We start from the raw sequence: 107237 nt of genomic DNA on the forward strand, positions 1-107237 counted from the left end.
CAGTGCCCCTCCAAGTAGAAAAAATACTTTAGCCAAACACACAGTGTCATCCCATTTGTTAAATTCGGCTATACGCTCATATACCTTCAGCCACTTGTTTGGATCTTGGCCATCGTCACCAGAGAACCCGGAAGGATGTCTCATGTGGTGGCACACAGTTGCTGTCATCGTAACGCCCTCTTCTTCTTCTGTCTCCGATAGATTGCGATCTGTTGAATATGGCTCGAACTCGGGTTTCTCGCCACGCAAACGGCGGCTCTGTCGTGGTCTGACAGGAGCCACTGTGTCGTCGATGATGTGCGATATCACAAGTTTCAGTACCCAGCGCCTCCACCAGAATAATGTCAGGTACAAGAAGGTGTAATTAGCTGTATGACGAACACTAATTTCACTTAATGAAGGCTTATTCAACATTTGCACATACAAGACGCGCAGAGCGAACTGCTTCTGGCCAGAAGAGATACAGAATATATGCAGTTACCGAACGTTGCAGTACAATTATTCTTGACATTTGTGGATACTTCTAGAATGTACTCGAACCGAATATAGAAATTAAAATTCTAGAGATCAGGTGAGTTTTGAACTCAGGACCCTCCATGCAATAGTTTACTATCATAACCACTACACCACAGTGCTACTCACAAGGGAACCTCCCCATCGCACCCCCCTCATGTGTAGTTATAAGTTGGCACAGTGGATAGGCCTTGAAAAACTGAACACAGAACAATCGAGAAAACAGGAAGAAGTTGTGCGGAACTATGAAAAAAATAAGCAAAATATACAAACAGAGTAGTCCATGCGCAAGATAGGCAACATCAAGGAGAATATGAGGTCAGGAGCGCCGTGGTCCCGTGGTTAGCCTGAGCAGCTGCGGAACGAGAGGTCCTTGGTTCAAGTCTTCCCTCGAGTGAAAAATTTACTTTCTTTATTTTCGCAAAGTTATGATCTGTCCGTTCGTTCATTGACGTCTCTGTTCACTGTAATAAGTTTAGTGTCTGTGTTTTGCGACCGCATCAATCAGCAAGGTATCGTCATCACCACACGTACTGTTTATTAACAAATGTAGGAAATAATCATACAAATGTTCGACAATCGTTCGATCCCTTAAGGAATTTACCGATTCCTTACAGTTCGGAAAATATTCATTGACCTTGTTATTGAAGCCGCGAGCTATATTTTCTGGATTCATATTGCCCACGGAATACATCTCACGTATTTAATGCACTCTCGTCCAAAGTAGCGAACAGTCAACTGCCAGCCAGGGAGCCTCGGTAGTAGGAATACTCTCTCTTCCGTGTGCTGTAGTCGACTGACGTGTGTTTCTATGTTTGTTTAGTTGTAGCGTCCCCGTACTACGGCGCAGTTACCTCGCATCGGACGGACGGACGGACAGATAATAATTGTCTGAAAATAAAAAATTAAACTTTTCACTCGAGGGAAGACTTGAACCAAGGACCTCTCGTTCCGCAGCTGCTCACGGAAACCACGGGACCACGGCGCTCCTGAGCTTACGCTATCCTTGATGTTGGCTATCTTGCGCATGGACTACTCAGTTTGTATATTTTGCTTATTTTTTTCATAGTTCCACACAACGTCTTCCTGTTTTCTCGATAGATCTGTGTTCAGTTTTTCAAGGCCTATCAACTGTGCCAACTTATAACTAAATCTGAGGGGGGTGCGATGGGGAGTTTCTCTTGTCAGCTCCTTTTGCGACAATATTGATGCAATAGTGTAGGCAACATATACTAAGACATTTTTTCTGAATATGTTTTTGCATATTATCTGGTATTGTTAGAACATTTATGGGTTGTGGGGGCCCCTCTTTTGTGCAACTACAGTTGCCCCTCCCCTAAGTCCGGCCATGTCTCTGGTGGCCTTCTAGATGTCGCAGAGAATTGCAGCCACTCACTAGTCTCCCCCATCCAGATGTAGTGTTCTGTAGCGGTGTACCTTTAAGAAGGCAGCTGACTGCCTGCTGCGTTCTGCACAGAGAGAGATGGAAACTGTGTTGCGGCATTTCCAGTGAACTCTCTGTCTCTGTCACAAGTTGTGCACTCCACTCAAGTAACTGGCAATGTTGGAGTGAGCACCACACTGTGCCACTGTTTCTGCTTTCTACTCTCCCTAAAACGTTTATATGCTCAGAAAACTATTTTTTTTCTTGTGCTGCTTTTGCTTCGTATCAACCATAATGAACACCACAGTGGCTAAGTACCTTCGCCATACCTACGCCAACATGAAAATCAACGATAAATGTTCTGTATGCAGCACAAAGCACAAGCTACTGAAAAATGTGGCGGAATGTACTTATTGGCTGGAGCATCAAATTGTAGATTACGCCTTACTGCTGCTCATTTTCCCATGCAGCTTTGTTCATTAGTACTTTCGGGGTTTCAGAAGACGACTGTGTGTATAACGTATGTCTGTGGAAAGAGAATTTCTCCAAGTTCCGATTGATAATACGCTCAGTGACACAGTAGCAGATCCCACCATTGGGGGGCAGGCGTTTCAGAAAATAGCGAATAATGAAGCAATACGAATGTTTTGTGTTCTTGAGTTCGCTAAATGCGAGCCGACTGTGACTGTTCAGCGATGATGTCGTACAAGTAAAAAATCCGTGGGTGGTACACCAGGATCATCAGCAGCGATGGTGGAACATGTGAGGGAATCATTCGTCACGATGCAAAAAAAAAAAAAAAAAAAAAAAAACAATGACATGTGTAAGCAGACAACTGCTGATACTGCAATCAGTTGTAAAAGTTTACGGATCACTTTTTTACAGAGAAATCTGTACTTGGACTTGCTATACAAACGGCTAATGCTACAATTACAGGACGACAGTCGGGACGTCATTCTGTAACAAAAAGGTGCTCCACGGCACTGTCTTGCAGACGTTCGTTATTAGGTCAATACCGAATTACCTCAGCGTTGGATTGAACGTGCTTCCCCTCACGACTCACCTCTTCTTCAGTAGTCCTCACAGTCACCTGACGTAGCTCCCTGTGATTTCTTCTAACAGGGTCACGTCAAAGATCGTGTATTCTTGCCTCCATTACCAGTTAATCTGGAGGAGTTGCGAAGATAGATAATTACTGTGGTCCCTGGTATCGACCATAGCGTGGTGAGACATGTATGGTGAGAGTTTGACAACCCTACTGACGTTCGCCACGTCATAAACAGTACCTACATAGAGCATTTGTAATAAAAGTTTGGAGAGACGCTGTATCCACTGCTATGTGTCTATTTTCTGTATGTCTTGTAATTTCTGTGGAGTAAACTTCTCAAACCCCAAAGGCACCTATGAATTCCCCCATAATAATCCTGGCTCATGCAGTCCATGGTACAACAACTGGTCTTGCATCTAGTGTATCACGCGAAAAATGAAATGAACAAACAATTTGCGAAAATGTCTTGAAAGTGATACTGTGCCAAGGTGCCTTTGTAGTGTGGCTATGTGGCTTACTCTTGATCAGTTTCCAAAACAGTTGATAATCACAACAGACACACAAAGACCAATAAAGATGTCAGTCTGCTGTATGCCTAGTATTGCCATGCACCAGCGGTAATCAGTCGCTACTGGAGTACTCGTTATTGCTGCTCTTTTTAACACATAATTTTAAACCACACATGACATCTACTACCTATTTCAAGAGGAATGGTTAATATCTTAAAGTTGGTAGAATAGACTAATTCGAGTAAAACATTCCAGGACACTGAGGTGACAATAGTCATGTGGCACTTCCTAAAATCCTGGTCGAACCTCGTTTCGCCCCAGCTATGTGCAGCAGCTCGACATGGCATGGACTCAACAAGTCGTTGGAAATCCCCTACAGAAATATAGAGCCAGGCCGCCTCTATGGCCGTCCATAACTGCGAAAGTGTTGCCAGTGCAGGATGTTGTGCACGAACTGATCTCTCTATTATGTCCCATAAATGTTGGATGGGATTCATGTTGGGCTATCTGGGTGACCAAACATTCGCTCCAATTCTCCAGAACGTTCTTCAAACCAGTCGCGAACAATTGTGGCCCGGTGACATAACATCATTGTTTGGGAACATGAAGTCCATTAAAAACAGCAAATGGTCTCCAAGTAGCACAACATAACCATTTCCAGTCAATGATCGGTTCCGTTGGACGATTCCATGTATAATAAAGCCCTCACCGTTATGGAGCCACTAGCAGCCTGCAAAGTGCCTTGTTGACAGCTTCAGTCCATTGCTTCATGGGGTCTGTGTCACACTCGAACAGTACCATCAGTTCTTAGCGAATGAAATCATCAGTCATATCACCAGGCCATTCCAGTCGTCTAGGATCCAAACAATATGGTCACGAGCCCTCGAGAGGCTCTGCAGGTGTTGTGCTGTTAGCAAAGGCATTTGCGCCGATCGTCTGCTAGCATAGCCTGTTAATTGCAAATTTCGCCGCACTGTCCAAGCGGAAACGTTTTTCGTACGTCCCACATTGATTTCTGTGGTTATTTCACAGAGTGTTGCTTGTCTGTTAGCACTGACAACTCTAAGCAAATGCCGCTGCTCTCGGCCGTTAAGTTAAAGTCGTCGGCCACTGCATTGCCCGTGGTGAGAGGAAATGCCTGAAATTTGTAATTCTCGTCACACTCTTGACACTGTGGATCTCGGAATACTGAATCCCCTAAAGATCACCGAAATGGAGTGTCCTATGTGTCTAGTTCCAACTACCTTTCCGCGTTCAGAGTCTATTAATTACCGCCGTGCGGCCATAATCACGTCGGAAACCTTTTCACATCAATCTCACCAGAGTACAAATGACAGCTCCGCCAGTGCACTGCCCTTTCATACCTTGTGCACGCGATATTACCGCCATCTGTATATGTGCATATCGGTAACGCATGACTTGTCACCTTAGTGTAATGAGCTTCCAGTTGTTATTGGTTACAGACACAGGCTATCATTTGGCTTGTTGGTACTCCCATTGCTATAGGTTTATTTATCGATTGTCAGTTTTGTTTTGAAGTCGCAAGTTGTGAAATTGTTCTTGAGCTTACATAATTGAATTTTTCAACTGGGATTATGATTGTGATTTGTTGGTCCATTACAAGGTATCGTTAAGCGTGCCACATGTAGTTACAAATGCTTAGTATGACGATATGGTATTCGTGTACTGGTTTTATGATGGTATCGCTGCTACTGCCCGTAGAGGATACAGTAGATGATTTCTTAACCACAGACTTGTGTTTTCACTAAATCTGAACGGCAAATGAACAGAGAGTCGATGAAGTAGAAGACATTATTCGATTGATACAATGCAGTCCTTCAGTAAGTACATGCAGAATTTCTAGATATATGTATAGGTGGTCTGTGTACAAGAATATGACTGACAATATGTTTGCAGGGTGTCTGTTCTTATAATTTACGACGAATTCAATTTATTCAAGAAGGAAATGCAGATAAAGTACTGGCTAATTGCAAACTGCCACGTAATCCCATTAAATTTATTTATTGAAGAACCCACTTTGCCTTGTTACATTTCAGTAAGAATTGTAACTCAGTTCATTAATCTGACGAAAACCCACATGCCTTTGTGGAGACACATCTTTAAGACTGCTTCTCTGTGAATATGTGGTGTGGTATGATAGACGATCAGTTGATTGGAGCTGTTGTGTTATTGCATCGTCTTACAGGTTCACCGTCGGCCTCTGTAGCGCAGCGGTAGCGTTACTGCCTACCACACAAGAGGGCCCGGGTACGATTCCCGGCAGGGGCTTGCGTGTAGCGTGTCCTTCATCATCATTTTCATCACCATTGACACGCAAGTCGCCGAAGTGGCGTCCATTAGAAATACGGCGGCCGAACCCTGAAGGGGATATCCCGGACAATAAATGCAATACGATCATTTCATTTACAGGCTCCCAATTATCCAAGACTTTCTTGAAAACGGTTCTCCATCATTACTGGAAGACGTTTCTCTCGCTACTGGGATCGATATGTTCATGTTATCCCGGCATGATGAGGATCTTGCACATTCTACTTGTCAAGTGATGTTATCTAACATTCCCCAGAAGCTGGATCAGCAGAAATGGCCGTATTATTGGCCACCGAGGTCCGTAACTTCTCCCCCTTTAGATTTGAATCTACGGCGATGGTTAAAAGTTAAAGTCACAAGGAAAAATTAAACACCAGAGACGAACTGATCATTAGGATTATGAACAACACTGCTCTCATAAAGAAACACCAAGATGGCTTCAGAATAGTTACACATTGTGTTGTCAAGGATTCGATAGTATGTGGAAGTCAGAAGTGCAGTTTATGAAAGTCAACTTTGAACTTTATCATTTGCCTTTGCTCAACATCTTCTGTGAGTATTTTTGTAAGCAATAAAAATTGGACACATTTTTATGTGGAATGTTTTATTGAATTAGTCTACATCACCCCATTCTAAAATATTTACTGTTCCTCCTGAACCACACTCTGTATACAGGATGTCTCTCCTAAGAATCGTCAGGCGCATTTTCTCTTGTGTGTCAGCAGATATTTGCTATTTCGTTTTTGCATTATGTAGCTGGAGTTGGCCCAAACAAATAGTGATCATGTCGTCTTTCCTGTGACGCCCAATGTCAACAGAAGCGTCGATTTGTTTACCATTACAAAAAATGATTTTTAGAGTGGAATTTTACGCGCTCATCCGATAACCATTCGACAGAGCGGTCTAGTCAGGTATTCATTTTGTCGATATGTATTAAGAGGGACAGTAAAACACGAAGAATAACAGGTACAGTAGAGCGTCGATTATCCGAAGTAATTGGGGGACATGGGTGTTCGGAAAACTGGTTTGTTCGGATAATCGAACTGTGCATGTTTATTTGCCAAAAAGAAGTACTGTACAGTAAATTTATTCATAAAAACAGGCATCTCTTTCAGTATTGAGGAGCGGCAAGCCTCAACTCTAAGCTGGCGCAGCTGTTGCTGTGAACAGCTTTGATACTGCCGCTACTTCTACTGCCAGTGCCAAGCCGACAGAAGTGTGCTGATTGTTGGAACACAGCGACTGGCGGCTTGGCCGGTCAGCAGCGCCTTGTGAAGGCCCGATTAGAAGCTATGTTCCGGCAGCGGTGGCCCATTGCGGCGACTACTGTGGGAAACTTGGTTTGGGAGTGAGGGGGATGATGGACGGTAGGGTGGGAGAGTAACAGGTGCGAGCGAGTACACAGTTCGGTTAAGCGGTCCTCTACTGTACTCCAGCAGTAACAGCACTGCTCTGGCCCACACTGGCTGCTACTGCCAAGCTTCCAGCACTACTGAATCACTGCTGGATTGCTATATATTCTTCTTGTTCTACTATTCCTGTTAATACATATGGATAAAACGAATATCTAACTATAATAATTTGGGAGTACGTAAACGACTGGGTATTTAAAATTCCGATTTAAAAATAATTTTGTTCTTAATGGTAAACAAACCAACTATTTCTGTTGTCACTGGGCGCCGCATGAAAGAAGAGGAGAGCAGTGACTGTGTGGGCTGACCCCAACTACACAATGCAAAAACGAAATTGCAAATATCTGCCGAAACATCAGAGGAAATATACCTGACAACTCTTAGGAGAGTCATCCAGTATATTGAGAAAGATAGTTTAACATGAAACAGAGGTGACTGTTTATGACTGGTGACTTATGATGTAACATAACAGACACTTTTGGTTATAACATAAAATTAGATTAAGTAATCTGTCCCTTTCCTTATTAGTCTTTTCACTTACATTTATTTTATCGGCTCTCATTGTGTGTTTCAGGTTTTCACAGACTGCTACAAGTAAAGTTGCAGTCAAATTAATTTACATTTACATGTATATAACTGCAGTGCACATGCATAGACCCATGAGGTCTTCATAATTATCTTGTAAATTTGAGGAGCATAAATTTTGGGGGTCAGAAAGTACGGGAAACAGATGCTTTCATCTGAACATTATGGTCTCTAATTTGTCAGTATTGCAAGCTTTTACTCATAACTGTCTTATAGCACATAAAATGCTGCCACATGCCAAATAAATAAATATCATATAAAAGGAAATACATGTTTCTTTTTAGCTCAGGCTAACACAAATGATTAGAGGACGAATGTAAGGATCTAGAAGCAAGTGTCACTTGGGAAAAGATATACTGCCTACAGGAAAATTAAGGAGATCTTTGGAAAAAATGGGACAGCTGTATAAATATCAAAAGCTCATATGCAAAACCAGCCATAACGAAACAAAGGAAAGCAGAAAGTTGAAAGGAGCATGTAGTGGGTCTATACAAGGGAGATGTGCTGGAAGGCAATATTATAAAAATTGAACAGGACATAATGGGAGACGAGAAGCGAGCTATAATCCTGCGAGAAAAATTTGACAGAGCACTGAAAGACTTAAGTCGAAACAAGGTCCCAGGAATAGACGACATTCCATCAGAACTACTGTCAGCCTTGGAAGAGCCAGTTATGGCAATACACCTCTATCTGGTATGTAAGATGTATGAGACAGGTGATATAACCTCAGAATTCACATATGTAATAATTCCATTTTCAAAGAAAGCAGATGCTAACAGGTGTGAATATTATCGAACTCTCAGTTTAATAAGTCATGGTTGCAAAATACTAACACGAATTCCCTACGCAATAATGGAAAAACTGCTTGAAGCCAATCTCAATGAAGATCATTTTGTATTCCAGAGAACAGTAGGAACACGAGTGGCAATACTGACTCTACAACTTCCCATAGAAGATAGGTTGCAGAAAGGCAAACCTCGGTTTATAGCATTTGTAGACCTTGAAAAAGCTTGCGACTATGTTGATAGGAATACTCGGGATAAGATACAGGAAGCGAAAGGCTATTTAGAACTTGTATAGAAACAATATGGCAGTTAAGAGAGTCGAGGGGTATGAAAGGGAAGCAGTGATTGAGAAGGGAATGAGACAGGGTTGTAGCCTATCCCCAATGTTACTGAATCTGCATATTGAGCAAGCAGTAAAGGTAACAAAAGAAAAATTTGGATTAGGAATTCAAGTCCATGGAGAAGAAATAAAAAAATTTGAGATCTGCTGATGTTGTAATTCTATCTGAGACAGCAAAGGGTTATGGAAGAGCAGTTGAATGTAATGGTCAGTGTCTTGAAAGGAGGATATAAGATGAACATCAACAAAAACAAAACAAGGGTAATGGAATTTAGCTGAATTAGATCAGGTGATGCTGAGGGAATTAGATTAGGTATCTAGACACAAAGTAGCAGATGAGTTTTGCTATTTGGGCAGCAAAATAAATGATAACGGCCGTAGCAGAGAGGATATAAAATGTAGACCAGCAAAGGCAAGAAAAGCGTTACTGAAAAAGAGAAATTTGTTAACATGGAATATAGCTTTAAATGTCAGGAAGTGTTTTCGGGAAGTTCAAATGGTTCAAATGGCTCTGAGCACTATGGGACTTAACATCTGAGGTCATCCGCCCCCTAGAACTTACAACTACTTAAACATAGCTAACCTAAGGACATCACACACATCCATGCCCGAGGCAGGATTCGAACCTGCGACCGTAGCGGTCGCGCTGTTCCAGACTGCAGCGCCTAGAACCGCTCGGCTACACTGCCGGCTTTCTGGAAGTAATTGTATGGAGTGAACCATGTATGGAAATGAAACGTGGACAATAAACAGTTTAGACAAGAAGAGAATAGAAGCTTTTGAGATGTGGTGCTGCAGAAGAATGCTGAAGATTAAATGGGTAGATCATGTAAGTAATGAGAAGGTACTGAATAGAACTGAACAGAAAGTTGTGGCACAGCCTGATTGAAGAAGGGACTGGTTGATAGGACACTTTCTAACACATCAAGGAATCACCAGTTAGTGTTGGAGGTAAGTGTGGGGTGGAAAATTGTAGAGGGAGATCAAGGGATGAATATAGTTAGCAGATCCAGAAGGATATACACTGATCAGCCAGAACTTCATGACCACATACTTAATAGCCAATTTGTCCACCTCTGGCACCGGTAACAACGGTTACGCATCATGGCATCGAAGCAATGAGGCCTTGGTAGGTCGCTGGAGGATGTTGGCACCACATCTGCACATACAAGTCACCTAATTCCCGTCATTTCCGGGGAGGGGGACAATGAGTTCTGACGCCATATGCAATCAGATCCCAGATGTGTTTAATCGGGTTCAGATCTGGTGAGTTGGGAGTCAGTACGTCAATTGGAACTCGCCACTGTGTTCCTCGAACCACTCCATCACTCTCCTTACCTTGTGACATCGCGCATTATCTTTTTGAAAAATACCACTGTCATTGGGAAACATTACCGTCATGAAGGGTTGTACGTGGTCTGTAACTAGTGTATAATATTCCTTGGCCATCATGGTGTTTTGCACTACCTCCAGGAAGTTTCCTAGCACGTGATGGAGCCGCTACTAGTATTTCCCTGCCCCACAGTACAAGTGTCGAGGAAGTGTCCGTTGGAAGATGACGAATTCGCACCCTCCCATCAGTATAATGACGAAGGTACTGCCATTCATCAGGCCATGCAATGCTGTGTCACTGCACCAACACCAAGTGCCAATGGTCGCATGCTTATTTCAATTGTAGTTGCTGATATCATATTGCTAACATTGGCATGGCATGGGTCATCAGCAGCGGAGGCCCATCATTAGGAGTATTCAGTGCTCTGTGTATTCAGATGCACTTGTAGTCTGCCCAGTTTTAAAGTCTGATGTTAGTTCCGCTACAGTTTGCCGCCAGTCTGCCCAGTCTACAACGTCCAATGAGAGGTGGACCCCTAGCCTCATGATGTCCAGACGTGATTTAAAATTAGTTTCACCATGTGCTGAAGATACTCATCACAGCACTCCTCAAACGCTGGACAAGTCGTGTAATTTCCGAAATGCTCGTGCCAAGCCTCCCGGCCATCACAATCTGCCCTCAGTCAAAATCAGATACATCGCACTTCTTCCTCATTCTACACAGACAACACAAGTGAACCATGTGTGTGTCTGACTATCAGTCATTATATTTGATAAACTGATGATTTGGGCTACCTTTAATTGCATTCTTATTATCACAGTATCAGCAGTATGGTTGGTTGGTTGGTTTTGGGGAAGGAGACCAGACAGCGTCGTCATCGGTCTCATCAGATTAGGGAAGGATGGGGAAGGAAGTCGGCCGTGCCCTTTCAGAGGAACCATCCCGGCATTTGCCTGGAGTGATTTAGGGAAATCACGGAAAACCTAAATCAGGATGGCCGGACACGGGATTGAACCGTCGTCCTCCCGAATGCGAGTCCAGTGTCTAACCACTGCGCCACCTCGCTCGGTCTCAGCAGTATGCAAGTAAGTCATTATGGTATGTGTGTATCTAAGCAAAAAATATTGTTAACTAACTAAGCAATATTTACAGAATGTGAGGAAATTGTTTCCAACTATCAGTGTGAACAGTTTTTGATATAAATGCAAGGGAAATGCAAAGAAAAGTATACATATCACACTACATACGTATAAAAAATATTTTTTGCCATCCATGGGCGAGAGGGCATGTTGTCAGAACTTGAATCACTGGTCTATTAAACTTCCCTCTTCGTTGGGCTAGTTGTACAAACTCAGGACAACCAACAGCCAACCTGTAGTTTCAACATAATATGGGAACTGCGCTGTACATCTAGTTGCAGTTAAAACTCTTGATAAAATATCTGATAATTCAGGGGTGAGTAAATCAGTTCGTAACTACTGCATAATTTGTATTTGAAAAGTAATAATAAATACTGGATTCTCGCTGAAGCTGTAACTGGGAATTGCTACAAAATACAAAGATTTAATTCTCTTCTTTAAAGGCCGATCTACACTGGATGTCAACGGTGTGATATAGAATACTGGGAGACTTTACAGTCAAAAGACAGAACGTTCACACTAGATGGAGCATCACGATGTCTCTTTGCTAGAACCAATACTAAATGATGAAATTGAGGTTATGAGATCGCATCCATGTTACAAAAAGTTAGGAAATAGTATCAGAATTAAGGAACTATGAAAAAATTTATTAATGGCCTTTTGAAATAATAGATCCAGCAATCAGTGAATGTGTATAGTGTCACATCATTTGTGTTCATTTACCGATATGTACCTGTGTTGCTAGAAATAAAAAGTAATTCTGTATGATTCAGTTCCCTGCAGTTGTTTTATATTGTGTGTAAGACTTACCAACACAACTGATTACCTCAGCTTAATCTCGTCAACTTGCCACTGCAGCCACTATACTCCGATTTCTTCCCAGTGCCATGAAGAGGAGACCACACCATCAAGATCTTGCAAAATGGTAAAACCACAAAGGTCTCCACTGAGTGGGTCAAGCCTGCATAGATCATAACAGCACTGTCACAAGACACCATGCCAGAGCTGCAAGCCTCACCATGTCCAGAGTCACATATGCAGACATCACCTATGGTTACCATTTCCCTTGATCGGTCAGCAACTACACCGTCACTGGATCCAGTAGCTGCACTGACTCCCTGGCTGGTACTTCACACAAGAGCTTGGCAGCAAATAACATTTAGATTTACTTACATCTCAGATGCTCTTCACCAAAAGGCGGTTGAAGGAAGGGGGCTGTGTGGGAATATTCTATCCATCAACTGACTAGTGTGTGTTACCTCTGATGCAAGGGGTTCCTTAGAGTTACACTCAGTGTAGAGTTATACGTGTTCATTTACAGATGCGTATTTGCGTTGCTAAAAATAAAAATTAATTCTGTATGTTTCAACATTCTTTGTACAGTATTTTATATGGGCCATAAGTCTTACCCACAGGCCAAAGCAAACTTTATAATGAATGTTTTTGATAAGGTTTGTGTGGTAAATTGCTGAGAAGTGAAACAATACAAAATGTGTGGTCAAAACATTTCAAAACTTCTGCATTTAATTGGTAGAGAAATTATGTACATATAAACACATCAAGCTTATTACTAAGGCAATGCATTGAGCTTTTCTTGTCAGATACACATGAAAATTGTTTCATCACTTTATTTTATTTTATCCATGTGCAGTATAGGCTCCTTCTCTGTCCAAGTACTGTAAAACTTAAAATCATATTTCACTTTCGGATATGTGGCCTTTCTTGTTGAAGAATACTCATGGAAAAATATTCTAGTCATCATGGAATACTCACGATATGTGCGAAAAATAAATATACAGTTCGATAAAAACTAAGACACAGAAGCAAGCATGAGGGCAGCAGCAATAGGTGCCACTGCCCCTCCACCTATATCAATGTAAAACTTTCTTCTATGTCTACATCTACATCTACATCTATACTTACAACTATGCTCTACAAACCACTGTGAAGAGCATGACAGAGGATAGATCGTATTGTACAAACTATTATGCTTTTCTCCCATTTCATTCATATATTGAACACAGGAAGAGTGATTGTTCAAATGCCTCAATCCATGCTTTATGAATCTAATAATGTCCTCAGGATCCCAACGTGAGTGATATGTAGGGGGTTGTAGTATATTCCAAAAGTAATCATTTTATGTTGGTTCTCGAAACTTTCTAAGCAGGTTCCATTGGACAATTTACATCTATCTTCTAGGGCCTACTAATCCAGTTCTTCTTCATTACGTTGTGGGTCAAAAAAAGTGACTGTTCATGCTACCATTCTCTGTATACATTCCGTATACATTTGGTAGTTGTCCCACACACTTCAGTAATATCCTAGGATTGGTCCCATGAATGATTTATAAGCAGTCCCCTTTGTGCACTGGTTGTGTTTCCTCTGTGTTCCATCATTAAACCAAAGTCTACCACCTGCTTTACTCATGACTGAACATATCCGTGCAAAATGTTACATCCTGATATTTTTATAAATTGACTGATTCTAACTTTGACTCACTGATATTATAGTCATAAGGCACTACTTTCTTCGTTTTGTAGAATGTAAAATTTTAATCTGTTTTCACTGTTTCTATGTACCAAATAACACGAAAAATAAATATATTTTTTCTTCTTCAGTAAAGCTGACTTTCTTATTGTTACAAAAATGTTATTTAATGAAAGTTGCTTCATCAGTTTATGTTCTTATCCATAAATAGTGCAGAGCTTTCCTCTGCCCAGGTTTTTGTAAAAGCTATATCATTTTCCATTCTTGAACATCTAGCTTATCTTGTTGAAGAACATTCCATGGGAAAAAAATAACAAAGTCTTCATGACACATAAATAGACCAAGGTCCAAAAAATTATTATTAAAATATATCTGTGTAAAAATGCAGATAAAACATGCTTCATAAGTATTGCATGTTACACAATTAAAGATTATTTAGAGGGTTCAGGGAAGTGGTTAATAATGAAGGGGGACAGCTACAACACCATCATGTTGCAATACATGCATACAATATAATCTTTTTTGTAGAAAATCATATGCCAAGATCTATAATGTATGATAGTAGTGCCTTATCAGTCTCCTGAGCTCAACATAAGACTCATTGTGGAGGGATTGTGACACAATTTTTCAGATAGACTGAAGTGAGTATATGAAAATGTGCATGGGATGCATGACATGTTTACATTCCTGGGGTCAGTGTTCCAAACAGGCTGCAGGGAGTGCAGGGCGCAGTGGTGACCAGCATGTGTCTATAGAGTATGCAGTGATGTGATGCGAAATGGTTTTATATTTTGCAAACTGTGTATGATTGAAAGAGTCATCGATAAAGGGACTGGCCAAATGAGACACTGTAGCTGTGAAGACACTGATCTCATGTATGAGAGGATGAAATTTACTCTTCTTGGCCATCCTGATTTAGGTTTTCCATGGTTTTCCTAAATCATTTCAGGCAAATGCTGGGATGGTTCCTTCAACAAGGCAACAGCTGACCAGCTGTCCTATCCTTTTAAAGATATACTTCTTTGTTATATGTGGGAATAAATTTTGAGCTATCTAGTTTCATTATATTATGATGACATTTCCTATAGCATTGTGAGTTGATTCTTGGATGAATAAATAGATAAATAAACATCTGCACTGTGTCAAGGAAACAAAATGAAAGCACGAAATCCGCTACCATATTGTGAGTGAATACAGAATAGGTTAACATCTGACTGATGTTACGTTCCGTTGATAGGCATCTGAAACACATTGCAGACTGTTTTGACATCTTGTTCCATCACAACCTATTCTATTCAGTGCGAATCGATCTTCAAGGCCCATCCAAATGCATCAATCTGTCTGCACAGTTACCTGCACAAAAATACATGTTTGCAACAGATCACCACAATTAAGATGTGTTCACACCACTCAAGTTCCAATCCCCCACTCACATCATCTGTCAGTGCAGAAAAGAATTTTCAATGCCGAGAGACTATTGTTTTTGTAACCTCCAAGTTTATTTAATTCAAAACTGAAGGAAACAGAAAAGAAATGCGAAAAACAATAAGACAGATTAAAATAGTCTATAGTCTGGACAGTGGCTGCTTGAGTGAAAGCAGTTTTCGCACATAAATTTACTTCATGGGTTGCAGGGGGAACCCAATGTAGTTATTTGAAAATGGATTTGGACATGTATAATTATCGTTTGACGCTCACAACTGCTAGTGTAATACAGAAAATACTTGTATGCATGTAGCAATACCTCCACATGAGCGGCTGACAGTGATGATAAGATTCCTGGCAACAAGAAGAAGCTACAAAGATCTAGAACTTTCTGTTGCAGTTTCGAAACAAGCACTGAGTGAAATCATACCCAACACATGCGAAGCTATTTACACTGTCCTGAAGGATGTCGTGAAGGTAACTTAAGTACTATACCTCAATTGTGACAAATTACAGATAATATTTTTACGGTTCTAGATATGTTTGAAACACAGTATAGTCTTAGAAATTATATACATAGCCAATGAGCTATAGACAATTTAGTTTGGTTCAATATCAGGATTTTAAATTTCCTGCCTGATGTGTACCAGGGACAGACTTTTGCACCCATATATAAAACTCCTTTATCAATTATACACAGGGAGTCATTGTTTATCTGGAAAGTTTTACTTCTAGTATTGTGGCAGTGAATTCTACCATTCAGCTCTAAATTACTCTTACTACGAACCACACATTAAGAAGTAAAACAAATGTAATTATCCTTATGTCCCTTGAGGCACAGTTTCAAGAGTTTGATTATATGTTATGTGTTATATTTTATATATGTTTATTTATTAGCCATTCAGCATGTTTACCATTCAAATTGGCTTTGTTAAAATGCATTTTACATATTCATAAAAGTATAGTTGTTACTAATTTTTACATTATGCATGGATATTTATATTAGTAATTTTTACATTTTACGCACATCATCATTTTGCATATACACATAAATACATAAAATACTTACTAATCAGAAGGTTTCAAAATAATCATTATATAGTTTACATTCAAGACTTAATTAATCAGTGTTACACATTTATTTAATGATAGTCACATTATTTTGTTGTTTATGTATTCCTCCCAAATTAATTCCAAGATTTAGAAAGAGTGAGGGTTTTGACTGATTTTGGCCGTTTATTATAGAACTTGTTGAGTAGTATGCTTTATTTTTAAACCATGTATTAATATCTCCTTAAATTGAGAGAGAGTGAGGGTTTTGACTGATTGTGGTAGTTTATTATGTAACTTTAGACTTAGGTGTTTGTGGCTGTTGTGTGTCAGTGACAGCCTAGAATATGTTATATCAAGCGTGCAGTTGTTTCTAGTACTATGCGGATGTAAATTCATTCTCTGTGTAAATTGCTGTATATTTTCTTTTACATATATTAAGCAGTTATAGATGTAGAGACTTGGGAGGGTCTTTATGTTTAATAGCCTGAAGTGCTCCTTACAGGTTTCTCTTGGACCCAATCCTTGTATACACCTAATTGTTTTTTTGCCATTTAAATACACAGTTTGTGCCTGTTGAATTATCCCATAACAGTATTCCATATTGTAACTGTGACTAAAAGAATGCATATTAGCAAAGCATCAATAAGCCTTTGGTCTACTTTTAAACCCAATAGCTTGACACTGTGTTCTCTTCTTTCCATACCTTCAGATCATAATACATTTCCTTCGTTTTTGTGTTGTTTATACATAACTTGTTAGCAATACACTGCACCCTACATTTTTCAAAAAGTTCATTATTTTTGTTTACCGCCTCTTGCATATTCTCACTTGTGGAGATCGTGGTCATATCATCAGTATATAAGACATTTTTGCAGGCTGTATAGTTTGAGAAGACATTAACATAGACAATAAAGAGGAAGAGTCCAAGAACAGACCCCTGTGGAATTCCTCTCTTAATTTTCATTAGTTCTAAACTTTCATCGTTCACATAGACTAACTGTTGCCTGTTATTTAGGTATGATTTAATCGTCCACTTAACACAAGATTCTGGCTGTACTCTCTCTAAAAAAACAGTGTCTACTTTCTTTTGCTTCACTGTCTCACAAGATTACGTCATAGGACAGTACAGATTGAAAGTATGTTAGCAGTCTCTGGCGCACATTTCAGTAAGCAGTGTGTGACCAATTCTTTTTTTACCATTTCCCTATTTGCTGTAGGCTCAACGACATGTAATTTCTCTACTTAAGAATTTTAAGCATGAGCAATCTTATCAAATTTGCTGTGTTCTCTGATTTTTATTTGTTTTGTACATATATGACTTCTACATGTTGTATTGGTCTTCAGTCTGAAGACTGGTTTGATGCAGCCCTCCATGCTACTCTTCATCTCTGAGTAACTACTACAACTACTTCTGAATCTGCTTACTGTGCAACAAATTTCTTTTGTCCCCAGTTCTATTCAGTACCTCATCATTAGTTATGTGATCTACCCATCTAATCATCAACATTCTACTGTAGAACCACATTTCAAAAGCTTCTATTATCTTCTTGTCTAAACTTTTCACTGTCCATATTTCGTTTCCATATACACTTCATACAAACACTTTCGAATTAGATAGATTAGATATTTCAGAAAAGACTTCCTGTCACTGAAATCTGCACTCAACAGTAACAATTTTTTCTTCGTCAGAAACACTTTTCCTGCCATTGCCAGTCTACATTTTATATCCTTTCTACTTCGACAAGCATCAGTTAATTTGCTACCCAAATAGAAGCTTCTATTCTCTTCTTGTCTAAACTTTTCATTGCCCATATTTCATTTCCATATACGGCTACACCTCATACAAACACTTTCAGAAAAGACTTCCTGACACTGAAATCTGCACTCGACAGTAACAAATTTTTCTTCTTCAGAAACAATTTAAGTGTCTCATTCCCTAAACTAATTCCCTCAGCATCACCTGATTTAATTCGACTACATTCCATTATCCTCGTTTTGCTTTTGCTGATATTCATTTTGTATCCTCCTTTCAAGATACTGTCCATTCCATTCACCTGCTCCTCCATTACTTTGCTGTGTCAGTATACAGACTGAATAATATCAGCGATAGGCTACAACCCTGTCTCACTCCCTTCTCAACCACTGTTTCCTTTTCATACCCTTCGACTCGCATAACTGGCATATTGCTTCTGTACAAGTTCTAAATAGCCTTTCGCTCTCAGTATTTTACCTTCAGAATGACACAGTCACAAGCTTTCTCAAGGTCTACAAATGCTATAAACCTAGGTTTGTCTTTCTGTAACCTACCTTCTATGAGAAGTCATTGGCTCAGTATTCCCTCATGTGTTCTTACATTTCTCTGGAATTCAAACTAATCTTTCCCAGGTCGGCATCTACCAGTTTTTCCATTGTTCTGTAAAGAATTTTGTAACCATGATTAATTAAATTGATAGTTCGTGAATTTCCACACCTGTCAGCAACTACTCCCTTTGGAATTGGAATTGTTATATTCTTCTTGAAGTCTGAGGATATTTCGTCTGTCTCATACATCTTGCTCACTAGATGGAAAAGTTTTATCATGGCTTGCTGTCCTCAGGTTATCACTAGTTCTGACAGAATTTTGTTTACCACTGGGGACTTGTTTCGACTTCAGTCTTTCAGTACTCTATCAAATTCTTCATGCAGTACCATATCTCCCATTTCATCTTAACGTATGTCCTCTCCCATTTCCCTCAACTACATCTCGTTTGTATACACCTTCTATATACTCTTTCCACCTTCCAGCTTTCCCTTCTTTGCTTGGGACTGGTTTACCACCTGAGCTCTTGACATTCATACAAGTGGGTCTCTTCTTCTAGAGGATTCCTTAATTTTCCTGTATGCGGCATCTGTCTTTCCTCTAGTGGTATATGCTTCTACATCCTTACATTTGTTCTCTAGTCGTTCCTGTCGGTCTCATTTTTCAGATCTCTGTATTCCCTTTCGCCTGCTTCATTTACATTATTTTTATATTTTCTCTTTTCATCAATTAAATTCAGTATTTCTTGTATTACTCAAGGGTTTTTACTACCCTCTTCTTTTTACCTACTTGATCTTCTTCTGACTTCACTATATCATCTCTTAAAGGTACCCATTCTTCTTCTACTTTATTCCTTTCCCCTGTACGTGTCAATTGTTTCCTTACGCTCCCCCTGCAACTGTCTACAATCTCTGGTTTTTTCACTTTATCCAGGTCTCATCTCTTTAAATCCTTACCTTTTTGCAGTTTCTTTAGTTTTAATCTACAGTTCATAACCAATAAATTGTGGTCAGAGTCCACATCTGTCCTTGGAAATGTCTTACAATTTAAAAATCTGGTTCCGAAATCTCTGTTTTACCATTATAAATCAATCTGAAACTTTCTGATGTCTCCAGGTCTCTTTCACGTATGCAACCTTCTTTTATGATTCTTAAATCAAGTGTTTGCTATGATTAATTATGCTCTGTGCAAAATTCTTCACATGGGTTCCTCTTTGATTCCTTTCCCCAGTCGATAAATTCAGCTACGAACTCTCTAGACCAGTGACGTGTACCTGTCATTTTAAAATTCAATACGCACACGCAGACGACAAACACTAGAGTAGACTGGACAAACAGCTGACTGAAACACGTTTCGAGCGCCAGAGTTGCGGCGATGTCTGCGCAGGTGTCATTTGTGACCCACAGATTTCAGAAATTTCGTTTGAGTCTCCAACTACCAGGTTCGCGGGCATCTCATATCTGCGCAAATCTCCTCTTCACAGATAGCGATCTGTCCGTGCAGATGTTACATGCGCAGACTTTTTGCGCAGATGGACGTTGCGTGTTGAAGCGGTTTTACATCCACGGTTGAGGAATTTTTTGACTACAAAATTTTTTAAACAATGTGCTGAATTAATATATAATAATTTGGCATGTATTTATCTGATTGCTTCTTCCGTATCAATATTCTATGTTTAATTTTTTATTTCGCTCATATGACTGGTAGATCTTGTTGTCGCCATCGATTTTATTTTCCTACGTTTTGATCATTCAGTGTCAAAGAGACCACAATGTACATATTTGTTTGTAGCTGCTTGTTTGTTCTAGCCCAGAGTGTAGTCTTCGCTTTTGAAATGCTTTTGTTTTCACGTAAAATATTAAAGAAAATGAAATTGTTTATGTCATTTGGCTTTAATTTGCCACTATGACGTAAATGTGGTATAATTTTTCTCAGAACTAACTTTAAGGTAATTATCAGTAACCTTTATGACTGGGGGCGCCAATATGTTGTGTTGTCATAAACTTGTTATGGTGCTGGGAATGTCACTCTCAGTTGTGGTGGAGTGTTAATCGATGGTGGTACATAGTACATAGTGTGTGGTGTAATGCAACTGGAAGAACTGGATATTGCCGTGGAGAATGAGAGCGCAGCGATAGAGTTTGCTGTACAGCGAAAGTTATTACCAGGAAAGAAAACTCTCTGTCCAGCATGTAACATAGGAAATGTGGGGTGGTACAAGAAATCGAATGATGGTTTGAAGGTGCCATTTTCCTTACGATGTTCCAGACGAAGATGTCGTAAGAAGTGGTCAGTTACCAAAAACACTTGGTTTTTTGGTTCTCATCTAACATTGCGACAAAATTTTATGCTTATTTATTTCTGGATTCGTGGAGATAGCATTGGAGAAGCATCAGAAAATCTCAAATTGAGCAAGACCACGGTTATGGACTACTATCAGTTCTGTAGGGAAGTGTGTTTCGTTATTGTCAGTAATCGCACAAAACCTGTAGGAGGGCCAGACCACGTCGTTGTAATAAGTGAGTTTCAGGTAGATAGGGTTTTTCCAGCCCAAGTGAAGAGAGTTTGTTTTCTAGAAGGTTACGACAAGACAACAGAGGAATGCTTTTTGATTGAGCTTCATGATACGGATGAAGACATTGTAGTTCAACTGATTAAAAAGTTTGTTAGGGCAGGATCATCCGTGATAACCGATGCGTGGGAATCTTTCAACAGACTGAACAGCGAGCATTTTCAGAACTCATTTTCGGATCATCCGATAAAATTCTTCGAATCTATTAATCCTGATAGAGAAACGAACCAAAAACGATGCATGTTCCGGAAAACGAATCGCTTTGTTGAAACTGAAAGTCTGGAGATTAAAAGCCAAGACCTGCTATTGTTCCAATATTTGTACTTCCACCCTATTGAGTACCTGAGCACAGGAGAAAAATTTGACAGATTTTTAGAAGACATTGCCCTAGTTTACCCAGGTCCTTTCAAACAACCATTGACCGCTGTAATTTACTAGAGGTAAGATGTAAATTTGATTGCGCAGTATTCTAATTAAGAACATATTGCACCAAATTGTTGTTTGCTTCAAATGAACTGAAGAAGCCATTAATCTTTGTGCAATCATTTCACTAAAAGCATCATTAACTAATTTGATGTCTTCGACTACAGCCGAGTAGTGAATCGGTAATTAACTTATAATTATGTTAAATAAATTACAAAGCTGCATTGTGACGACATTTTGCGTTAGAAACAATTAGAAAATTACCGAAAATTAAACATTGTGCAATGTTATCCAGCACTTCATATAAAATTTTAGCCAACTTTTTTTCATTCCTGGAGTGTATAATATCATCAAATTGGAGTTTTGAGCTCAGTTCCTGTGCTGGCAGAAGAATGATAATGAATTAGGAATGGTTCCACCTTTTTGCAATTACACAAATAATTGTTTTATCGCCAAAACCACAGTTGTAGCATCCTCAGTGTTTTTTAATTGTTTTCTCTTTATTTCACACACACAGTGTCAGATAAAAGGAAAATAATAAAAAAAGAAGCACTGAGGATGCCTCAAGTGTGGTGAAACATGTTTGGCTTGTAAAACAAAACCGTAATTTGTGTACTTGCTAGAAGGTGGACCCATCCTTAATTCGTTACAGTGTGTAATATTATTTGTTTTTCCCCATTGAAGAAATAAGTGTACTATTTTGCCCCTCTCAAGTGGCAATCCTAGGTATGCACTTCTAAGCTTAGCTGGGAATGGATTTAGTTAAGGTATACCTGAGGGTTGGGTTTTTGTTTACCCTGTGCCTTCATAATTGTCGCAAAGCAGTAAGAGTTCACTGAAATCTATGTTGACACTTAAGAAGTGAGAGCTTGACATAGTCTTGACGGCGTAACACAGGCATCCATGTTACAGCAAAATGTTTGATAATATTTCATTTACTGGATGATGTCTAAAATTACAGAAATGAGCCGTCTTCAGCATGTACAATGACATTATGCCATTTGTTTTGAATGTACACTTCAGTGTATCAATAGTATTTAAATAGTTGGGTGTAGGTTAATAAGTTGGCAGAAACTTTTATCCCACATCTTAATGGTCCTGATCTTTATATTTTCCTTACTATCTAATCCATACTACCCATATGCTTTTGATATTACTGACACAAGCAGATTTTATGTGTAGCATTTGGAGTGATAAATTCTTAACAACTGCACTTGAAATTCAATGCAGTATTACAGTGTTTGACTAGTGTGTGATATAGGACACCCCGCCCCCATGCAAAAATATAAAGAAGGTTGTAATGAAAGACTGTGCTGTAGCATAGCCCAAGATCCAAGTCATGTTGAAATGTGATAATTTGGTAGTGAGTTGACGAAGCTAACAAATGTGAATGCCAAATAAATGATGTGGTAAGAGATTGACCTGTAACATAGCTTGATGTTTACATTTGCACCATATTTAACCCACTTTTTGTCGTAAAAATGGTTTACAAGGTAAATTCAGAAGATGAACATTAAATAATGAACAAGGCTTTGAGTAATTTGATGTATATTATTTACTTATACATACACAACAAAAAATTCAAGAGGGGGTCAACTACCTTCTGAACTAACAATCAATGACTTAGAGCTGTCCTAAAGATCCACCTGTCATCAGACACTATCATATTGTAACCTTCAAGAGGCATAGGGATGGAGAAAGGAAAGTTGCATTCTTTCATAGACAGCTGCAGTAGGAGTGTATGGGTAGCAAAGTCAAATGTCTTTTAGCATGTTTATATATATATATATATATACATTGAGATTTTTAAAAACTATAACAAGGCAGGTAATTGTGTCCTGCAACATGCCCCAGACATCTGAAACTTTAGCTTCAGAATGGTATCTATCGTTCCCCTGTCTATATTAATACATTTTCATTTAACTTCCAGATCTGTATAATAAAACGGAATGGCAGCCACACAAAATGTGCCAGTTTCTGAAATAATTAGAAATAAAAGTTCAGGGGATGATGAACCTAAGAAGAAATCTCGTGAAGATTGGAGGAAAGCAAAAGAGCTTGAAGAAGCAAGAAAGGTAAGTTCACAGTAATAAGTTTGAGGAGAAAATGTTGATGAACAAGATTTGGTATTAAATATTTGACCCTGTTACTATTTAAAGTTAGTGTGTCAGCTAGTTGCTGACATTTTTATAAAAATAATGAAAAGATCTTTGTTATTTGCATATATTAATAAGTAGTTTCTCAATAGGCAGGAACAGCACCAGCAGCAGTTGATGAAGAAGGAAAAGATATCAATCCTCACATTCCTCAATACATATCACAAGCACCATGGTATTTTGGATCAAAAGGGCCTACACTAAAACATCAACGGCCTCAGCCAGAGAGGGAGAAGCAATTTGCACGTGTTGATGATTGGTACAAGAGAGGTGTTTCTGTGAGTGGCTTAAAAATTTTTTCACTTTACCAATAGCATTTTTTGTTACTGTCATTGTTTAATTACTGTAAAATATTTCGTGTCTGTGTTGCTGTAGGCCCCTGCAATAAACAGTAGCCCTATCATTGGTATATTTCTAAACATTTTCTTGTTTCATGATGCTAGAGTTAGTTATAAGTTGCACCTTGCAAATACTTGGTGAGCTTCTTATCTTGACCGTTGAGGTGTTGTCAGTTTCTTTTTCTTGTATCTTGATGAAAGAATTTGATTTTGTTTTTCTCTTTAATATTGATAGAGCCAAACTTGACACTATCATCTAGTTGTGAACTGTGCATGAAGTATTTACATTACAAATGAATGTAAGTCAGAATTCCCAGTTTGTTAAAGAAGGAAATATTTTCAAAATAAAATGGTGAAATGTTTTCTGAAAATATAGGAAAATAGTGCATTTTTCAACTTACATTAATTATGACAATTTTATGTACCATATCATGACTTCTTGTGACCATAGCACAACAAACTGTACAAAAGGGGACTGGTTTGGAAGGCTCTTTAATGTGCTGTATCTTTGAAACTGAATATTTTTGAAGTATAAATATGAAATCCACTAAATATGGCATAATAGCTTTGGAAACCGCAAAATCAAAATTAAGTTGCAAGATGTGTTTGTCTAATAAAATCAGAACACAGGACACATCATGTAATCAGCCAATCACATCACATTTTTAGTCTACAAACACACGAATGATGAAAAAAGCATTAAGCATTAGACAAGAATAAATTAGATGATGCAAAGAAATGTACAGTGTGTACAGTAATACACAGAGAGATGCCATCACATATCTTTAATGTGAGGAAAGTGAAAGCAACGGTATCCTCAAAAGGCATGAAATTGTGGTCGCCAAAGGCCTTCATTGTTTTGAAGTGAAGCAGTTGCTAACAGTACTAATCCCCTTTGATTATTTGTACCAAGACTTCCTAAGTGCAAAATTCAGCTGGCTCAAGGCAGATTTTTTACTCTTGGGCTTTGCTGTGTTTGCTTTTCCCCAAATTTTGCCTTATCTGTTTCAACAGTTTCTACATCTACACCTATACTTCGCAAGCCACCCAACGGTGTGTGGCGGAGGGCACTTTACGTGCCACTGTCATTACCTCTCCCTTTCCTGTTCCAGTCGTGTATGGTTCGCGGGAAGAACGACTGTCTGAAAACCTCCGTGCACGCTCTAATCTCTCTAATTTTACATTCGTGATCTCCTCGGGAGGTATAAGTAAGGGGAAGCAATATATTAGATACCTCATCCAGAAACGCACCCTCTCAAAACCTGGCGAGCAAGCTACACCGCGATGCAGAGCGCCTCTCTTGCAGAGTCTGCCACTTGAGTTTATTAAACATCTCCGTAACGCTATCACGGTTACCAAACAACCCTGTGACGAAACGCGCCGCTCTTCTTTGGATCCTCTCCATCTCCTCCGTCAACCCGACCTGGTACGGATCCCACACTGATGAGCAATACTCAAGTATAGGTCAAACGAGTGTTTTGTAAGCCACCTCCTTTGTTGATGGACTACATTTTCTAAGCACTCTCCCAATGAATCTCAACCTGGTACCCGCCTTACCAACAATTAATTTTATATGATCATTCCACTTCAAATCGTTCCGCACGCATACTCCCAGACATTTTACAGAAGTAACTGCTGCCAGTGTTTGTTCCGCTATCATATAATCATACAATAATGGATCCTTCTTTCTATGTATTCGCAGTACATTACATTTGTTTATGTTAAGGGACAGTTGCCACTCCCTGCACCAAGTGCCTATCTGCTGCAGATCTTCCTGCATTTCGCTACAATTTTCTAATGCTGCAACTTCTCTGTATACTACAGCATCATCCGCGAAAAGCCGCATGGAACTTCCGACACTACCTACTAGGTCATTTATATATATTGTGAAAAGCAATGGTCCCATAACACTCCCCTGTGGCACGCCAGAGGTTACTTTAACGTCTGTAGACGTCTCTCCATTGAGAACAACATGCTGTGTTCTGTTTGCTAAAAACTCTTCAATCCAGCCACACAGCTGGTCTGATATTCCGTAGGCTCTTACTTTGTTTATCAGGCGACAGTGCGGAACTGTATCGAACGCCTTCTGGAAGTCAAGAAAAATAGCATCTACCTGGGAGCATGTATCTAATATTTTCTGGGTCTCATGAACAAATAAAGCGAGTTGGGTCTCACACGATCGCTGTTTCCGGAATCCATGTTGATTCCTACATAGTAGATTCTGGGTTTCCAAAAACGACATGATACTCGAGCAAAAAACATGTTCTAAAATTCTACAACAGATCGACGTCAGAGATATAGGTCTATAGTTTTGCGCATCTGCTCTACGACCCTTCTTGAAGGCTGGGACTACCTGTGCTCTTTTCCAATCATTTGGAACCCTCCGTTCCTCTAGAGACTTGCGGTACACGGCTGTTAGAAGGGGGGCAAGTTCTTTCGCGTACTCTGTGTAGAATCGAATTGGTATCCCGTCAGGTCCAGTGGACTTTCCTCTGTTGAGTGATTCCAGTTGCTTTTCTATTCCTTGGACACTTATTTCGATGTCAGCCATTTTTTCGTTTGTGCGAGGATTTGAAGTGAAGCAGTTGCTAACAGTACTAATCCCCTCTTAAGTGCTCGGAATTGTTTATCGCCTCCCTTGATACAACCTAAATTATTTGCAGAGACATAACTTTGCTTATTCGTATTCTGTATGTACAGTGTGATTATAATTAAAGTTGAAAATACTGTAAACAAAGAAGCACTGCTCATAATGACATCAAATGTGAACAAAAAAAAAAAAAATTACAAAATCTTTCCCACTGCCTTGTGCTGTAAGAGTCATAATGTAAATGGGTGTGACTATAAGCAATAGTTTAATTGTAATACGGTGGCAATGATGCAGATTGTGTGTTAAACCAAGCATACTGTGCAATCGCTTTCAACAGTTGTGGTACTGTTAGGTAAGCCAATTGACCACACTAAGGTCGTACCACATCAAATGGAAAAAAATCGGGTGTTAATCATTCTGAGACAAACAATGAAATTGGCTTTTGTCACGAGACAGGTGCAAGAAATGTTCAATGTGCTGTCTACAGTTCTTTGCCACAAGTTGAAATTGGGGAAGTAGCATGTTCCACAACAGATCGGACTGTCTCAAGGGTCATCTTCAGAAAGTGTTGTGTAATGTGCGCCCACATCCAGAAGTCAGACAGATTAAGATTAGGTGATCTGGACAGCCAGCTTGTAGGGATATGATGGCTGATAATTCTAGTGTTTCCAAAATGCCGTCTTGCATACAAATGATCATCCACGCTGTAGAAGGGTTGGCTGATGTTGGTGCACTTAGACTTTCAAAGCATTTACCAGTGATGGTAGAAGAACAGGGCCCACAACCTTTAAAAAATATGGCCCTACAATAAATGGTACTGTCGACTGGCACCACGCAGTTACCTTTGCAGAATGAAGCCATCCCAGTTGATGTCCAAAGGAATTTTTCATTACCATGGTCTACAGTCCTGTGTATTGACATGTGATTGGAGACGGAAGTAGGCTGCTTCTGTCAATAGAATGTCCTATGATCATACATTGACCACTTCCATCCAAGCAGAAATTCTTGAACAAATGTTTGTCTTACTGGAAGTTCGACATTAAGGAACTTTTGAACATGGGTAATTTTGTGTGGATAGCAGTGCAGGATGTTAAGTAGAATTTTATGCACTGTGCTCAGAAAAGTCCAAAGTTCGAGCAGTTTATCAAGCACTGTATGTTAGATCACCACTGCTCTAACCCCTTGCTCCCCAACCCCAGGGATGCTGTGGCCATATCTTCCACTGACACCAGATGAATTGTTTTCTCCCACTGCCACATTCCACTTCAAAATCTGCCTTTTCAAACAATGGAAAGTCTAGGTTGGAATACCAGCACTATTATAAGTAAGGTACATTGTTACTCACAGTAGAGATGACACATTGAGTTAAAGACAGGTACACAAAAGACAGTTGTACACTGAGCTTTTGACCAAATCCTCCCCCAGAAAAGTGTGTTCTTACACACACACACACACACACACACACACACACACACACACACACACAGATATATATATATATATATATATATATATATATATATATATATATATATATATAAAAAGAAAGATGATGAGACTTACCATACAAAAGCGCTGGCAGGTCGATAGACACACAAACAAACACAAATATACACACAAAATTCAAGCTTTCGCAACAAACTGTTGCCTCATCAGGAAAGAGGGAAGGAGAGGGAAAGACGAAAGGATGTGGGTTTTAAGGGCGAGGGTAAGGAGTCATTCCAATCCCGGGAGCGGAAAGACTTACCTTAGGGGGAAAAAAGGACAGGTATACACTCGCACACACACACATATCCATCCACACATACAGACACAAGCAGACATATTTAAAGACAAAGAGTTTGGGCAGAGATGTCAGTCGAGGTGGAAGAGTAGAGGCAAAGAAGTTGTTGAGAGACAGGTGAGGTATGAGTGGCGGCAACTGGAAATTAGCGGAGATTGAGGCCTGGCGGATAACGAGAAGAGAGGATATACTGAAGGGCAAGTTCCCATCTCCGGAGTTCGGATAGGTTGGTGTTGGTGGGAAGTATCCAGATAACCCGGACGGTGTAACACTGTGCCAAGATGTGCTGGCTGTGCACCAAGGCATGTTTAGCCACAGGGTGATCCTCATTACCAACAAACACTGTCTGCCTGTGTCCATTCATGCGAATGGACAGTTTGTTGCTGGTCATTCCCACATAGAATGCATCACAGTGTAGGCAGGTCAGTTGGTAAATCACGTGGGTGCTTTCACACGTGGCTCTGCCTTTGATCGTGTACACCTTCCGGGTTACAGGACTGGAGTAGGTGGTGGTGGGAGGGTGCATGGGACAGGTTTTGCACCGGGGGCGGTTACAAGGATAGGAGCCAGAGGGTAGGGAAGGTGGTTTGGGGATTTCATAGGGATGAACTAACAGGTTACGAAGGTTAGGTGGACGGCGGAAAGACACTCTTGGCGGAGTGGGGAGGATTTCATGAAGGATGGATCTCATTTCAGGGCAGGATTTGAGGAAGTCGTATCCCTGCTGGAGAGCCACATTCAGAGTCTGGTCCAGTCCCGGAAAGTATCCTGTCACAAGTGGGGCACTTTTGTGGTTCTTCTGTGGGGGATTCTGGGTTTGAGGGGATGAGGAAGTGGCTCTGGTTATTTGCTTCTGTACCAGGCCGGGAGGGTAGTTGCGGGATGCGAAAGCTGTTGTCAGGTTGTTGGTGTAATGTTTCAGGGATTCCGGCCTGGAGCAGATTCGTTTGCCACGAAGACCTAGGCTGTAGGGAAGGGACCGTTTGATGTGGAATGGGTGGCAGCTGTCATAATGGAGGTACTGTTGCTTGTTGGTGGGTTTGATGTGGACGGACGTGTGAAGTTGGCCATTGGACAGGTGGAGGTCAACGTCAAGGAAAGTGGCATGGGATTTGGAGTAGGACCAGGTGAATCTGATGGGACCAAAGGAGTTGAGGTTGGAGAGGAAATTCTGGAGTTCTTCTTCACTGTGAGTCCAGATCATGAAGATGTCATCAATAAATCTGTACCAAACTTTGGGTTGGCAGACCTGGGTAACCAAGAAGGCTTCCTCTAAGCGACCCATGAATAGGTTGGCGTACGAGGGGGCCATCCTGGTACCCATGGCTGTTCCCTTTAATTGTTGGTATGTCTGGCCTTCAAAAGTGAAGAAGTTGTGGGTCAGGATGAAGCTGGCTAAGGTAATGAGGAAAGAGGTTTTAGGTAGGGTGGCAGGTGATCGGCGTGAAAGGAAATGCTCCATCGCAGCGAGGCCCTGGACGTGCGGAATATTTGTGTATAAGGAAGTGGCATCAATGGTTACAAGGATGGTTTCCGGGGGTAACAGATTGGGTAAGGATTCCAGGCGTTCAAGGAAGTGGTTGGTGTCTTTGATGAAGGATGGGAGACTGCATGTAATGGGTTGAAGGTGTTGATCTACGTAGGCAGAGATACGTTCTGTGGGGGCTTGGTAACCAGCTACAATGGGGCGGCCGGGATGATTGGGTTTGTGGATTTTAGGAAGAAGGTAGAAGGTTGGGGTGCGGGGTGTCGGTGGGGTCAGGAGGTTGATGGAGTCAGGTGAAAGGTTTTGCAGGGGGCCTAAGGTTCTGAGGATTCCTTGAAGCTCCGCCTGGACATCGGGAATGGGGTTACCTTGGCAAACTTTGTATGTGGTGTTGTCTGAAAGCTGACGCAGTCCCTCAGCCACATACTCCCGACGATCAAGTACCACGGTCGTGGAACCCTTGTCCGCCGGAAGAATGACGATGGATCGGTCAGCCTTCAGATCACGGATAGCCTGGGCTTCAGCAGTGGTGATGTTGGGTGTAGGATTAAGGTTTTTTAAGAAGGATTGAGATGCAAGGCTGGAAGTCAGAAATTCCTGGAAGGTTTGGAGAGGGTGATTTTGAGGAAGAGGAGGTGGGTCCCGCTGTGACGGAGGACGGAACTGTTCCAGGCAGGGTTCAATTTGGATGGTGTCTTGGGGAGTTGGATCATTAGGAGTAGGATTAGGATCATTTGTCTTCGTGGCAAAGTGATATTTCCAGCAGAGAGTACGGGTGTAGGACAGTAAATCTTTGACGAGGGCTGTTTGGTTGAATCTGGGAGTGGGGCTGAAGGTGAGGCCTTTGGATAGGACAGAGGTTTCGGATTGGGAGAGAGGTTTGGAGGAAAGGTTAACTACTGAATTAGGGTGTTGTGGTTCCAGATTGCGTTGAAAGGAATTTTGAGGTTTTGGAGGGAGTGGAGCTGGAAGTGGGAGATTGAGTAGATGGGAGAGACTGGGTTTGTGTGCAATGAGAGGTGGTTGAGGTTTGCTGGAAAGGTTGTGAAGGGTGAGTGAGTTGCCTTTCCGGAGGTGGGAAACCAGGAGATTGGATAGTTTTTTGAGGTGGAGGGTGGCATGCTGTTCTAATTTACGGTTGGCCTGTAGGAGGATGCTCTGAACAGCCGGTGTGGATGTGGGAGAGGAAAGATTAAGGACTTTTATTAAGGATAGGAGTTGACGGGTGTGTTCATGGGCTGAGTTGATGTGTAGGTGAAGGATTAGGTGGGTGAGGGCAATGGATTGTTCAGTTTGGAACTGGTATAGGGACTGATGGAAGGAAGGGTTGCAGCCAGAGATGGGAACTTTAAGTGTGAGGCCTTTGGGGGTAATGCCAAATGTCAGACAAGCCTGAGAAAATAGAATATGGGAGCGTAATCTGGCTAGGGCGAAGGCATGTCTGCGGAGGGAATGTAAATAAAACTTAATGGGGTCGTTGTGGGGGTGTTGTGCGGGTGACATGGTACTAGAAGGTCGAAAGTGTAACGTGAGGCTGAAATGAAAATGAATATAAAAATATGTGGGGAGAGATAAAGGTGAAGTAGAAAGCAAATGGAGATCTGGTGTGAAAAGAGGCGAAAAGGGGTTGGTTGGAGCTGGGTTATGTTGAGCCTGTGGTGAAATAGTGTAGGTAGAAAACGATGTGCATAAAGGTTAGGTGATTGTGTTGCCGCCAAAACACGTTTTGAAGGCCAGACATACCAACAATTAAAGGGAACAGCCATGGGTACCAGGATGGCCCCCTCGTACGCCAACCTATTCATGGGTCGCTTAGAGGAAGCCTTCTTGGTTACCCAGGTCTGCCAACCCAAAGTTTGGTACAGATTTATTGATGACATCTTCATGATCTGGACTCACAGTGAAGAAGAACTCCAGAATTTCCTCTCCAACCTCAACTCCTTTGGTCCCATCAGATTCACCTGGTCCTACTCCAAATCCCATGCCACTTTCCTTGACGTTGACCTCCACCTGTCCAATGGCCAACTTCACACGTCCGTCCACATCAAACCCACCAACAAACAACAGTACCTCCATTATGACAGCTGCCACCCATTCCACATCAAACGGTCCCTTCCCTACAGCCTAGGTCTTCGTGGCAAACGAATCTGCTCCAGGCCGGAATCCCTGAAACATTACACCAACAACCTGACAACAGCTTTCGCATCCCGCAACTACCCTCCCGGCCTGGTACAGAAGCAAATAACCAGAGCCACTTCCTCATCCCCTCAAACCCAGAATCCCCCACAGAAGAACCACAAAAGTGCCCCACTTGTGACAGGATACTTTCCGGGACTGGACCAGACTCTGAATGTGGCTCTCCAGCAGGGATAAGACTTCCTCAAATCCTGCCCTGAAATGAGATCCATCCTTCATGAAATCCTCCCCACTCCGCCAAGAGTGTCTTTCCGCCGTCCACCTAACCTTCGTAACCTGTTAGTTCATCCCTATGAAATCCCCAAACCACCTTCCCTACCCTCTGGCTCCTATCCTTGTAACCGCCCCCGGTGCAAAACCTGTCCCATGCACCCTCCCACCACCACCTACTCCAGTCCTGTAACCCGGAAGGTGTACACGATCAAAGGCAGAGCCACGTGTGAAAGCACCCACGTGATTTACCAACTGACCTGCCTACACTGTGATGCATTCTATGTGGGAATGACCAGCAACAAACTGTCCATTCGCATGAATGGACACAGGCAGACAGTGTTTGTTGGTAATGAGGATCACCCTGTGGCTAAACATGCCTTGGTGCACAGCCAGCACATCTTGGCACAGTGTTACACCGTCCGGGTTATCTGGATACTTCCCACCAACACCAACCTATCCGAACTCCGGAGATGGGAACTTGCCCTTCAGTATATCCTCTCTTCTCGTTATCCGCCAGGCCTCAATCTCCGCTAATTTCCAGTTGCCGCCACTCATACCTCACCTGTCTCTCAACAACTTCTTTGCCTCTACTCTTCCACCTCGACTGACATCTCTGCCCAAACTCTTTGTCTTTAAATATGTCTGCTTGTGTCTGTATGTGTGGATGGATATGTGTGTGTGTGCGAGTGTATACCTGTCCTTTTTTCCCCCTAAGGTAAGTCTTTCCGCTCCCGGGATTGGAATGACTCCTTACCCTCGCCCTTAAAACCCACATCCTTTCGTCTTTCCCTCTCCTTCCCTCTTTCCTGATGAGGCAACAGTTTGTTGCGAAAGCTTGAATTTTGTGTGTATATTTGTGTTTGTTTGTGTGTCTATCGACCTGCCAGCGCTTTTGTGTGGTAAGTCTCATCATCTTTCTTTTTAGATACATTTTTTCCACGTGGAATGTTTCCCTCTGTTATATATATATATATATATATATATATATATATATATATATATATATACAAGCAGGCGCAACTCGTGCATACACGACTGCTGTCCCCAGACGCTGCAGCCATAATGAGCTGTGTGCTTGAGGTGTGCCTGCTTTGTGTGTGTGTGTGTGTGTGTGTGTGTGTGTGTGTGTGTGTGTGTGTGATCTTTCCTGAAGATGGCTATGGTCGAAAGCTCAGTGTAACAGTCTTTTAGTTGTGCCTGTCTACAACTCAACATGTCATCTTATGGTGAGCAGCAATCTGTCCTTTTCATAATACTGTTGAACTTGTCTTTCAAAATTTCATAGTCATTTGCTCCACACCTTTGCCAGATAACAGAGGAGTGCCTTTTCTCATACCCTTGAGTACTCTGTACTTCTGCAGAGAACTGGCACACAGTCATCATTCTTGTACAAGAGCTTTATCAGCAGCTCATGATACTGCATTGACACAGTCATTCGCAGTGTCTCGGTTGTGGGGTCGACAGAAGCGTCCGATCCCACGCGTCGGCTTTGACCCGTGACGTAAGGGTGTTGTCGTGTGTGACGTCATGACGGCACGGAGTTTGGTTTGAGTGTGGCTGCCTCCAGTTCTGTTTTATCTTATTTTATTTACTTTTCTGATCTGTTCGTTCTATCTCGTGAGATTTTTTTTTTTAATTTAAAAACACTTATTACTTATTTTAATTATGTTTCCTCCAATTTCTGTTTTAGTGTATTATATTTATCTTTCTGATCTGTTCTTTCTATCCTGTGAGATTTTTTTTTTTTAAAGACAAAAAACTCTAATCAGCTACTGAAGCATCTTTATCTTCTATGGGTTGCAGGGGTTACGACCCCAGGGGAGGTGGGTGGGTATTCATGAATGGCTGTCTTCACTTACACGTTGTAGCTACGCAAGGCGTCTAAATTTGTTTATATTTAGTTTGCCCCCCACCCAAAACACCCCATTTCCTGCGATTGTCCCGTTAGTGTCATTAGGCTTCTTGTGGAAAGTGTGTGTGTTTGTTTTTGTTTCCGCCATATTTGTGACGTCATGGGTCAAAGCAGACGGGCGGGATCGGACGCTTCCGTATTTCCCGGTTGTGAACTGAGGAACAGCCATGTATCCTGCATCATTTATTTTGTATGTTCCACTGCTTGCCGCACTATCTAGCGATGATATTTTTTTTTTAACTTTTCCATAATGTTTCTCCCTTCTCCAGGAATTTTCCATTCAAATTTGAAGTCATTCTGAGCAGTAGTTCTTTTTTTTACAGTGTTTTGAAACTGGAACTTCAATCATTATGTATACTAACTTGTAGATGTGCAACAAAAAAGTGGTGTTGTAATTGGCTGATTAGATCACATCTTCTGTGTAACCAAGTTTTTCCAGCAATTCAAGCTGCCCTCTTGTTTCTGAGCCCAACCACACAATCTGGAATCGCAACCAATTTGACTGTGAAGAATGCAAATGTAACTGCTAAACTCCCAGCAATTTAAATTGTGCTAAGATGTCAAAACCTAACCATACCTTTGGAAATCACGATATGGGAGAAAAAAGGGGAAGAAAACCAAATATTTCTCACAAATAAGAATAGAAATGTAATTGCATCATTTGAAGCAACTTAGACTGGAACCACATCCCTGAAAGAGAAAAAAGCGGCCAATATTGATGAGAACCATAATTATTTGTGAATGCATAGCACTGCTTACCCTTATACTGTATATATACGCACACATTGTTGTTGCTGTGCTCACTGTCACTGACTGATGGCAGCAATCAAGCAGCTGCCATTTTAATTTCATGTCTTTAGGAAGCTAACATGCCATATTTGGTGGATATCATGTTTGTACTTGCATATTTCAGATAAATTTGTTTCTGTGGTGAGTGCATTAAAGATCTCACGAAACTGCATTGTTCGCAGTATGGTTTGTTCTATTACAGTGACAGGAAAAAAGAGGGGGGGGGGGGAGGAGAGAGAGAGAGAGATACTTGCAGTTTACAGAATCATGTAAAGTTACCCAGTTTTGACATTGTAAGCATGCATGCAAAGTTTTTTTATGCAGTTCCTTGTGAACTTTGAGCAAGGAATATTTAGCTCTTGGATGCTCGGTGAACTGACTTCGCTGGGTGTCTTTGGAAGGACCCTCCAATCTCTTGTTTCTTTCCATCACGTGAATTTTCAACAGGAACCTGACTGACTGTTTAGACTTGTGGTGGCTAAAAACTTGCCATAACAAGCGTTAATCATCTTAACATATGGTGGCTTGCTTTGAAGATCACTTCAGAATATTTTTTGGGCAGCAACACATGATTTCATTTCTGCATACCATACCACACTCTCTTGAGGTGTAGTCATTTCTTGTGATTAAGTTGTACCCAAAACAAAACAAAAGGAATATTTTACAAATAATCCACATAAAACTTTTTGAGTTGCTTCAAGTCATGCTGCAAACCATAAGTATCTATGTCTGTTTTTTTTTTTTAAATTTGCTTGTGGAAAGCGGAGAGGTTTCATGTGAACATCCTGTATTTCAAAACTACTGTAAAAAATACCGACCAGAACAGCAGAATTGCTAAATTTGTGAGGCTTTTTTTGTCCTTGTACTTAATTGAAGCAAAATGTGAAATATATTTCATGTGTAAAATCCCTAATCATTCCAGACAAATGCTGCAATAAAATACAGGAAGGGAGCATGTGAAAACTGTGGTGCAATGACACATAAGAAAAAGGACTGCATGGAGAGGCCACGGAGAGTTGGTGCCAAGTTTACAGGTAAACTGTTATTAATAGGATTACCAGATTTCAGAATGCTAAAAAAGGGGTCAGTTTCCATATTTTGGGATGAGAAAAAGAGGATACTTTCTATTACTTAGATCTATTACATAAGGAACAAAAATTAAAAACATTACACATATGTCAAATACCTACAGCACTTAAGAACTCATGTATTTCGCATTTGACTAAACCTTTTGAAAAAGTTCCTTTCTTGACACAAATATTTTAAAACAGTTATTGCAGTCCAAATTTCACCTTTGCAATCCCTTTTACAGTCTGTTTTTCTCCTTTGTCCACTGTGTCCGTATTATGGAGAACAACCTCTCAGCACAAAAATTATGGGCTGGCGATGTGAAGAAGAACTGTGCAATTTTAATTAACTCACTAAACTGTTCCTTGATACTACACGACCAAAGGTACTTGAACCATTTTTTGTGGGCTGGTTATGATTTTCCATCATAAGTGGCAGTGAATTTTTTTAAACTTGAAAACTGGTTGAAACCTTTTTTGTCATCAGTTTTAATGTTTTTGTTCAACAAAAATTTGATTGATTCTTCCACATATGTCCACGATATATCTGAAAAATCAAGCCACTTAAAACAAGAAAATTCACAAAATGGTTCCATCTACATATTCAGGTAGTCCAAATATCCTTCATAGAGGATACCAACATAGCATTTAAGGATACGGGATACTTATAAATCGTGAAAAAATCGAATTTTTTTATGACTTTATTAAATTCTATAGTCCTTCCTGATTATATTGATATATACGTCATAGGGTTTCAAGTGAGAAATGACCTTTATATACCAAACTTTGAAGTTACGGTCATTTATGCCACCATGCCCCCTTTATTTCTGTTACAGAAACCAGTATTATTTCAGAAAAAACTGTGGGCTTTAGATTTCCAGTGATTACATGTATGATACGTTGTATATGTTGACAACAGTGCAGGTTTCTAGTGTCTTTAAATGGGTATCTTTGCTAGCATTTACTTTTGTTACACTGAGGCTGTTTGTTCATGTGTTACTGAATGTTTGTTGTACTTGTATATTTGTGGAAGTACATATCCTTTCGTGTGCAATAAATATGAACTATGCCACACATCAAGATATTCAATAAAAGGAAATTCTGTGGTAACCAGTACACAAACAAAGCAAACCACACTGTTGAAAGTAACCTATATATCAGTTCTTCAGGGAAGGAGCTCCCACTGGGCACGCCTCCTGGTGATTCAAATTTTTGTCTTACAAGGGGAAGGCCTCAGACACGGCCAACAGATTCGGCTCAGTTTTGGCAGGTCGCTTGTGTACAACCTAAAACGAAGGACTCTAAGATATTTTGGGTCAACACCCCCGCAATTTTGAAAAAATGACCCCTAAAAGTTATGAAGAGCAATAGACTCAAAATTGGAGGGATCGATAGATAATTGTAAATAGAGCTTTTATCATCATCAGGTATGGGCTCCAAAAATGCATACTATTCCAGAAATCGAGGAAAGAAACTTTTACAACTGTCGCTTCTGTACCCACATGGTAAAAGCATTTTGCTGACAGCACCAATAGCGCAACAGCTAAGGTAACTGGCTGGGAAAGGGAGAACTCGGTTTTGAATCTCGAAGAAACCTAGCGGATATTATTCTTTTCGTTTTTATTTTTCCATATCTCAATTGACAGGAATAGGAGGGTTAATAAGGTAAGTAAATCAATAAGGAATATTAATAATAAGGTACGCAAATAAATTTCTCAAACCTCTTGGGGTAGTAAACAACTAAAATGTTACTCCAGGTAACTTTACAATGGCTCTTCCAGTCACTGTTATGTGTCCTCACTTTTCGTCGAACAAGTAGATGGATAGTACTTGTCATATAAAAATTTTGAAACAAATATACTCACGGCACCGAGAACATCTAATGAATGCAATCTTTTGAAAGCTGCAGTGTTCCTTCCGAAGAGTCGGCGGAAAACAAACTTGGTTTACATTTAAAATATGTCTTTTTCGGGAATTAATTTTGATGCGTACCACGCATACAATATCATTGCCTGAAAAATTGGTGCTGAAAGTTGGTTATGAATTATGCTGTAAACAGTTATTGCATCTGTGCGGTTGTGCAATTCCCGCTGGATTTCCAAAAGCACACTGCAATTCTGAAGCCTGGAAATAAAGTTTTTAACCTGGCGATAGAAATAAACATCACACAGGTGTGCAGTTTGGCGGTATTACTTTTAATGTGCACGTCGGCTGACCCTCGCCATCAATAAACATTGTGTCATATATTGTAATATTACTTTGTCCACTCCAGGAATCCAATACTAGACAAAACTTATCAGAATCGTATGGTTTTAAAACATTCTCAAGAAATGTTCTGTAAATTGCATTCGTCAGTTTGGAGCAGGTAATGTAAACATTTTTCAACGAGTCGGTTAAACGATTGACCTCTTCTATAACCCGAGGACCAAATGTAACATTAGTTTCTTGTAAACACAGGAAAACCTTAGGCAACACTTTTCCAGAGGCTGTAATGGCATATTGCGCCGTGTACGAATGTGTTAGTATGTTTTTACTACCAACTGCGACAAGGGTTCGTTTTTCTCCCTTATGGGATAACGTGCGTCGAATGTTCACCTGATACTCGCATCATGTTTGATCAGTGTTGATCACCTAATCACAATTAAAACCGGTCATAAATGACACCGTTTGCATGTTGAAAAGAGCCGCCACTTCCTGTATATCTTCTATATTTTGTACCGCCTTATGAGAGACTTATTTAGTGACGTGCTGTTGACGAATTTTATACTCAGATTTGAAATTTCTTGCCCAAGATAATGGTGCAACAAACGTAAAATCCTCGTTGGCCGTATACTGAAGAGATGCACCTGCAGCCCACTCCTGAAGTATTCTCATTGTTACATTCTCATTATGACAATGAGATTCGACAAATTGGTCGTATGTCCACTTATTTATCGCCTGGTATTTGTCGTATCTTGTCCCTCCTTTAACGATATCACTTTCCCACAATTTAAAGTCCTTCTTCCTTTTCAGGGCTGTTGTTGCTCCATTCTTTTGCTGTTTTTGTAAGTTCCAATTTGGATTATTCCTGGCTAGCACTCCCGCCTTAACTTTTTCTTCAAGAGGTATAGCGCTGTAGTTAAATCGTTTAGTAACCGGTTCGTAATACTCATCGGGAACAGATGAAGCACAGATTCCCAGTGATGTGAGATTTCCAAAGTGTTATGACCATTCACTAGTCGGGATATCTTCCACTGAATCACCTTCTGCTTCGTCTTCATGGTACAGTACTTCAGTATCAAGAAAAGTCATTTTGTTCGTCAGCTCCAAAATAATCTCTCGATGATAGCCGCTCCTATCAATCTGGAACGCCAAGAAACAGACCTGGCTGCTTCCGGTAGTACATTGATAATGCATCTGTATTGCAACACTTTAACAAACCAAACGGTAACTTCCCCTTGCCGTCGTCTGTGATAGGCTCCCAACTATATATTACAGCGCTAGTCGAAGGGTGTACATCCTCCATTATTCAGATTATGCCCCTGAAAGAGATGACAACAAATCATAACTAGTTACTACGGCATAAACAGACGAGCTAATTACTACAAACTACATACAGTACTCATCATATGTTACTTACGGAATAACACTGTATTCATTCACAAAGCGTATTTCATTCAGCACATTAATGGTGGAAAAATCACTACATGTATCCGCAAGGTTCACGGCAGCCTAAATCCGCAAGGTTCACGGCAGCCTAATGACTGAAAACAACTCTTTCGAATTGGCTGCTATAAGCCTCGTGCTGGACACCTTCTTCCAGATTCACAACTATGATATGACGGAGAGGCAACCGGGACAACATAACTCTCCCCGCGTGCATTCTGTCCCGTGCCTTACTGTAAACAAGCGTCGCACTGTTGGCTATCTGTGATCCCCCGTGAGGAATTCAAAGCACTCTTACTCGTAGTTGTTTTCATGTGACAAGGCTTAAAAGTTTAATACTTTACTAACTCACGGCGTTTGGGAAATCAGTTTGCCTACCTTATTATTATCATTCCTTATTGATTTACTTACCTTATTAACACTCTTATCACTATCAATTAAGATACGGAAAAATACAAACGAGAAGAACAAGATCCGCTAGGTTTCTTCGAGATTCGAACCCGGGTTCTCTGACGCCCACCCAGTTACCTTGGCCGTTGCGCTGTCGGTGAAAAGCTCTATTTACAATTATCTATCGATCCCTCCAATTTTGAGTCCATTGCTCGTCATAACCTATAGGGGTGATTTTCTCAAAATTGCGGGGGTGTTGACCCAAAATATCTTACAGTCCTTCGTTTTAGGTTGTACACAAGCGACCTGCCAAATTTGAGCCCAATTGGTTGGCCGTGTCTGAGGCCTTTCCCTTGTTAACAATGCTGTTTGTAGGGGATTTGTTGTTGTTGATATTGGCATTTTATCTTCTTTGATAAAGGATGTAGCGGAATATAAACAATGTGATGGTATAGGCTGTCTGGAAATAAATTATAAAAATTAAAATGTAAGATATGATATTTTTTATCCTTGTACCATACATACTAAGTGGAATTCAATAGGTGTAGTACCTCAGCCATCATGTGATGCATATCTGGTAAAAATTTGGTCTCCTTCAAATGTATCACATTGGCTTAAATGGTACCTCAATTTGAGGAAACATTTTGGGAAAAAATGGCATCAATTTCTGTGTAATTTTTTTTTAAATAACCCTAAGCAGGTTCAAAAATGTTCCAAATACTTTTAATTTGTGTAGAAAGTGTGCTGCATTACGTGATATCAACAAAAAAATCTGTAAAACATATACACTACTGGCCATTAAAATTGCTACACACGAAGATGACGTGCTACAGACACGAAATTTAACAGTCAGGAAGAAGATGCTGTGATATGCAAATGATTAGCTTTTCAAGCATTCACACAAGGTTGGTGCCGGTGACGACACCTACAACATGCTGACATGAGGAAAGTTTCCAACCGATTTCTCATACACAAACAGCAGTTGACCGGCATTCCCGGGTGAAACGTTGTTGTGAAGCCTCGTGTAAGGAGGAGAAATGCGTACCATCACGTTTCCGACTTTGATAAAGGTCGGATTGTAGCCTATCGCGATTGTGGTTTATCGTGTCGCGACATTGCTGCTCACGTTGGTTGAGATCCAATTACTGTTAGCAGAATATGGGATCGGTGGGTTCAGGAGGGTAATACGGAACACCATGCTGGATCCCAACATTTTCAGCAGCATGGACTATCAGCTCGGAGACCATGGCAGCGGTTACCCTTGACGCTGCATCACAGACAGGAGTGCCTGTGATGGTGTTCTGAATGATGAACCTGGGTGCACGGATGGCAAAAAGTCATTTTTTCAGATGAATCCAGGTTCTGTTTACAGCATCATGATGGCCGCATCTGTGTTTGGCGACATCGCGGTGAACGCACATTGGAAGCGTGTATTCGTCATTGCCATACTGGCGTATCACCCGGCATGATGGTATGAGGTGCCATTGGTTACACGGCCAGCACATTTTCCAGATCTCTCACCAATTGAAAACATCTGGTCAATGGTGGCCGAGCAACTGGCTCGTCACAATACGCCAGTCACTACTCTTGATGAACTGTGGTATCGTGTTGAAGCTGCATGGGCAGCTGTACCTGTACACACCATCCAAGCTCTGTTTGATTCAGTGCCCAGGCGTATCAAGGCCATTATTACAGCCAGAGGTGGTTGTTCTGGAAACTGATTTCTCAGGATCTATGCACTGAAATTGCATGAAAATGTAATCATATTCAGTTCTAGTGTAATATATTTGTCCAATGAATACCCATTTATCATCTGGATTTCTTCTTGGTGTAGCAATTTTAATGGCCAGTAGTGTACATTATAAACAGTGCCTGAAAGAAATGGGTGTTGATTTTTACATAATATTGAGCCGGAAAAGTACCCTGTATCCGTAAAAATCCTTCATCTTCGAAGCATAACCATAATTTTTCCATTTGAAATAATCTTTCTTCCACATTCAAGGATATAAAATTTTCATCTTTTCTGTGTTGAATGCCACGAAGGGAGTCCAATACGTCTATAAAGGAGTTTTCTTCCATTTCTAAGTTACCGTGATTTCCCTAAATCGCTCCAGGCAAATGCCGGGATGGTTCCTTTGAAAGGGCACGGCCGACTTCCTTCCCCATCCTTCCCTAATCCGATGAGACCGATGACCTCGCTGTCTGGTCTCCTCCCCCCAAACCAACCAACCAACCAATCTAAGTTACCAGTATAATTATGAAAAATGCCAGCTAAAGATTTGATATGACATAGATATGTCATTGATAAGACCCATAAAAAGGTTTTTAAGGGCTGTTGGAGGTTTGTTTTGTAGCAGAAAGAAGGATTTCAGAGTGGGAAACATATGTGTTCTCTGAATAGTTGGAAATAGTGACAGCCATTGAGTCTTGCTGTGGCCGAGAAGTTGTTGGTACTCTGTTTTGACAATATCACAGAATTTCTTTAGAGACTCAAAACCAACAGTATATATTTCAAAATGGTTATATATCTTCATTATTAATCCCTGTAAATCAATTTCAAGGAGGTCAGTTCTGTGCTGAATACAGTTATGGCATTCCACTCCAACCAATACCATGTTAAGTTCCCCTTCAGGCTAGCAAGTACATTAACTACATCGCCTGTTTTAATACCACCGAACATTGTGTTGCAATTATCAGCACCAAACGCCACACATTTGTCCTTAATTTTAAACTGTTAAGCATATCAGTGATACATGTTGAAATATTTTCTGCAGTTTCATTTGGTCTACTTTCTATATTAAGAAGTTTAATTTGCAGTCTTCCATTCCTGTGATCAAAGAAATGAATTATAATGAGGATCATTTTAATATTCCATTGGTTGCTAGCATCTGTTACAGATACATAGATCCCTGGGCAACAAACCTGACGTTCTGCTTCTCATTGAACTCTTCCAGGACGAAAGTTCAGACATTTTTCTTGGAGTTTATCTGTAAATCCACACTTTCTCTTTGATATGATGAGAAATTACCTTAAACGAAAGTGAAATAAAGAATCATCAAAATGCATTGTTCAGCTACTGCATGAAAAATTTTTTGCTTACAAAACTACTATATTTCTGTGCCATAAGCTATATTTTGAAAATCACGAAACTTATAAGACGAATATGGAATATGGAAAGTAAAGATGCAGCTGGAGGATCAAAAAGTTTGCCAAAAACACATGCATGACACAAAAACAAAGAGCATGTAGACCTCACATATATTCTTTGACCATAGATATATTTATTACCTGTGGTTGAAGCGACTGCCTCAAAGCTAAAAAGGTGGAAACTTAATCTGTACGCATTATAAATGAATATTGTCTGTTTTCTGAGTGCAACAGATCAATTTTAAGCTAATAACAAATTATGTAATTCAATGACTGAAGTAAAAAGTACATAAATTGCTGACGATAAGGGATGAAAACAAAATTGAAAAGAACTTCATTCTCAAAACTCAAAAATGTGGACATTAGCATAAATTGTTAAAATGTATGTGGACACTACATTAAACATACAAAATGAGGACATGTCTCGTAAATGCTGATGTCTGATAACCCTAGTCATTAATGAAAATTTATCAAATTTTAGGTGTATCTCCTAAATTTTTTAAGTTAATTACAGGTGTTAATTCCATTCAAGTTAGTTCTATTAATGGCTTCATTTTAACCATTCATAAATTCCAGAATTTATTCTTACCACTCTTCAGTGTCAGTAAATCTTTAAGTTTCAGACTGTGAACTGCCAGGAGAAAGTGAGTTTCCAGCACATCTCCTTTACTTTTTGCTGAATTGTTCTAGCTTCATTGTTTTCTGGAGTAGTGCATTTCATATCTTATACATGGTTATACTTCCTTATTTTCATATCTCTACAAACTTAACAAGACAAATAGTACAAAATAAAATACTCTGTTTTGTTTGTTGCTGTTGCTGCTGTGGTGGTGGTGGTGGTGATCTTCAGTCTAGAGACTGGTTTGATGCAGCTCTCTGTGCTACTCTTTCTTGTGCAAGCCTCTTCATCTCAGAATAACTACAGCAACTTACGTCCTTCTGAATCTGCTTAGCGTTTTCATCTCTTGGTCTCCCTCAACAAATTTTACCCTCCACACTTCCCTCCAATACTAAATTGATGATCTCTTGATGACTCAGAATGTGTCCTACCCACCGTTCCCTTCTTTTCAAGTTGTGCCAAAAATTCTTCTTCTCCCCAATTCTATTCAGTACCTCCTCATTAGTTACGTGGTCTACCCATCTAATCCTCAGCATTCTTCTGTAGTATCACATTTCAGAAGCGTCCATTCTATTCTTGTTTAAACTGTTTATTGTCCATGTTTCACATCCATAGATGGCTACACTCCATACAAATGTTTTTCGAAAAGTCTTAACTCTGTTCCCAATGTTAACAAATTTCTCTTCATCAGAAATTCTTTCCTTGCCATAGCCAGTCTACATTTTACATTCTCTCTACTCCAGCCGTCATTACTTATTTTGCTCCCCAAATAATAAAATTAATTTACTACATTAAGTGCCCCTTTTCGTAATATAATACCCTCAGTACCGCCTGATTTAATTAGACTATGGTCTTTATGAAGTATATGTAAATTTATTTTTTGCAAAGTATGCAGTGTAATTAGTGTATTAGTTAAATGTTGTTCATTGAAGAATATTCATAAGAAAATAAGCGGATGAGTAAAAAACTGATTTTAGTTGAAATAAAAAATTCTAATTTTTTGCATGGATTAGCATTATTTTTACACCCTTCCAATCTCCAATAAACCCATAACAAGGGTCTTCAGTGGAGAACATCCAAGAATACTCTGGTGCTAGAGGATAGATACTTTTAAGATTAAAAATCTCTAAGCAAATACCACACCTCCAAAAGCAATTTGCATTTACCCAGACGTACAAAAGTTTTTTTTTAACAATAACAAGATAATTATTATTTTTCCTGTTCTTGAATAAAAATGTCAATATGTGGGGCCAGTCGAGTGTAATATTACCTCGATCATGACAAAAAAAAAGGTGCCGAGTTAAATTGGTATTTGACGTCAGGATAGCCAATGATTTATATGATAGGTAACACTAAAGCTAGCTTCATTATGTGTGTTCGTAAACTGGTAATATAAAAAAAAAAAGTTGTCAGAGGTGATAGTTTGAGCTAAAAAAAGTTTCATTTAGAAAGTAAATTTATTTCCCCAGTGTGCAAGCGAACTGTGATCTAACTGTAATTTGTAATCACTATCAATAAGAAAATGTTAAGGTCAGTTCATAGATTTAATGTCAGTGTCATGTGTTCTCCTCTAAAGTGAATCTTTCACTCTTAATGGTGCCTGTGATTTTGAAACTACTTGAAAGATTAAAACAATGTGTTTTAACTGTGTCAGAACCGGAGGACCCTATCCTAAGCATGTAGGATTGAATCTCGGACAAGCAAACAGTTTGAACTTCTCAGAAGTGACAGTCTTCCTAGCAGTTGCATTCATGCTCTTAATGGAATAGTGATGCCAAGTACATGAAGTGTTCTTGGCAAGAATTGGCAATCACATAACTGTTTTGAGTGTGTTTATATATGCAATTGTGTCAACTGTTGCGGGTGATCTGAATTGTTATATTATTGTTAAAAACGGGTTCACTGAGACCGCTTGTAAATCTCGTGATTGGTTACTGGTTTTGACAAATCTGTGCTGTAATCATTGGATTTTGTAACGCCACAGATCATGAACTCCTGTTAATACGTTAAAAGATCCGATGATGACAGCACAGATGTGTCGAAACTAGTATCCAATAACAGGTTTTGCAAGCGATCTTGACAAACCTGATTTTTAAGAATAATTCTGAATTTAAATGAAAATCAGCTTTCTGTGCTACCAAAAAATATTTAAATGTTGAAATTTCCAAATATCTTCACAGGAAAAGATTTGTTATGTCCTAATTTGCTGGTTTACGGTTTAGCTTACATTAATATATGAGGTGTGTTCAAGAAGTAATGAGAATTTTGTAATTTTGCATGTTCCGGGAGAGCGGTGTGCTGACCCCATGCCCCTCCTATCCGCATCCTCATCTGAGGATGATACGGCGGTCGGATGGTCCCGATGGGTCGCTTGCGGCCTGTAGACGGAGTTAGTTTAGTTAGTTAGTTAGTTTATTAGTTAAATTCATTCAGTTTTATCTAGGTAATGTTTTGGTGGTATTGGCTATTACTTAGTTTGTATAAAAGTGAGTCAGAGATTGTGTATTAAATTTTGGTGTAAGAATGTTATAAATTGTAGAAAATATGGCTTTTTATGAGTCTGCTATGAATGAAACAAAGGATCACAAGTTGTATCAACTCTTCAGAGAAATCGGTGAAGATTATCCTGAATGCCACAGTGCATCATTAACTATTGAAATTGGAAAAAAAGTGAAAGAAATGATTATGAACAACTGCCAAATCATAATCAGAGAAGCCAATGATGTTGGCATATCAGTTGTGCGCACGCCACACACACACACACACACACACACACACACACACACACACTCACTGAAATCAAATAGAGTACAGCAGCAATTACTCCACAATAACTGCGACAGAATTCTTGTGTTTTGAAATACTGCGACCAGGGAGCAGTGGTGGAAAGAAAGTGGCGCAACAAATTGCAATCAAGTTGAACTTTTTATGGCGTGGCAAAAGTAGCGTCTCTTAAGTTGTGCCACTAAAAACACAGGCTTCACATATGCAACTGCATGGCAACTGCAGTATGTCACTAGCTGTGGCAACACTTTCGTTGTGTGTTCTATAACCCAGCCTAATTTTAACAGTTTTGTGAAACACAGAAGGAAATAGTACTCAATCCTGCCAACTCCCATATTTTTTTTTTTTTTCATTTGAACAGACTTGAAGTAAAATTTCTCATACTTGAATGGATAGCATATACAAACATTTATGCTACTTTTCAAGTGAACGTAACATTCTAAGGCAAAAATATTGACCTTCAAAAACAATACTTGATTCCGAACATGATTTACAAAGTGAGTTGCAAATGAGAGATTTGTTCGCTTTTCATGTATTAAAGTACTGGGGGAAAACGTCAATAGCAAATACATTAAACTGACTGCAATTGTTATCACAAGAATAAATTATAGTGGAATGACCCATTCTACCCGCAGAACTCATTAGATCACTGGGCGAACAAAAGTTCGAGAATTGGACTGAATCATGATTGTGATCTTTCATTTATGTCTTGTTGCTGTTATTACATATGACCTACACCCTAGAAGATATTGCTGTCTATGTTTCGCTGTTGCTCAGGAACAGCACTATAGAAGGCTTGGACGGGGAACAATGACTCCAGATTGGCCGAGAACTATGAGTGTGGGGAGGGGAGTGGTGGGCTGAGAACTAATTTTGTCTTGCTGCCAACCTTGGGAATCTATATTGCATACTTTGGCTTTTTATAAACACCTACCATGTTCACCATCTTTGAACTGCAGTTTGCCTGAATCCATTTGTATTTGGAATCGAAATGCCTTTAGAAATTGGACAAATACTCAACAATAGCATTCATTTCTGCAGGAGATGCTAAAAGTTTAGATTGGGATGGTCATACTTACGTGTTTCGGGCAGCAATGTTGTCAACAGTCACAATGAGGTATGACAGAAATGGTAGGGGGTGTGTGAGCTGCTTGTTCTGCACAGTCAATGAGACAGTTGGGGGCAGACAATAAGTTTTGTAGCAAAAGCCATTGTAACATTCTCATGCCAGTATTGAAGTGAAATCCGTTGTGTGTTTAAAAAAAAAAAAGAAGGAAAAAGTAATTAATATTTGTGATAATGGAGGAAGAGGAAGAGGGAGAGGGGGGGGGACGACTATATAGAGCTGTTCTGTTAGGATGATGGCATTGATGGTTAAAAATGGTGATGACAGGCTGGACTAAAAAGACAGTGAAGATAAAAATTAATGTAAACAATTTTGTTTTGTTTATCTTATTTCTCCTTGTATTATCAAAATGTAAGCAGTCAATAAATTGCGCAAGTTGAAAATAAGTGTAATATTAACTTTTCAGGCAGATACCTTACACCAATAAACGTTTGTAATTTTGATTAGTCAGAATATGTTCAGAAACAAATTTTTCTCAAGTAGCCTCTTTTTTTTTTTAAAAAAAAGTGGGGGTGAGGGCTTGTCTTATTTTCGGGATCGTCTTGTATTCAGGTAAATACAGTATCACAAAAAATAAAGTAAATTATTGTTTTTGTGAAACTTCCTGGCACATTAAAACTGTAAAAGACCAGGAATTGAACCCGGGAGCTTTGCCTTCTAAGGGCAAGTGCTGTACTGACTGAGCTACCCAATTATGGCTCGCAATCCATCAAAGCTTTACTTCTGCTAATACCACATCTGGTAGGTAGAAGACAAGGTAGTGATGGAAGCATAAGTTTTGCTTGGGTAGTTCAGTTGGTAGAACATTTTCCCGCAAAAGGCAAATGTCGTGTATTGAGAGTCCCAGTCCAGGACACAGTTTTAATCTGCCAGGTTCATATCAGCGCATACTCCACTGCAGAGTGAGAAAATTCATTCTGGAATTCTTTTTGTGTTCCTGCTTGTCGTACATGAAATACTATGTCCTGCATCAAAATGTGCAGATTCTCGCTGCAGATTTCACCCCGTCCCCCAGCCCACCCACTCTCATCCCAGAAGGAATGGATATATTTCAGGTGGTAGAAGGATGGATAGGCCAGAGTTAAACATTGATGTACATTTGTGTCTAGTTTTTTTATTTTTTTATTAAAATTTTTATTGAAGCAGAACACTCATAAACTCATAATGTTGTGAATTAAAATTTAAAAAACCTTCCTCTGAACTTAATAGAATATTCAGGTATGTTCACTTCTAACAAGGAGACCAGCCTACAATTGGATATTTGTAATTTTTTTATATTTATGGTACATGAAGTTCAGAACTCAAATATCAACACCCAAATGAAGTGCTGAACAATTTTTGAGAAAACTGACTTTGAAGTTTTCCAAGTAACTTAAGTGAATTAAAGTAATTTTTCACAATAAAAGGATGACAGCCAAAAACAGTTGCAGGATAAATTTTTTTATTAAAATTAATTAATATTAACGATCCTAAAGTGGTAGATAATTTTATTGTTGACCTTAAAGTTGGTCTTGACTCCGTAAAAACTGAAAAATCCCAACAAAATAGGATTGCTCATGAATGTAGCGCAATTATAGAAAGAGAGGTCAAGTCGGTAAAAAACAGTGATTTAAAACAGAGAGGGGGTAACATTATTACTAGTATTAACCGTAAATTAAAAAATAATGAGGCTCTTATTACTAAATCAGACAAAGGAAATTCGCTTGTTGTAGCCTATAAAAGTGAATACATTGCTAAAACTTTGACTTTTTTCGAAGAAAATGGTATATTTGAAATTGAGCAGTATCCAACCCCTACGTTACAAAAGCAAATTAGGGATACGTTAAGAAGAAGTAAACATCTTATGAAAGAGTTTCAAAAGAAAACCTTAATTAATATGAACCCTAGAGCACCTATGCTTAGAAGTCAGTTTAAGGTACACAAAAGTCAACACCCAGTTCGTCCCATCGTTAACGGAATAAAGAGCCCACATCATAAATTAGCGAGTTTTTTACACACTAAAATTAAAGAAGCCTTTGTTTTTGGAAACAATTATTCTGTTAAAAATAGTGCTGAGGTGATAAACAAGCTAAAATCGATAGAGATTACTTCTTCCTCTCGTTTGGTTTCGTTTGCTGTCGTAAGTTTATACACTAATGTTCCTGTGGATATCACTCTTAAGATTATTGAATGTAACATTCGACAACATAGAACTCTAAGTGAGCTACAGTTGTCGGAACTTATGTCACTACTGCAGGTTGTACTAGATTACAATTACTTTCAGTTTAATGGTAAAATGTATGAGCAACCATTCGGCTTAGCCATGGGTTGCCCGTTAGCTGGCATCTTAGCTGACATCTTTGTAAATGCACTAGAAGAAAATGTCTTCAAAAACAATCCTACGTTAGGCAATAAGATTTCTTTTTATGCTCGTTATGTTGATGATATACTCATACTATTTCAAGGGTGTGACCACGATTTACAACTGTTTCATGTTTTCAACAGTTTCCACGAGAAAATGAAATTCACAAAAGAGATACAAAATAACGAGAGAGAACTCCATTTTCTTGATTTGAAACTTAAGTTATCGGGTAACACTATTAGCTTCGACATTTTTCGTAAAGAAACTTTTTCTGATAATATTATTCCAGCAGATTCCTGCCATCCTCAAACTCACAAGATCGCCTTTTTTCATTCTGCAGTTTATCGCGCTGTGAGCACACCTTTAGCACAGAATTGTTTTGAAAAAGAAATATCTTTATTAAAATCAATGGCTACTAACAATGGATACAACCCTAAATTAATTGACCAAATTGCTAAGAAAAAAACAGCTGTAAAATTTCTACTTTAGGAGATAACAGGGCAAAAAAGTATGAGAGTAATAACTTTATTTCTATTCCATTTTTGGGGAACGTTTCATATAAGATAAGAAGACTTTTACAGAAACAATACGGTTATAGAGTTGCCTTTTCCGTAAATAATAGCCTGAAACGTAGAGTAATTCATAATATTGGAGCACGAGAAGAACTCAGCACTAAGTCCGGGGTATACAAAATTACTTGTAACGACTGCCCAAACTATTACATAGGGCAGACAGGTAGACCCATTAAAGTTAGGTATAAAGAACACATGTTAGGTAAAAATGGGGAAAACTTATATAATTCCACCTTTGCTGAACATCTATGGCTCTTACGTCACACGCCAAGTGAACTGGACGACGTAGAGCTGCTTCATGAAGCTAATAAAGGTTACAAACTAGACTTGCTCGAAGAATTAAAGATTTTTAAGCATCTGTCTCTAAAAGATGGTTTTGTTCTTAATGAACAGGTGCAGCTTCGAAACAAAATTTTTTTAGACAGTTTCAAACCCCTCATTGTCGTAATGTAATATAGTCTGGCTGACTAGTAGTTATTTTCTTGCTTGTTGATGCCGGTGAAATGCGCTTTTCCTGTCTTGTTGGGATTCTACTTATTTTGATGTTTGTTAGTTATGAATTTCAATGTGTATGTGTGGTTAAATGACTACTATGTTTTATTCATAATGACAGATGGTTTCGTTTTATTATAACATTTTGGTTGTTTCGCTAGTATGTATTTCACTACTAACGTTACGTGAGACTCTCGCGCATTACACTAGTGCCCTCTCTCGTTAGATGTTCCAAGCGCAAGCTTTATCCGTTTGACACTAGGACACAGGTAAATTGGTTCTATATTTCTAAATTGGTTCTATATTTCTATTTTACATAGATGTCTTTAATTGGCCTGATACGTTTTATTTATTAAGACAGAGTTTGAATTAACACAACCTTTAATAATTTTTGATGCGCTTATGTATGTATTCATGGATTTTAATATGCGCGAGTCTGGCACATGCAAGTGCCCTCTCGGCGAAACCATCTGCCCTAGTGCTTTCACACTCGTTGTCTCAATAGTTCATAGGCGAAGTAATGGTGCTAAACTGTTCGCTTTGACCCTGTGCCCATTACACATGTTGTACAAATGGAGATGATGTCTTAATTTACTGACGACGCCTTTGGCATAATTGTTTTATTATTCTCCATTGCATGATGTAATTTTAGTAAGTACTAAAGATTTTGTGCCTGTATTACTTTGGTAATTTCACCGTTACTTAAGCTTCTGTTTCTAACTTTCGTTGATATGGCTTTTCTAATGAATGTGTCTTTCTGTTCAGGAAGTTTTACTTCTGATGAAGGTATATTTATATGTACCGAAACCTTGGTCAAGAATTTTAATAAAAAATTTTATCCTGCAACTGTTTTTGGCTGTCATCCTTTTATTGTGAAGAATTTTAACAGTTGCTGCTGCAGCCATGTTTAAAATCTTGAGTTAAAGTAAGGTGATTTTGACGTTGGCTCACTTGGTAGTGTAAGAGAATGCTGGCTGGGTAATCAGCGAACCTCTGGTTCGAATCTCAGTATGGTCCCACTGTTCTCTCTCTCTCTCTCTCTCTCTCTCTCTCTCTCTCTCTGTTTTTTTTTCCCCACTAAATAGTTTAAAAATAAAATTCATCAAATATATGCTAATTAACATGTCTCTAATTATAATTTTTATGAAAAATGTATGTAATCTTATTTGTAAATAAATATTGCACATATTGCAAATAGAAGTTCTTAATTATCTACTTTTAGATTGCAAATAAAGATTGTTTAAATTTAAAAAAAATTATTAATGATCTTTTTTAAGATACATGTTTGTATGGCAGTTAGAAACAAGGTGGTGTGGATTTTTCATAAAAAGTGATGATTAGGTATGTGTTAATGAGCATATACAGTTTGATCAAGTATAAAGCAATCATCAGATGCGGGATTTCGTTGCCCTGCTGGCAACCACACTGGCAGAGGGTATATTTCCCGTCCACTGTAAGGCCTTCATTTTCACAGGTAGCATGTATTTAAGGAGACCACACATGTAACTACATGCTTGTGCAAGTGTGCTTGCCCAAGCATACTTGAAAGAGAGTGGGATAAATTTGCACAAGCAGCTTGATGTGTGATTTAATATAGATTATGCTTGCTTGTGCTAGCAATCAAGAATTTGTTTAGTGATCAGATTTTTTTAAATTTTTTATTTGGTCCTGTTAAATTTTGTTATCTACAAAGGTTGTACTGTAATGTAGATAAAGTTGAAAATAAGTTATTACCTGGAAGGGGGAGGGGGCGGAGGAGAGAGAGAGAGAGAGAGAGAGAGAGAGAGAGAGAGAGAGACTGTTTCCATACCATCGCTACTGCAAATAGTTAATTTCATTTCTCTAACTACACTTTTCTCCACATTTCTTATTTTCTCCTTGGTGTTTTTTTTTTTTTTTTTAAAAATCACAACAGCAGAGCTAGCACATCGTTATCTGAGCTCAACATTTTCTAATAAACAAACTGATTCTTTTACAAGTGCACTTGAGCCCCCTACAAGTCCCGGGGTTAGAATAGGCCTCAGGTATTCCTGCCTGTTGTAAAAGGCGACTGAAGGGAGTCTCCCACTTTTCAGCCCTATAAGTTCAGGTCCCATTTTATGGTTTGACCTACCATCCCACCATGAACCATGGACCTTGCCGTTGGTGGGGAGGCTTGCATGCCTCAACGATACAGATAGCCGTACCGTAGGTGCAACCGCAACGGAGGGGTATCTGTTGAGAGGCCAGACAGACGTGTGGTTCCTGAAGAGGGGCAGCAGCCTTTTCAGTAGTTGCAGGGGCAACAGTCTGGATGATTACTGATCTGGCCTTGTAACACTAACCAAAACGGCCTTGCTGTTGTGGTACTGCGAACGGCTGAAAGCAAGGGGAAACTACAGCCGTAATTTTTCCCGAGGGCATGCAGCTTTACTGTATGATTAAATGATGATGGCGTCCTCTTGGGTAAAATATTTTGGAGGTAAAATAGTCCCCCATTTGGATCTTCGGGCGGGGACTACTCAAGAGGACGTTGTTATCAGGAGAAATAAAACTGGCGTTCTACGGATCGGAGCATGGAACGTCAGATCCCTTAATTGGACAGGTAGGTTAGAGAATTTAAAAAGGGAAATGGATAGGTTACAGTTAGATATAGTGGGAATTAATGAAGGTCGGTGGCAGGAGGAACAAGACTTTTGGTCAGGTGAATGCAGGTTTATAAATACAAAAACAAATAGGGGTAATGCAGGAGTAGCTTTAATAATGAATAGGAAAATAGGAGTGCGGATCAGCTACTACAAACGGCATAGTGAACGCATTATTGTGGCCAAGATGACACAAAGCCCACGCCTACTACAGTAGTAAAAGTTTATATACCAACTTGCTCTGCAGATGATGAAGAAATTGATGAAATGTATGATGAGATAAAAGAAATTATTCAGGTAGTGAAGGGAGATGAAAATTTAATAGTCATGGGTGACTGGAATTCGACGGTAGGAAAAGGAAGAGAAGGAAATGTAGTAGGCGAATATGTATTGGGGCTAAGAAATGAAAGAGGGAGCCGCCTGGTAGAATTTTGCACAGAGCATATCTTAATCATAGCCAACACTTGGTTCAAGAATCATGAAAGAAGGTTGTGTACATGGAAGAACCCTGGAGATACTAAAAGGTTTCAGATAGATTATATAATGGTAAGACAGAGGTTTAGGAACCAGATTTTAAATTGTAAGACATTTCCAGGGGCAGATGTGGACTCTGACCACAATCTATTGGTTATGAACTGTAGATTAAAACTGAAGAAACTGCAAAAAGGTGGGAATTTAAGGAGATGGGACCTGGATAAACTGAAAGAACCAGAGGTTGTACAGAGTTTCAGGGAGAGCATAAGGGAACAATTGACAGGAATAGGGGAAAGAAATACAGTAGAAGAAGAATGGGTAGCTTTGAGGGATGAAATAGTGAAGGCAGCAGAGGTTCAACTAGGTAAAAAGCTGAGGGCTAGTAGAAATCTTTGAGTAACAGAAGAGATACTGAATTCAAATGATGAAAGGAGAAAATACAAAAATGCAGTAAATGAAGCAGGCAAAAAGGAATACAAACGTCTCAAAAATGAGATCGACAGGAAGTGCAAAATGGCTAAGCAGGGATACTGCCTACAGGAAAATTAAAGAGACCTTTGGAGAAAGGAGAACCACTTGCATGAATATCAAGAGCTTTGATGGAAACCCAGTTCTAAGCAAAGAAGGAAAAGCAGAAAGGTGGAAGGAGTATATAGAGGGTCTATACGAGGGCGATGTACTTGAGGACAATATTATGGAAATGGAAGAGGATGTAGATGAAGATGAAATGGGAGATGTGATACTGCGTGAAGAGTTTGACAGAGCACTGAAAGACCTGAATCGAAACAAGGCCCCGGGAGTAGACAACATTCCATTAGAACTACTGACGGCCTTGGGAGAGCCAGTCATGACAAAAATCTACCATCTGGTGAGCAAGATATATGAAACAGGCGAAATACCCTCAGACGTCAAGAAGAATATAATAATCCCAATCCCAAAGAAAGCAGGTGTTGACAGATGTGAAAATTACCGAACTATCAGTTTAATAAGTCAGCTGCAAAAGACTTAACGCGCATTCTTTGCAGACGAATGGAAAAACTGGTAGAAGCCGACCTCAGGGAAGATAAGTTAGGATTCTGTAGAAATGTTGGAACACGTGAGTCAATACTGACCCTACGACTTACCTTAGAAGAAAGATTAAGGAAAGGCAAACCTTCGTTTCTAGCATTTCTAGACTTAGAGAAAGCTTTTTACAATTTTGTCTTGGAATACTCTCTTTCAAATTCTGAAGGTGGCAGGGGTAAAATACAGGGAGCGAAAGACTATTTACAATTTGTACAGAAAGCAGATGGCAGTTACAAGAGTTGAGGGACATGAAAGGGAAGCAGTGGTTGGGAAGGGAGTGAGACAGGGTTGTAGCCTCTCCCCAATGCTATTCAATCTGTATATTGAGCAAGCAGTAAAGGAAACAAAAGAAAAGTTCGGAGTAGGTATTAAAATCTATGGAGAAGAAATAAAAACTTTGAGGGTCACCGATGACATTGTAATTCTGTCAGAGACAGCAAAGGACTTCGAAGAGCAATTGAACAGAATGGACAGTGTCTTGAAAGGAGGGTATAAGATGAACAAAAAAAGCAAAACGAGGATAAGGGAATGTAGTCGAATTAAGTCGGGTGATGCTGCGGGAATTAGATTAGGAAATGAGACCCTTAAAGTAGTAAATGAGTTTTCTATTTGGGGAGCAAAATAACTCACGATGGTCGAAGTAGAGAGGATATAAAATTAAGACTGGCAATGGCAAGGAAAGCGTTTCTGAAGAAGTGAAATTTGTTAACATCGAGTATAGATTTAAGTGTCAGGAAGTCGTTTCTGAAAGTATTTTTATGCAGTGTAGCCTGCATGGAAGTGAAATATGGACAATAAATAGTTTAGACAAGAAGAAAATAGAAGCTCTCGAAATGTGGTGCTACAGAAGAATGCTGAAGATTAGATGGGTAGATCACATAACTAATGAGGAGGTATTGAATAGAATTGGGGAGAAGAGGAGTTTGTGGCACAACTTGACTAGAAGAAGGGATCGGTTGGTAGGACATGTTCTGAGGCATCAAGGGATCACCAATTTAGTACTGGAGGGCAGCGTGGAGGGTAAAAATCGTAGAGGGAGACCAAGGGATGAATACACTAAGTAGATTCAGAAGGATGTAGGCTGCAGTAGGTACTGGGAGATGATGAAGCTTGCACAGGATAGAGTAGCGTGGAGAGCTGCATCAAACCAGTCTCAGGACTGAAGACCACAACAACAACAACAACAACAACCACTTGTGTCAACTGAGAAGAGCACCACTCCCCCTGTGCGCCAGACTGCTCAGTACTCCAAAAGGAGTGGAAAATTATGGAATAAAAGACCCTAGACAGGCTGTCTTACTGCGAGGTTAAACTAAAATGTGACAGGTTAAATCCTGTTTGAATGCTGTCTTCCTATGCTGCCACTATGACAGCTTTGCCACCCATGACGCCAATATTCCCTTCATCTAAGCTTACTCCTGCGGGCCCTCAGGGCCAACCATCTTTACCCCCTCCAGCTGGTTGGGTCATGTCTTACTCTGTTGCTCCCAAAGCTTCTACTTTGGGAGCATACCCCCCCCCCCCCCCCCCCCAGCCGGAGAAGCGACAGCCTATTCTGGTTCTTCTCATGTGGAAGGGGTCCCTTGGACCTCTACCTTCTGCTATCAGAGGGGGGCCTTCCAATGTCATAAGTGCCATCTGTCACTGGAGAACCTCATTGCCTTCAAACAACTCTATGCCCAGGTCTACATGCTCATCAGACGATGGAAGCGGGAGTGTTGGGAATGCTAAGTCTCCACCATTGGAACATGAACCTCCCATTCCCAGGTTTGGACCAAGCTCCGTCGACTTTACGGCTATCAGACATCTGCAGTTGTACCTGGAACTTCCACAAATGGAGCCGTATCTGCCGATCCAGATGTAATTGCAGAGCGCCTTGCCGAGCATTATGCGTCTGATAAATTACCATCCCACCTTTCATCTCCTCAAACAGCGGGTGGAATGACAACACCTCCCTTTTCCTCCACGCCACCCTGAGCCATATAATGCTCCCTTCAGTGCATGGAAATTTCTTAGTGCCCTTGCTGACTGTCCTGACGCATCCCCTGGCCCAGATAGCATGCATTCACAAATGCTTAAACATCTGCCAGCGGATTCCTAGCTCCACCTCCTCGCTGCTTTCTTGAACCGCATCTGGCGCAATGGCAATTTCCCATCTCAGTAGCGGGAAAGTGTCATCATCCCAGTGTTAGAGCCTAGTAAGAACCTACTAGATGTTGATAGCTATCATCCTATCAGCCTCGCTAACATTTTGTGCAAGCTGTTTGAACGTGTAGTGACCCAGCGGTTGTGTTGGCTCCTTGAGTCTTGGGGCCTTCTAGCTCTGTTCCAGGGCAGTTTTCACCGAGGGCACTCCACCATCGACATCTTGGTGCACCTGGAGTCTGCCATTCAATCGGCCTTTTACTGGCGACAACACCTTATTGCCTTCTTTTTTGACCTGACGAAGGCCTATGATACCACTTGGCAAAACCACATGCTTGCTACTCTGCATGAGTGGGCTCCGGGGCCTGCTCCAGATTTTTATACAGAAATTTTTGTCGCTCTGCTCTTTCAGAGCTCATGTCAGTACGTTCCATAGTGCACCCCCTATACATAAGAATGGGGTCCCGCAGGGCTCAGTCCTGAATGTCCTCCTCTTTTTAATTCCCGTCAGTGGTCTCGCATCAGCAGTAGGGTCGTCAGTATCTCCCTTCCTAAATATTGATGATTTTTGTATCTCCTTCTGCTCCTCTTCTATTGTTGTGCCTGAATGCTGGCTGCGGGGAGCTATACAGAAGGTGCAGTCATGGGCCCTTGCTCTCACGGCTTTGTTTTCAGCTGCCAATACTTGAGTCGTGCACTTCAGTTGTCATCGTACTGTCCGCCCCCATCCAGTACTTTACCTCAATGACCAACTATTAGATGTAGTGGGTACTTACCGCTTTTTGGGACTGGTCTTCGATACCCGCTTAACTTGGCTTCCCCATCTTTGTCAGCGTAAGGACAGGTGCTGGCAGCTCTTAATATTATTTGATGCCTGAGCCACACCAGTTGGCGTGTTGATTGTCCCACACTGCTGCAGTTGTACAAAGCCCTCATAAAGTCTTGTATTGACTATGGGAGCCTGGTGTATGGTTCAGCATTGCCCTCTGCACTATGTCTGCTGGACCCTATCCATCACTGTGGAGTTCACCTTGCAACGGGAGCCTTCTGAATGATTCACGTGAACAGCCTCCTTGTGGAAGCTGGCATTCCTCCATTGGAGCTCTGGTGGCAACTACTGCTGGGAAATTATATCGCCCACATTGATAGTTTGCCTTGTCATCCAAATTACCATCTTCTATTCCCTAACATGGGGATCTATCTCCCACAACGGCAGCCCAGAACTGGAATCCCCTCGCTGTCCGTGTCTGTTTGCTTCTTAATAACCTCGACGCTTCCCCTCCACCACCTTTCCTGCAGGTCCACTTACGTACACCTCCATGTATAGTCACAGCTTTGGCTGGACCTATCGCAAGGCTCAAAAGGCTCCGTTCCACATAAGGCCCTCCACTGGCATTTTCTCTCTCTTCTCAGCGAGTTTGAGGTCTCAGTAATTGTCAACACAAATGGTCAATGGTCCACAGTCTTGTTGGCTTTGCTTATGCTCAAGTTGGCTATATTGAACAGCGCTCCTTGCCGGGTGGCTGCAATGTTTTCGCTGCAGAGTTGGTAGTCATCTATTGCGTTCTTGAGCATATCCGCTCCTGCACCGTTGAGTCCTTTGTCATGTGTAGTGACTCCATAAGCAGCCTGCAAGCTCTCAACCAGTGCTTCCCTCGACATTCTTTGGTACTGACTATCCAGGAGTCTTTTTATGCTTTCTGTAACAGTGGACATTTGATGACCTTCAGTGACTCCAGGACATGTTGGGATACTGGGCAATGAACTTACTGACATCCTGGCCAAACAGGCTACCGGTGAACCAACTCGGGAGGTCGGCCTGCCAGAGATTGATCTCCAATTGGTGTTCTCCCGCAAAGTTTTCGCAATGTGGGATTCTGAATGGCACACCCTCAGTACCCCAAACACACTTCATGTTATCAAGGGGACAATGAATGCGTGGCGGTCATCCATGCGAGCCACTCACAGGGACTCTGTTGACCTTTGCTGGCTCCACATCGGCCATACTTGGCTGACACAGGGTCACCGCCTCCGTCGTGAGGAGCCAGCTCGGTGTCGCTGTAGCTCCCTATAACTGTCGTCCACCTCTTGTTGACCAGCCCATTTCTAACCACTCTGCAGCAGACTTTTAACCTTCCCAGCACTCTGCCAGCAATGTTGTGCGATAATACCCCAATGGCTGATTTAGTTTTATGTTTTATTCGTGAAAGGGGGAGGGGTGTTTATCATACTATCTATGGTTCGGCATTTGGCCTTCTTTTCCAGACCTCCACCCTCCCTCCCTCCCTTTTATCTCTTCATCAATCTTTCTTTGCAGTTTGTATGCCGTGATGTTTGTCTTTTCCCTATGGGTCTTCTTCTCACCTTGTCTTTTAGGCTGGCGATTTTAGTATATTGCAGAGTGGCTAGCTCATCCTTTTTTATCCTTGTGATCAGCCAATCTGTCATCTGCTATGATTTTAATACCTCCCTCTGCCTCTGCCTCTGCGTTTTCTCTTTCAATGTAGTTCCCCATTAGTTTTACCCCCTTTTACTTCCTCAAATTCCTTTGTTTTTAGTTGTTTTACTTTGAGACTTGTTTGCTTGATGAAAAAGGGACTGATGACCCTGTAGTTGGGTCTGTTTATACTTGCTTGAACTATGTGGAGCATGAGGAGTTTGTGCATGCTTGTGCAAGTGTGCTTGTCAAGCATACAGTAACATGTGTTGTCGCCTTTAGGCGACGCAATACAGTGTAGGGAATGGTGAAAGTGTTTCAATGAAATGGTGGAATAAAAGTATTCTATTTGCCAAAGAGTATTCATTTGTGATTCATATGTGTGTACAGAATCAGTGCCTGCTGTAAGGAGATTATTTAGAGATCAATTTCGTTATGTTAAAGTTCCTAACTGAAGTAAGATTTACCGATTGATAAATAAATTTCACAAAGGGGGAAGTGTTCTTGACAGGAAACATAGAAAATCATGTACAGTACTACAGAATAAACTCTGGGTAAAATTGGGCATGCTTTGGTAAGGTCTCGTAGAAAATCAGTTAGACGTTTTTCTCAACAAATGGAAATTTTCTATGGGTCTGTTCAAATATCTACAAAGATACTGAAAGCCCTATAAAGTAACAGCAGTGCAAGAAGTTAAACTGGGTGACCCTGCAAAAAAGTTACAGTTTTGTGAATGGATTTTTTTATAGTGTGCATGACAGGAAAATTAACCTCCCCTAACTTTCTTTTCGGACAAATCATGGTTCCACCTAAATGAATAAATTAATTTACAAAATAACTCTTACCGGAGTTTTGAAAAGCCTAATCCCACACGATCAAAAAATAATAGTGTGGTGCACTATTAGCAGTGAGAGAATAATGGCTTTTTTTTGCCCAGGAAACAACAGTGAGAGATCTGGAAAACATTTTGTGGCTCTTCTCCTCCTCCTCCCCCCCCCCCCCCCTCAATTAATTGAGAGAGAACATGCTTTCACGACCTTACAGTAGGACTCTGCAATAGCACATACAGCCAACCTCTCATTACAGTAAATTTGTGATGTGTTTCAAGATAGTTATCACTAACAACATATGGCCTCCCCTGATATAATCCCCTGCAATTAATATGTCTTGGGGGTAGGGGCATTAAAGGAGAAAGTATATGAATCATACTGACTTACTTGAGATGAACTTTAACATTCATCAAGAAATTTCTCAGAGGAAACTACAGATTGTAATGAGCAATTTCCTAAGCGGGTGTCAGAAATTCTTGAACAACGAAGGGAGGCAGTTCCAGCACCTCGTTGTGTAATATATATGAATAATTTACTTTTCTTTTTAAGTGTTTGTTATCTATATTAAAAATAAGTGACACGACAAACTGTACTATATTTATTGCAGACTTCCTGTCACCTGCGTTGAGGGCACAGCAGCCAACCTTGCTGGCTGGCCACATGCTGCAAAAGCTGTTATGTTAATGATTGAGCACCCTGTATTTAATGAATTTTATGTTTATATGATGTAAGTATTCAAATTAAACAGAAAAAAGATGAAACAAAAAAACCGTAGGGAGATAGGAACCAGAGATCTATTCGCAACTCGCAAATGCTTCCAATTGAAACTTCCTGGCAGATTAAAACTGTGTGCCGGATTGAGACACGAGTTCGGGACCTTTGCCTTTCGCGGGCAAGTGCCCTACCATCTGAGCTTCCAAAGCACGACTCATGACCCGCCCTCACAACTTCAATCCTGCCAGTACCTCATCTCCTACCTTCCTAACCTCACAGAAGCTCTACTGTGAACTTTGCAGAACTAGCACTCCTGGAAGAAAGGATATTGCGGAGATGATAGAGCACTTGCCTGCAAAAGGCAAAGGTCCCGAGTTTGAGTCTCGGTCTGGCACACAGTTTTAATCTGCCAGGAAGTTACATATCAGCGCACACTCCACTGCATCTCTCCACACTCATTCTGGCTTCCATTTGAGCCATGCGGTCTCTCCTGAAATCCCCTCAACTTTGTAGTATTAAAATGCCTCAAAGAAATCAAGCTCAGTTTTTTTAGAGGTGCATTGAAAGGCTTTGGGTGATTGGTATTAGAGTTCTGAACTTCATATATCATAAATATAAAAAGTTACAAAAATCTGGTTGTCATGTGGTGTCCTTGTAAGGGTGTGTTGGTGTCCTTTAGTGACTTTGGCACTATCCCTAATTATGTGACTTGTGTTGTCATATGTATGTAATCTTTTCTGTGCAGATGTCATTTCTTGCCCATCACTACACAAAGCCATCTAACAGAGTAAAGTGTAGTAACTTTGGTAGCTGTTGAACATGATTTATATGCTTGTGTTAGATTTTTAAACTGTCTGATCTCTCACAGAAGTAAAGTGCATGGATTCCGTCATGCAGCAAGGTGGTGCCTGTTGTGGTCAAAAGAATGTTTTGCAGTCTCTCATTGTCCAGGATATCTCCACATGTAACTCGTGTAAAATGATTAGTAAAGATTTTGGGCTCAATAAACTGTTCTTCAGTCACAGATCATGATCTGTTTTCAGAGATACAAAGTTGGAAACATGTCTAAACAGTTGCACAAAGATTTTTCATCCCACAGTTTTGCAGATTATTAATTTATCAGAAGAGATTTCGTACAAGTATGCTTAAGGCATAGCTCTCAGACCACACAAGGAAAGGAGCCACTATGCACTGAGGAAGATAGTCCTTTCCAATCAGACAGCTAAAAAGTTATTAGAAATTATGACTGTACTGAGGGAGGTGACTTTTCTACCATCATGTGATTGTGTGTGTGTGTGTGTGTGTGTGTGTGTGTGTGTGTGTGTGTTTTTTACTGTAAGAAGAAGCCATCATGTGATGAGACAGGTTGCCTTTGGCATCACAGACAAGAAATTTCTGCCAGTTTGCTCATCAATTCTGATCTCTATGAGCGAAATTAATTTTGCCTAAAATTAATTTTGCTTATCAATTCTGAACTCTGTCTTCCGTTAATTTTACTTGCTGTTACACAGGGGATGTACTGTCTCTAAATAGCAGGACATCCTGTTCACTTTCAAAAACAAAGCAACACACAACAGTGATTATGGCGCTGGACTCATATCCAGTAAGATATTCGTTTTCTGTTCTGATTTCCCTAAATCATTTCAGGTGACTGCTGGGATGGTTCTATTCACAACACCATAGTTCAGTTCAAATCCCATCTGCCTCAACTGACTTAATGCTGTATGTGTATTGATCTCACCATTGATGAGGTGTTACTCTTCAGCTTTTCGTGAATCAGTAAGCTGCATATGTGACAGTCCTCTGTTGTTTTTTGTCACAGTGAAGTATGGCAATTGCAAAATGGCAAGTAACATGATGATGCACTGGGACCAATTTCTGACTAATTTAATAGATATAAGCTCATCCTGAATTCTGACAGACATAAGGAAATAAGTGTATGGAGAGGGGAGGGGGAAAAAACCAGAAACTTTTGACTGCTCAATCATCCAATAACCTATCTGTTTGTGTTGATGAAATACTTGGAGGCAGTTTACATCAGGTATGAAATGGAATGAAAACCTATGGATTTTCTCCTTGAAGCAGTTGTAAGTAATCTTCTTGTAAATAGAGCAGTTCTAAACAGTGGGAGCAATACCACTAGGGAAACAGTCTGTGGGCCGCCACATACGTGAAATGAGTTGGCATAATCGGTAGGGCAAATAGTTATGTTAAGTTAGAAATCTGGGTTTGATTCCTGGTCTAACCCTAATTTCTAATGGTTACTGGATATTCATTATATTGTCACAGAAGAAGCTGACAAGGGAATCTCCCCATTGCACCCCCCTCAGATTTAGTTATAAGTTGACACAGTGGATAGGCCTTGAAAAACTGAACACAGATCAATCGAGAAAACAGGAAGAAGTTGTGTGGAACTATGAAAAAAATTAGTAAAATATACAAACTGAGTAGTCCATGGGAAGATAGACAACATCAATGACAAATGAACAAGGAGCGCCGTGGTCCCGTGGTTAGCGAGAGCAGCTACGGAACGCGAGGTCCTAGGTTAAAGTCTTCCCTCGAGTGAAAAGTTTAATTTTTTATTTTCAGTTTATGTGACAAACTCTTATGTTTTCATCACTTTTTTGGGAGTGATTATCACATCCACAAGAAAACCTAAATCGGGTACGGTAGAAGAATCTTTTTACCCATTCGCTAAGTGTACAAGTTAGGTGGGTCGACAACATATTCCTGTCATGTGATGCACATGCCGTCACCAGTGTCGTATAGATATGTCAGATGTGTTTTCCTGTGGAGGAATCGGTTGACCTATGACCTTGCGATCAAATGTTTTCGGTTCCCATTGGAGAGGCATGTCCTTTCGTCTAATAATCGCACGGTTTTGCGGTGCGGTCGCAAAACACAGACACTAAACTTATTACAGTGAACAGAGATGTCAATGAACGAACGGACAGATCATAACTTTGCGAAAATACAGAAAGTAAAATTTTCAGTCGAGGGAAGACTTGAACCAAAGACCTCTCGTTCCGCAGCTACTCACGCTATCCACGGGACCACGGCACTCCTTGGCTTACATTCTCCTTGATGTTGCCTATCTTGCACATGGACTACTCAGTTTGTATATTTTACTAATTTTTTTCATAGTTCCACACAACTTCTTCCTGTTTTCTCGATTGATCTGTGTTCAGTTTTTCAAGGCCTATCCACTGTCCAACTTATAACTAAATCTGAGGGGGGTGCGATGGGGAGGTTCCCTTGTGAGTAGCACAGTCGTCGTAGTGTAGTGGTTATGGCACTAGACTGTTGCATGGAGTGTCACGAGTTCAAAACTGAAATGTAAAATTTTAATTTCTATATTCAGTTAGAGTACATTCTAGAAGTATCCACAGATGGCAAGAATCATTGTACTGGAATGTTCTGTAGCTGTATATATATAATCATATGTTTTCTGGCCGGAGGCAGTTCACTCCGCACTCTTGTATGTGCAAGTGCTGAATAAACCTTCGTTAAGTTAGTGTTTGTCATTCATCTGCTTACACCTTCTTTTAAGTGACAATATTGCAGGTTCAGCATGTCTGAAAGGATTTCACGGGTATCATTCCATGTCATTGCATATTATTGATGAAATCTCCATTGAGCCGTTTATTTATTTTCAGTACATTTAATGCATTTCATAATATTGCTTGCAGCATGTTAGGCCACACTCCTTCACCTATAAGGTGAATGTTTGCAAATTCGGGGTTAGAGTCCCAATCTTACACAAATTTTCAATTGTTCCTATATATTCATTAGATAATTTGTGTTTAAGTAACTCATCATCTAATGGATACTGCTGTCTTTCTCAGTACCTCTTACATTATTAATTTATGGTATCAGTTGGATTGCCTTCAAAGTTTTTTCTTCCTCATTGCATTTGAATCCTCAAGAAATCATTTACAGGTAACTGTGCAGTATTTCATTCCCATCTTTAAAGCTCTAGTATTTAGGAAAGGGAGCAACTTATGTACAGGCAGGATTGGAAGGAGAGATGGGTAACCTCCCCTTATTGTGATGTAGTACTGCTGATGAAAGAAAAGGATTTTGTGTTGTGCTGTGTGCAAAAAAATGTGTGGAAATTTGTAATTCGTACCAAGACTACTTCCACATGGTATGTGGTGGCATTACTTTACTTTTGAGTCCATATTACAGTCATCGAGTTCACATAGCAAAGCTCCACATTTTACTTAATGTAATGGAGGTAGTAGCACATGTGGATGTAGCTTTAGAAAAGAAATTTTTATTGTAAAACTTGGAGGCACAGTACTATCCAGCAGCTTCATAAATGGAGCACCAGCACATCTATCCATTCTAATGCTCTCCAATGTGGGCTAATGATAATTCCACTGCTTAGATTGTATCTTACTTAACATGTAACTTTTACAAGCAGATTGTCTTACAACTAAATATCTGGAACATTAGCTGCTGTTGCCTTTTTAACTACAGTTATTCACTTTCTGTTCTTTCTCCATTGGTAAACAAATGGTGTCAGATTGTAAGGAAGGAGAAAGCCAGTTGTTTTTAGTAGAGAATCTGCTTCCACTGCCTTGTGTTAGTTGTAGATTTTAACATTCTCCTTACAAGTAATAAAATAACAGTGTCTCTCCACAGACTTAAAAAAAGTCTACTAAGCCCCATTTTTTATAAGCAAGTTATATGTGGTAGTTGATACGAGGAATCTGTTACAGTTTAAAGCAGCTCAGCAGACAAGCCAGAGTTACTAAAGTCTTGCAAGTATTTGCAGCTGCAAGTGTTCTGTACAACTTGAAATATTAGCAACACAGTCTCCATAAATTGTGGTGTTTTGCCCATAACAAGGCAGTTAACAATTAAGTTGATCAGTGAAAAAAGTGGCAAGTTGTGTGATTAGTCATAATAAGGCTCAGTAGCCATCTACTCAAAAGTGTAATTTGCAGCACATGCTGTACTTGTGATTTTGATCCTGTTTAGGCGAGTCAGTAACACAAAGTAAAGCAAAGCATTTGCATCTTCTGTCATTGCTAAGTAAGAGGAATGAGTAGTGTTAGCCGTGGACAGTGCAGCATTAGATAAGTGCTGTATGACTTGGATCACACTGTGTAACTTGATTTTTTCCCATCGTGTATGAAGTGCATTAAAGCTTGAAACAATTTGCTTATTATCACGTAACCATAAGCTACATTTGAAAAATTATTTACTGTTACAAAATCTATCAAATGAAATATTTTTAATTCTTTCTAGGTACAAACATTGCTCCTGATGAATTTATTCAGCCTGAGTTATCCATGGATTATGATGGCAAACGAGATCGTTGGGCTGGCTATGATCCATCAGAACATAAATCAATCATTGAAGAATATCAAAAAATAGAAGAAGCTAAAAGGCAGCTGAGGGCAGAAAAACTAAACTCAAATGTCGATGGAAATGCTGAGGTAAGACTTGTACACTCATGAGCAGTTAAATTGGATACATTGACCTATTCATGGTAGTGTCTCATTTCGACCTGAAGACAGCTGCACTCTATACTAAACTGAAATTGTTACAGAGCCATTCTGTACGGTAACAGCACAACTATTGCTCATATAGATCCATTGGACACGAGTCTGACAAAAGGTACAGTCCATTTGTACAATGCTGTAGGTTTCAAAATGGATGTACTTTATGAAGCATTGGATTCATTTATTAGTTTACAGTGAATGAGAGTGGCATGTGTATGAGAGCCTTCCATTTCATCCCATGTAAATGTGCACCACAAAACAATACCTCCACCAGCAGCCTGAATGGTTTCCTATTGGGAACCAAGTTGCATCGCCTCAGCATGACCGAGTGGGGTGATGCAGTGGTTCGCACACTGGACTCGCATTCGGGAGGATGACGGTTCAGACTCACATCCGACCATCCTAATTTAGGTTTTCCGTGATTTTTACTAAATCGTTTCAGGCAAATGCCGGGATGGTTCCTTTGAAAGGGCATGGCCAGTTTCCTTCCCCATTCTTCCCTAATCCAAGCTTGTGCTCCATCTCTAATGACCTCGTTGTCGAGAAGACGTTAAACACTAATCTCCTCCTTGTCCGCCTCAGCATGGTGCATACTTTGGAATACTGTGAGTGCTCGGGGGAACTGCTTCTCATTGTCTCCAGGGCCTTTGACTTTGTGTGGCATGAGGGCCTCCTGTGCAAACTATTTGCATTGGTGGTACCAATGCTACATGTGAGGCTCATTAGATCCTACCTCAAGGATAGGACTTTCAACATTAGTGCCGGAGATCACACATCGACAGTTGCGCAAATACTAGGAGTGGTGCTGCAGGAGTCCATCCTCAGTCCCATGCCATACTCCCTCTACTCCTCAGACATGCCAAAGATGGATGGAGTTGCATTAATGATGTACACAGATGATATGGCTCTGTACATGAGGTGTCTCAACGCAAATGTCATGCGCCGCCAACTGCAGATGGCACGTGATGCATTCGGAGCATGGTCCACTAAGTGGTGCCTGAAATATAATGTCACAGTCAGGCCCTGATAATTAAAAGGAAAAGAGTATCTGTATACCTTCAGCCAGTGCCGATCATTGCGGGGGAGGGGAGGGTGTCTCACACTGCACACTATCTGGGTGTAATGCTTGATAGGGGCCACACATATAAGAAGTCTGGCCCAAAGCTCTTAGTAGACTGCAGGCACTATGTCAGGTACTGAATCCTGAATCCACCCTACTCTCAAGCTGCATCTAGCAGTGATTTGCCAAGTGCTAGAATATGCAGCCATAGTGTAAGGAAATGGAGCAGACTGTCACATTCGATGTCTGCAATGGCAATGCATCTCCTATACAACTTCTTGATGCAGGAGCTACATAAGCTCACTCTCATCCCTGTGATAAGAGATAGGATTAAACTGATTGCACAACTGTTCTACAAAAGTCACTGCAGTCAGCAAATAGCTTGTCTCAAACTAGGTAACAAGCCACACAGATAGGGTGCTACCTGGTGGTAGGGTCTGTTCTGGAAATAAGGCTGTTGTAGCAGAATAGGTTGAAGCACCAACACATTAAACTACTCATAAGCACAAAAAATTACCCAAAAATTTTGTTAATGTAGAAGGCATAACAAATTAGAAAATACAGGAATACTGAAAAGAAATTTAGCCTACCCAACGTAGACAAGGTCAGAATCGAGCCTGATGTGGTTTTCAAAGTGTTCCTACCTACCCTCATTGTGCAATAAAAACTATTCTACAGTGATGAGTGCACTTTTTCCAACACTGCATTATATCTAATTCAGTTGCTCATGAATGTATTTGTCTCTCATTGTATGTATAATAAATTAAGAGACAGATCAGAGTGAAGTACTTGCCTTCAAGAGGCAAAATATGTGATAGTGGTGATATACAGTGACAGCACTGTCCTAGGTCTCAGAACTATTAGTTCCTTCCTCAGGGAGGAGGAAAGGTTAGGTTGGTGAAGGTTTTTTTTAATGGAGGGCAGGTCATGTGTGCTCCAGGATGAGAGGGGCCTGCCTATAGTGAGGATGAAGTGGTGGCTGATCTGCCCTTACTTTTTAACCTTCCCCAACCCCCCCCCTCCCTCTCTCTCTCTCTCTCTCTCTCTCTCTCTCTCTCTCTCTTCAGTGTCATCACTTTAATTTTTGTATGTGTCTGTTGGCAGTACTAATATTTTCCCTGTTGCAGGTGGGTATGACCAGCAGTTAAGTCTCATAATTTATTAGTTTCCTTGGTTGAATTTTCTGTTTGATAAAACTTCATGTATAATAATCAGTCTGTTTGAAGTAAAAAGAAGCTATGGTGTAATTGAGAACTACAAAAACTGCAAGGATAGATAAATTGCTGGACTGGAAATTAGTTTTTCTTTTCTTTTTTATCTACCTACATTGCAGTACTCGTCTGTGCTCCATTTAGGGTATATGTAAGTAATTATACTGAAATGGTCATTAATAGTACTGAAGTGAGGTCTTCAGGATGCTGTGTACACTTTTGATGTACTTAAAATAATACAGTTGTACTCTGACCAGATAGTAATAGTTATTTATTGCAACGTTGGACTTGCTTTTGTAAATAGGAAGTAGGCATCCCCCAAAGAATCATTAAGACACACTCACTACATAGGGTACAGGTGTAAGGTCTGTGAGAAAAGAGTGGAAGCAGTGATACCAAAAAGGTAGCCATTCTTTCTGTTATGATATGTTAAAGAGAATGGCATGTTTGAGGTCAAATCTGTCTCTCCATGTCTGTGAGAACCTAACTGATAACATTAAATAGCGGTATCCTTGATGTGGGGAAAAATCTAACTGAACACATTGGGATTATGCTGACGTAGCACTCACATTGGAGGAGAAGTGTTTATATCCGCTGTTAAGTATTCTGCACACGCCCCGTATTACCACGCCATTACTACGTGCCGCTCAGCTGCTTGTCACAATCTTTCATACAGTGTGCTCCTGATTATTCGTGTGCAGATTACTTGGTTTGTGGCTTATTTAGAGAAAGAGACGTGCCGCTCAGCTGCTTGTCACAATCTTTCATACAGTGTGCTCCTGATTATTCGTGTGCAGATTACTTGGTTTGTGGCTTATTTAGAGAAAGAGAGAGATAGAGATGAAGCAAGCAAGCACTTGCTTAGAGAACACGGGAACCGACAGCACTGGTTGCCAGCTGAAAGGAGCAGTGGCAGATGCTAAGCCAGACTGACAGTAGAAGACAGCTGCTCCAAGCTGCACCTGGGCCCTCACAGATGTCAACAGTCGAAGCTGCTGCTGCTGCTACTACCTGTCCAGTACACATTGCCGTGAATAAAGTGGAACTTCGATTTTACATTTTTCGCAGTTCTACACCATAAATTCATAGCCGCTGAAAAAAACCCATATCAGTGCTAAAATTTCTCAGATTGTAGGTTTCTTCCTAGTAAGGTTCATCTCTGCTCTAAATTCTTACTTGACATCTTGCTTGACCTCATCTGGTTCTCTTGCTATTGACGTCTGATGTGATTGAACGAGTTATAAATGGCACAGAAGAGAGACTGTTCACACTGCAGGTTGTGGTGGAGTTAAAAGAATATTTTCAGCCGTTGCGGATAGGGGAGATGTGAAAGAGGAAATGCTGACATAATACACAGTTGATGTTGCCAACGTAACTTGAAACATTTAGCTTCATTGCGCAATTATGATTTAACTACTGCTAGGTTGCAATGGAAAAACAGTACAGTTGATGTGCAGTGCTCCTGACCGAACACAATATCTTTACTTGCGCCACGTATAACTCAGGCTCACCTTTTTACATGTATTTCCAATGTACTGTATTCAGCAACAATATCAGTCTTCAACCTTTTAAATTCAGACACTGAGTCTGAAAGGATATTCTCAGTCAGAATAAAGTAAATGTCGGTCATTTCCAGCTAGTGAGCTCTTACTGGGTGGTGACTTGGTAACTCGCCAACAGCCAAAGCAGCTACCACATCACACTAACACATGTAATAAGTTGATAAACCTTAGACTATGAAACGTTCCAAGTTCCTAACTTACTGAATTATAAAGTATAAACAGGCAAAGGAACTATAAATCCAAGTTGGTGTGAGAATTTTGTTGTTCTCGTAGTCATACATTTTACCAACACTCATAACATCAAATGACGTAACCAGATCTCTAAGCCGTAAACAAAAGAGAAAGAAATTTCAAATTTTTATGTCGTATTGTAGACCTATTAGGAAAAAAAATGGATTTTGCCACTTGCAATACTGTAGAGTATGTAATTGACAAGACTATCTCTTTTGCTAATTACATAAGAGGTAACTGAGCCATTTCCCAACACACAACTGCCACAAATTATACCTTAAAGCACTTAGTTTTGAGGTTTCTTTCATTTTATGTTCACCTTGAAAAATTGCAAAAATTTGTAGCCCACATTGCGAAATAAAATGAAAACTGTGAAATACCGTGAAAACAGACACATTACAACAACTCAGATGTTTGTTTTCCACCTGCAGCCCATAGCAATATAGCATGGCGATGTCACACTAATGCAGTTGCTTCTAGTGTATAGTGTGATAAACAGCAAGCTTACTTGGTGGTGTGTTCCAAAGAATGACTGACTGTGATCAGTGTATAGCAAATGGACTGACCATGGCTGCCACTTAGGTTTAATTTATATAGTTAAACTTTGTATGCAGTTCACTTCCATGTATTAATTTTACTTACAGCAGCTCTGTGCAGAGCCTATCGATAGACTCCTGGAATGTATCATGCCTCTACCAACTGGAGCCAATGTAGGCCACTCCATTTGCTGTGTGAGACAACACAATCAACACGACATGTTCAGTGAACAATTGTTCATCTTTGTTGCAGTCCTCAATGGTGTTTAATGTGTTGTGCAGCAGACAGATTGTTATAAATGTAATGGATTGCGGGGATAGCGATACACTGAAATCCCGGCAGGATTAACTTTATTTTTTATTTATCGGTATAAATAATTATCACATGTGCGAAGGAAAACTTGTGTGTATATACATGCTTTTGAGAAACCTGTTGTTTTTACACTACAGCAAGTAACTAGTTCAAAGTGCAAATGGCACACATTGAGAGTACTGTAGAATGCTCCACTTCAACTATATGGCACCATGAACAAGGAAAAGTTTACAAGCAATACACTAGAGGTCAGTGCCTCCACATCACTAGAGTATGCTGCTCTGCAATTGGCTACAGATGGAAAAAACATACCCATACGTTAGATTGTGATGTTTTTCACCGTATGTCACAGTTTTTGGTTTGTTCACCATGTTCATCAATTTTGCTTTCTTGTGGGTGAGCACAGAGGAAAGGTCTCGTAAAAAAGCGTGTTTTGACATATAATATGTGGTTGTAGCATGTATCGGAAAGTAGTTCGATTACCTCGTACCTAGATAAAAATTTCAATTTTTTAATAAGTTTATACTTACTATTACACATCTATGGTTTTTTAAAGAATTGATTAAATTAATTACCACAAATTGCTGTATAAACATTGTATTGTAAATATAATTTCCTTCACTTATACAGATTTTATACAATGTATTGAAGAGGATTGCAATTTTTAATCATATGTATATATGTTTTTGCTTGTTTTCTATAGGTTTTAATGTTTTTGATTCTGAATTTTCCTCAATTTTGCGTTGTTTAAGCCTGTTCTGCTTGAAAATGTAAAATAGGGGTTTCACTGTACATGTTTAAAAATATCTCAATTATTCTTGTTTTTCGATCATTCACACATCTTCTCCCCCACATTACTCAGAATATTTGGGGAAAATACTGTATTTCCTATGGCATATACAACAAAGTCTGTAAGATATTTTATAAGAACCTGATTGCTGTCTATAGTTCTTAAAGATTTAATTGAATTCCCTTTGTGTTTGTTGATCATTACTGTAACATCATTCCAAACTCTTGCAAATTTGGTTTCTGAGTGAGATGGTCAGCTTTTAGGAAGCTGACTGACTGAGCGAGGTGGCACAGTGGTTAGCACACTGGACTCGCATTCGGGAGGGTGATGGTTCAATCCCGCGTCCGGCCATCCTGATTTAGGTTTTCCGTTATTTACCTAAATCGTTCCAGGCAAATGCCGGGATGGTTCCTTTGAAAGGGCAGGGCCGACTTCCTTCCCAGTCCTTCCCTAATCCAATGAGACCGATGACCTAGCTGTGTGGTCTCTTCCCCCAAACAACCCAACCCAAACTGACTGTGACACAGTGTAGTTAAATAAAGGAATAGCCTGAAGGGACTCTTTCTGAAACATCCAGGCATAGTTGATTTGGAGGAAAGATGATTTTTTTTTTTTTTTTTTTTTTGGGGGGGGGGGGGCGGGGGGGGCGTTGGTGTGGGGCGGGGGAGTTGTGGAGGGAAACAGAATACCTTAGGCAGGTTCAAAGGGGGTGTGAGGTGCATTAGTTCCGGAGAGAGGAAGAGGCTGTCACAAGATAGTGTGAGAGACGCATGAAACCAGTAAAGAAACAGCAATAACCTCCACAATGGTAACAAGAAAGTGTGTGTGATAAGCAGAAGTAAAAATGTACAAATATCAATTTCCAAAAAAAAAGTTTGAACATGTATGTACATATGTATGTGTGTTTCATTGGAAGAAAACTCAAATTCATTCTTCATTCTAATTACTACAGATGCAGGAATTTGAATATTTGATCAATAGGAGGTTGTTTGGAGATTAGTGACTGAGGTCACTGACTGACTTCACATTAAGACAACAAAGACCAAATAATAACCACTGAAGTAGCATAAAGTCAAAAGGCTTCAGTAACTCGAGAAACTGTTAAGCTGCATCCTATACTTCGCTATGCTGGTTGTATTGATGGTAACTTCGTGCACAGGGCGTTTCACGATTCATATTGCAGACTTCCAGAGATTGTAGAAGGGACTTCGTAGACATCAGTTTTGGTAAAGAACCCACGCCTGCGAATGTACATTTGAGTATAAAATAAATTTGAAGGCTGACTCACTTTCAAACCTAAGAATACATGGTACGCACACACAAATTGAAAAGAGGGTGCCGTCATCAGCCCCTGTTGTAGTTGTACCAACACATACCATTTTTGTCAGACTACAACAATGGCTGTGAAAACTGGTATTTTCACAACTAGGAGGGTTGACCGTGGTGCTCCACGGATGTGCTGCAGTCTCGAATTTGAAGAGGAAGTCTTCATTAGATAGAAGAGAACCTGACAATGAGTACTGGAAACAGTGCCCAAGCCCTGGACTCCTGTAGAGCCTGTTCAGAGCCCATTGTCTCCGTGGTAAATTTCTGGACATGGTAGTTGCTGGCCACAGCTGTACACCTCAGAAACAGGTTCGAGGTGTCACCCACTACCAAAAGTACATCTGAGCCAGCGTGGGACAGCTCACTGACAATTTTCCTGGAAGGTACAGACAAGTGCAGATGTTTTTGAAAACTCCTCCAACATTAGGTTGGTGATGGAGCTACTTGGGGAAATAGTGGCCAGGTCACGGAGGAAAGCCAGTGCCCATTCACTTTTATTTGCTGGGGGATTACGTTCAAGACATGGAGGAGGCTCTGCTGGCAGCAGTTGAGCTCACTGGTCACACCTGATTGCAAATTGTGGGTCATGTTATCACAAATTACTCCAACCATCCTCAATTCCTGTAGGTGGCTGACTGCTTTCAGGAAAACAGCTAGTCTAGCACATGGGATGTAGGCAGAGCTGTTGTTTTGCAGCGTCATTCCCAGAGCAGACAATTGTTGTAGTGACCTCTGCTATCGGTTGGAGAATTATATTCTTTCTCTCCCCCCATAAGTTAGTCAAGCACAGGAAGTGGCTAGTAATGTATCTCAGTATATATGGTATACACATGTGGGTTTTGTTTTTAGGATATAGACATAGTTCCACAGGTCTGATAAGATACATTCTAAATTTGGACAGAGAAGAATATTAAAAAGAGTAAAATTTGTCAAGCCAGATCAGAGGAGGAAAATGTTAATATAGTATTAATTAACTGCAGGGGAATGTTGCAGAACTAATCTTGCTTATGAACTTTTACAGTGCCCACATAGTACTAGACACAGAAAGCTGACTAATGTCAAATGTGAATAGCAATAAAATTCGGATTAAAGATCGGTTGATCACCTGTAGTGGAGGCATGTTTACTGTTGGGGTGAGGAGATAATATCTAGTGAGGTTTATATATGTCCCCAATGTGAACTAATTTGGATGATGATATGTGTTAAAGGTGGCTCAGACGTGGCCACCAGATGCTTTTATAGAGCCCCTGCCTCAGGATCATTAGTGTGAACAATATTTAGCATAAATTTCTTGGTCATATTATAGTATCGTGTGGAGATTTCAGCTTACCAGCTTAAGAAAAGGAGACTCAAGTGATAAAGGTGGATAGTAGGGACGGGGAATCGTGAAGTTATTCTAAATGTCTTATCCACAAATTACCTTGAGAAGCTGATCAAATAAAAGACCAAAACTTGAAGAAAGGTAGGAAGATACTTGTGCTTAGCAAGAGCGACAAGACAGATTTCAGATTACACAAGCGATCAATGCAAAAAGCTCATCTCCAGGACCATAAGTGTAGAACCTCAGTGGACAAAGTTAAAGGGTGTTGTATAATACACCTTAGATAAGTATATGCCAAGCAAAGTTGTGAGGGATGAGAAAATAGGTTTTTTTAGCCAAAAAAGTGGGGAATAATATGGTTAATTGGAGTCCTACGTAAATCAACCTTGTTTCAGAAAAAAAGTTGCATTATTTAATGAATACCCTCTTGTAATTGTAGATGCGTCCCTCTTGTCAGTCCATTGTAAAAATTATCATTATTTCCATAAGAACGTGGTAAACACAGTTCGCTCTGTTCAGTCAAAAGAGCAAGAAGGCAAAATGTGTATAGGGGAGCTGAAGTTGATGACATATTTCTTGACTTACAGAAAGCTTTCACCTCATAAACAAAATATTGGAGCAGATATGCAAACACATTGAACATACCTTACCGAATAAAACTCTGGAAATCATTGTTAATGGGGATGTGTTATCTGAAGCTAAAGTAGCATCCAATACACCTCAAGGAAGTGCAATAGGAGTGCTACTGTTCATGAGGTTTGTAAATGATCTTGCATGTACCATCTTTAGCTCTGTCAGGTTTTTCATGTTTGACTCAGTTGTCTACAAGGAAGTGAAATTGTTAGGTATGAAATTTGGCAGCTGACTCACAACATAAAGAAATGTAATGTGTGTAAAATTATGAAAAACTCTGATTTCTTATATTACGTAATTGATAGTGAGTCCCTAGAAACAGACACAATAATAAAAAATTTAAGAGTATCTATCCACGATGATATATGATAGAAAAGAAACTTGAATCTAGCCATGTGGAAGTTAGATGCCAGACTGTTATATACTTAGTGAATTGCTTAGAAAAACTCTTACTCCACCAGTTTGGAATATTGTTAGACAATCTGGACCACTTTGTATCAGTGAGAGAGAGAGAGAGAGAGAATATTGAATTTCTTGTGGGTTCCCTTAATTGGTGTGTGTGTGTGTGTGTGTGTGTGTGTGTGTGTGTGTGTGACAGGAACACTCAGCAAACTGCAGTGAGTGATTCTGCAAGAATTGTATTGTGCATCACTCAATGCCGCACTGATAAATGTCAGAGTGCTTGTGATGAAAAACAAGTCGAATCCTATTAATTCATCTAAATCTGGTGAAGTTACCATGAAAGTAAAATTAGTGCTTAAATAGAAGTGATTAGACAAACTTTGAGTGCCATCTGCAAACAGAATAAAATGTGTGGATTTTGTACCCTTCTCCATACATTGTACAGTATTTTGTGGACTACAGGTGTAGATATCTGTCATTTAACTTGGTTGTTTTACTATCATAGATTTATTTAATCTGGTCACAAAACATTTTTGTTCAACAAACGGGTGCTGCTAGCAGCATATACTGTTTATTCAAGCTTTTGTGGTTTGATCGATTGCTATTTGTTTTTCAGACAGAGGATATTGATGAAGATGACGAAGATAAATATGTCGATGAAGTAGATATGCCGGGCACTAAAGTAGATTCAAAACAACGTATAACAGTTCGTAATTTACGTATTCGAGAGGACACTGCAAAATACCTGCGCAATTTGGATCCAAATTCTGCCTATTATGATCCTAAAACTCGTTCCATGAGGGACAATCCACATGCTGGTACTGGAGTTAATGAACAAGAGTGAGTAGTCTTATATCTTTGTCCTGTTTAAGTGGAATGTAAATTATTCACAACTGTATAAAGCCACATCAAACTTTGTTGAATAAAATTAAAAACTGCATTAGATAGAAATTTGACACCATGTAATAGAGGTATGGGTGATTACTCCTATGTCATCTCAGAAAAACTGGATCAGTATCCTGCCACAATGAGTATCGTGCCATGATCAGTAAATGTAAGACAGGTCAATATGATGCATCACATAAATTGAACACACCATGTATCAACATGGTGTTTATGCAAAAGCTTGCACAAAGTAACTTCGCCCATGCACAGAAACACGTTTCTGTCCTGACCATTCTGCAAGTCCATCCCTTTGCTCCGAAGTGGTGGTCATCTCAATTTCCTGTCACCTCCTGGACTGTTTGCTTTGTCTTTTAGCAGCAGCTGTCTCAGTTGTTTACGATGCATTGGTTTTCGTACTAGCTAATCTGGTCAGAGACTATTCATTTTGGACTCTTGTCGAATTATTGGTTGTATTGTTTAACCTGTTAATATGATAGTATGCAGACTTGCTAGCTGCATCTTAGAAATTTTGAGATATGAGCTTGTAAGTAGACTTCAAACTGTTGAGTTGAACCCCCACCCACCCCACCCCACTCCACCCACCATCATCACTGTGAGGTGGCTGTTGGCAACATCCACTAATACCACTGTCCCCTCCCCTACCATCCTGTCTGCGCAGATATGGGCCAGGTTGTTTGTGCGCATTGCACTTTATTTGCCTAGCTCTATGCAGAGTAAGTGATTTTAGGTGTACATTTTAACAATTGAGCCCATTTCTGATATTTATTTATGTGTTAGGAAATAGTGTTGGGAGTTATTTTCTTAGTGGGAATAAGTTGTATCAAGCTCCTCATCTGCCACCTCAAATAGAACTGTGTGTAATTATTACTAGTGGAAAACCTCACTCATTTTTATTATTTAGACAGAAACTTAAAAGCTCGAGTATACTCGGTCAACTTAAGGACAGACCTTCAAAAAAAATAAAACCCGGTTTATGTCTGTTTCAACATCGATAGTTTAGTGTTCAGCCACTTCAGAGCATCTTGTACTATATTTGTAGGTTGGCTATCATGTTTTGGTTGAGGTGGTTGCCACTTTATATTGCCTTTACTGTGTGCGGTTTTGAATACACTATAACAAAATGTGCACTTTCAGACTGTCCTGTAATGTTGTTTTGGCAGTGCTTTCAAAAAAGGATGGCTATAGTGATTCTGAATCCAACATTGAATTTAGTGACTCAGAAAGTTTAGAAGAATATGATGATACTTCAGTAGAGAGTGAAAGTGATGACAGTTTGTCAGTTGAGTGACAAGTGAGCTCCAACGGTACAAAATAATAAGTCTACTTTGCTCCAACAAAATCCTCAGAGATTTGTTTACTGGTGCTATTCAAAATTTTATAACTCACTATTTTGTGCTTTAAAAGCTGTCTCTGTATGTCTGTATATAATTTCATTCGCCATAGGATGTTTAAAAAATAGTATGTTAAGGGGTTAATTACTCGGAAAGTGTAAAGTGAAACTTAAATGTGCGAGATACATGTTACTGCCAGATGACCCAGATAAATATATTTTACTGTGCATGTAATTAACAGAGATCTTGATTGTTTTGTAGTGTGGACTATGCTGGCGAGAACTTCGTACGCTTCACTGGAGACACACAAAAGCACTCAGTGGCTCAGCTGTTTGCTTGGGAGGCATATGAGAAAGGAGTGGATGTCCATCTCCTAGCTGAACCTACTAAGTTGGAAATGCTACAACACGAATATGAGAAGAAGAAGGAACAGTTCAAGAGCCAAGCACAGGGTAGCATATTGGAGAAATACGGAGGAGCTGAACATCTGCAAGCACCACCCAAAGCTCTTCTTTTAGCTCAGACAGAGGATTATGTGGAATACTCACGTTATGGTAAACTTATAAAGGTATTGTTATTTAATTAATAAGTAATGCAGAAAAATTTAGAAAGTAAGAGTTATACTGAATGATGTGGAAAGTAAATCTGTGCTGCATTGGTCTTGAGGAAGTGCTCTGTAACCTTTAGCCCACTTCATACAAACTTCTGTGTTCAAGATATTTTGATAACCCGAAACAAAATGAATATTACTGTGAAACACTGGATAAAGCCAGGAGTTGAGTTTCAGAAAAGAAATTTTGTTTTTCTACTGATTTTAGATTTGAAGAGATGAAATTATTTCAAATTTTTGCTCTCAGGGTCAGGAAAAACAAATCATCCGATCAAAGTATGAAGAAGACATATTCCCAAACAACCATACATCTGTTTGGGGTTCTTACTGGCAGAATGGTCAGTGGGGATATAAATGTTGCCATTCTTTTGTAAAAGTAAGTTTGGGTGAAATCTTAAGTCTTGTTAATACTATATTTGTGGGCTGATTTTTATCTTAATGTTTCATGGTCTTGTGTTTTACTAGAATTCATACTGTACTGGTGAAGCTGGCAAAGCAGCTGCATCTGATTTACAAAGAGGAATGAAAGTTGAAACAGAGCCCCTGGCAGAAACAAAAAATTCCAGCTCTTCAGATTCAGACAGCTCGGATTCAGATGTAAGTAGTCTCTGATATTAACTTTTGGTAGGTTTTATAAAATTGTGATACAAATTGTGATTAATCTGAAATGCAGGTAATGAATAACATACAGTATTAGCATATTTCACTGAGTTTCATTATCACTGAATTCGTAATTTGAACTTCTTTGACCCTGCAGATGCTTGTAGTTTTTTTCTAAACGATTTAAAAACGGGTGTTATGCAGGTGATTAATGTAGCAAGGCTGTAATTGATTTATGCACAATTCTTAGCAAAACTGGACTCTTACCACAGTTACAGTATGTCGATTGGATGTAACCACCATTTTACACCCGAAAACCTGATATACCTGAGGTCTGTTATTTCTAGACATTGTTATGTTGCAGACTATAGTAGGTAGCCCTGCACATTACTGCCATTTTGGGCAACACATCTTGGGTAATATTGCAACCCAAGAAATTGCCAGATGCTACTATGTAAAGAAGTCTGTGGAATTTTATTTTGCTCACATTTGGAACTGTAAACAGAACAGTAGCAACAAATAATGTTGTGACACTGGCCTGTTTTATCAATTTGCTACAGGTATTTTTATTCTGATAGTCCAGAAATAGCAAGTACTGTTAATTTAAAAATCGTATAGCCCATTACATATTACCTCGTTAATTGATAAAGTGTAATATATCTTTATGTTGAAGACACAGGCTCTAATACAGTTTGGTGGCAAATTTGAAAGACTGACACCCTTCAGTGTGGTGTACTGATAAAAATTGAGAGTATTGTGTTGTCTTCATTTCTACTTCAAATTTGCTTTGGTTTCCTTTACTGCTTGCTCAGTATACAGTTTGAATAACATCGGGGATCTGCTACAATCCTGTCGCATTCCCTTCTCAAACACTGCATCCCTTTCACGCCCCTCAACTCCAACTGCTGTGTGGTCTGTGTACAAGTTGAAAATATTCTTTCTCTCCCTGTATTTTACTCTTGCTACCTTCAGAATTTCAGACTGTGCTCCAGTCAGCACTGTCAAAAGCTTTCTCTAAGTCTACAAATGCTATAAACATAGCTTCACATTTCTAACAAGGGAACCTCCCCATCGCACCCCCTTCAGATTTAGTTATAAATTGGCACAGTGGATAGGCCTTGAAAAACTGAACACAGATCAATTGAGAAAACAGGGAGAAATTGTGTGGAACTATGAAAAAAATAAGGAAAATATACAAACTGAGTAGTCCATGCGCAAGATAGGCAACATCAAGGATAGTGTGAGTTCAGGAGCGCCGTAGTCCCGTGGTTAGCGTGAGCAGCTATGGAACGAAAGGTCCTTGGTTCAAGTCTTCCCTCGAGTAGAAAGTTTAATTTTTTATTTTCAGACAATTATTATCTGTCCGTCCGTCCGATGCGAGGTAACTGTGCCGTAGTATGGGGATGCTACACCTAAATAAACATCGAAACACACGACGTCAGTCGACTACAGCGCAAAAACGTTAAAAACATACGTTTTGACAGAGCACAGGGAAAACTGTGCGACTGTGAAACTGTTGCATTCGTTTGTTGCATTTTATGTGACAAATTCTTATGTTTTCATCACTTTTTGGGAGTGATTATCACATCCACAAGAAAACCTAAATCCGGCAAGGTAGAAGAATCTTTTTACCCATTCGCCAAGTGTGCAAGTTAGGTGGGTCGACAACATATTCCTGTCATGTGACGCACATGCCGTCACCAGTGTCGTATAGAATATATCAGACGTGTTTTCCTGTGGAGGAATCGGTTGACCTATGACCTTGCAATCAAATGTTTTCGGTTCCCATTGGAGAGGCATGTCCTTTCGTCTACTAATCGCACGGTTTTGTGGTGCGGTCACAAAACACAGACACTAAACTTATTACAGTGAACAGAGATGTCAATGAACGAATGGACAGATCATAACTTTGCGAAAATAAAGTAAAATTTTCAGACAAGGGAAGACTTGAACCAAGGACCTCTCGTTCCGCAGCTGCTCACGCTAACCACGGGACCACTGCACTCTTGATCCTACACTATCCTTGATGTTGCCTATCTTGCGCACGGACTACTCAGTTTTTATATTTTGCTTATTTTTTTCATAGTTCCACACAACTTCTTCCTGTTTTCTCGATTGATCTGTGTTCAGTTTTTCAAGGCCTATCCACTGTGCCAACTTATAACTAAATCTGAGGGGGGTGCGATGGGGAGGTTCCCTTGTAGGAAAGTCATTGGGTCTGCATTGCCTCGCGTATTCCTAAATTTCTCCAAAACCCAAACAGATCTTCACTGAGGACAGCTTCTACCACTTTTTCCGTTCTTCTTTGTAAAGAATTCATGTTAAGTTTTTCACAACCACGAGTTATTAAACTGATAGTTCAGTAATTTTCACACCTGTCAGCAACTGCTTTCATTGGAATTGGAATTATTACATTCTTCTTGAAGTCTGAGGGTATCTTGTCTGACTCATACATCTTGCACACCAGGTGGAAGACTTTTGTCATGGCTGGCTCTCCAAAGGCTACCAGTAGTTCTGACGGAATTTCATCTACTCCAAGGGCCTTGTTTTGACTTAAGTCCTTCAGTGCTCTGTCAAATTCTTTTCACAGTATCATATCTCTCCATTTCATCTTCATCTATGTCCTCTTCCATTTCTGTAATATTGCCTTCAATTTTATCTCCCTTGTGTAGGCCCTCTGTCTGCTCCTTCTACTTTCCCCTTCTTTCCTTAGTACAGGTTTCCATTCTAAGCTCTTGATATTCACACAGCTGCTTCTCTTTTCTCCAAAGACCTCTGTAATTTTCCTGTAGACGGTATCTTTCTTTTCAGTAGTGAAATTTGCTTCTAAGTTGTTAAATTTGTCCTCTAGCTGTTCCTGTTTAACCATTTTGCATTTCCCGTCAATCTCATTTTTTATGTGTCTAAAAACAAAGATGATGTGACTTACCAAACGAAAGTGCTGGCAGGTTGATAGACACACAAACACAAACATACACACAAAATTCAAGCTTTCACAACCAAAGGTTGCTTCATCAGGAAAGAGGGAAGGAGAGGGAAAGACGAAAGGATGTGGGTTTTAATGGAGAGGGTAAGGAGTCATTCCAATCCCGGGAGTGGAAAGACTTACCTTAGGGGGAAAAAAAGGACAGGTATACACTCTCGCGCGCACCCGCACACACACATATCCATCCGCACATAACACAGACACAAGCAGACATTTGTAAAGGCAAAGAGTTTGGGTAGAGATGTCAGTTGAGGTGGAAGTACAGAGGCAAAGATGTTGTTGAAAGACAGGTGAAGTGCTCCATCGCAGCGAGGCCCTGGACATTGCGATGGAGCACTTCCCTTCACGCCGATCACCTACCACCCTACCTAAAACCTCTTTCCTCATTACTGTAGCCAGCTTCTTCCTGACCCACAACTTCTTCACTTTCGAAGGCCAGACATACCAACAATTAAAGGGAACAGCCATGGGTACCAGGATGGCCCCCTCGCACGCCAACCTATTTATGGGTCGCTTAGAGGAAGCCTTCTTGGTTACCCAGGCCTGCCAACCCAAAGTTTGGTACAGATTTATTGATATCTTCATGATCTGGACTCACAGTGAAGAACAACTCCAGAATTTCCTCTCCAATCTCAACTCCTTTGGTTCCATCAGATTCACCTGATCCTACTCCAAATCCCATGCCACTTTCCTTGACGTTGACCTCCATCTGTCCAATGGCCAGCTTCACATGTCCGTCCACATCAAACCCATCAACAAGCAACAGTACCTCCATTATGACAGCTGCCACCCATTCCACATCAAACAGTCCCTTCCCTACAGCCTAGGTCTTCGTGGCAAACGAATCTGCTCCAGTCCGGAATCCCTGAACCATTACACCAACAACCTGACAACAGCTTTTGCATTTCGCAACTACCCTCCCGACCTGGTACAGAAGCAAATAACCAGAGCCACTTCATCATCCCCTCAAACCCAGAACCTCCCACAGAAGAACCCCAAAAGTGCCCCACTGGTGACAGGATACTTTCCGGGACTGGATCAGACTCTGAATGTGGCTCTCAAGCAGGGATATGACGTCCTCAAATCCTGCCCTGAAATGAGATCATCCTACATGAAATCCTCCCCACTCCACCAAGAGTGTCTTTCCGCCGTCCATCTAACCTTCGTAACCTCTTAGTTCATCCCTATGAAACCCCCAAAACCTTCCCTACCCTCTGGTTCCTACCCTTGTAACTGCCCCTGGTGTAAAACCTGTCCCATGCACCCTCCCACCACCACCTACTCAAGTCCTGTAACCCGGAAGGTGTACACGATCAAAGGTAGAGCCACGTGTGAAAGCACCCACGTGATTTACCAACTGACCTGCCTACACTGTGAAGCTTTCTATGTGGGAATGACCAGCAACAAACTGTCCATTCGCATGAATGGACACAGGCAGACAGTGTTTGTTGGTAATGAGGATCACCCTGTGGCTAAACATGCCTTCGTGCACGGCCAGCACATCTTGGCACAGTGTTACACCGTCCGGGTTATCTGGATACTTCCCACTAACACCAACCTGTCAGAACTCCGGAGATGGGAACTTGCCCTTCAGTATATCCTCTCTTCTCGTTACCCGCCAGGCCTCAACCTCCACTAATTTCAAGTTGCTGCCACTCATACCTCACCTGTCTTTCAACAACATCTTTGCCTCTGCACTTCCACCACGACTGACATCTCTGCCCAAACTCTTTGCCTTTACAAATGTCTGCTTGTGTCTGTGTATGTGCAGATGGATATATGTGTGTGTGTGTGTGTGTGTGTGTGTGTGTGTGTGTGTGTGTCTGTCTGTCTGTCTGTAAGGTATGTCTTTCCGCTCCCGGGATTGGAATGACTCCTTACCCTCTGCCTTAAAACGCACATCCTTTCGTCTTTCCCTCTCCTTCCCTCTTTCCTGATAAAGCAACCGTTGGTTGTGAAAGCTTGAATTTTGTGTGTATGTTTGTGTTTGTTTGTGTGTCTATCAACCTGCCAGTGCTTTCATTTGGTAAGTCACATCGTCTTTGTTTTTAGATGTATTTTTCACACGTGGAATGTTTCCCTCTATTATATTTATATCATTTTTTATATGTTTATATTCCCTTTCACGTGGTTCATTTCCTGCAATTTTATATTTTCTCCTTTCATCAGTTAAATTCATTATCTTGTGTTATCCGAGGATTTGTACTAGGCCTTGCCGTTTTATCTATTTTTCCTCTGCTGCCTTCCCTATTTCATCTCTTAAAACTACTGATTTGTCTTCTTCTGCATTCCTTTCCCCTGTTGTAGTCAACCATTGCCTAAAGTTCCCACTGAAACTCCCAACAACTTCTGGTTCTTTCAACAAATTTAAATTATGTTACCCAAACTTCTGATATCTTATTATGTGCAAAGTAATAGTGGTTATTTTATTTTAAGCTTCTTGCAGATCTTTTTAGTGATATGCCTTGTGCCTTGGAGGAAAATATTCGTGTAGTAGAAAATTTGTGTGCGGTGGTTGGTGGGAGTGTCATAAACAACATAATAAAAGTCCTGACTGGTGTGGAGACAGTGGTGTGTATGGGGGGGGGTGGGGGGGGGGCAGGCAGGCAGGCGGGGCAGTTTACAGGTCACTTTTTTTTGCATTTTTCTTGACTGTCTCAAAAACCATGGCATCTAGCGATGATGTTTCCCAGTTGAAAATTAAACTACATTGAATTTACTACAAAACTTGTCTCCCCCCCCCCCCCCCCCGGGCTAGTGGTTTCACATTAAAGAGGATTGGGAAAGTTTCAGATTATTAAAAATAGGGTTTTGATAGTAAAAATTAGAATATCTTTTCAAATAAAAAGGGTTAAGAACAAATACAGGGTTATTACAAATTATTGAAGCGATTTCACAGCTCTACAATAACTTTATTATTTGAGATATTTTCACAATGCTTTGCACACACATACAAAAACTCAAAAAGTTTTTTTAGGCATTCACAAATGTTCGATATGTGCCCCTTTAGTGATTCGGCAGACATCAAGCCGATAATAAAGTTCCTCCCACACTCGGCGCAGCATGTCCCCATCAATGAGTTCGAAAGCATCGTTGATGCGAGCTCGCAGTTCTGGCACGTTTCTTGGTAGAGGAGGTTTAAACACTGAATCTTTCACATAACCCCACAGAAAGAAATCGCGTGGGGTTAAGTCGGGAGAGCGTGGAGGCCATGACATGAATTGCTGATCATGATCTCCACCACGACCGATCCATCGGTTTTCCAATCTCCTGTTTAAGAAATGCCGAACATCATGATGGAAGTGCGGTGGAGCACCATCCTGTTGAAAGATGAAGTCGGCGCTGTCGGTCTCCAGTTGTGGCATGAGCCAATTTTCCAGCATGTCCAGATACACGTGTCCTGTACCGTTTTTTTCGCAGAAGAAAAAGGGGCCGTAAACTTTAAACCGTGAGATTGCACAAAACACGTTAACTTTTGGTGAATTTGCTGCACGAATGCGTGAGGATTCTCTACCGCCCAGATTCGCACATTGTGTCTGTTCACTTCACCATTAAGAAAAAATGTTGCTTCATCACTGAAAACAAGTTTCACACTGAACGCATCCTCTTCCATGAGCTGTTGCAACCGCGCCGAAAATTCAAAGCGTTTGACTTTGTCATTGGGTGTCAGGGCTTGTAGCAATTGTAAACGGTAAGGCTTCTGCTTTAGCCTTTTCCGTAAGATTTTCCAAACCGTCGGCTGTGGTACGTTTAGCTCCCTGCTTGCTTTATTCGTCGACTTCCGCGGGCTACGCGTGAAACTTGCCCGCACGCGTTCAACCGTTTCTTCGCTCACTGCAAGCCGACCCGTTGATTTCCCCTTACAGAGGCATCCAGAAGCTTTAAACTGCGCATACCATTGCCGAATGGAGTTAGCAGTTGGTAGATCTTTGTTGAACTTCGTCCTGATGTGTCGTTGCACTGTTATGACTGACTGATGTGAGTGCGTGAAACTTGCCCGCACGCGTTCAACCGTTTCTTCGCTCACTGCAAGCCGACCCGTTGATTTCCCCTTACAGAGGCATCCAGAAGCTTTAAACTGCGCATACCATTGCCGAATGGAGTTAGCAGTTGGTAGATCTTTGTTGAACTTCGTCCTGATGTGTCGTTGCACTGTTATGACTGACTGATGTGAGTGCGTTTCAAGCACGACATACGCTTTCTCGGCTCCTGTCGCCATTTTGTCTCACTGCGCTCTCGAGCGCTCTGGCGACAGAAAACTGAAGTGCGGCTTCAGGCGAACAAAACTTTGAGTTTTTTTACGTATCTGTAGTGTGTCGTGACCATATGTCAATGAATGGAGCTACAGTGAATTTATGAATTCGCTTCAATCATTTGTAATAGCCCTGTATATAGTGTTTGTACCACATATGAGTTGAATAGAACAATATAAAAGAATAAATTGTGTTGTAGAGATGTTACAGCATGGAAAGTCGGGGGCGGATGTCACAAGTGCGAGGGAAATTAGGTTGCCAGATTGTGGCCATATATTTCCCTCTTTCATACATCTACAAAAAGAAGAATGAGCAGGCAGTTCTTAGCTGTCTCTGCCACATTGTCATAAAAAGCAACTGCAGACCGTTTCACATAGTTATACCAACCCTTCTGCAGCCCGCCTTATGAATCACCAGCAACGCAGCATGCAGACATGACTGAGGTTGTTTATTTTCCATAAAGTGTGTGCATGGATTACAGATATGAATTGCCAATAATATTAACACGAGAAACGCATGTGGATGGAGTCTTATGTATATCTCTGCACACTGTTGTATAATGCTAGAGGGAAATTGATTGTTAGTCATCCTGTACTGCAGTTGCAGGATTTTTCCAAGAAAGGCAACTTACCCCATTATGAGTGCTGCTCGCTTTTCAATACCTCCTAAGCATTTCCTCTCTGGTTCTCTCATGCGAATAAACAAAATAAGTTCAAAGGGCTCGTGTCTGTGTAGTGGAGTTGTTTTCAGTTTGAGTATTTATTTGTAGTTGCTATATGAACTATTACATAAAAAACCTCAATATCAAGAGCAGTGAACTATCTACCACACTGAAGAGCCTGCCCCATGTGTAATGTACTGTCAGTATGTATTTCATTGACTCTGCTTTGATTGGCTGCAATATCTTTTGCAGTGTGAGGGTATCAAATACATCACCCCAGCCTCTGTTCTCCCATCTGAAGAGGCCGAACACAAATCAAACAATGTATTACAGCAGATTACTGTTAGAGATAGACATATGATCAATTCTGTTCCATCAGACCTATTGATATCCACCATGCAAAATATACTGTGGATTTGTGGGAAGAGAACTGGGCAGGAAATAATGGAGATATGTTTGTCTCTAAACTGAAAAGCTAGCAGCACTCTGGTGGAGGAAATCCCCTTTCCTGGAAGAATGCGTCATTTGCTGTACAGAACGACTAACAGGCAGTTTCCCCTGTAGCAGTGTAAAAAAGTGTGCAAAGATTTACAAAGATTCTGTTCATAAATGTTTCTTGCATTAGAATTATGAAAAATTCATATCTGTATTCCATGTAGTGTTAACACACTGTGAAAAGTAAACATCCCCGCATATGTCAACATACTGTGTCGCCAGTGATTCATAAGATGAGCTGCTCAAGAGTTCATATAACTTTGTGAAACAATCTGTAGTTGCTTTGTGTGAAATAGTGCATTAGACAAAATGGGGAATTGGCTGCTCACTCTTCATTCTGCAGTCATGTGAAGGTGGGAAGTGCATAACCACACTCTGACGACCTGCCTTCCCTCGCACTTCTGGCCTCCACCTAGTCTTTTAACCCTGTTAAACCCCAATAACGCAATTTGTCCCTTAATTTGGTTCTACTCACTTAGATGTGGTACACACATTGAATATTTGTCCATAACCCACTTCATATGACAACAAACAGTTTTATACCATTAAAACTCAATTTTAATAATATACATTTTTTTATTTTTATTATTATTATTATTATTATTTATTGCCTGCAGTGTGGAAACTTAGTCCTAGAGGAAAAATGAATAGGATCCTTTTAGTAGGAAATTTAATGTAGTCTAATTTTGTAATGGGAAACATCTTCACTATCTGCTGCAGTTTTTGAAATATTAAAGAAATAAAAAAAAAAAAAAAATCTTTACATGCCCCTCACCCACACTCTCACTTCAGTGGTCAGGATTTTTAGTATGTTGTTTGACACCCCACTCCCCTCCCACTGTACAAAAGTTTGCGACTACACAAATTTTTTTCCCCCAGCTGATATTTTTTGGTCTTCATTGACTGGGCTGAGGAGAGGAACTTTAATTCCAGTTTCATAAGGCAGTTTATAACCATTTATTCTCAATCTCATACAGGGGTGGTGTAATCTACTGTGCGAGTCAAAAGTTTTTTGAGTAACCTATAAAATGAATATCATCAAGGAACAAGAGAAGCAGAAATATCCTTTAATGTGCTTGTGTGTGTGTGTGTGTGGGGGGGGGGGGGGGGGGGACGAGGCACGTATGTATGTGCGTATAAATGAATATGTGGATCCTTAAATGATTTATCCAAAAACGAGCAAATTTGTCTTATTTTTTGCGTGCTTGTTGACAACTCAATGCCTCCACTATTCACTGCATTGTCTCATTTACTCCTAAATCATTAATCAGGAGTCTCTCTCTTGATCATTTGTTGCCATGTGATTAGTGACACAATATTTGTACTCTGTCATTAAGCTGGTTGGCTGTTTTGTTGATAGATGTCACTTTGGTAGCTATCCAGGAATTGCAGGCTGTAGAGTTAAAGGTCTAAATTTTCCACCTCCACACCAGGTACAAACATTGACCCAATACACATTAATATTTTCATAAAGGAATAAATTTGACAGTTAATAGCAATCAATATACACCAAAGCAAATATTCCTGTGGTCAAGTTCTCTATTTGTGAATAATGTAAATGCTGTACACAGGACATACTGCTGCCTGATGCCGTAAGACTGAAAATTCAAGATGTCATAATATCAAAACACAGACATGCCTCTGTCTCTGAAAAATTCCAACTTCATTTTGCCCTATCTTTATTGTGCACACAAATGTACTCTCGTGCATTTCATTTGACATTTGAGTAAACAGCTCTCGCTCTCTCCATATGTTTTACCATTCATTAATCATTCTTTTCAGGATCACCCTGATAAAGATAGTGAAGAAACAGAAAAAAAGAAAAAACAAAATAAAAAGAAGAAAAAGAAGGAGAAGAAGAAGAAGCACTTAGAAAAGAAGAGGAAAGGAAAGAAAGATTCTCCAGAAGATAAACTGAAAATGGTGAGTGCTTTTAGTTATTTTTAGGTAAGATTGGACAGGCCTGGGATTTCTTGCTTATCTTTTATGTTCTAATTGAGAAATAGTGAGTAATGCATTGACAGTAACAAAGAAATATATAAAATAATTTAATTTCTAGCCACTGCTAATCTGTTCTTTCAATTTGAAGCTAATGAGGCTAAGAGCCCATTCACTTGATCTTAAAAACATATTCTCTCTCTCTCTCTCTCTCTCTCTCTCTCTCTCTCTCTCTCTCTCTCAAGCTTTCATATTCGATTGTTAGAGTGTGTGTATAAATTCAACCAACAAACTGCAATATACCTGGTGAGACTAGGGCAAATACCAAAAGAATATTGTCAATTAGAAAGTTATTTTATTTGAGACAAGCTGTGTGGGATGGCCACTGCAATGCCTAGACATGGAGGGAAGATGGAGTGAGGTTGGAGCCACCAATTGGACCACAAGGTGTTCTTAGAGGAGCTTGTGCTGCCAATTTGAGGCAGGTATCCTAAAGACCCATCCTACATAAGAGCTTTATCCTGACCTACATGTTTGGCAGGGAAATACCTCTGTGGATGATTACCAATAAAGGGAATGAAATAATGGGTTGAACTGTGAATAGTATTAATTTGCCTTGTTATGATCTTTTTTACTTAACTTAATGAAAGTGAGAATTGCAGGCAGTTAAATTTCTAACTGCGTACATTACAAACATTTCTTTCGTCGTCACCCTTTTTTCTGTAATTAGTGCTGAAAACCACTGATGGAATGGGCACACTGTCTTTGAGTATCTGTGAAACAAGTAATTGGAGACTGTCTCTGCAGGATCTTGGAATAGCTTATTGAATATTTCTCCAATGTACCATATTGGTTCATAGCTTTTTTTTTTTTTTTTTTTTTTTTTTTTAAGTATTTTTCTGAGAACATGAAGAAACTTTTGAACACAACTTTGAAGGAATCACCTTCAGCTTAGTGACAACAAGTGCTGCTTTCTAGTGGATGGAGAAGCTATTAGATTATCTAATTGTGTGGTTTACAAATCAGAATGTGTTAGTTATTAAAGTACATGGTAGTAGGACAAGAAGCACTTCCCAAAGAGATTGGATTTCGTGCATTGTACACAATAGTTCAAAACCATTTTAACCCACTTCCATGGGTGATAACAGAACATAGTGGTCTATTGAGGTTAGGGAAGTGTTGTTTGCATTATGTCTTGTTGTAGAACTGTCAGGTGAAAATTGGCAGTAGCACATAGATTACTTATTTAGTGCCTGTAGCCAATACTTTATCAAATGACTTGGGTGTTAGTTCCAGCCTACAATTTACATGAGTGACAACTGAAATACTAAAGATGCTTGTACAAAAAATTTAAAGAATGGATATCTATGTTTACTGCAAGAATTGAAGGGGAAAAAAATAACTTCCTTCACAAATTTTTAAACCTGCAAACAGTGTTTGAAATTAGGTTTGGAAGCTTAAGATTGTTTTGTGTGGTTTTCTGTAACCGTAGGTACATCTATTTGTGTGTCTTTGTAAATAAGAGGAATACCTATTGCTAGGACAGGAAAAAATGGTTTTATTTTTCCCAATTTCGATACTAGTTTGACAGTTTATTTTTGAAGAATTGTGTGTTCCTGTTTTTGTCTACTTCACTGTTTTTTGTTGAAAATGTATCCATCAATTAATTATATTTATTTGCTTTGCAAATCACATTTATTTACTTTATTAAATATGAAATTGTTCATATTAAATCCATTGAATCTAATCAAATAAAGTAAAACTATCCACACACAGTTGATAGTTTTTCAAATGAAAGCATTGACATAACTTAAGAGTTCTCTTCTGAGAACTCTTCTGCTATCAATCCACTGTGGTGTGGAAACAGCCACCTGGAGTCTAGATTTTAATGCAGAATACAAATGGCCTTCAGCACAACACCATACATTTGGCAGTGTACACGTATCTGCTAACATGGAAAATTGCTTTCCCAGTGACAAGGAGATATCCCTAGTGGTGCGATTGACTATTTGAAACTACCTATACAGTGATGTAGATTAAAGTCCCAGGTATCACACTTGGGGGGGGGGGGGGGGTAGCATTTGCGAGTAATCCAGGAAAAATATATTGGAATTTTATGTGATTCTCTAGAGCTTTAAAAAAATAATGTTACACAGACTGGTCGTGTAGTGTAATGATTAAAGTACAGTGCTCACATGGAAAACATTGTGGTTAGAGTCGTGCCAAGTGCTTTGAAATTTTGCATTTTTAAATCTTTATCAAAATGACTTATTTTTGTTCAATTAATTGGTTTAAATGAAATTTTTCATTTTTATTCCTTTTTCACGTTATTTTGATCACTGTGTTAACTATTTCACCTGCTTTCTTTTTCTTCCTGTCGTTCTCTTCCACTTGGAATCTTTGTGCATGCAAATTTGTTTTTATCCATCTGTTATAATATTCAGACATTTGAAAATGCCCATCTGTAGGTTAAAAAAACAGTCAAAATCTCTTTATATTGACTGTGTAGTGGTGTCAAATGTATTTTTGTTAAGAGGTGTAATTTTTTTAATTTTTTTAATAAACATCATACAAACATTTAAAACAGAAATCTTATTGCACTGTAGATGAAATAATGCAGATGAAGATTTAAACTAAAGAAGAAATTGTAAATATAATTAATGAATGCAAAACATGGACAAAAATATCAATTATAAAAAGGAAGAAATGAATTCGAAGTTAATACATAAAAATAATTAAAATCACATGAACAAGGATTCCAAGTGGAAGAAGAATGATAGGCAGAAAAATAAGAGCAAATGAAAAATTTAATACCAGCCTGTATAACATTCCTTTGTTTTAAGCTGTAGAACATCCTGCAAAATTTGGAACTTCTTTCATCAATTACTCACAAACAAGGGTCCATCATGGTCAATGGCTGCATGGTGTGATTCCTGGGACCTTAACCTACATGGCTGTATAAATGGTTTCAAAAAATTGATCCCACCACTGGGAGGACCTCTCCTCGTAAGCACTAAAGGGATTTGTATCCCTTCAGAACATGTTACACATCTGATACTATAAGGGGCGTTCAAGAAGAAAGAGGCATAATTACAGAAACCAGTTCCTGTATGTTAGAATTATTGACCCTGGCAGTTGAGACACTTGTCGCACTGTGACACGAGGTGGTGAGTGGCTGTTTCATAAAATTCCCGTGGCTGTAATATTAGCCAGTTCCGCACGTTCAGCTGGACGTCATCGTCCAAGGTGAGTCGCTTGACCCTCAGAGCATTTTTAAGGGGACCAAAAATAACGTAATCACAGGGGGAGAGCTCCGGACAGTATGGAGGATGGCCAAGAACCTCCCATTTGAATTTCTACATTAGTGCCACGACTGTTGGCTGTATGAGGCTGTGCATTGTCGTAGAGCAGAATGACCCCACGGGTGAGATTGCTTGGTTGTTTTGATTTGATCGCTTGACGAAGGGTGGTCAAGGTTTGCGAGTGACGCTGGGCATTCACTGGTGTACCGTGCAGCAGAAAGTGAATCAGAAGGGGGCCATCTTGGTCAATCAAGAATGTCGGCATAGGGCAAACTATTCACTTCGGACGACAACGTTCAGCTGTATGTATGGAACTGATTAACATCGCAGCCCCAGGAATATTATGAGGTAACCATTTACCGCCTTGTGTCACAGTGGGCCAAGTGTCTCAACAGCCAGGGTCAATACTTCTAACATACACATATACTGGTTTCTGTAATTATGCGTCCCGCTCATTTCTTTTTGAACATCCCTTATAGTTACATAAAATAGGCTCTTTGCCATGTTGTCATTAATACAGTTCATTATCAAACCTATGATTGAAGCAAGAACATAGAACTGTAAACCAGACTTCATACATTGACATGTGGCCATAAGAGTTGTTAGCCTATTTTGAAGTTGTAACCCAGTGGGTTTTTGTGTTTTGTTCAACTATTGCTGAAGTATGTGTGCCTTCATGCTTCTTAAAGGCTTACTGGTTTAATCACCAGAAAATCATTTCCACTCTATCTGATGAAAACCAACTTAGAAAGTATTCAAAACCAATCTTAGTGATGAATCTAGGAGTATACTACAACCCTCCACTTATCACTTGAATAAGGATAGCGAGACAAGATTAGTCTAATTACAGCTGGCACAGAGGTATTTAAGCAGTCATTCTGGCTGTGCTCCATCGGTGAATGGAATGAGGAAAAAGCCCTAATAACTGATATAATGTGAAGTACATTTGCCATATACTTTACAGTCGTCTGCAGAGTACAGATGTAGATGTAGAATAATGGAGCAGCCTTCACTTATAACTTGGGAACACAAGTGGTGCTTTATCCAGAAATGTCAGAGTTCCTGATACTGTTGTGAGCGAATCATACTAAAATTGGTGTGGTTTGGAGAGATCTTTAATGTGGTGCATTAATTGAACTATGTACTCTCATGGTATGTAAGTATTAACATGAAAATCACCCAGTATAAACTTCACAAACACGTAAAAACTTCACAAACACGTAAAAACTTCACAAACACGTAAAAACTTCACAAACACGTAAAAACTTCACAAACACGTAAAAACTTCACAAACACGTAAAAACTTCACAAACACGTATAAACTTCACAAACACGTAAAAACTTCACAAACACGTAAAAACTTCACAAACACGTAAAAACTTCACAAACACGTAAAAACTTCACAAACACGTAAAAACTTCACAAACACGTAAAAACTTCACAAACACGTAAAAACTTCACAAACACGTAAATCAACATTGTACCCACTCGGTTTGCATCTGTCAGCCAATCACAGCGTCATTTGTTAATTGGCACTGCCGCACCACTTGGTACACATTGCATCCAAATTTTAACTGTACGCCACTTCCTGATAGAATGCCCTTTTTTTTAACCATTTTTGTTCCAGGGTTTACCGTCTGATTTATCAGCTGTTTTAGCGAATGACGCATGGGCTGTCAACCACGTTTTACTTTTTATCCGCCAAAGCAATGTGGCAAAGGCCATTTAAGTTTTAGTTTTGGACCTCCATTTCTGCATGTGTCTCTTTTTAGCCCTTTTTCCATGTGCCTGTATTTAGTTGGCTTCTATTCTGTCAATTGGGACTGACGAGTAGCCGTTTAACTCCTCACTGTATTCATGTGCTATAGTTTTGATTTGGGCATGTATGACCCCAGTTGTTTTTTGTGCCTTAAAGCAAAACAAAACAATCAGCAACTGACATCTGACATGCAAGTGTGTTTCTGGCAGTAAAACAAAATACTGAGAATATTTGTTTAAATATTGATTTAGTGTTATTTGTACTATTTTGTCAATAAAGTTTGTGGTGACTGCATGATCTGCTGCATAGGCAGGACCCACGTTAAATTGCATAGTATAGACTGCCACATTGATTAAGTGTTTCCAAAAGTGTTGGGAAATGTCACCTCAATGATTAAAACTGTTACTTGAAAATAACTTGTTTGATGTCACACTTAAAGGCATAGTGCTTCAACCAAGAAATCAACCATTATTTTAAGATTATATGAAATTGTTATAAGTGAGAAAAAAATCAAAATTGAACTTCAGCATTCAAGTAGCAATTTCTACACTGAGCCATTTAGACATGTTTTGTTCCCGCGGACTGACACTTTTCAAGCAATTTCATGGGCTTTTTATAGAAGTCATGAAGAAAGTATAAAGATAGTAAGCCATTTATGTTAAAAGTTTGGCACTACTGCTTTCTGAATGTAAATAACATTTTTTTCTAGTTTTGAAAGTTGAATGTTTTTCCACAGAACAAAACAATTCTAACTTCTAAAACTTTTTATTTTTAATGTTTGAAAGAAATAAGCATGTATGCAAGAACATATTTTATTGAAAAACAAATTCAATACAGAAGTGCAGCATTTTTTAATCAAAAATTTTATTCGGGTATGGTAGTCAGAGACCCACATTACACTGCTTGCACCACCATCGTGTTTTTTCTTCCCTTTGCCTGCACACACGTTACAGCACCTTGCTGCATTACATGCTGTAGCTGTGAATCGTTTCTGGGAAGTGTCACCTAAACACTCTGTCTGCACTTGGTGATGGTCCATCTTGTGAGTCCTGAAGCACCTCCATGCCACGAGTTCCTAGATGCTTGCCTAAGGCCTCCATGAAGTACACCAGAGATTTGTCATTTTGGTTGTTTGTTTGTACACAACCCAACTATTGGCTACTGCTAAAAGAAATAGGTTAAAGAAACTATTTTTTCACCATTTCAGTGTCTTGTAACAGAAAGGATAATAGTTTGATAGCTGGTCAACCCTGTCTACTCCAGTTTCAAGCATGTTGTAGTCTATTACAACATCTGCTTTATGCCTTTGTCTTTGTTTCTGGTACTAGTAACAGTTAAAGTTGCTCAATGTTAGGTTGAAAAACAGTACACATGACTGGTTTATTTCTATTTTACCACAAGTGAATATTCCTTACTCCGAAACATCATTTCCCCCTGCCCGAGCTTCACAGTCTTCCTTTCATAAAGTAGAACCTTCCTACATACACCGAAGGTTTCATTCTGTCACTGGTAGTCCAATACAGCAGGGCTTGTGTAGAACACAGTGTGCTTTGCCAAAATAATCTCCACACAGCCCGTCCCAATTACTGAAGATAAAATTGTGTACATTGTTTGAGTTACCTGTGTAAATATCCCTGTTCAAAGCTTAACATGTTGTTAAGTTACACAGTCTATAAAGTTTGATTCCATATTTATTTGGTTTGCTTTTCATATATACTCTGATCCTATTCTGCCTCTGAAGGACATATTCCTTCATGAATTGAGGTGTTCCCATGTGGTTTGAAGTTATTCTTACACTTTGTGTCAAAAGAACTGAAGAAAGGCCTAATTTTGTGCAGTGGATCATATTTTGGCTGATCCAGTTTTATGAATTTTGTGTTGTCATTCAAGTGCAACTTACACAAAATTGAAGTAAATCTCTCTACTCATTACCATGAAGTATTTATTAATGTATCCTCCGACCAATAATCACCTATTTTTGGCAACTTCACTACTCATATGCAAAATAATAGAGAAAAACATGTACATTTCATGTTATTTTTTTCTGTTGATCACCTTTCGTCGACTTCTTAGTCATTTCACAAATTTTTAGTCCTGCATACCTGTTTTTACCATCTCATTGTTGGAAAAACACTGAGATAAGCATTCAGATTCACTAAAATTTTCATCCGCTTTCAAAGTGACATCGGTAGCACTATTGAATACTGGTAAAACAGGCTGGTTGTCAACTCTTGACCAGTTGGCTCACATCAGGGATCATGTTTTGTGATGTATCAGGATAAGCAGCAGTACTTGTACCCTCATCTTCATCTGTCCATAAATAAATAAGTACATGTATAAACCGCTATGAAATATCCAAATAATTTTGAGTCAATATTCGCTTTTATAGTAACATGTATGTTATTTAGTAACAATGTTATAAATCTGTGGCTGAACTGTTGGAAGTTTCAGAAAATATGTCTGAAGGTTCATAATAAATATCCACATCGTAGTTTTCTTCCTTTGATCCAGAAGAAACATCAAAAACATCTATGCTCCTTGCACAACACAAACACACAAAGTGCTCTAGGCCCAAACTGGAAATTCTGCCTGTAAAAACCGATTGTGTGTTACTTATGCTCAATCTGCAGACTCGTTGTGACCTCTGTCTGAAAGTAAATGAACTACTCTTGCCGCCAGTTAAATTCGATAACTGTACAGCATACGTTTTTGCATTACAAATACGAGGGAAACAAAGTAACGTATGGCATATGAGCACCATCCAGAGAGGTTTGTTTGTGAGGCCTACAGGTATTGCGTACGGGCATAGTGTGGAAAGTTAACTATCAGTTACCAGTATTGGTAAACTACTGCCCTCAGCTTTACATAATTTTTTACACAGAACAAGAAAAAATGCTACATTTCATAAAAACTGCCAGTTTTGTAAGTCACTTGAAATCACAGATTTTGCTTTATTTTTCACATTATCAGTTATATGAAATTTTCCTGGCCCTGGCAATAGTTTAGAAAGTAGTAACATCCCTCTGCTGTTTATTATTCCATGTACTACATGTTAATGATTGAGTTACAGGTGATCGTTTCTCTGTTCACATTTTTGTTTGTTTCTATTTTGGAATTTCATATATTGTAAAAATGCTCACATAATTGGACAGTCTTCAGCACTGCTTTGCAGTCAGAAATAGATAAAAGATCAACTTGTAGTGTATTAAAACTGAAAGTTTTTGTAAAATAACTTGTATGAACTGAAGCTCCATTGAAGATTTTTAAAGAACAGAACATTTACACCACTCATTGAAGATGTAAGAAACCACAAATATTTTAGTGAGTATTCTATTGTCTCACAATTTTTCTCTTTGAGTGTATTTCAATAACATCTGATGATGGCACCTTTAGTGTGTTGAAACTGGTTATCCAGTAAACATTAGTTAAGCGATCTTGGCTTTTGAATTATTTCTACAACAAAGTGATCGCCCCATTACGCACTGTGTGTTCACTGCTCAATAACATCTGTTCTGTATTTGTGACTTCAGTAGTCACAAAAATGTTAGCTTTATGTAGAGACCAGTACATTGTTCCAAATTGCAGTTTTATTAATTTTCATGTGCTTTGCAGGCTTTGAAGCAAGAAGATCTTAACCAGCAAGAAGCTGAGCGCATTTTGTCAATGGATGAAAGGAAACGGCCATACAATAGCATGTTTGAAGTGAAGAAACCAACTGAAGAAGAAATAGAGGCATATTACATGAAAAAGAGAAGAGATGAAGATCCTATGACTCAGTTTATGAAGTGAAAGAACTTGGGCTTTTCTATCTATACATGCATATATTACCTATAAAATATTTATTTTTCACAGTAATTGCTTTGTATTTTGTATAAGAACTGATTACACAGTAGTGTAATGCACAGCTGTAAAATAAGTTTCTTGTAAATATATTTCTGCTCTGTAGTTAACTAATATTTTATTCCCATTTCAGGAATTTGAAATATACTAGTATTCTTTATCATATTGCTGCCAAATATGGTGACGATGAGACAAAAGGTGAAACCTACTTGCACTTCCCCTCTTGATCCACATATAGTCTTGTCCAAATTTTAATGTAGAATTTTTTTTTATTGTTTAACTTTCAGGTTGGAAAGCCTGTCAGTCGGTACAAATAATATACCTTGCTAGAGAAAATCACTTACTGTTACTATGAAATAAAAATGTTTATGTTGAAATTTTAATGGTGATATTTCAGTCCACATAACAGAATTTGTATTTCTGTTTCCATGAGTGTAAATGGGATAAGGAGACTGTCGACCGGATAAATTAAGTAACCAAGCATGTTAATTTGCAGTTTTCGCGGTGGCCGAGCAATTCTGGGCGCTTCAGTCTGCTACGGTCGCAGGTTCAAATCCTGCCTCAGGCATGGATGTCCTTAGGTTAGTTAGTTCTAAGTTTTGGGGCTGATGACCTTGGATGTTAAGTCCCATAGTGCTCAGAGCCATTTGCAGTTTTCATACTACAAAATGAGTGCAGGACATGTAATCCAAAAAGATCAAACTTGTGGCCCACGCGGAATAGATTTGCAACCCCACTTCACAATTAGCCTTCTATTTTTTAAAATAAATATCTACAAATATTTAGTTAACTGGCTCTCAGTATTCACTGACTATTGAATGGATTAACGTTACACTTACTTCATCAGTTTTCTACACATCGCAGACAAAGACATCTTTCTGTTTTAAAGTTCACTGTCTCACAACAGTGCAAGCAGTTGCTATGCATTGACAGGAAACATTTTGGTTTGATGAATAGGCCTATAAACAACTTGTTTATGTAGTCATTTTATTGGTTGGGCGCATTACAAGAAGAGTTGCTAGTAAAATTTTAACTGAAGGAACAGTGGAAGGAGGAAGGAACAAGTTTGAGATTCTATTTCTTTCCATCCTTTATATTCAGCATGTCTGTTGTCTGCAAGGGGAAGAATAGCTAATAAACAAAAAGTGGAAATTGGAGTATTCTTGTTATCAGTCTGTTTAATATGATAAATCGTTAGTGTGCCTAAGTTATATAACATTGGCATTGTTAACCACATATCTATCTTCTGGTTATCTATACATGTACAGAATGATTTTAAAAAATGTTTACAGAAACATGACAAATCAATCTCATGGGAACAAGGCATTGCAAAGGCTATCTGGAGCCACTAAATGGTGCTGTTATTACTCACATGCTACAAATGGATGCCCACTACAGGAGATGCTCAAAGCTTTGTCCAGATGCATCGAACGGCACACCCTCTCAAAAAGATACCTGGCATGTCCTCGAAGATATTGTGCTGTCACACCAAGCTTGCCCACTAGGTGTTTCATACACAAGGCCCTTCAGATACCCAAACAGGAAAAAAATTGGTTGTTAACAGATTGTGTGATGACGGAAGCCTTGCGACTGGCAAACCAGTCCAGCGGACAGGAAACGTTGCCTGCGGGTGTGTCCTCACTTGTCTGCTGAAATGCAAAGGTGCTTTGTCGTGCTGAAATGAGTGACGAATAGATAAGAGAACATCATTCAGAACCTCTCCTAGGAATAAGAGATACATGTGATTATCACAAATTGGTCTGGGAGGATGTATGGCCCAGTTTCCGATGATGACAGCCCACTTGTGACCGTATGCCCTCTTGTGGCGTTTGCGTCCCCTGGTTCCTACATAATTACTCATCTTCGCTGTATGCCCAATGTGCCATGTCAGTTTGTAAACACTTTTTTTGCATCACTATATAAAATTGAGGTCACCTACTGCTGTTTGGGTTAATGTAAGGAACTACTGTAGAGATTTTGATATTGTTTTCACTGCTATTTAGACTGAGTTACAAGGGAAATTTGCAAGAAATTAATGAGAAGTTCAAATAAAGTGTTCGTGCTGAATAATGTCTGTATTGTAAGAACAGATAACCAAACGTATCAAAGGAAAGGCTCTCAGATTATTTTCCCAGAGAACACTAAGGTTTTTCTGTTTTGGAATACAGTTTCATAAAGAATTATTAAGATGATAACTTTAGCATTCAAATGAAAGCAAAATCCAGTTTCGGAACCTGTTATCTGTGATGAAAACAAGAAGGCATAATATAAGCTAAGTCAGTTGGGTTTCATTATCTTTGAGTAATTGGTGTTTGATACAGTTTCAGTGGAAACAAGAAGGTATATAAACTTGTAGTTGTTTTCCTGTTGCCAAACACTGTCTGGCCAGCTTCAGTAGATAGAGATACTACGTGTGTGTGTGTGTGTGTGTGTGTGTGTGTGTGTGTGTGTTTTCTTCCTAGTTTAGGATGCCTTTTGGCCTAAAGCTCTAAAGTACAGCAGTCTTTTTGTTGTGTCTGGCTGAAACTCAACATTTACATGGTGATTAGCAATAAGTCCTTTGCATAATTTTGTCAAAACTGCTTAGAAACCTCACTCTGGCTGGTGTACCAGACCAATGTTAATATGCTATATAGATTTGAACCATGGGATAGCAATAAGCGCATACACAAATTATGGTATCACATACACAAAGTATTAAAAGGAAAGTGCATTGGAAGGTCTGTAATTTGTACTCAGGTGATCGTGATTCATGTGAAAAAATGTCAGTTGTGATTATGGGTGCACAAAGGAAGTTAACAGACTATGAACACTGAATAGTAGTTGGAGCTAGACGCTTGGGACATTCCATTTCGGAAATTGTTTGGGAATTCAATATCCCAAGCTGCACAGTATCAAGCATGTGCCGAGAGCACCAAATTTCAGGCGTTACCGTATTTACTCGAATCTAAGCCGCACTCAAATCTAAGCCGCACCTGAAAAATGAGACTCGAAATCGAGGAAAAAAATTTTTCCCGAATCTAAGCCGCACCTGAAATTTGAGACTCGAAATTCAAGGGGAGACAAAAGTTTTAGGCCACATCTCCAAATCGAAACAAAGTTGGTCCATTGTAATATGAGACACAATTTAGATCGAATGAATGACGATACAGCTACAGTAGTTTGGTTCGAGTTGTAAGCTTAACAGTTATGCTTTGCCAGGTAGCCATTGCTTTGAGTCAGGCGCTCCGTCCTTATTTATACGGGTACGATTCCTTTTTCACGTGCTTTGTCTGGTTTGAATTGATTGCTTATTTTTCTTTGATCTGATAAGCGCCGTTTTCTTTGTTATAGATGTTTACGTCACTCTAAGCTGAAAAATGCATTACTGTACTGTGTCATGCATTGTTTGTTGCATTCTGATAGTGCGTGTTTACGGCCTGTCGCCGCTCGCGGCATGGCTTCCTTTTGTGTGCGCTACCGTCGCTTATAATTAAAAAAAAGAGGAATCGTCTCATTAGCGAAACAATGGCAAGAGACTGGTATTTGTTGTTACTTACACTGCTGCTTTCTTTGCTAATGATTAACAAGAACCAAATAATAGACTGCGTATGATAGATGTTCTGAACGACAGTTTAGCGAAAATTTTTCTCCGTTTGAAAATCTTTGCAGGCGCCTCTTTAGTACGTTACATTCTGCACAGAAATTAGTCATCTTAGATTTAAAAATGTAGTCAATTGCCATGCTTCATTTCTGACTGTATCACTATTAGGCATAAGAATAATACGAATATAAAGATGGCATGATATGTATATTCTTCCGCGTTTGCTGTTGTCTCACTCTAGTTTCTTAGTTTATTAGACAGACAGGATTTAAATGAGATAGCAGCAAACACGAAACAATACGTAGTAAAATGTTTATATTCGTATTATTCTTATGGTGAAGAGAATACTGCATGTCATTCACAATTCATAAAAGTTCCTATTAGTAACCATCTCTTCTCACAGGTAGGAAAAAATCCAGAATGTAGAGTTGGCCATACTGACAAACATCCCAAACAGTCTTGCCAGTCGGATTTTCGTAGTACATTGAAATGCTGCTGCTACATTCGAAGATGAACAATACGGAATTTGTATTTACTTCGTTGGATAATGTACGAAAATGCAGCTGTCGAAACTTGGGGCGGAGAAAAAAGCTCGTCTTCCACCTGTTCCCTTTTTTTTTTTTTTTTTTTTTATGACGCAGCGGTTTTGGTGCCAGTATTTATCTTTGTGCCTACAAAGCATGCCTATGTAGCGCTACATATATTCGACGGCAGAAGTCAGTTGTGGCGGCACCCACCAACATTTTTCAGAACTTCCGCTTGCTTTGCACTCGATTCTAAGCCGCAGGCGGTTTTTTGGATTACAAAAACTGGAAAAAAATTGCGGCTTAGATTCGAGTAAATACGGTACCTCTTACCACAGACAAAGCAGTGACCAACAATCTTCACTTGAAGATCGAGAGCAGCAGCATTTGCATAGAGTTGTCAGTGCCAACAGACAAGGAACACAACATGAAATAGCTGCCGAAATCTATGTAGGACATACGATGAACGTGTGCATTAGGACAGTGCAACAAAATTTGGTATTAAAGGGCTATGGCAGCAAATGACCAATGAAAGTGACTTTGCTAACAGCACATCACCACCTGCAGCACCTTTCCTGGGCTAGTGACCATATTGGTTGGACCCTAGACAACTAAAAACCATGGCCTGATTATATGGTGATTAGCAATAAGTCCTTTACATAATTTTGTCAAAACTGCTTAGAAACCTCATTTGGTAAGAGCTAATGGTAAGGTTCAAATGTTGTGCAGACCCCACAAAGCCTGGACCCAAATTGTCAACAAAGCACTATGCAACCCGGTGGTGACTCCATAATGGTGTGGGCTGTGATTACATGAAATAGGTTCACTTGGACCAAAGAACCCAGTCTATCATTGGCTGGAAATGGCTATGTTCAGGTCCTTGGAGATCATCTGTAGCCATTCATGGATTTCATTTTCCCAAAGAATGAGGGAATTTTTATGGATGACAATGCACCAGGTCACAGTTGTTCATGATTGGTTTGAAGAACATCCCAAAAAGTTTGAGTGAATGATTTGGCCACCCACATTGCCCAATCTGGGACAGTTCAAGCACAAAATCCCGCACAGACAACCCTTTCGCAATTTTGGGTGGCTATAGAGGCAGCATGGTTCAATATATCTGCAAGGGCTTCCAACGACTTGTGGAACCTACTCTAATTCTTTAGACGACAAGAAGCGATGTGGAGCTGGTTTGCAAACTTCCCACCTCTCTCCCATAGGTTGACTTACTTTGTATGCACAGCCGATCTTCTCTGGATAGCCGGCCATGTCAATCTCCAAAAACTTCTTCTCCGAAGAATAACGCTGGTTAAGGGAATTTATCAGACTCTCTCTCTACTCTTGAAATAATTTGGTACTCTAAGGATACTTTTAGTTCAGTCATAGTATATTTCAAATTTCACAAACAAAAAAAAAAAAATAAATAAATAAATAAATAAATAAAATCACCACTTCTCGTAAATATTCATACTCGTGCGAGGCAGCCAAGTCATCAAACATTAAATACTATTAGGATACATTTACAACAGGGTTGGTTTAATAACCACCAGAAAATATGAACTTGTCTTGGTTCTAGCAAGGCCAACACATGAATAACTTAAAAGTCTAATCTCATTTGTTCTTAATAATCATCAGTCACTAAACCGCAAAGAATAGCACAGGCTCTTCTCTACACATACGCTAAAACTCTATGGATCATACAGCAGGTACTTGTCGGCCACCGTGTCCACACTTTGCTCATGACTGTTTTTTAGACATGCGCACACGCAATGCGCAGTAGGTCGGATTTGTCTCTCTCTCACTTTTATTTAAAATATCGTGAGTTCGAGACGGAGGAAGACCAAGCCATTCTAGAATTTACGCAGAAATTCTCGAAGCACTGCACTATGCCACGTGACATTGCTGCGCTATGCGGGGCAGAAAGAAGTCCAGCACTTGCAACCTTAGGTGGTATCCCATGACTTTTGTCACCTCGGTGTGTAGTGACGAAACATGAACTCCAAGAACTTACAAAGCATGCAATTGCATCAATGTAGCTATCAATGGGCATGGTTTGTGATGCTTTTAAGGAAAGTTAAAAAGTTTGTTTCTCAGATTTATTTTCAAATGTAGCACTGATTTAAGACTCTGGACCCAGTACTAGCCACACAGTATTCAGAACTTAATACAAGCTGAGCCTCTTTAATTATACCCAATTCTCAATAAGAATACAAGAATAGCTTTTAACTGATTACAAAATTCGATATCGCACTTACAGAACTAGCAGCTTCCAGTGCTGTTGGGATGTGGCCCATGTTTGAACATTTGGGTACCCCTTCCCTCCTACACCAATCCCTAGCAATCAACATATTCAGTCTTCTCTTGGCACGTCATCCAGGTAATGACGTGGCCATACACACATGGTGATTAGCTTTTTAACTTCAATTCTTTGGGAATTTTCTCTACACGTCAGCAGTTATATAATTATCTCCAAGTATATCTTAGATTTCAGGTTTGGATTTAATGTGTGGCTTAGAGAGAAGTATCCAAAAATAACAGCCAAGAAGTTTCTGTTATTTGTATTCAGTGTACCACCTGGGGCATGATAGCTTTGGAGTTCTTTGAATTTGAGTTTTTGAAGTCATTATACTCAGATAATAAATTCTTAGTTGTTTTCACTCTGAATAGTTTGTTGACTTTTTCTCTAAACCTTCAAATATTCCTTCGGGAGTACTAATGACATCATATTGTGGACCTTAAACCCAAAGAACATAGCCATGATCTTGTGACAAAGCAAGCTGGGATATTTTTACTTCCCTTCGTTTTGCCATCTACCTCCTTAAAATTCATTTTTGAACTAATTACCATTAACATACATGAGTATAATCTGTATTTTCATGAAAAAGAAAAGTTGGCCCCCAGTTTTAAAGAATATAACACCAGGTCTAATTTTGTGCTTAGTTTTATGTATGTAATTGATTTTCTAATTTATTTTGACTATGCCTAGTTAGTATCTTTTGTTACAGGGTGAAATCCGTAATTATTTCATAACTTAAATTCTATTGTTGACTTGTAAACAAATACCGTATTTACTCGAATCTAAGCCGCACTTTTTTTCCATTTTTTGTAATCCAAAAAACCGCCTGCGGCTTAGAATCGAGTGCAAAGCAAGCGGAAGTTCTGAAAAATGTTGGTAGGTGCCGCCACAACTAACTTCTGCCGTCGAATATATGTAGCGTGACACAGGCATGCTTTGTAGGCACAAAGATAAATACTGGCGCTAAAACCTCTGCGTCAGTAAATAAATTTAAAGAAAAAATGGAAGACGAGCTTTTTCTCCGCCCCGAGTTTCGATCACTGCATTTTCATCCAACGAAGTAAATACAAATTCCGTATTGTTCATCTTCGAATGTAGCAGAATTTCAATGTACTACAAAAATCCATCTGGCAAGACTGTTTGGGATGTTTGTCAATATGGCCAACTCTACGTTCTGAATTCTTTCCTACCCCTGAGAAGAGATGGTTGCTAATAGGAACCTGATGACATGTGAATCACATGCAGTATTCTCTTCACCATAAGAATAATACGAATATAAACATTTTGCCATGTATTCTTTCGTGTTTGCTGCTATCTCATTTAAATCCTGTCTGCCTAATAAACTACGAAACTTGAGTGAGGCAACAGCAAACGCAGAAGAATATACGTATCGTGTCATGTTTACATTCGTATTATTCTTATGCCTAATAGTGATACAGTCAGAAATGAAGCACAGCAACTGACTAGATTTTTAAATCTAAGATGACTGATTTCTGTGCGGAATTTGATGTACTAAAGAAGCGGCCGCAAAGATTTTCAAACGGAGAAACATTTTCGCCTAACTCTCATTCAGAACATGTTCTATCATACACAGTCTATTATTTGGTTCTTGTTGATCATTATCAAAGAAAGCAGCAGTGTAATTAACAACAAATAGCAGTCTCTTGCCATTGTTTCGCTAATGA

At 39.7% G+C, this 107237-nt stretch overlaps 1 protein-coding gene and 1 non-coding gene across 4 annotated transcripts; both read left to right on the forward strand.

Annotated features, from left to right (window-relative positions):
- Positions 1–5671: 5671 nt before the first annotated feature.
- Trnag-acc (transfer RNA glycine (anticodon ACC)) lies at positions 5672–5743 on the forward strand. Its single transcript has one exon. It is a non-coding gene; the product is annotated as a tRNA-Gly (tRNA).
- A 14706-nt stretch (positions 5744–20449) lies between these two features.
- On the forward strand, positions 20450–99259 carry LOC126259949 (pre-mRNA-splicing factor SLU7). Of its 3 annotated transcripts, none has more exons than XM_049957058.1 (11): positions 20450–20588; positions 23566–23710; positions 23884–24069; positions 36021–36132; positions 66827–67017; positions 77085–77308; positions 78967–79273; positions 79563–79691; positions 79781–79912; positions 90093–90233; positions 98922–99259. In XM_049957058.1, exons 2-11 carry the CDS (start codon positions 23585–23587, stop codon positions 99096–99098), a joined length of 1725 nt encoding a protein of 574 aa, XP_049813015.1. In that variant the 5' UTR covers positions 20450–20588; positions 23566–23584; the 3' UTR covers positions 99099–99259. The 3 variants fall into 3 exon arrangements, with proteins under 3 accessions (XP_049813015.1, XP_049813029.1, XP_049813022.1); XM_049957072.1 differs by lacking the exon at positions 20450–20588 and adding an exon at positions 20793–20929; XM_049957065.1 differs by lacking the exon at positions 20450–20588 and adding an exon at positions 21029–21652.
- The last annotated feature ends 7978 nt before the right edge of the window (positions 99260–107237 follow it).

The sequence above is a fragment of the Schistocerca nitens genome, chromosome 1 (assembly GCF_023898315.1).
Source record: "Schistocerca nitens isolate TAMUIC-IGC-003100 chromosome 1, iqSchNite1.1, whole genome shotgun sequence".
Lineage (NCBI taxonomy): Eukaryota > Metazoa > Arthropoda > Insecta > Orthoptera > Acrididae > Schistocerca > Schistocerca nitens.

Bases quoted from the DNA above. Each gene is read 5' to 3' on its own strand.
- LOC126259949 (XM_049957058.1), top strand. From the start codon at position 23,585: ATGGCAGCCACACAAAATGTGCCAGTTTCTGAAATAATTAGAAATAAA. The intron at 24,070-36,020 runs GTGAGTGGCTTA...TAATCATTCCAG, and splicing joins GGTACAAGAGAGGTGTTTCT to ACAAATGCTGCAATAAAATA. The intron at 67,018-77,084 runs GTAAGACTTGTA...TTTGTTTTTCAG, and splicing joins ATGTCGATGGAAATGCTGAG to ACAGAGGATATTGATGAAGA.